General features: G+C 39.8%; 2 protein-coding genes, 1 long non-coding RNA gene and 2 pseudogenes across 4 annotated transcripts; 3 read left to right on the forward strand and 2 right to left on the reverse strand.

Annotated features, from left to right (window-relative positions):
* The first annotated feature begins 24,920 nt into the window (after positions 1 to 24,920).
* LOC120241754 lies at positions 24,921 to 89,577 on the forward strand. 2 transcript variants are annotated; one of them, XR_005530944.1, is made up of 3 exons: positions 24,921 to 25,025; positions 26,762 to 26,864; positions 89,492 to 89,577. It is a non-coding gene; the product is annotated as an uncharacterized LOC120241754 (long non-coding RNA). The 2 variants fall into 2 exon arrangements; XR_005530943.1 differs by lacking the exon at positions 89,492 to 89,577 and having other exon boundaries at positions 26,762 to 26,957.
* LOC120241751 lies at positions 69,367 to 69,778 on the reverse strand (annotated as a pseudogene).
* A 14,890-nt stretch (positions 89,578 to 104,467) lies between the features above and the next one.
* On the forward strand, positions 104,468 to 108,171 carry LOC120241760 (microtubule-associated proteins 1A/1B light chain 3B-like). Its single transcript, XM_039247092.1, has 2 exons — positions 104,468 to 104,473; positions 107,722 to 108,171. Exons 1-2 carry the CDS (start codon positions 104,468 to 104,470, stop codon positions 108,169 to 108,171), a joined length of 456 nt encoding a protein of 151 aa, XP_039103023.1.
* Positions 108,172 to 116,938: 8,767 nt separating this feature from the next.
* Positions 116,939 to 118,551, reverse strand: TMEM215 (transmembrane protein 215). Its single transcript, XM_039247083.1, has 2 exons — positions 118,418 to 118,551; positions 116,939 to 118,131 (listed from the first exon to the last, which is right to left on the reverse strand). The coding sequence occupies exon 2, from the start codon at positions 118,071 to 118,073 to the stop codon at positions 117,366 to 117,368; it is 708 nt and encodes a 235-aa protein (XP_039103014.1). The 5' UTR covers positions 118,074 to 118,131; positions 118,418 to 118,551; the 3' UTR covers positions 116,939 to 117,365.
* Positions 118,552 to 131,085: 12,534 nt separating this feature from the next.
* On the forward strand, positions 131,086 to 131,324 carry LOC120241752 (annotated as a pseudogene).
* Positions 131,325 to 144,179: the final 12,855 nt, after the last annotated feature.

Here is a 144,179-nt window from a genome sequence, read left to right on the forward strand (position 1 = left end):
AATTTTGGTCATGTGACATAGGGATCCATCTTTATTTTTTCAATTTTTATCTAGCTCCAACTCGTTTTAAACTAGCCTTCATTCTCATTCATTTGAAATGCCACATTTATGGTGAACTAATTTTAATACATACACGAGTCTGTTATGGGCTCCCTATTCCACTTCTATTGAGCTATTACTAAACTCTCAATTTTTGTTACCATGGTTTCGTAGAATTTATTTTTCACTGTTTTTCTTTTCCTCCCTACTCCTCTTCCTTTCTCTACTCTTGCTTTCATTTCACCTAGCTGAGCTTGTAGGACACCCTCTGAAGATGAGACAAACTGATATAAGCTTACATCTCTGTTTTCTTCACTGTAGAATCTTTGTCCTTCTCTTACTCAGGACCTTCGTGTTTCTTTGCTGTTCAGCGTCAACCCTCTGGATCTTGCATTGCGTGGGATGCTGCCATTGGATGGATTGCTGCTTATAGTTGACTTGTTCTTTGTGCTTTAATCCTTTTGATCCTTTGTGTGTGTATAAAATCTATTTCTTTTTATGACTATATTTAAAATTTTTCCCTAAGTTCTCTGAAGATGTAAAATCAATAGTTGACATCAATATATGTGAATCCACCTCTTTATTTCCTTTTATTTATGTTTTTTGACTGCCTGACTGGTTTCTTCATGAAGGACAAAATTGTTGTCTGAGTCAGTGAGCTGCTGAATCACAGAATCAGGTAGTGCATGAATGTTATAGTGCTCAGTGGTTTTATATGGCTTTGGAAACAATTTGCTGCCCTAAAGTTCTGGCTGAACTTGTCCTGGATGCAGATACTGAGGAAGTGCAGCTGGGTGGTTCAGTACGATGAGAAATAGGCATACCTTTCCCTAGGGCTTTATCTCTCCAGACTGTTTGGGCTACTTAGCTGCTGTTCACTTTGACTTTCTCTATGGTCATGGCCTGTCTGATCAGTGTTCTTTAACATTTTATTGTCTTGTCTACAGTTACTTTTCCGGATGAACTTCCTATTCAACTTGTCAGAATCTAATAAAAAACATCTCAGAATTTTGCGATGCCTGGGTGGCTCAGTCAGTTAAGCTATGGACTTCAGCTCGTCATGATCTCGCGGTCTGTGGGTTCGAGCCCCACTTGGGGCTCTGTGCTGACAGCTCAGAGCCTGGAGCCTGTGTCAGATTCTGTGTCTCCCTCTCTCTGCTCTTCCCTTGCTCACACTCTGTCACTCTCTCAAAAATAGACATTAAAACAATTCTTTTTTAAATCTCAGAATTTTGATTTTTAATTTATCAACTTTATCCAATTTAATTGGAGGGATATTAACCTTGTTGACCATGTTGGATCATCGGAACATATTCTGATGACAGGACTTGGGACTTTAGTGGTTTTTATGAGAGTGTGTGTGTAGGTATATAGAATGGTGAGTGGGAGATAAACATGGAGGGCTTTCATTTACAGTGTCATTTCAATAAGAACTATAGGGGGAAAGTAAATGTACTTGTTTAGTCAGCCATCTTGAATAGAAGCTCTGATTACTTTTATGAGAAAAAACAATCTATATTTAAAAAGGAATCAGGGCCAAATAAGCCAATACAGTTTGGTTTACATTAAAATGTTAATCAATGCACATAAAGTCACTGAATGCACACTGAAAGGTTGCCATGGCAACAGTCATTTCTATGAAATGATTTTAGATTCTAGATTCTTGAGTGAAAGCATGCCTTGTTATTTGCTTTAAGGCATCTTTAGTGCTCTCTCTCTCTCTCTCTCTCTCATCTCCTTGGAGGATAGAAAATGGGAAAGGGACCTGCACCTGACACAATTCTTTGATTAAAAGCAACAGAAGTAAATTTCTACCCATTGAAGCAAAGAAATATATTTATTGGTAGGATGAAAAGAAGGTTCACAGAGTTGAAGGAAATGTGAAGAGGAGGATTCAGAGGGGTCAGGAATATAGAGCAATTCTGAGAATCTGGGAAGCAGTAGTCACAAGATGGCCTCTTCAGGGTGACAAGAAGAATGAGTGAACTCTTCCCATTTTCAGTTTTGTATCCCTATGTTCACGGCTTAAATTCTAGAAAGTTTCTGATCTACCTGGTTTGAAAGAAGATTCTGTACACACACACGTGTGTGCGCACACACACACACACACACACACATTTTTTTCTTGTAGAGAGGATTGTTGCCCAGACTCTTTTTTTTTTTTTAATTACTTATTTAAAATTAAGTTAGTTAACATACCGTGTGGTACTGCTTTCAGGAGTAGAACCCAGTGATTCATCACTTACATAGAACACCCAGTGCTCATCCCAGCAAATGCCCTCCTCAATGCCTATCACCCATTTAGCCCATCTCCCCACTGACCTCCCTTCTAGCAACCCCCAGTTTGTTCTCTGTATTAAAGAGTCTCTGACAGTTTGCCTCCCTCTCTGTTTTTATCTTATTTTTCTTCCCTTTTCCCTGTGTTCATCTGTTGTGTTTCTTAAATTCCACATATGAGTGAATTCTTTCTCTGCCTGAGTTATTTCACCTAGCATAATACACTCTAGTTCCATCCATGTTGTTGCAAATGGCAAGATTCCGTTCTTTTTGATTGCCGACTAGTATTCCATTGTGTGTGGAATTCTTTTTCCATTCATCAGTCAATAGATATTTGGGCTCTTTCCGTAATTTGGCTATTGCTGATGGCATTGGCAGAGATATTTTTTTGTCATTTTTAAGTTTATTTATTTATTTTGAGAGGGCGTGGGAGAGAGTCCCAAGCAGGCTTTGTACTGACAACGCAGGCTTATGGGCTGCACTTATGTGGGGCTCAAACTCATGAACTGTGAGATCATGACCTGAGGCATAGTCAGATGCTCTGACGGAGCCAGCCAGGCGTCCCACTCAGAGATTCTTATACAGGTTTGTAACTTCTTTCTGGTTATAAATCACAAGCCATAAGAAATAGATTAGGGATGGCCATACATAGGAATGCTAGTTTCAAATGGAGAAAAAAATTAAGCTTGAACAGTTTCACTTCTCTGTGCATTTTTTTTTTTTTTTAATGTCTTACTTATTTCTGAGAGACAGGGAGAGAGACAGCATGAACAGGGGAAGGTCAGAGAGAGAGGGAGACACAGAATCTGAAACAGGCTCCAGGCTCTGAGCTAGCTGTCAGCACAGAGCCCAACATGGGGCTAGAACACAAAAACCATAAGATCATGACCTGAGCCGAAGTTGGACACTTAACCAACTGAGTCACCCAGGCATCCCCTCTGTGCAATATTTTAAGAAACTTGTCTTTCTCAAGGATTTTTCCCCCTTCATGTACCTATATCTTCCTCCTGTCATGTCTTTCTTCCTACTGTCATATCCTGTTTCTTTTTTCTCATTTCTGAATTTTTATCAGTGAATTTCATTCATGAGGGTGTTCTCTTTTATTGTTTTCTCTTCCAAGGACCTCCACTGTGGCACCTCCCCTAGCCCTTCCTCCCTCACAGAAATGCAATACATTTCTAGATCCTACTATCCCCCTTCCTTCTATTTCCTTAGGGTCCTGCTTTTATAACCAGATAAGTATGAAAACAGAAGTGTTACTGTGTTATTGGTTAATAGTGAGTTGTGCTACCTTTGGAAGATTGCGTTATTGTTTCCAATTCTTCAACCCTCCCTGGATCTACACCCTTTGCCGGGTGACTCTGTGGTTCCTGTTGCTAGAGGTAGAGTGTATTTTTCTGTCCTACTGATGTTGGGATGGGCCATGCGATTTGCTTTGGCCAATGAGATACTAGTGAACACAATGACAACAAAGGCTTCAAATATGCTGATGTGTTTTGGCCTGCCCTCTTGTGCTTCTCCGTTGCCATAAACATATCCTGAGTTCTCCCCTAGACCCAGAAGGATGATGTCGTGGAGCAGAGCTGCCCCAAACAACTCACACACCCACAGTGTGAGGCTGAGCTGTCTCAGACGACCTACAGATTTATGCACATGAGAATAAGTACTTGTAGCATGTCTCTTGGTTTGGGGGTAATCTGCTAAGCAGGATTTTTGTGGTCGTATTTAACTGATACATTACTTTTCCAGTGAATGTATTCATTTAAACAAGAGTATTGTGGAGTTCATGCCTTAATCTGTGGGTATGTTTATAGAGATTCATGCATGATGGGGAGAAAATGCTAGGTAGAAGCTATCTTGTGGGATCCCCTTAGTATATACCAGATGGCAAAAACCTACTAAATGGATATGGGTTTCACACACTTAATGACCACTGATTTTATTAGAAAAGTAAAGTGGGTTCTGAAAAGCTTTTATAACACAGTATAGTTACCCAGAATTCTTTCCCAGCTAAGTACATTTTCTTCATAATGCTAGTATAGGTTAGAGTGTGACTCTGGTTATAAGCTTACCAGAGCTTTGATGGGCTCCTGAAACTCTGTTTAATATGGTATCCAGCAGATTTCTAGGCAGAAGTCTTCCAAGGAGAAAGTCATCAACACATTCCTGGAAGTTGCTCTATGAGATTAAGTTCAAAACTCTAGTTGTTTTTTTCTTTTCTTTTTTTTTTTGGGTCTATAAAAAAATCAGTTTTTATTTGATTAACTCTTATTAAACAAGAGCCTTCTTATTTGTATTGTTGATGGCAGGGTCCTTATCAACCCGGTTCCTGTCCTTTCTCCTTATCCTGGGGTTAATTGGACTTAATAAATAAGCAAAAAAGTAATTTCCATTTCTTCAGCTATTGAGAAAATGGGGTTTTGGGGGGCGCCTGGGTGGCTCAGTCAGTTGAGCATCCGACTTTGGCTCAGGTCATGATCTCACAGTTCGTGGGTTCGAGCCCCACATTGGGCTTTGTGCTGGCAGCCAGCTCAGAGCTCTGGAGGCTGTTTCAGATTCTGTGTGTCCCTCTCTCTCTGACCCTCCTCTGCTCATGCGGTCTCTCTGTCTCAGAAATAAATAAAACATTAAAAAATTTTTTTTAAAAAGAGAAAATGGGGTTTTGGGATGCTTGGGTGTTTTACTCAGTTGAGTGTCCAACTCTTGATTTTGGCTCAGATCATGATCCCAGGGTCCTAGGATTGAGCCCCACATCAGGCTCCACACTGAGCATGGGGCCTACTTAAGATTCTCTCTCTCTCTCTCTCTCTCTCTCTCCCCCCCTGCCCTTCTCCCCTGGTCATGCTTGCTCTCTCTCTTAAAAAAAAAAAAAAAAGAAAAGAAAAAAAGAAAATGGGGTTTCCTACCCCAGGAAACCTGGCAGCCTATGGAAACAGTTCAACTCCACTTTGTGTGTGTGTGTGTGTGTGTGTGTGTGTGTGTGTGTGTGAAGCCTCACTACTCACATGAACAAATAGCCCAGGTGATGCCTTTGGTGTGGTATCTTCCCTATGGTCCAATGAGATAGATGACTAGGATCCTGAAGGAAGCGCATTACTCCAGGTCTGGGCATTACAGTGTCACTGATTTTGGCCTTCAGTGGGGCCTTAGTGGACCTGGCTGGACTTCAGTTGTACAACTCTTGAATATTCCTGCAAACTGATTCAAATCATCCTTTATGTCTTACAGCATAGTTTTATAATTTTCTCTCACTGTATATCCTCCATATTTCTTAAGTTTATTGATGGTAGTTATTCTTTATATGAAAAGAGATATCCTTTGTTTTTGGAGTTAAATTTTCATTGCATTTTTGGTTTTTTGCTAATATATAGGAAAGAGTAATTTGGATAATTTGTTTCATAAGTAGCCCCTTAGTGAATATTCTGATGAGTTCTGATTAGTTGATATCCTGAAGTTTTTAGATAGACTCTCATGTGAGAATTATTTCTCCTTTCTGATAGTTATGTTTTTTTCTTTTTATTGCCTTCTCCCTATCACCATTTGCCAAAATATTCAAGGAACTTTTAAACATATCTGTAATATAGAATATTCCTGTTTTGATCCTAAAACTTATGTCTATATTTTAAGGGGCTTGATTTCTCATTTTCCTGTTTTTCTATTCAGGCATATGTATATGTATCTCTATGTATACTTTAAATATTTTTATTTTTAAGTTATCTCTACACCCAACATGGGGCTTGAACCCACAACCCCAAGATCAAGAGTCACAAAGCTCCACTGACTGAGTCAGTCAGGTGCCCTAGGCATGTGTATGTTTTATTAAATGAAGGAAATTGTTCCCTAACTTTAATGCTCTGTAATGGATTATTACAGCATGGAAATTACCTGTACCTTGGAAATGTGTTATTTTCAAATTATGTCAACTGGGATATGGAAGAAAATCACATAAATCCTTCTTTAGAAAGAAAGAAAATTATAAGAACAGAAATATGATTTTTCACTTTAAGAACAGAAGTCAGCTTATCAGTAAAGTACTTGTTAGATAGATTTTGAGGGTTCAAGAAAAGTATCTAAGACAACTGCATTTGCTTTGATTGAACTAACTGTTTTGAAGCTTCTGACACCCAGGGGAGAAGATAAGAACTTTTCTGGTACTAAAAAATCTGTTCCTTTCCTCTAGCACATAATAAACACTTTGTTTAATTTGCTGTCTCTAACACTTATGAAATATTATTTAAACAAATTATATTATTTTAATAGTGGTTTTTATTAAGAAGAATAATTTTTTTTATTTTTTTTTAATTTTTTTTTAAATATTTTTATTTATTTCTAGGATAGAGAGAGACAGCGTGAGCAAGGGAGGGTCAGAGAGAGAGGGAGACACAGACTCTGAAACAGGCTCCAGGCTCTGGGCTGGCAGTCAGCACAGAGCCCGACGCGGGGCTCGAACCCATGAACCGCGAGATCATGACCTAAGCGAAAGTCGGCGCTTAACCGACTAAGCCACCCAGGCGCCCCATTTATTAAGAAGAATAATTAATGGCTAAAATGTTGTTTGTCATTGTAAATAATTCACAGTAAGCTTCTAGGACCTTCTTTAAAGTTTGGTTGTAAGCAAGATTTATGTAAAAATATGCACCCAAGGGGTGCCTGGGTGGCTCAGTCATTTAGGCGTATGACTTTGGCTAATGTCATGATCTTTGCAGTTCATGAGTTTGAACCCTGTGTTGTGCTCTGTGCTGACAGCTTGGAGCATGGAGCCTGCTTTGGGCTCTCTCTCTGCCCTTTCCTCACTTGCGCTGTCTCTCTCTCTCTCTCTCTGAAAAATAAAAAAACAACATTAGAAAAGTAAAAAAAGTATACACCTGATTTCTTCTATGATAATAGACTTAAAAAGATAGAATTCTTGACAGTTTTGCCCCCTGACACTTAAACTCAACGCAGTGAGTAATAGGATGAGATAGTTACGTGGTCATGGATAGCCCCAAAGTGCACTGTAAACCAAAATCACTAGGGAATTAAACATGGGTTTAATAAAATTATTTGGCACATATTATGTCAAGAATTAGGCTCAAGATCCACATATGAGTGAAAACATATGATATCTGTCCTTCTTGGGGAGGGAAGGGGAAAATGGGTGATGGGCATTGAGGAGGGCACTTGGGATGAGCACTGGGTGTTGTACATAAGTGATGAACTACAGGAATCTACCCCAAAAATCAAGAGCACACTTTATACACTGTATGTTAGCCAATTTGACAATACATTATATTAAAGAAAAAGTTAGAAAGAATTAGGCAAGAACTTTTGAGTTATGTACTTGTACTTTCCTCAGCCCTGTGCTCTTCAAGCCTTCTTCTCTTCCCCTTGAGAAGCCCACTCCTGGAGGAAGCCACTCAGCCTAATCTATTTAAGTTCCTCAACTTTCTTCTGTTGCTTCACCTCCATTCACTCTCCCCAGCTCTAAGCTTGAAGGCAGTTGAGGGGCTCAATTTAGCTAAAAGATTTTGAATTAGGAGAAGAGCTAGAGTATAGGCTATTTGATCTAAGAGTGTTTTTCAGTGGACATAGGACAAGTTTAAAACTGCTTCCCCCCCCCCCCCCCGCCCCTTTTTCCCTACTGGTGTCCTATGAAGTTCTTCCCTACTCTGTGAGAATACTTTTTTTTTTAGCATGATGTGTGCAGCCCGAGCAGCCCCACGGCTGGGAAGGCAGGGAAGGGCTTGATTCACCCAAACGGCTTTTCTCTCATCATTGCAATTCTCCTCATATATCAGTCTGGTTATTTTCTTTTACATTTGCATAAGGCATCTATGGCATGAGTCACAGTAAGAAACTCATTATAAGAATGTGCCAGATTGCAAAATAGATTTCCTTTCCCCCACTAATGGCAGATTCAAGATTTTAAAATTGCAGTAATTCAGTAGGCTTAAGAGTATGATTTTTGAAGCCCCATACTTCTTTTTTGCTAATGTAAACTGTATTTTTTGACTATAAAAATTAATTCAAATTGTTATTTAATTTATTCTCAAGTTTAAAACATTTGTCCCTATGGAGCTGTACTCTTCAAATTGAAAATGAAATCATAAATAAATATCACACCACAAATAAGTATCACCTGCATAGGCAGCACATGCAACTCTATTGCTGGTGTGTATGTGTGCTGTGTGTATATGCTGAGTGTGTGTTGTGTGTGTGGTTTGTGTGGCATGAGTGACTTGTATATATGTGTATATGTGATGGGTGTGTGGTTTGTGTGTTGAATATATATGTGTTATGTACATGTTTGGTGTACATGTGCTATTTATGGCATATTTTTTGTGATGAATAAGTGTGTGCTGTGGTGTGTGAGTGGAGTGTGTGGTATGTATGTGGTGTGTGGTGTGTGCTTATGGTGTGTAAGTGTGTTGTTTGTGTAATATGTGCATTTTGTTTGTGTGATGAGGGGGGAGGGTGTATGTGTGTGTGTCTGATTGTGGTGTTCTGCAGGGACCCAGAGCTTAAACTTTGAGACCAGGAGCTTAAAATTTTGGCTTAAGGGGTGCCTGGGTGGCTCAGTCATTTGAGTGCCTAACTTCGACTCAGGTCATGATCTCACAGTTTGTGGGTTTGAGCTCCATATCAGGCTTTGTGCTGACAGCATGGACCCTGCTTTGGATTCTCTGTCTTCCTCACTCTCTGTCCCCTCCTCTGCTTGTGTGCTCTCTCTCTCAAAAATAAATTTTAAAAAACGTAAAAAAATGTTTTTGGTTTAAGAGTATCTCTGCATTGGGATCAATTGGCAAAGTCTTTACAATTGTTTCATCTCTTCAGAAATCATTTAGAAGGTGTTTTCTTAAGCTTAAGTGTTTGTTTTTTAGGAGGAAATCTCAAATATTATAAACTGGAAGAAAGTGAAAGTGCTACATTACTGTAGATTTAGCTGACAATATAATTTAATTTAGCAAACAAAACCACTTGTATACAGAGTTATTATACTCAGGGCTTCAAGATGACCCATCTCCTCTGCCTCTGACATGTAAATCCACTCTGGTCAGTTGCAGCATTTCTTTCTCTTCAGAGACAGTTGCATGGGATGATGTGCCTCATTTTGGAATTTCTCCTAATGGCCCTATGCCATCCCATGGGAGATGGTATAGCCAAGAGATTGAGAATGGGAACTCTTGAGAGCCAGAACACTTGGATCTAAATGCTGGCTCTACCAACCAGGTGAGGGCTTAACCTTGATCAGTTTCCTCATCTATGAAATGGGGTAATAATGGTATTTACCTTGCAGGGCTGTTGGTATACTTTCATAAGATGGTGCTATAAACATGGTGCTTGGAACATAGTATTACAAGTCATGTATGTGTAGTAAGTATGTAATGAGCACATGTGTTGAAGATGAAGGGGATCTTGTATGGATATGGGTGTGCCATATGGGATGGAAGCTGTTAGTGGACCATTTTTTCCAAGATTTATCATGAATATAATCTATTTAGTTTGCCTATACCAATTAGATTTATGGATGACCTCCTAACTCTTTTTATTAACCCTTGGTAGGGTTAATAATGTGTCTCTCTCTCTCTTTTTTTTAATAATGTGTCTCTTAATGAATGTTTATGAGGGGTTTTAAATGGCATATCAATGGTTTTAGGTCGGGCCCACTGTTAGGGCAAAAGTCATTTGAGCAAAAGTGCTTTCCCTCCCATGTTGAAAAACTGGCCCTACCATCTATCTGTTCCCTGCTCTGGAATAGGTAAATGTCTCAGTGAAGGAGAACTGTACTCTGAGAGCATAAAAAACCCCTACAAAGACCCTAGCATATTGTGTAAGTCACTCTGACTAACATGCAGTAATTTGGCACAATTTTCGGAGGAAACTTCACATTTTGTCCTTGCTATTTCTGGGCTCCTATATAGACATTAATGTCTGAGTAAAGTGTCCATTAGAAGGCTCAGGGTGCTGAAACATACTGGATGTGGGATTCGATTGTGCTTCTCCATCTTGTTTAATGAGGAGGATCTCAAGGCCCTCTCTCGGTATGAGGGAGGCAAATTATGGAATCAAGGGGCATGTGGGGATGGGGAAATACCTACAGAAATCCAAAACCTTGCACTTGTCTAGTACTGTAGACACTGCCAAAGAGTTTGTGAAGTTTCTAGCCAGCTGGAAAGATGCCACTGGAGACACCCGCTATATCCACCATGCCGACATCCACTCTTGCCACTGGCCTTCACAGTGCTTCCTGGTCCTTAACATTTCTACTGGACTTTAGGCTGAATGTCAAGAATTAACTGAGAAGGGAAGTCTTGCCACGTTTCTATCAGAATTTAGCTCTTTTTCTCTTTTCCCCTATCTTGTGTCTCTAACCTCAGTCTTGGGCCCATAGGCAGATTGAGCATGTCTTTAGCATCCCCACCTCCAGTCCTCAATCAGTGTTAATGACAAAATCATCTATTGCGCCCATCCCTTTAATCCCAAGTTTATCCCACCTCCTCTCAACCCCATCCACCTTGCCAAGGGTTCTTCATTATTTCTCCAGCAAGATTTAGATCCATACCTTCACCTTTCTTCAAGGCATCCTTAAATAATTTTTCTTTCTTAAGTCACTTTATGTTTACCAGTTTTTCCAGGAGAATTTTCTTGGAGAACATTTCACCCCTTCTAGATTTTCTCTCACTAATCTTTATGTCAGGCCTAGCTGAGCCTGTGGATCCTCCCTGTCCAGCTCACCAAGTCAAGTTCTCTTTTTTATGTAGATAACACCTGCTCTCTAACAAATCTTCCACTTTTTGAAAGGGAGATAACAATTTTCTCTATTCCTTAGCTTATTCACTTGTAACCAAAATGTGGTTTTACTTTTGATCAATCAATAAAGAAATCAGTATGTTAAGAATGTTATTGAGCAAGTATATGTCCTGCCCTTTGATATGTGCTTGAAGACATATAAAGGGCTATTATGTATAGATTTGCTTTCAAGAAGCTTAGTCACGTTAGAGAAACAATATTAACACCCAGGTACCAGTAAATGAGTATGCATGCATTAGTTATTATAGTCTGCCTATACCAAGGAATTAAGGTGGTTCATAATAAGAGAAAGCTCTACAGAATGTTACAGTAATGATAAAAGATCAAGAGCATATACTAGATAATTGAAAAGGAAACCCAACTTAAGGTAAATTTTTGGGCTTGAATACAAAATTTGGAATTGGGCTTCCTAGAAGTTCAGAAAAAAGAGAAACATGATGCATTATATAATTTCCATGTCTCATCATAGGATATATATCAGTTTGCAAACACCGAATTTTTTTTAGGTATTACATACTAGAAGAATCTGTCCATTTACATATTGTGCATATGCTGTGTTCCAGACACCATGGATATGAAGTATATTAAAAAAAAAAACAAATTCTCTGTCTTTATGAGGTTTTTAGTGAAGAGAGAAAGAGAGTCAGTAACTCATTAGATAGTGATGAGTGCTCTGAAGGCAAAGTGGATTAATGGGGTAGAGAGTGCTAGGGAGGCAGGGGGAAGGTCTCTCTGGGGAGGTGACATATGGGCAAATACCCTGAATGATAAGAATGAGGCATGCAAAGAGCATTTCAAGTAAGTTCCAAGGCCCAGGGATAGGAAAAAACTTGATATATTTTAGAAGCAACCAGTTATACTGCAGGAAACTCGTACATAGTTGGAGAGGGATATAGCAGTTGTGTGAGTGGCAGGGGACTGGTAGGAGATGAAGCTAGAGAAGGTAGCCATGTTTGGCTTTGTAGAGATTTGGATTGTTTTCCCCAAGTGTGATTGGGGAGCTTTCGGAAATTTTGAAGAGGCAAAGTTTTATTATCTTTTTAAATGTCTGATTCTGTTCCCCACTAGATACTATATGGAGAACAGCCAGCAGGAGGCAAAAGTGGAAGCAGGGAGAACAATTGGGTCTTCTACTGGAGTCCCTATTGGGACTAATGCAAAAGTCTGAGTGAGATAAAGTGCTGGCTTGGTCCAGGATGAAGTTGGTAGAGGTAGTATTAAGTGTTTTTTTTTTTTTTAATGTTTTATTTATTTCTAGGAGAGAGAGAGAGAGACAGCGTGAGCAGGGGAGGGTCAGAGAGAGAGGGAGACACAGACTAAAACAGGCTCCAGGCTCTGAGCTAGCAGTCAGCACAGAGCCAGAAGAGGGGCTCGAACCCAAGAACCGCGAGATCATGACCTAAGCAAAAGTCGGACGCTTAACCGACTAAGCCACCCAGGCGCCCCTGGTATTAAGTGTTTTGATTGAAGCAGAATCAATGACTTGCTGATTAGCTGCATGAAGAAAACAGAGAAGAACTGAGATTGTTCTTGGTTTTTGGCTTGAACACATGAATGAATGATGATCCATCTTTTATTGATTGATTGTCTGATGATCTAACTTTTTTTAAAATTTTCTTATGTTTCATTTATTTATTTTTTTAATTTTCAAGGTTTTTTATTTATTTCTGAGAGAGAGAGAGAGACAGCGTGAGCAGGGGAGGGTCAGAGAGAGGGAGACACGGAATCCAAAACAAGCTCCAGGCTCTGAGCTAGCTGTCAGCACAGAGCCTGATGTGGGGCTCGAACCCATGAACTGTGAGATCATGACGTGAGCTAAAGTCGAATGCTTAACTGACTGAGCCACCAGGCACCCCTGATGATCTATCTTTTAAGATAGTAAAGACTGAGCATAAGCTGGCTTGGAGAGCAAGATCAGGAGTTCTGTTTTGGACATGTTCAAATTGAGTTACTTATGGGATAACTCAATTGAGATGTAAAGTAGATACTTGGATGCATAAGTATGGAACTCAGGGATGTGACATTTGGGCATCAGCAGCACACTGAAGTTGTATGTATCACTATTTCAGTGGAGCACTGAAATTAATAGACAAGGTTTTCAATGGGGGTTAATATAGAAATAGTTTTCAAAAGGCCACTTGGTGTCTATATTGGCCATCATTCTCCAGAGAAACAGAATAGGATAAACAAACAAATAAATAAGATTTATTATAAGGAATTGGGTCATGTGATTACGGAGACTGAGAGATCCCCAAAATCTGTACTTGGCAAGCTGGAGACCCAGGAGAGCCAGTATGTATGTAGTTCCAGTCTGAGTCTAAAGGCCTGAGAACTAGGGAAGCTGATGGTATAAACTCCAATCTGGAATCAGGCAGGCTTGAGACCCAAGAGAACCCTTGTTTTGGTCTGAGTCCAAAGACCAGAAAAGACCAATGTCCTAGCTCAAATAGTCAGGAGTTTCCTCTTATGAAGTCTTCTTGTTCTACTCAGTTTTTAGAAGATTGAGTGAGACCCATCCACCCTGAGGAGGGCAATCTGCTTTACTCAGTCTCCTAATTCAAATGTTAATCTCATCCAGAAACAGTAAGATAACACCAAAAATGATGTTTGTCCAAAGTTCTGGGTACCCCATGGCCCAGTTAAGTTGACATATAAAAGTAATCATTACTGTGACAATAGAGCATACATGAAATTATAATTCTGTGAGGAAGTGTGCACCTAAACCAGGGAGTTTGTGGATGATCTAACTTGTTATAAAGTTAGAACCTATAAATTCCAGAGGCAGGCCTGGCTTGCATGGCAATGGTTGTTTTTCCTGATTGTACAAGAATTTAAGTTTTTTCTTATAGAACCAAAATGAATACTAGATAAATAAATTAGTTGACCTAGTGAATCAAGTAATTAATTAATCCTTTAGACATTTATGAAGATTTTTTAACTTGCCAGATAATACCATTAGGTCACAGTCTATTTGGGAGACCACCACAGGAACAGGTAAACTGTGTTTCAGTGGGGTAATGCCTGGCCATGATGAAGGTATGAAGAGATAACAAAGGAGGAAGAGACCATAGTGACGGAGAAAGGGGTGGTGGTTAGGGAAGGATTCACTGAAGAAGGTAAACCAGGGTTTTGCTAGGTGAAGAAGGAGGCAGGCTAGTTGTGTATAGAGAAAAGTGTGGAGGTATGGGAGGGCCTGAGGTGTCTAGATAGGGGTGATGTGTAGGGTGCACGGTATTGAGTAGAGGGACCTGAGACCATTTGGGCCCAGAGGGTGAAGTACCTTGTATTTCTGCCTAAGGAGCTTGGGTTCTCTCCTGCAGGCCAGTAGGTCTCCTCTCCCTTTAGTAGGCACAAAATCACCTGGGAGCTTGTTAAAAATGGGGATTCCTAGGCCTTCTCTCTAAGGAGACAGATGCAATAGGTCTGGGGTTCAGGAAGTGACAGCTTAATGAGCTCCCCAGCTGATTCCAATGCAGTTGGTTCAAAGACCCCACCACCACTATGTGCTGTGAAAGCTGTTCATAAAAGGGAGTGACATGACCTGATTTATTTTTAGGAAGATAATTCTGCCAACTGTGTGGAAAACGGACTGACTTCACTGTCAGGGAAAATGTATCCAAAGTTGCAGCTGCAGGCATCCTGCTGAGAGATGATGATGACTGGAGCTAAAATGTTAGTAGGGATGAAGAAATGGGCTGATAAGAGACCTTTCTATGTTACAATTCACAATTGACCTGAGCAAGAGAAGGGCTGAGAAGAATGAAGGTTGGTTTCCAAATGTCTACCTTAGAAGAGTGAGTCATCAATAACAGCTGGCACTTGGCAACTATTTGTTGAATGAATGTGTGAATAAATATAGGAAAAGTAAGTGAGATGGAGTCAAAAAGGAAAATTCCATTTTAGATGTTATATCTGAAGTTAATACAAGTACTGTTCTAGTATTGGTGAAGAAAAAAGCTCATGCAGGTTTGGAGATAAGGATTTGGGAGTTGTTAGTGTAGAGATCTTAAACCAAACGTGGAATCTGAGCCTATTTATCAAGAAGATATAAACCTTAAAGAGAAAAAAGCCAAGCATGCAAACCTTTTGGTGTATTTGAAGGACAGACAGGAAAATTATTTGGCAGAGAAAGTAGTTGAAAAGAAGTTAGAGGATTCACAGGAGGTATATTTTGAAAAGTTTTGAAAATGAAAGTTTCAGTAAGTACATGTATATGTGTATACATGTGAATGTGTGTGTGCATGTGTTGGAGGGGCATATTGGGACCATGTTGTCAGACTGAATGCTGAAATATGTTCTGCCCAAACTCTTCTCTAATATACAGTTGATCCTTGAACAATGGCGTCAACCTTCTATGCAGTCGAAAATCTGCATATAAATTTTGACTCCCTCCAAATTTCACTAATAGCCTACTGTTGATTAGAAGCCTTATTGATAACATGAACAGTCTATTAACACAGATTTTGTATGTTATATGTATTATATACTGTATTCTTACAATAAAATAAGCTAGAGAAAAGAAATTGTAAAGAAAACCGTAGGGAAGAGAAAATACATTAACAGTACTGTATAGTGTTTATTGAAAAAAAATCCATTTATAAATGGACCCATGCAGTTTAAACCTGTGTCGTTCAAGGATTAACTGTAGTTTGCCGGATTTAGCTCTCTCTTAAGGTCATCTCTGAATCATGATAGAAAACCAGGCAGGTCAACAACATAGGGAAGATAGTAGTCTTCCTATTTGCTATCACAGGAGGACAGTACTTATTTCAAGCAAAAGGTATTTTAGCTTATTTAGACATGAGGTGGGCTAGGACATATTAACCACCCATCCCCACAGCATTGTTTCTTTATAGCATTTAGATTACAATTAGCCTTGTTATAGAATTTTTTCTCTTATCTGTTAAGTTTCTACAGATTTTGAAGCTATATCGGTCCACCTACCAGTAGACATGACATTACTCATCTTTTTTTTTTTTTTAATTTTTTTTTTTAATGTTTTATTTATTTCTAGGAGAGAGAGAGAGAGACAGCGCGAGTAGGGGAGGGTCAGAGAGAGAGGGAATCACAGACTGAAACAGGCTCCAGGCTCTGAGCTGGCAGTCAGCACAGAGCCCGACGCGGGGCTCAAACCCACGAACCGCGAGATCATGACCTAAGCGAAAGTCGGACGCTTAACCTACTAAGCCACCCAGGCGCCCCTGACATTACTCATCTTATTAAAAAAAAAAAAAATTAAAAGAGATTGTTAAAAAAAAAATCTCTGCTAGTATGTTTAGCAAAAACAGGTAACTCATTTTATTTATTTATATTTATATTTTATATTCTATTTTATGACATATTTATAACAGCCAAATACAAAAGTAGTAAATACATTGGTTCACATAATACCAAAGAAACTTGATTTACACGAAGATGAAAGTGTGAAATGTTACCAACATCCATATTCTGCAAAACTAAAGTGCTTAAAAGTTGACAGATAAATCAGGGGCTGACATGGAATATATGCATATACATAAACACATGCTATATATACATTTTAAATAATATGATATACCAGCTAAATTTGCCAGAAAGTTGCTATAGTCAGGTTTAATAAAAATGAGTCCTGTGACTTACACTGTGAGGCAGCCCAACTATTGGAACGTTTCATGGAGAGTCTATATTCATGGAAGAGAAATTTGTCATTATTGCTCTTACATCATGAGAGAAGCACATAAGGAGAAGGCTTGTGCTATTCAGTTCCAAGTTCATAGAGACATACGGAAGAAATAGAGAAATGCACATGATTTTCCCCTAACCTACACTACATGGAATTGTAGATAATTTGGGTAATGTATTTTACAAATCTTTGATTTACTTCAAAAGTATTTTTTCAGGAATAGAATTTAGTGATTTATCACTTACATGTAACACCCAGTGCTCATCCCAGTAAGTGTCCTTGTTAATAGTCCTCTCCCCATTAGCCCTTCCCCCTACCTAATACTCCACCAGCAACCCTCAGTTTGTTCTCTGTATTTAGGAGTCTCTTCTGGTTTGTCTCCCTCTCTGTTTTTATATTATTTTTGCTTCCCTTCCCTTATATTCATCTGTTTTGTATCTTAAATTCCACATAGGTAGGTAACTCATTTTAATTTTAATTTTGATTTTTACCCCAGGCACTTTTGAGATGGTTATTGGGACATGTGTGTTAATATTTTTTTTTCAGTAAATTTTGTTAAGGATTGATGTTCATTTGTATTTTGGATCTTAGAGTTCTTGAATTGATATTTGTATGTTCCTTATATATTAATGGCATTAATAACCCTTTGTTGTTTTTGTCATAATGATTTTTCCAGTCATTGATGCAATGGTGGGAGGGAAATGTTAACTGGTTTTAAAACAGGCTTTCCATCAAATTCAGAGGCTTACCGGCCTGGCTTCTTGGCCTGTGGCCTTTACTCTTTCATCTTCATTTTTGGCAAGTTGTCTATCTGGGCCCCACAAAGGTTTCCTTATAGAATCAGTGCCCATTTAAAACAAGGGTTCCCCTTGAAAATAAAGTGAAGATGAGCCCGTGTCATCCTAGTTGGATGATTAAACTTCCTTTTTCTCCTCCCCCCAGAGCTCAGGCAGACACATCTGGAACTATTGTGGTACCTGGGATGTTGGGTTTCCTTGCAACTGAGGGCCTGCAGAGTAGTTCTGAAGGCCTGTGTGAAAGGAAAACATGCATGTATTCATGTTTGTTGGACAAACTAGAGTCCAGCCATTTAAGTACAGATTTCTTTTATGATTTCCTTCAACGTGTTAAATTCAGCATCAGATGATTCTGTAAAACTAAATAAATTTAAATGAATGAATGAATGAATGAATGAATAAATAAATAAATAAATAAATAAATAAAGTCTGGGCTCCACTGGGGAAGGAAGAGGTGGGAGTCCCTATTGTGTCATTTTTCAACTCTCATTTTCTAATAGTTTATTTTTGGTATTTTATTTTTCTTGTATATTAACTTCGTTTACTGGTAAATTTGATACATTCACTTACTTATAGATTGTCTTCTCTGAGATAGGTTTTCTTAGTACTGGTGTTTGTTTTTCCTTAAATAGAAGAATTCATCAGTGAAGCCAACTGTATATGGAGGTTTTTTTTGTGGAAAGATTTTTTAAATGATTGATTTAGTGTCTTTAATAGCTACAGCTTTATTTGGATTTTTATGTTTCTTTCTGCATCAGTTGTAGTAAGGCTCATTTTTCTAGGGGTTTGTCCATTTCATCTAAACTTTCCAATTTATTGGCATATAGTTGTTCTAGTATTCCATTAGTATCTCTTTGAGGTCTGCAACCTCTGTAATGAGGTCTCTATTTTAGTTTTTGTTATTGGCAATCTGTGCCTTTTCTCCTTTTTCTTGATTAGTCTTGCTATATATAAAGTAGCTTCAGTTTTATTAGTCTTGAAGGGAAAATTCCTGAATGTCAGGCTTTCTCTCCTAGGTCTCCCCACTTCAGGGTCTTGGCTGTTTGAGGCCTGGTTTCTTCTGCAGGCTCCGACTTCTGTGTTTCTTCTCTACCTCCATGAGTACTGGCTTCTCTGCCTCTAATATCTGTTCTTGGCCTGGCTTCTCAGCATTCTCATCCCCTACCCCCTGGACCCACGATAAACCCTACCACACTAAGAATCATCATTTGCTTAAGGGGAAAAGGTGGGGGGCAGAGAGAGGAGGGAGAGGAACTGAGAAGGGAGGAGGGGGACAGAAAATCTGAAGCCAAAAGGGGCTCCCAGCTCCCAGCAGAGAGTTCTGATGCGGGCTCCAACTTACCAACCCCGAGATCATGACCTGAGCTGAAGTAGGGCTTTCAACTAACTGAGCCACCCAAGTGCCCGTACCTTCTGTATCTATAGATTTGTTTATTGTAGACATCTCATATTAATGCAATCATACAGTATGTAGTCTTCTGTGACTGGCTTCTTTCACTTAGCATAATGTTTCAAGGTATATCCACGTTGTAGCATGTATCCGAATATCATGCCTTGGCAAATGGTCATAATCCTTTCCAAGTTTGAATCAGCTTTCAATATTTTATTCTTTGTGTTTACAGTGTTGTGAAATATCTTTGAGAGTTCCTTTAACTTCAGGGTTTTTTGTTTTTTGTTTTTGCTGGTGTCACTTCCTCTGGTATCTCCTCATGCTTTTCTCACAGCCACTTTCATATGTGAGAGCATCATAACTACCTGTCGTAACTAATCCTTGCAATCTGGGTCCAAATTTCACAGCAGCATCCTTATCTGTGCTAGCCACTTCATCAGATAGTTGAACATCAATCAATTTATGCCAACATCTGAAACAAGGAAAAACAACCTTTATTGGCAGTAAAAGGTTCTTTTTTGGTCTCTCTGTAATTACATTTTTCTTTCAATCTGGCAGCTAACTTTAACACTTGGGCTTGAATGTGAGCGGAACCAATCTGGATTATCTTTTTATTGCAGCCTGCAATCCAAGGTAGATGTGCTCCATGTCAACCATAATTGGCTTTCTGCTTCTACCACCGTTTAAACTGAAATGTGTTAGAGCAACTTTATGCTTTTTTTTTTATATTCATTGAATTTTGTCAGCATAGTTTATATCATAGCTTCATGAAAGCCTAGATCTCATCTTATCCTCGCTTCTCTGTTGTCATTTTTCAGATCTAATCACATCCAACTTTACTTCTAGCATTATCACTTTTTGTCTCTTTGTTGCACTTTAATCTTTGTTGTAAAATATTGTGTGAATTTATCACAGGGACACAAGGAGGCAACACAACTGTACTCTTTACTGTCTGTGCAAGAAATGAATAACAAATGTGTAGTGGTCAACCACTGACAGACCTTGAAAGGAGTGATGTCACTTGGGAGTTTATCATGATGTCCATTCTGTAATACAGTGATTTGTGGGCTGAAGGTTAGCAGCGAAGTTTGCACTTTATGTGATTACTCACAATTAAATATGGTGTTAACTAAAATTTGAACTGTTTTGTTGAATGACTGATGTTTAAAGCATAGTAACTGAAATTTGTACATGTTGGAACAGTGCAAAGTGAGGGATGCCTATAATCTATTTCAATTAATCACATATCTTTCAGCCTCATCTGCTTAATAAATTGGGTCTCAAACTAACTCTGAATATTTTATTCAAGGTAGAATCTTTTTTTTTTTAAATGTTTTTTTTTTTTATTTATTTATTTCTAGGAGAGAGAGAGAGACAGCATGAGCAGGGGAGGGTCAGAGAGAGAGGGAGTCACAGACTGAAACAGGCTCCAGGCTCTGAGCTGGCAGTCAGCACAGAGTCCGACGCGGGGCCCGAACCCACGAACCGCGAGATCATGACCTAAGCGAAAGTCGGACGCTTAGCCGACTAAGCCACCCAGGTGCCCCTATTCAAGGTAGAATCTTGAGGCTCTACCATTCTAGCCTTTGAGTTTTAAAAATTATGGGAAAAATTATGGTAGCTGTGAGGCACCTGGGTGGCTGTCAGTTAGGTGTTGTACTTCGGCTCAGGTCATGATCTTACAGTTCATGAGTTCAAGCCTCGCATCAAGCTCTCTGCTGTCAGCACAGATCCTCTGTCCCCCTCTCTCCATTCCTTCCCCCTCTCAAAAATAAATAAACATTAAATAAATTATGGCAGCTGCTCTGATCCCTATGATTGTCTTCTCAAAATGTGGTGTCCTCTTTGCCTCAAACCTCCACTAATGAAACCTTGAGCAGCTCTGCCTCTAATATGCCATTTCCTTTTGTGGACAAAGGATCAAAGCCTTCTCTGTCTCTGATGTCTCCTGTTCCCTCTCTGTTTCTCTATGTTTTTGAGATTTAGAATTGCCTCCAGAAACGCATGGCAGCCCTTACCTGGCTTTATAGCTCTTACCTTGCAGCCAGGATGAAAGTTCTGCCTTGGCACCCACAGTGTCAACCAGTTAGACCCTGCGTCTCTAATGGCTAACTCATAAACACTGAAAACCCTGTTTTCCCTGAAGAATGCCTCATGGTGGCTGTTACAATCTCTCTTTCAAACCTCAGGCCAAGCTTTTACTTTCCCCTTTAAGAATCTACGTTTCAAAAATTCTTCTTTAGTATTTATCATGAGCTTCAAAGGCTCACAAAGGAATAAAAGGTTCCTGAAGAGGGAAACTTTGAGGCATTTTCAATGTGATAGAATACATTTTCAGTGGAACCAGATTCCTTGTGGTTCCTTTGTGCCTCTGAGCACTTAGAACATGGCTAGGCACACAGAAAGCATTTAACAAATGTTTGTCACTTTATTAGTTGAAATGACAAGCTACAGGCATACTTTGGTTTACACATAAATTTGTTTCTGAAAATTAGTTTTTTGAGGATGGAGAGGGAGACATGATGCTCGATTGGCAGGAAGAGAAGAAAACTTGCTCTGAGATTGTTAAGGTGGATCTTCCTAGCAGTGACCAATTCAGCATCCTTCTGTTGATGCTTTTGAAAATGAGTGGTTTGCAGGCAAAAATACCTTTCTTTAAGTCCATATTTTAAGTATTTGCTTAGATGTGATAGTTATCATTAGTGAAAAACTTTTGCAGTCAAAACAAAGGATTAGTATTTAAAAGGTAAAGCTGTAAGACTTAGGAGAAGGTGTTATAACTTGTTCTCTCAAGGGAAAAAACATAAAAGCTGATGGGAATTTCTTCTGGAGACATATTTGTGGCCAGGCTTTCAAGTCCTGTTACTTATTGAAAGTTTGGGCTATGTTTCTTATCATTTTTTCTTATCTATAATAACTGAATCCAGTAGACACTTCAGTGTGTGTGTGGTACGGTAGCCTTTTTACTTTTGCTATTATTTCTAAACCATCCTGACAGGCTATTTGAAGGTAGGGACCAAATCCACTGGGTAGTCTTGTCTTTGTGTTCTATAGCTCCTAGCAGAGAAGGGGACTGTGCACACAATGGGTACCTAGAAGTGTTTATGGGGGCACCTGAATGGCTCAGTTGGTTAAGTGTCTGACTCTTGATTTTGGCTCAGATCATGATCTCACAGTTCATGAAATCAAGCCCCAGGTGGGGGAAAACTTAATATCTTATGCCCCAAGCAAGACCCACAGCCCAGTGACATAGTTACTGAGTCCCAGGTTCTCCTCCCTGATTAGTGCAACAGAGCTGCTTCTCTGTGCCTGCTTTCCTGAGCTCACATTCTCATTCACTGATATATGAAGTGTCCATAAGGATATGAAGTAGACTTCTATTAACTCTTCATGTGAGTCTTCGACATACTCTGATCCTATCTTTATCTTGAATTTCACCAGACTTATCCTGCAAACTTATCAAGCAAAATACAATAGCTACGAACTAGTTAGATGATTCCCCCAAAAGACAATGGCAGTATTTTCAAGCCATTGGGTATCTTGGCATGGCTTAAAATGAGAATAGTGGCCTCTATACAAATACTCTATAGCAGATCCTATTGCCTACAGTAGGACATTATCTAAGCCTCTACCCAAAAATGAACTTGTCCCTTCACACAGTAATTCAGACAATGGGAATGTGTTCCAAGGGAAAAATGCAAAACAGGAAGAAAAAAAATATGTTCAGATATATCCATTGTCAAAGACATCCATGTTGTTTATAGTTCTTTATTTTTAAAGAATTTGAAATAAACTAAATGTCCAAGAATTGGGAAACTGATAAGCAAACTATTGTGTCAGCTCTATGCTATACTGTATATCATTAAAATGATGTTTAAGAAAATTCTGCTGCACTATTGACAAAGCCTTATGATACAGTATTAAGTTTATTTTTTAAAGGAATATGGAAGGTTGTGTATACATTAGAATTGCAACTTTCGTTGAAAAGTTCCTATGCATGGAATAAGAAAGTTGAAAGGAGAATCAATCAAATGCTAGCAATTGCCTTAGAATGATGAGACCATGAGTGATTTTTTTTCCTTTTATTTCTTTTCCAAATTTTCTTTTATTGTGATTATATTATGAAATATATGAAAACAAATCTAGACAGCCAAACTACCTAAAACTTATGAAACATATTATACAGTTTTTTAAAATTCCTTTTTTAATGTTTATTTATTTTTGAGAGACAGACAGAGCGTGACCGGGGAAGGGGCATAGAGAGAGGGAGACAGAGAATCCAAAGCAGGCTCCAGGTTCTGAGCTGTCAGCATAGAGCCTGGCACAGGACTGAAACTCATAAGCTCTGAGAGCATGACCTGAGCTGAAGTTGGATGCTTAACTGACTGAGCCACCCAGGTGCGCCTAAACAGGTCTTTAAAATGTTATAGATAATAGACAATTAGACAGTGATAGAGATCATGAGAGGCCTGTGTTCATGGAAGAATCCCAGGGAATCACTTGAAACAAAGAGGAGGGGTAAGGAGACCAACAGCAAGGTAAGAAGTCCTGCAATAGTGGGTGGGGGCAAAAACAGATACATGTGGAGTGTTCTATTATTACAAACTTATTTTTCCCTGAACATTGTTAAGACCAAGGTACAGCGATAGACTGTGTTATTTAAAATCACTGCTTTTAGACAAGACAATAGTAGTTACTGATCGTTTCCAAATCTCTCCCCAAAGTAATTTCTCAACATAAACCCCCAGTTAATGGGGGTTTCTCTCCTAAACCCCCAGTGGCATCAAATTGGCCAGAAGTCCCTCTTGCCTCCCACCTCCTACCATAGACTTCTGAGGTTGTTGAGAGATCTTCATATGTAAACTAAAAGATAATAAATGTGTGATCTTGTCTGACCATGCCTTTTTCGATTCCCAGTCTTTAAATGCTATACCTGCAACTGAAAGGGGAAAAACCCCCGAAGTCCTGTCCACATGTTGGCGTTTCTGCCTGCCCCACTAAAGCACCTATTTTACATATGGTCTTGAGACTTGACACTATTCAGGGAAATTTAAATAGCTCTTGTATTCATTTTCTAGGAGCGTCAGAACAAATACCACAGACTGGGTGGCTTGAACAACAGAAATGTATTTCTTCACAACCTAGAAGCTAGAAGTTCAAGATCAACATGTCAGCTAGGTTAGTTTTATCCTGAAGCCTCTCTCCTTGGCTTGCAGATGGCCATCTTTTTCTGGTGTTTTCACATGAAACTCCTCTATGCATGTTCATGTCCTAATCTCTTCTTATAAGAACACCAGTCATATTTGGATTAGGGCCCACCCATATGTCTTCATTTTTCCTTAAGTACATCTTTAAAAGGCCCTATATCCAAATACACTTACATTCTGAGGTACTGGGGATTAGGATCTCAACATATGAATTAGGGGATCACAGTTGAGCCTATAACCGCCCTGTACCCTGCTTTCTAGAAACTTTTCATCTAAAACATAAACTAACATAAATGAACAAAAGCCAAATTAAGTAAGCACTGGGGTGGAATTAGCACTGGTGTTATGTGTTTTACCTCATACAATCTGAATCATGTCATTAACCATGTCACAAAGGAGTTCCTAGAGGCCTGCCTTTCTGTTTCTGAATCCAGCCTCATGATATGGCACCATGAGCTCTCAGATCCTTCTTATTGGCCCTGAACTGATCTTGTAACTGACGTTTGATTCTCTCGGAGTAGATCTTACGAACTGATAAAGAAAGCATGATTTAATCATTCCATGAACACTTTTTTTATGTTTCTTTATTTATTTTGAGAGAGAGAAAGAAAGAGAGAGAGAGAGCACACAAGAGCAGGGGAGGGTCAGAGAGAGAGGGAGAGAGAGAATTCCAAGCAGGCTCCCCACTGTCAGCACAGAGTGCAGCACGGGGTTCAATCTCAATACTGTGAGAACATGACCTGAGACAAAATCAAGAGTCAGACACTCAACCTACTGAGCCACCCAGGTTCCCTGAGGATAATCTTCTGATTGTTGTTTGACTTCTTTGTTTTCTTAGTACCAGGATGGTGGCAGTGTATCAGGTAACTCACCTGTTTGCTTCTTTATTCCAGCAATGAGGGGGCTACTCAAGAAAGAACATAGAGACTCCTTCTCTACTCTGTGGGCTAACTTCACTCCCAATGCCATCTTGCTTTCTTAGTTTTATTTGCTCTTTGCCTTATGTTTTTATTTTCAATTTATATTCTCTTGTAATATGTTTGCATATTTCTAAGTAGCCTAAAATTTGTTTCAGAATAAGTCATGGTTTGAATGAAGAATGAAGGATTGGCTTTCTGGGTTTAGGAATTGGTCTGGTCCATTAGGTATTACCCTGTCACTGAGAGGTCACTTATCGTGGGCCCAGTATCTGGATTTGACTGATCCATAACTCGATCCATAACTAGTGGATCCTGATGATTTGAACTCAGTGCTATCCACAAGATCCTGTCTTTAAAAATTCCAGTCCCCTCTCTAACTTTGTGCCTTTTCACACTGGTGAGCACAGAGTTAGATCATATTTATTCAGGGGTTAAAAGCCCAGTTATGCTTCAGTATAGTTATCCCATTTGTCTTTTCTCACTCCTAATACATTTTGCTTTTGTACTTTAAACGTATAGAAACTTTAGTCTTGATCTAAGGAGAAGAACGGAGTTAGCTTTTAGCCTGGATTTTTCAGCTGATAAATTATTACAATTTAATAATTTAGAATTTTGGAACTGAGCCCTTTAACACTTAGTAACTCTTACATTGTTGAATTTCCCAGCATTAAAAAAAAAAAAAATGAATGTATCTCATAGTCCCTGAGGAAGCTTTTGTAGTAGGAACCTCCTCATCTTTGAAGCCTTCACAAAACTGAGACCAAGTCTTTATACAAAGCCGGGGCTCGGCACGTATCTGCTGAATTGAATACTCTCACCTCCAAATAGTCTTGAGAAGTAAAGACGTCTAGGGACCCTACTCTAAGGAACAGAAAGCAATACTGCTAATAAATACATACATAGGATTGATAACCTTTACCAAAGACTACACTCACTCAGCAATGGCATAGAAAGACCCCCCCACTAGAGACGTCACACCAGGTTCGGGTGTAAATTCCATGTGCAATCAGAGGAGCTTTGTTAAATTTTAAGGCTGAAAGGTATTTGTACGAAGAGTGCACGGATGGAGATTGTGCTTTCTTTTAATTTGGTAAATGTCATGTCTGTTCAGCCATTTGAAATTAAATTTCAGATCTTTATATCAGTGAGAAACATCCAAAATATTGCACATATGGTGAGAATAAGAGCCAAGGCTTGTAGTCATGGCAGGCTAAGAGCTTTTGATTTGAGGTGAAAATATGATTTCTTTGGAAATCCCTTCTAATCCTCTGGTACGTTTTCTTAATTTCCTCCAGTGACTCAAATATTTTGAGAGCATATGTAGGCTGAGCCATTTGAGCATTTAGAAATAATGACTGTTCCTTGGGTATCCAGTTCATTACTGTGATATTCCTTGAGAACAAAGACTCAGAAAAGGGATTTTTTTTAAAAGTGCATTTCATTCAGGTGCATTAGATCCTGACTAGGGAGCTAAAATAACCCTTTTTCATGGCTCTTCAGAGTGATTATGCTCTGCATTTTCTGCAGAGTAGCTGTGATCAGGAGAAAGGGGTTAAATAATCCCACCAATGATCATCTTTTTTCTCACTTGCTTTTTCTCTGCACTTTCCTGTCATTGTAATTGATGGTTTCTTGCCTGTATCTATTGTTAATAAAACAGCTTCTTTCTTTTGGTTAAGGGGAAAGGTCTGATATGTGGCCTCTGGATTCCTGATCATGAACAAATATTCACACACGCTGTTCACTACTGGCAAAATAGCCCAGTGAAACTGGACATCCAAGGTATGAAGCATCTGTGTTTGAACACACTGCACAGGACATGAAACTGTCACACAGGGAATGAGTTCTTTGATAAAATACAATGTTTCATACCTATGTGTAACCACTAATGGAGCTGTTGCTTTGATTAGAATAAAAAATAATTCTGGGGTGAGACCAGAGTATTAATTCCACATGTGAAATTCATTCTCTGTTATTCATATTCAGTTTGATGTAGGAAATAATTGAAACCAGAAGGGTACAAAGAACCAGAAGAAGTCATTTAAGTGGGTAATTTGATAAAAACAAGGACTTTAATAGTAGAATCATCCCTAACTTTGTAAAAAGAAAGTGCATGGCCATGAAAATCTTTTGTATCACGAGATGTTTTCTGGTCATCTTATGACAAAAAAAATGGTCCTTTTTAAAGATGTACGACACATTTTGGTTTTTCAATAATGACTCCAAATTCACTAGCCTTTTCTGTGACACTAGCAGCTATTTAAAAAACATTATTTTGCTTCTTCAAGGCAAAGGTGATATTTTATCAACAAGAGAGAAAATATCTGCTTTTCAAAAGACTTCTTGCTATGGAGAAACATCTTGAAATTGGGTGTTTGGAAATGTTTCTATCATTATATGATTTTGTTGTTGATAACAGTGTGACTCAACCACAGAAATCTTGATAGTTCTGTACTTCAAAATCCAGAGTTTTCTAACTGGTATAAAAGTTTCCAGAAGAGAAAGTCATGATCTCATGGTTTATGGGTCGACAAACCCTGCGTCGATCCTGTGCTGACAGCTCAGAGCCTGGAACCTGCTTCAGATTCTGTGTCTCCCTGTCTCTCTGCCCCTCCCTGGCTCAAACTCTGTCTCTCTCTCTCTCCTTCAAAAATAAACATTAACAGTGCGCCTGGGTGGCTTAGTTGGTTAAGCGTCCAACTTCGGTTCAGGTCATGATCTCACAATTTGTGGGTTCTAGCCCTGCATCAGGCTCTGTGCTGACAGCTCAGAGCCTGGTGCCTGCTTTGGATTCTGTGTCCCCCTTTCTTTCTGCCCCTCCCACGTCCATGTTCTGTCTCTCTGTCTCTCAAATATAAATAAACATTAAAAAAAATTTAAAGAATATAAAGGTTTTAAAATTAGTCATAGATTTAAAATATTAAAATATTTAAACTCAAATAAAATGTTTGAAAGGTTAAAATGTTATGTTCATATAATTTATGAATAAATATAATTGTGAATGTAATTTACAAATAAAACATATTTATGGAAAGTATAGTTAAATATTTTTACTATTAGAGATATACAATCAAAAAAGGTCACAGATCACTGTTCTATACATACAACTAAGTCTCAGTCCCAGATTCCCAGGAAAGAGATGATTGGTTTAGTTGGGTCAGATGTCCATCTCTGATCCAATTATCTGTGGCCCGGGGAGAAAGGTGGCATAATTACATAGGCATCCAGAATGGCTGAGTGTTCAGGAGTCCAGTCATCACAATTACATGATTTCATGGAGAAGCAATATTTATTACCAGATGAAATATTGTCAAATTTGTCCCCTTTCATGTATCTATCTTGCTTAATACCAGCCTGACTCTTCTCACCTCACAACTCATTTTGCCAATCATTTTTACCGATGAATATTGTGAACTTTGACAGTGAAAATGCAAACTCAATATAAATAGATTGTGAAGTGAAATTGTCACTCCTGCAAACATTTTAGGATTTCATGAGGTTGAAGAAAATGATGTTGGAATGTTGCTCAGATCACATACAAATGAGGTTTGGGAAAATCAGATAATTTAACAACTGAAGAAAAAACCAATAAGGGTTATAACATCATAGATCTTCAAAGCAAATGATTTGAATAGCAAAGGTAGGTATTGATATTGGTAAATTAATATGTCCTTAAGTAATCTGAGAAGTAATCCTTTTTATGATCTTACTATAAAAGTTGATCATTAAGTGAAGGAAATTATATAATGCTTTTATACTTTCTTGTTGGAAAAGTTATGTCTCCTAACATAAATATTTTCATTGTTCAAACTCAAATATTTGAATTCTTCAGACTTAGTACATTGTTGTGCCAATTAGAACCTAATTAAAAAGTAAGATAAAGCAAACTTATTTTCTTAAATTTTAATTTCATTTATTAAAGATAGTTTAATGTTATTTATTATGGGATTTTGTTTCCTTTTTAAAAAAATTTTTTTAATGTTTACTTATTTTTGAGAGAGAGAGAGAGAGACAGAATGTGAGCAGGGGAGGGGCAGAGAGAGAGGGAGACACAGAATCCAAAGCAGGCTCCAGGCTCTGAGCTGTCAGTACAGAGCCTGACATGGGACTTAAACTCACAGAGTGTGAGATCATGGTCTGAGCCGAAGTCAGACATTCATCCGACTGAGCCACCCGGGCACACCTATGGGATTTTGTTTCTTATTTGAGGATCTAATGCTCAATTTACTGGCTATAGGGCTAACCCTCCCAAGAGCTGTGGGAGGGAAGTAGTGTTTTGTACCTACCCCTTTGCACCTTCTTTAATAGCTAATCATTTGACAATTCATCCCTGATCCATCTTGAACCCTAATCCCTCACAGTCTTTCTGGATGTCTGATTTGTTGATGTGAAAAATCATTTTGAACCAAGCTACTTATAAGGACAACAACGCAAAAATGACTCTTTTCTAAAAATACCTTTGTTCAAATAGTAGCCCTTAGTACCTAAAACCAAGAGGTAAAATAGGGGAGGTTTGGGGATTATAAGCAAGGGTGGGGGGGCTTTTCTGCCACCTATTACTCTTTGCAGAAAGGCAATTCTGTCACTTTATCTCTGTACCGTCAACTCTAATACTCTTGTGTGCCCCTGGGTGGGGGGGATCTTTGCACACTCATGCCCAGATTGACATTTTGGCCCTAACCATCCCACAGACTAGAAATGGCAAATAGATTTTCATCTCATGTGCCAGCTCTAATCCACTGGGAGTGATTGCCTGGAGAACTACAATGAACAGTCTTCTGGGACCATGTCTAGTTCAGTAGGAAAGATTGTATCCATTGATTAATGATGTCTGCCCTGGTCACTGGAGGTGGGTAGCACACATACCCATTCCTCCTAACTTTGTTCTAGATTGTACTATGGCAGTGAATATTTCTGCACAATATTACAGAAGTCAGTTGTCACCATTTAGCTCTTAAGTGTTACCAAGGCTCAGGGTTTACCATTAAGTTCTCATGACCCCCAGCAGGTCCTAGTGTGCATGTTACGTATATGCCTATGACTATGCATATAAGATTAGTAGCACCATCTTGGTGTACACAGAATGGCCCATTATTTCTACTTATGCTAAATACAGTTGATTTCATTAAAGGGATTCTTCCTTTCATTAGAGAGCATCAGGGTATGAAATTGTCAAGCATCACGCTCTAGATACAAGGAATATTTCAGATTTGATTATTCATCCTTTAAAACATACCCAGAGTAGACATTTTTGTGCAACTCAAGCTTAGGGAAGATGTTATCATTTTTTTTATCCCTGTCACTTCCAACATGATGTACTTTTATACCTTCTGTACTGTCAGAGAAATTTGAGCAGCTTACAGAGTTAGAAGCTTCAGGGACAATTCTGTTAGAAAAAAAAAAAAAAACAACGGGGGAAACAGTAAGAGCAATAGACCCTATTTTAGCCAACACACACAAGAACATCAGGAAATAAATGTTTGCTATGGTTTTATTGGACTCTAGTTAGCGTCCCCCTTGAGCCCCAAGGTCCCTATGGGAGTGAGGTGTGCCTCATCAACATGAAATCTTTTTAAAGCCTGTGCTGTCATGGGACAGTCTCAGAACACTGTTGTGGTTAAAATAATACAGTCCAGCAATTAAAAATAATTTCCAGAGGTCTCAGCTCTTCTCTTGACTTTCTTGAACTCTGTAAGGAGAGATAAGGAAACCATAGTAGTATATCTTTGACATCTCCTTTTCTCTTCCATCCATTTCCCTTACTCTGAAGCAGCTCCCTCATCTCCCTCACCTCAGCCTTCCATCAACAGCCCTACACCCACCTCACCAGTTCTTGGCCCCCTGCCACTTGTCGTCCTCACCAGCACCTTTCCTCTGCATTACAAGGTTCAAGAGCTTATTTAGCCAATCAGGATCATCCCTGGCTGGGAGATAAGCTGAGAAGGGTCAAGACAGAATTCTCTTAAGCATCAGAGGAAGAGAAAGGCCAAGAACCAACATACATGAACTATTTCCCTTTTATCATGTACTTCATGTACATCCCTTAGAAATTCACTGTCAGGTTGTCAAATCCTGGATGATGGGAAAGAAGGCTTGGATGATGCCTTTCACACTGAGCACTTTATAGTCTTTCCCACCTCTCACCCAGGTCTGCCTTTGGGATGCCATTGTTCCTGCTATGTTTCTGGGGGTTAAGAGATGTTGCTCTGGGTGCCCACCAATCTGTCCCTAAGATGCACTTGTCATAGCCTCTTTCCCATTGGCATTGGGGGATGTCCCCTCTAGATGGCACCTTTTGAGATGGCTATCTTTCCTTTCTACTCCTCTAAGTCTTCTTCCAAAATGGATCTTGAGTTGCACATTCAGTTGGTAATTTAGCTCCAGAGTCTATTTTACTACACTGTAAGGTAATTTGAGGGTACACAAGGGGGTAAATTACAGCTATAGAACCTTACTAACCAGTCCATCATTTTTACAGCCTCTCCTCTGTTTCATTCCTAGAGCCGCCTTTAAGCCCAACTCTAACCTCACTTTACATGCATCCTCTCAGGTGAATTTTAATGTTTTCTCTTCTACTTTCATCTCTAGCTTCTTGATTAGTCTTCCTTTTATTAGTCTTCCCTGGAGAATTTCCCTTTACCTGCTTTTCCTTGATCTCAAACCTTTTCTTTCTTTTTAAAAACAAAACATTTCCTCATTATATATGGAAGTCAAAGATGAATGCTCACCATGGAAATTAGGAAAATACAGAAAAGTGCAAAGATAAACCATCCAAATCATAGAAATTACCATAAAGTTTGGTGCATTTTCTTTGCTTTTATGTAATTTCAAATAAGCTGAATATTCAAATATGTATTCTTTTTTTAACAAATAGTTTATTGTCAAGTTGGTTTCCATATAACACCCAGTGCTCATCCCCACAAGTGCCCTCCTCCATGCCCATCACCCTCCCTCGCCTCCCCCCCCACACCCATCAGTCCTCAGTTTGTTCTCAGCATTCAAGAGTCTCTCATAGTTTGCCTCCCTCCCTTTCCCCCACTATTTCCCTCCTTCTTCTCCCCCACGGTCCTCTGTTAAGTTCCTCCTAATCCTCCTATACGTGCAAACATATGGTATTTGTCCTTCTCTGCCTGACTTATTTCGCTCAGCATAAAACCCTCAAGTTCCATCCATGTTGCTACACATGGCCAGATTTCTCATTGCCATGTAGTATTCCATCATATAGATAAACCACATCTTCTTGATCCATTCGTCTGTTGATGGACACTTAGGCTCTTTCTATGTTTTGGCTATTGTTGAGAGTGCTGCTATGAACATTGGGGTACATGTGCCCCTGTGCATCAGCACTACTATATCCTTTGGGTAAATTCCTAGCAGTGCTATTGCTGGGTCCTAGGGGAGTTCTATTGTTAATTTTTTGAGGAGCCTCCACACTGTTTTCCAGAGGGGCTGCACCAGTTTACATTCCCACCAAAAGTGTAGGAGTGTGCCCGTTTTTCCACATCCTCGCCAGCATCTAGAGTTCTCTGATTTGCTCATTTTAGCCACTCTGACTGGTGTGAGGTGGTATCTCAGTGTGGTTTTGATTTGTATTTCCCTGATGAGGAGGGATGCTGAGCATTGTTTCATGTGTCTGTTGGCCATCTGGATGTCCTCTTTGGAGAAGTGTCTGTTCATATCTTCTGCCCATTTCTTCACTGGGTTGTTTGTTTTTTGGGTGTGGAGTTTGGTGAGTTCCTTATAGATTTTGGATATTAACCCTTTATCAGATATGTATTCTTTTTTCTTATCTTTTCTTCTGATTTAGTCTATACTAACCCCTAGCAAAGTCATGATGTTGTTACTACAGTGTTATTTGTGTGTGCATGTGTATGTATGTACATGCCCACATGCAAACACACACACACACACATACACACACACTGTAACTGGTGTCTTTAGGTCAGGTGCTGAACTCTGGGACACTCTACAACCTGACTCACAACATTCTACACTTTGGCCTCCTTTTACTAGACAATTACTTTGTTCTTACCTGTTCTGCCCCCTCTTCTCAACCTTTATAGATATATATGGATTCTGGTTGATTAAAGGAATTATTATATGATGTCCAAAGCCTAACTTGACATTGGCTAACAGGTAATAAGAAGGTGGCCCACTTTTCAATAATTGCTATTGATCTACTTCCTGTGGTATTTGGAATCTCTATCTTTACTCTTCTCAGTCTTGATCAATTGCTTATTCCTGAGAGCCTGAAGCCTCTATCAATTGCTAGGAAACCAGGTCTGAGCACCCAAGGAGAGTTTCCTGTTATTCTTTTGTAAAATGATGGCAAGGAGATTTGATAAAAGCTGAATGAATTTTTAGTCTAGGATGTTCTGTTCTTAAGCTATAACTGCTGTTTTCCATTTAACTCTAGAAGTGATTCTGCCAAACAAAAGAAACTTTCGTCTTCATCTTTGTATTATTATTATTTCACAAAAATTCTCCTTTAAATGTGTGATTAAAAAAAGACCTCTGCATCATTAAAGGTGATTTTCTTTTGTCTTGGAACTGGTTTTATATGAATGTCAGGGGAAAGATGCACTTTTAGTAAGCCATGTGGGATGCCCTTATTCCACAGTGAGATACATTTGAGTGCAGTAAATGTAAAAACCATGAAATAAACAATTAAAAAATAATTTTAGAATTTAAGAATGCTAAATCAAACTTCTGGTTATTAAGGTATATCACCTAAATGATGTCCATTTGATCTTCAAAATTTAAAATCACTGAGGTTAGCATAAGAGAGTAAGCATTAAATGGTATTTGGAGGGATTTAAGTTAGACATTAGAAGTTTTGCAGAATTCAGACAAACCTATATCCATTGTCATAGATGAGAGGAGCTTTATCTTGGGATCTGTTGATAAGTGAGTAGTCTGTCTCCTTGTTTTACCCTTCAAGGAACCAACATTATGATTCAGGAATGTCTATTTCTAGTCAATTATGTGCCCTGCAGGTGACTATGAGTCTTGGTTTTGAGTATTTTAATCTGGTGAGAGATGTTGTAAGATGACTGGAAAATAAATATGGTTTCATGAGTTACATTTTTCTTGCTGTCATATGTACTTCAATGAGCTAAATTACTTCTACTTATTCCAGTGGAAAGATCAGGTTCAACATGTACTATACCGAATAGCCATGGGGTGTTTATCATCTATCATATTTTCTTTCTTTGCACAAGAGAAGCAACTTGAAGTTACTGATGGATATATGTTGGAGGTACCCATAGATCATGTACCCCAGGGCAACGATGCATGAACTAGAATGAGAATCAGGTAGAAGGGCTGGAATGAAAGTTGCTTGCACTCATTCCTTGCTTTATTGCCATTCCAGTGGTATTAGTCCATGATGGTATAACCCTCTTTTTTGCCCATATTGGAAAGATGTAAGGTGTTCTCGAACCTAAAACTGTGCTGCCAGAAGTGGGTAAGGAAGCAGAATATCAGCAGGTCAGAAGGTGACTGAGCTCAGTGAGGATAGGGCCTAGGTAGGCCTTATTCTCTGCTGTACCCCGAGTACCTAGCCTAGTTCTCTCATAGCACAGGCACTCAGTAAGTACAGTTGACCCTGGAATAATGTGGGGGTTAGGAGTGCCAACCCTTCACACAGTTGAAATCTGTGTGTAACTTTTGACTCACCGAAAACTTAACTGCTAATAGCCTATTATTGACTGAAAGCCTTATCTGTAACATAAACAGTCAATTAACACATATTTTATATATGTATTATATACTATATTCTTATAGTAAAGTAAGCTAGAGAAGAAAAAGCTAATAAGAAAATCATAAGAAGGAGAAAATACATTTATAATACTGTACAGTATGTATAAAAAGAATCGGTATGTAAGTGGACCTGTGCAGTTCAAACCTATGTTGTTCAAAGGTCAAGTTTACTATTGAATTACTAAAATGATCACTCCATAGCCAAATTGTCCCCTTCCTCGAGAGTCCTTACTGAATCTCTGTGTAGAACCTTTAGAGATCTCTGTATAAAGCATTCAGCCTTTGCCTGGCCAACCAGAGGTGTGGCTCTACAGCGGTGCTTTGGTTCTGGAACCAGAACTGCCTTTGGGAATACAGACAAGGGACATCTGAGGACAGTTTCAGGGGAAGCCAGGGTCAGAACCAAACTGATTTCATTACCTATCTGAAGGGCCTGGGTGGAAAGGAACCTCACGTTGGAGGCACAGAAATGTAGAGCAGTGGACTAAGGCTGACTAGGAGACAGCCCTGGACAGACTGTTAAAGTGGTAGATGGACAGGTGGAATTTCATGAGGCAAATTCATCCTTATCCACCATACCAAGACTCTGAGGACATAGAGTATCTTTGGGCCGAAGCTTTTTACTCAAGACTTTTTGGTGAGTGCGTCCCCTGCCCCGCCCCTCTCAAGAATTTGCTTTATTTCCTGCCTCAGGCAACAAGACCCTGGGAGTCCCCCAGGAATCCAAATAAGGTTCAGACTTTTCCTTTCCCAAGCAGAGTAGCAAATTCTAGAATTGGCTATGGCTTCAGCAGGTACCATCAAAATGTTGCTTCAGTAATTCCAGCTCCCCAGGACTCCCAGAAGGCCTGGGATTGAAACCAAGAGTCACAGGCTCAGCCCTCCAGGAACCAGGTTTGTCGTTATTACTTGCTCTTGGGATTCACAAGCTGATCCCCACTGCTTTTCCCATTGATGGCTTCTGAGGGCATGGGGGTAAAGACTTCATGCTAGATGGTCTTACCTTAGGCTCCATGAAGGCAGCACTCACAGAGCCTTTGAGCCTTTAAAGAACTGCCATTTTTGATGCCAAGTGTATCACCTGAATACAAGAAGTTTAACAGAATTAACAGCAGTCTTCTTTGTCTAGATGCAAGATGGTTTTTAACATACGTTTTCAGGATCCTGCCCCAGTGCATCCTCAGGCTCCTTGAGGCAATTAAACCAGGCCCATGGCAATATGCAGACTGCAGTCTCCTTTGCCAGAGTTTGAATTTTTTAAGAGCACTTTCTTATCCTGCCTGGAAGAGATTGGGTGAGGCGAGAGAAAGCTTCCAGTGGGGGTCCTTTTGAATTTTTAGTTATATACTATCTCTGGGTATAGACTATGTTGGCAGTTTTGTGACAGAGCCCGAGTACTCCCCAACAATTTCATTTTCATCCAAACCAGCGAGGTTAAATTCAGTGGGCCAATCCTGTAACTAGAAGAAATGACATAAACTGTTAGGCCACAGGGAGCAATCTTATTAAAAGGTATCTCATTGACCCGTATGGAGAAATTTAGGCAATGGAAGACTCAAGACCTTTTTAAGCTTTCCGTAGACTCTTCTAGAGATTTCATTACTTATGCCAAACATATTAAAATGTACCCACATCTCAATTAAATGTAAAAATTTCCATAAAGTATTGAAAGGATTTTTATAATTTTGCTTTTGAAATTATTTGCTTATGAAGGACTTATTAAAGTTTACAGTTGACTGTCTTATCACTCATTGCGCCTACTCAGAAATTCTTCTACAAGAGAATCTAATCCACAACTTATTTGAATACGTAATGAAATTTTCTATGAATAATAAATTTAACAACAAAGTTGACATAATGTTACATTTTGTAGACAGTTAATTAAATGCTTATTAATTTTAGTTTGCTTTTCTGTAGCTTGGAGCCAATTCATTTTTAAATTGTTTTTGTTTTTGTTTTTATTTTTTATAGGCCCCCTGAAAGCTGTGGGCTTCAGGCACAGGACCTTTGGGTTCAATAGATAAAACAGCCCTGAGGGAATTTTACTGTAATGTTTGGCTCAGGAATAAAGTTTTAAGGGTACAGGATTGTTGTTTCAAAGGTTAGCTCTGTCATGTCAAAGAGGAATAAGACGAATTCTGTGGTACTCTATAGGATGGGAGTGAATAAATCTTCACAACAGCATATCAAAGAGGATGTCCTAGGAGATAGGGGACCTGCAAGTGTTCAGTGTGAGCTGGAAGGATCTTTATATAGAGGCTGGGAGGTTGGGGAGGGTCAAGGGGTTAGAGTCAGAGATTAGACTTTAAGTCCCTGTGCCAGTTATTACCTGGTGACTTTGAGCAAGTCACTTAATCTCTTTGTATTTTTGTTTCTTCATCTGTAAAAAGGAATATTTATTTCATCTGTTATTGTCCCTCATCTATAAAGTGGAGATGTATTCCTGCTTCACTTACCACAGAGGTTTGCTAAAGATCAAAATGAGATAATTTCCAAACTTTTAGACAAGGCTATAAACTCTATACAAATGTTAAGCTTCACTCAAATGTTAGAATTATGAATCCAATTCTAGGATACTAATGAAACACCTAGTAGGATGGGAGAGAATCTTCAAAATCAGTCATTTAAAATTTATTATTGCTACTGACAATAATCTTAGCATAAAAGTGTAAGAAGGGGTTCATGGGTGGCTTAAGCATCTGACCACTCTTGATTTTGGTTCAGGTAATCTCACAGTTCATGAGATAAGAGCCCTACCTCAGGCTCTGTGCTCTCAGTGCAGAGCATTGCTTAGGATTCTCTTTTTCTCGCTCTATTCTCCCCTGCTTTCTCTCTCTTTCTCTCTCACTCAAAATAAATAAATAATAACTTTAAAAAAAGTACAAGGAGGGACACCTGGGTGGCTCCTTGGTTAAGCATCCAAATTTGGCTCTGGTCATGATCTTGCAGATCAGGAGTTTGAGCCCTGCATCAGGTATCAGGCTGTGTGCTGACAGCTCAGAACCTGGAGCCTGCTTCCAGCTCTCTCTGCCCCTCCACCACTAGTACTATGATAGAAGAAGATAGGATTCATTAGGCAGAGAGGGAAAGATTAGGGCCTAAGGCTCTTGGGTGGGGAAAAAACACCAATTTTGGAACAATGCTGGGGGTGTCTGACCACAGCAAAACCCCTCAGGTGTAGGATTCCTCTTAATGTAACAGATCTACCTACTCCGCCTCAGGCTTCCCCTCAGGAATTTGACAAAAGACCTAAGTATGGCCACAGACCACCCCTCTTACACTGGAAACCAGCCAATCAGGAATGAACAACTCAGCACCTAGAGTGATCAAGTCAATAAGGGTAGAACCTGAGAAGGAACAAGGGGGAATGGTTGGGGGATGGCTGACCAGAACCTTATAGTCCTCTGGCATTCAGTTTTGAATATCCCCTCTGTAAAGAGAGCTTTCCTACTATTCTTCCTTTCTAATCTTATATTCTAATAAACTTGCCTGCTGCACGTTTTGTGTCCACCTCTTCATTCTTTGAAGTGGAGAGAAGATGAATCCCAGGTATTGTGGTAAAAAAAATCCTACAAGAGTACTCTGTCTTTCTTTCCCTCAAAAAAAAAAAATTAAAAAAAGTATAAGGAAATTTTAAAACAGCCAAGAGAATGAAAGAGGTAAAAGAAAAATGCCAGGAACAGATTGCCAAGAGATGGATGCTGTCTTCTCTGAGAGCTTGTGAGTCTGAGTCCAGTGAAAAATGATATTTTTCTAAGAGTAACAAATAAATAAGATCAGACATCAACAAACAAAACAAAACTTAAAACAGTTTTGAAGAACCCAGTGCTACTTACATACAATTAAGTCAAAGCTCTGTGAAGGCAACCTAATATGGACTTTGAACTTTAGAAATGAAAAGATTAGAATTAACAGGATTAGAGCTAAAACAGATACTGGACATTGAGTCCTGTACTCTTATTTTATGCTTAGAAAGACATGTATAAAGTAATTGAGTGACTTGCAAAATGATTTCTACTTATTTAATAACCTGCCTGGTTTCACAAAGAATTTCAAGTGGAGTATAAGAATAGGTACAACAAAACAGGAAAATTTGAAGTACAATCAATGCTGACCAATGCTGTGATTGTGGAAAATAAGATATAAAGTATAATGACCAAGGGAAAGGAAGAGTGGACTTATGGTGGTAATATATAACTTCCACAGAGTTGAGTTTTTTGTTTTTTGTTTTTTTACCTGACCAGCACTGGAAGCAACTTCCACAGATTTATTAAAAATAAACAATAAGTTTGGCTGACTTTCCTGGTTAGCCAAAGCAAAACAGGAAACCAAGCTAGTGTTGGAACTAGCATGAGAACCCTACCTAAGACCAGTTTGGTTTTTGTTCCATTTAAAAATTGGTTTTTATTGAATTTACTTCTTTAGGTTTTAAATATTTTTTTGTTTGACATTGTCTTTCTTTCTCTCCATTTGTTCAATCTGTGGGGATGGCCTTTTTTTCTTTTATAGTTTATTGTCAAGTTGATTTCCATGTAACACCCAGTGCTCATCCCAACAAGTGTCCTCCTCCATGCCCATCACCCCCTCTCCTCTCTCCCCCTCCCTCATCAGCCCTCATTTTATTCTCAGTATTCAAGAGTCTCTCATGGTTTGCCTTCCTCCCTCTCCCCAACTATTTTTTCCCCTTCTCCTCCCCCATGGTCCTCTGTTAAGTTTCTCCTGTTCCACTTATGAGTGAAAACATACAGTATCTGTCCTTCTCTGTCTGACTTATTTCACTTAGCATAACACCCTCGAGTTCCATCCACATTGCTACACATGGCCAGATTTCATTCTTTCTCATTGTCACGTAGCATTCCATTGTATAGATAAACCACATCTTGATCCATTCATCAGTTGCTGGACACTTAGGCTCTTTCCATGATTTGGCTATTGTTGAGAGTGCTGCTATGAACATTGGGCTACATGTGCCCCTATGGGGGATGGCCTTTTTGAGGAGAGTGAGAGCTACTTCCTGTGCCCCTCTGACTATGGGAAATGTCCACTTCCTGTAGATGCCTGGGTGAGGATTACTCTTCTAATCTGCATGATCTCTACTGCCTCTGCCTTGACCATTCTGATAAGAATCAAGCAACATCTCATGCCAAGTTTTCCTTGGTTATTTGTTCTTTATGTCTATTATTCTCTGCCAGGATCTAATATCTTCTCAGAGTTCCTTTTTGTCAAGAGTCTTTGAAATTATATAATCTGTTCCCATTACTTAAAAATGAGGAAACTGAGATTCAGGTATGTTAAGTGGCTTGCCCAAGGCCACATAGGAGCAAATAACCTTTACTGAACATCTACATATGTCTTATTTCTCACAGCAAACCCTAATAAGTAAATATTATTATCCCTTTTTATAGATGAGGAAAATGAGGCACAAAAAGGTAAAGTGCTTTCCCCAAGGTCATAAGAGTACTTGAAGGAGCTGGGGTTTGAACCCAGTCTGTCTAGTTCCCAAGTTTATTTCTTTGTACAACCTTCCACCCAGGGTTGCCTCTTAAAATGATGACAGAACTTGGATTGAATCCAGTTCTCTGTGAGTCTCATGCTCTTTCTGCCACACTTTAGAGAAGACAGTATTAGACCTTAAATTCCCCTTAGGCTGGAGAGATATGCAAGACTAGTTTTGGAGTTTGGAGAGGTTTGTACTGAACTTGATTATCACTGCCTGGCCCTGCTTTTCGGGGATTCTTTGGCCAATGAATCAGTCTCTATAGAAATTTGGTTTTCAAAAGGAGTTTTTGGTCCCCTAAAGCAAGTGGTTTATATGTACAGTTCTGGTGTGGGGTAATGAGTTGTGAGGTGTCGGTGATTAGAGAGACTGGTGCACCTAGGGATTGCAGAATTGGCAGCTGGGGCTTTCTTTGACTCTCTCAGAGTCTCTGTGGAGGGAACAGGGCATGCACTACATTCTGCATTGAGGGCATTGTAGCTAAATGGTCCCAGTACTATATCTACCTCAAGCAGTGAACTTTAATGAGTATATCTTGCCACATTGTATAGAGCTCTTGTGCTTTCTATTCTTATTTTACAAAGGGCAGAGTATTCTAATGGGAGATAGGAGAGCAAGTGATGTTAAAACAACAATAACAACAACAACACACACACACTCATCTATATCAAAGATTGTCAACTAATTTGGTTACTTGAATCTTTGTTGACACTTGATATTATGGAGATAAGGGGATAATCACCTCATGATTCAGTCCAATATGGAATCCATTCAATGAATAACAGACCAGAAAATAATGATTATAAACAAACTAAAGCATTCTTGTTATCTTTCCTGAAAATTCAGGGCTTCTTAAAAATTCTATTTTTCCCATTTCAAAGTATTTCCCCAACACTGTAGCTGCTCCAAAGTCTCTCTTTTCTCCCAGTACAAGCTACTGCCCAGGTCTTTACCCAGCTGAACCTACATAAAGTTGTTTATCTCTTCATTCTTCCTTTTTTGCTCAGCTCTTCATTATGTAGGTCAATGTAGCTTTCTGGGCACTTTAATTTTCCTTCTTCCCCCATCATCGTGGTTCTGTGCAATAAAGGTCTAGGAATGGATCAGGAAGTTAAAGTAACTTTCTCCTTACATGGGGGTGGGGGAGTGGTTTGGGGAAGACACTGGGGCTACTCGTGCATTTTTTTGGTCCCCTGTCAAATCAACTTCATGTGCATCTACTGTAGCAAATTTAAAATCTCAAATTCTTACCAGCTGATGCTGAAATGTGTGGGCTCCTCCTCCTGTCACTTGGTGTGTCTAATTGCCTTTAGACATTATTCTAGAAACTATTATTAGGAAGGCTCAGTTTCCCCCCCAAAACCCATATAGTATATTCTAATACTAAAAGTCAATGTTTTGGCATTTTCTATTGTTTTGGATTGTGGGTGCTGATATTTTCCTCCCTGGGATAGATAATAGAGCTTGTGGACATGGAGACAAAGTGTGTATAGGGGTGTGTGTGACAGAAATAGTTCTTTGGAGACTTTAATAAGAGAATAGAAAGGAATTCACAAGATTGCTAAAGAATGATTACAGAGAAGTAGGGGCAAAGTAGGAAGGAAGAATAGCAATAGTGTTTGAAGGGCTAGAAAACAATATTTTTCTTTATTTTGAAGCTGAAAAATATAATCTATCAAAACGAAAGATTTTGATAAATCTGAAATAGTCATGTGACATTTAAAAATTGTATTGAATTCTCAATTTTTTGTTCTCATTTATATGTCATTTTTAATTTAAATCCTTATTAAATCCATTGTGATTGGCTATGCTAATAGGTACTGATGTAGTTTTGGAGTGATGGGGGCTTTCAGGGGTACAGAGCCAATGATCAAGAAAGAATTCTTTTTTTTTTTTTTAATGTTTTTTTTTTTTTTTTTTTTTTTTATTTATAGGAGAGAGAGAGAGAGAGAGAGCGTGAGCAGGGGAGGGTCAGAGAGAGAGGGAGCCACAGACCGAAACAGGCTCCAGGCTCTGAGCTGGCAGTCAGCACAGAGCCCGACGCGGGGCTCGAACCCACGAACCGCGAGATCATGACCTAAGCGAAAGTCGGACGCTCAACCGACTAAGCCACCCAGGCGCCCCAAGAAAGAATTCTTGAAGACATTTTTGGTGCAAAAAAAGGTGATTTTATCAAAGCATGGGGACAGGACCCATGGGCAGGAAGAGCTGAACTGGAAGTATGGAGGTGGGGGGTGACTTTTTGGAATCTGGAGAGATAAAGTCAAGAGGGAGTTTGCAAAGAGACTTTCACATGCTAAAGATTTACTGGAGGCCTAACTATTGTCAAGCCAAGGTTGTTTTATATTGGGATAGTTAGGGAGTTCCTGGACTTTAGGCTGTTGACTCAATTGCCTTTTTCTGGCAAACTGGTGGAGACTCTTATCAGTTTAATCATTTGTTTTTTGTCCTTTCTTGTTTTTGGGTAGCCTGGAGTGTCCAAGGAATATCACACATATCCCATCTGGGAGGGGGTGGGTGGGTGCTAGCTTGTGTTTTGCCTCAGCCTGCCTAAGGCTCCCTCATCAGGTACCATCATCTTATTAGTAGTTTTACTTTTGAAACTGATTAATAATTAAGTATTGATTTTATGCTGAATTTTACTGTTTTGATTAAGTTTTACTATAAAACATTTCAATCGTACTTCAGTTTTGTTTGTTTTGTTTTGTTTTAGTTGTTTCGGTATCTTTTCTTTAGAAACGTGGTTTCAAAAGATGTTTTTGGATAAAAGTTGGATAGTAGATTTCACTCATATCGCACAAAGTTTGTAAGGAGCCAGAATCAGAGCTTTTTCCTCATGTCTCTCATAACCCACATTCACAAATGTGGATCAAAACTGCTTGACATTAATTAGAGTAGTTAGGATCTGGCTGCCTAGATTCATGCCATTTGGTCCTGATAGTCTGGTGCCTCTGGTTCTTAGGCCAAACTCACAGGGGGTGCCTAGAGATTACCATGATTTAATGGTAATTAAATTACCATGATTTGATTTAGACAAAGAGGAGAGTTAGGCCAGTGACTATTTAATTCACCTTCTGAAAAATGCTGACTGGTGGTTAAGATGAGTGAAAGATCACATTTATGTCACACTTCTAACTTTTGCAAGGACATTGTTGAAGGTTATAGATCTTGTTCTCTGTCTTTTTTTTATAGTAACACACACAAAAAATAAAAAAAAAAAAAAACAGGAGAAATGGACAAAAGATAAAATCTCCCTTTGGAGGCTGATGAAAATTGTCAGATTAGATGGGCTCTTTGGGAATCATTCTTATGATTCTTATAATCTTATAATCATTCTTATAATGCTCTGCAAATACCCAGAGAGCACAGGAAATCACATGTCAAGGTCACTCTACTTAGCAGAAAATTTTCTTAATATCACATAATAATGAGCAAAATGAATGCAAATAAGGTTCTGACCACCAGCCTACCTCATTAGGACTCTCTGTGCTCCAGCTCTACTTTTTCTACTTTTTCTGGGAGGTGTGTAGCTTTAGTTCAAAGGGCCCAGCACGTTTGACAATGATGGTTGATCCTTTTCTGATGAAATTTTTGGCTTAAGCAACCAAATTCAGGATTGGTGCCTCCAGGTTACAGCCTCCCCTCTGTCCCTCGTTCCCCTGTCCCCCCAAAGGCAGACCAGATTTCCCCTTGGGATCATGGAAACCTGTTGTACCTAGAAAACCAAGAGTGAGGGCTCTGCAATTTCAGGCACAGACTGTCTTGATATTCAGAATGATCATGTCCCCTAGTTATGGTTTGGAAAGATAATCAGGCTCCCAGCTAAGCAGGAAGAAAAATATTGTCCCAGATTCATATGCAAAACTGAGTGATTGGAGTGCCTCTGAAAGATAAACTCAGTGAGTTTTTACCAAGGAAAGTCATTAGTCAGTATTTCCAGGTTATTTTAAAATACTCTATATTCTTAAGGACAGGGAAAGAATGCATATTCAGTAGGTGATTACTTTGTACCAGGTGCTATGCTAGATGCTTCATGCATGCCTTTTAACCCATAGCACAACCCTATCAGAGTGGTGTCATGGGGTATCATTGTCCCCTTGTAGAAAGAAGAAACTGAGGCTCAGAAGTTGTCACTTGCTCAAGAACTTATAGTTGGACTTGTGGAGTTGAAATTCTAACCACCTCTGACCTTAAAGCCCTATTCACTCTTCTTTCTGGAAAAAAAAAAAAGAAAACAGTAAAAATTGCAAAATATACTGTTGGTCACTTTGATGCCTCCTGGTGTCCTTCCAGTGCTGTCTGTTTAGCTGGGAACTAACTCTTTAGGTAACAGTTGGAAAGTGGAGTCCCTTCACGGGGGTTACTGAAAGTGATGTTGGTCTACTCTGTTGTAGAAGATGTTTGTGCATATGATGAGGCAGTGTGTGCTGGTAGTGGTTTATGTATTGCTGATGGGAAATTAAAAACAAAAACAAAAACACAACAACAACAAAAACCCAACCTTTAACAGTTGTATATTTGTATTAATGCATATTAGAAAAATAATAACCAGAAAGCAGCTTGTGATTTCATAGATATTGTTTAGACATGGTTAAAGAAAGTAAATAAGCTATTTTATAGAAACACATGAAGTAGATAATAGTGGCCCCAGGTCAAAAATTGTTATGGTAGCATGTGACTGATGATGTTTGGGAATCATCACAATTAGGAATGGCCAAATAAGGTTAATGTTTCTCCCGACCCTGAGGGATAGTAAGCCTGAGTAATCTATGGTCACTTTGCAATTACCTAGTGATTATGTTCTACAAAATAGAATCCCTAACTAGCTTTGTCTGCTACCCAGCCCATTCTTGGGGCACCAGATTCCACTGCCAGCTCATTTGAAAGCAGGAATTCAAATTACTTTGAGCCCTAGCCTATCCAAAATCTAATTATGCAGAAAAATGTAATACAACAAAAGTGAAAGAAAAGGATTTTTAGATGGCCCAACATTTGGGATTCTGAGGATAATTGTTATTATAAATAACTGTATAAATGACATTTGTTTGCCAAGAAACTGTACCTCTTTTTAATTCATTTTAGGCAGTGGCAGAAAATTATTTGAACTCAGGTTCCAGTCCCAGCTCCATCAACTGGGTGTGTGATCTGGGGATGGTGGTGGGGGGCTTGTTCCTTTTTTTAAAATAATTTTTAAAATGTTTATTCATTTTTGAGAGAGACAGAGCACAAGTGGGTAGCGTCAGAGAGAGAGGGAGACACAGAATCCAAAGCAGGCTCCAGGCTCTGAGCTGTCAGCACAGAACCCGTCATGGGGCTCGAACCCACAAACTGAACCCACAAACCTTGAGATCATGTCCTGAGCCGAAGTTGGATGCTCAACTGACTGAGCCACCCAGGCGTCCTGGTGGGGGGCTTGTTCTTAAAGATACTTTCCTTGTCCAGAGCTTTGTGAACAACAAAGCTATGCTTCAATGTGCTTTGATGACTTACTGGTTTTCAGAGATTTCAGAGAAGCCCTTTAATTTGAAAACAAATCACGGACTCAAAACTACATTTTGGGTAGCATCCGGGTAAGAGGCAGCTAAGGAATACTCGAGTTAGGATTGGGTTAGGCAGTAAAGTTTAAATGATTTTGGAGACAGGAACTTACATTTACTGAACCCTAAGTCTATTCAAAGCACTTTGTATCCTACCTCGCTGAATCCTCAAAATTGCTTTTATGGGTAAGAAAATTGAGGTTAATACAAATATCGAACCATTTCATTGTATACCTGAAACCAATATAATGTCACATCAGTTATACCTCAATTTAAAAAAAGAAGAAAGAGAGAAAGAAAATTGAGACTAAGTTTAAGAAACTTTCATAAGGTCACCCATGTCCTAAATGGCAGACCCGAGACTGAGTTCAAGTCGGATGGGTGGTAACCACTACGCTTTATTGCCTCTTAAGGTTTTAAATAGGCATGGAGTGCAACCTGCAGAGCTGATTCAGAGTCCTGTAAGTTTAGTGCGGGTGAGGAAAAGCAGCCAGTTGTGGAAGACCTTCTAAGCAGGCCCAACTCAACACTGGCAGGAAGGGTGACTGACAAAGAATAGATGGGTCATGTTTTCCCTGGTAGACCTGCTAGATTTAAGTGTCCCTGGGCTCAGCACAGGCTTTCCCAAGTGCCTGTGCTCAGTCAAACTGGCACAGGTGGCAGCAGGGGCAGGAGAGCCTGGGGATCCAGGTATGATGTGACCAGAGAGCTGAGGTAAAGCCTAGAATGCAGATGGCAAAGTCTTGGGCCCAGAGGCCCCAAGGAGTCCACATCAGTTGGGGGCCTGCCCTGTTAGCTTCTTAGGAGAATTCTATATGTAGGAGTGATTGGGATCTAGGGACCCTGGTTTGGTCTGAATGGCTCTATAACTGATTAGCTCTGGAAGGTAGCTTCATTCTTTCTGTTTCTGTCTCTTGATTAAGAGCTCAGAATCCAAGCCATATGGACCCTGAGTAAATTTTTCACTAGTTGTGTGATCTTAGGCAAGTTACTTACTCTCAGCTTTAGTTTACTTAACTGTAAAATGAGGATAATAATGGTGTCTTTTTATAGGGTTGTTGTGTAGATTAAATGAGGTAATATAGGCAAAGCACAGTGACTGGCTAAATACATGTAATTATTCTCGTTCTTATTAAGTGATAATACTTATGTGGGATTAAGTCCTTCCACTACCCAGTGACTTGGACTTGGTATAGCCAGATATTTCATTTAAATCAACAGTACCATAGCATGATTTGACTTTAATCATATGTTAATTTAAATCCAAGTTCTTGCTCAGAATTCTCAAAGACTGAGGAAGTTATTATGATTATAATATGGCCAAATCCCCCGATTTTACTAATCCATGTGTTATCCTCCTCTGGACGATCTCACAGTTCGGGAATGGACAAGGCCTCCATTGCTCTGGGCTGTGTCGCATCTCTTAGAGGACAAAGGCCTCTCTCTCCCTGTGTCCCCACATACAAATTGCCCTGCAGGCTCCTTCTTGTTGCCTGCCTGAATTTCCAAGGAGCATGGAGGGTTATTCATAGTGGCTCTGACCATGTGCCTGGGGCCGTAGATATATTTTTAGTGTCTTCTCCCTAAAGTCTCACTGAAAAGGTCATGCCTATCTTTTTATGCCTAATGTCAACTTCTGAATAAACAGGGTGAACTCATTTCTGTTAATAGGGCCCAAGCAATGTCAGGTTGTTGGTTCCCCCCAATGCACTTGGAATGTGATTTTGCTAATGACATGTAAGGAAAGTGCTTTGTAAACCCCAAAGCAGTTTATAGAAGTCATTGTGAAGGAGGAGAAGGAGGGTGTCAAAGAGTGCCCTAGAGAGGAGGGTTTAGGTAAATTGAGGTAGCTACAGAGCGGCTGAACTAGGACCACTGAGAGATAAATATAAGGAGAGGTTTTGGGTACCATGTTTTCTACTTACCAGAGCTGAGCAGGTATGGAATGACACATTGCCAGTGAGGGCATCACCCTTTCGTGTATTCATTCAAGCAAAGACTGGAAGGCCTTAACCAGGATGTTGGTGACTAGAATCCTATGAGAGCAGGTGACTGGATGAGATGGGCTGAGGGCCCTTCCACTGCTGAGATATAGTGATTCTGGAGGGCTGAGGGAGAGGGCTTTTCTGCATGTTGAGGCTGGACACTGAATAAAGTGGATACTACTACTACTACTACTACTACTACTACTACTACCACTACTACTACTACTGTACAGCAGCCTTGAAAATAAACCTATTTGTGGCCACACTTTCCTATAGCAGTGATTTTGTGTTTCAATTTTCCTCTATTTGTTTTTTAATGGTTATTGGTTTAATTAGGGTTTTTAAAAAATTATTTATTTATTTATTTATTTTGAGAGAGAGAGAGAGAGAGTGTGAGAGTGCATGTGTGCAAGTGTGGGAGGGACAGAAAAAGAGGGAGAGAGGATCGCAAGCAGGCTCCCCATCGCCAGCATGCAGCCTGACATGAGGCTTGATCTGATAAACTGTGAGATCATGACCTTAGTTGAAATCAAGAGTTGGATGTTCAACTGACTGTGCCACCGAGGCACCCCTGGTTTATTTAGGTTTTAAAAAATTTATTTCCCTAAATCAATTTTTGTAAGTAATATTTTTATGAGTGTCATTTAAAAATGAATTGATACAATGTTGTATATTTCTTATGATTTTTAATATCTGCGTCTTCTGGAGTTATGTCCTCTTTTTCACTGCTGGTATGTTTTTCTTTTATAACTTTTCTTCTATCTGTCATCTATCTATCTATCTATCTATCTGTCATCTATCTATCTATCTATCATCTATCTATCTATCTATCATATAATTGACATATAACATTATTCTCAAGTGTACAACATAGGGATTTGATATTTCTATATATTACAAAATGGTCACAAGTTTAACATCCATCACCTTGCATAGTTACAAACTTTTTTTCTTATGATGAGATCTTTTAAAATCTACTCTCTTGGGGCACGTGGGTGGCTCAGTTGTGTGAGCATCCCACTTTGGCTCAGGTCATGATCTCATGGTTCATGGATTTGAGCCCTGCATCGGGCTCTGTGCTGACAGCTAGCTCAGAGCCTGGAGGCTGTTTCAGATTCTATGTCTCCCTCTCTCTCTGACCCTCCCCTGCTCATGCTGTCTCTCTCTCTGTCTCTCTGTCAGAAATAAATAAAACATTAAAAAAAATCTACTCTCTTAAAAAATATCTATTCTCTTAGCAACTTTCGAATATGCAATACAGTATTATTAACTATAGACACCATGCTGTATATTACATCCCCCTAACTTATTCATTTTATAACTAGAAGTGTGTGCCTTTTGACCCCCTTCACTCCTTTTTTCTACCTCCTATCCACTGTCTCTGGCAACCACAAATCTGATCTCTGTATCTGTGAGCTTGTGTGATTTTTTTTTGTTTTTATATTCCACATATAAGTGAGATCATACGGTATCCTTCTCTTACTTATTTACTTAGCCTAATGTCCTCAGGGTCCATCCACATTGTCACATCGGTAAGACTTCCTTCTTTCTTATGGCCAAATAAAAAAGTGTGTGTGTGTGTGTGTGTATCAAATTTTCTTTATCTGTTCATCCACCAATGGACACTTAGATTGTTTCCATATCTTGGATATTATAAATAATGCTACAATGAACATGGAGGTACTGATATCTTTTTGAGTTAGTGTTTTTCATTTTCTTTGGATAAATATTGAGAAGCATAATTGCTGGATCATAGGGTAGTTCTTTATTAAACTTTTGAGGAATATCCAACTGTTTTCTATAGTGGCCATACCAATTTACATTTGCACCAATTTATGTTCCCACCAACAGTGCTCAGGAGTTTCCTTTTCTCCACATCCTTGCCAACACTTATTTCTTGGCTTTTTGATACTAGGTATTCTGACTAGGTATGAGGTGGTATCTCACTGTGGTTTTGATTTGTATTTCCCTGATGATTAGTGATGTTGAGCATCTTTTCATGTACCTATTGGACCATCTGTATGCCTTTGGAAAAATATCAGATCTTCTGCCCATTTTTAGTTGGATTGTTTGTGGTTTTTTTGCTATTGAGTTGTATGAGTTCTTTATATATTTTGGATATGTATATCTTATCAGATATATGATTTGCAAATATTTTCTTCCATCTAGTAGATTACCGCTTCATTTTCTTGATGGTTTCCTCTGTTGTGTAGACCCATATCTTTTTTTATTTTTTATTTATTTTTTTTAATTTTTTTTAATGGTTTTTATTTATCTCTAGGAGAGAGAGAGAGACAGCGTGAGCAGGGGAGGGTCAGAGAGAGAGGGAGTCACAGACTGAAACAGGCTCCAGGCTCTGAGCTGGCAGTCAGCACAGAGCCCGACGCGGAGCTCGAACCCACAAACCGCGAGATCATGACCTAAGCGAAAGTCAGCCGCTTAACCGACTAAGCCACCCAGGCGCCCCCCATATCTTTTTTTAATCAGGAATTTCATTTGTCTGCTATAATGGTTAAGCAAAATAGGACTAAAATACACTTTTTTTTCATCCCCCCCCCCATTTCAATAATAGATTCATTTCACTGGATCTTCACCTTCCAGATTCCTTTTGACACATTAGAAAACTGATGGGTAGTTAAGTGACTTGCTATATTTTATAGAGGATGAATAGCAGAGTTCAGACTTAATCCTTCCAGTTCCTGATCTATTGCTCTTTCTGGTAAACCAGATTGCTCCTGCTATGGGCATTGAGAAAGCTGTGAAAACTAGGGTACTGAGCTAAGCTAAAGTAACACACAGCCTTGAAGGCAGCCTTTAGGCATAAGTCCTTCCTCTCTGGTAAGGCACTTGTACACTGTAGATGCTCTGCAGATTTTTCTTTTTTTTTTTTTTTTTAAATATTTTTATTTATTTCTAGGAGAGAGAGAGACAGTGTGAGCAGGGGAGGGTCAGAGAGAGAGGGAGACACAGACTCTGAAATAGGCTCCAGGCTCTGAGCTGGCAGTCAGCACAGAGCCCGACGCGGGGCTCGAACCCACAAAACGCGGGATCATGACCCAAGTGAAAGTCGGACGCTCAACCGACTAAGCCACCCAGGTGCCCCGTGATTTTTCTTGAATTAAACAAAGTAATCCTGTCAGTGCCTGGCACCTAGTTAGTGCTCCATAAATGGTTATTGAATGAAAGCAAAACAACTCTCATGGGGTTCATGGAATTGACCATCAATGCTCAAGACATACAAAAACACCCATGGCATGTTCTCATTATGTTTTCTACTCGTATAATTGTGGGTAGTTTCAACCCTGGGATGGTAGCAAGGCTTCCTGCAAGCTCTGAGGCCTGCTGCCTTAACCTCCATCTGGGCTTGAATGAAGATGAATTTTTCTTTTATTTAAATTTTTTTTAACATTTTATTTATTTTTGAGAGAGATAGAGTACGAGTGGGGGAGGGGCAGAGAGAGAAGAAGACACAGAATCTGATGCAGGCTCCAGGCTTTGAGCTGTCAGCACAGAGCCTGATGTGGGGCTTGAACTCATGAGCCATGAGATCAGACCTGAGCCGAAGTCAGATGCTGAACCAATTGAGGCACCCAGGTGTCCCTTCTTTTCTTTTTTTAAAAAAGTGTTTATTTATTTGGGGGGAGCGGAGAGAAAGAGAGGGAGTATGAGTGGGGAAGGGGCAGAGAGAGAGGGAGAGAGAGAATCTCAAGCAGGCTTCATGCTTGAACCCAACACAGGGCTTCATCTAATGAACCATGAGATCATGACCTGAGCCAAAATCAAGAGTTCGATGCTTAACTGACTGAGCCACCCAGGTGCCCTGAAGATAAATTTTCCTGAGGGTGCTTCCTACAAACAAGGATATTAAGCCCAACAAGAACTGCTGGTCGTGCAGGTTGAGTCCTTAGTAGACAACAAGCTGGCAACATCCCTGGCATGGAGCCATGCAGTCTCCTTTTGTGATTAACTGACTGCAGCTTAGCTGTGATCAGCAGAACTCCCAGTCCAGGGAGTGGCTAGACTCCAAACCCAGCTCCTTGGAAGTTCCTAATTGGGTCCACCTGTCAGGATGTAATAAAGACTTATTTATATTTTTGAAGTACAACTTTTTGATAAGGTAAATAGCATATCAGAGCTCTCTTATTTTGCAGCCCAGTCTACAACAGGGTTATGAAAGGTATTTATAGCTTTTATAACTATGATCTTACTGCTTCCTTATTGACAAGTAATCCTCCTCTGACTTTGTCTGTGAATCACCCAGGATTTGGAGTCATTGAGATTGGCTCTGAGAGGGGTTTCAGTCATCCTAAAGATTCCTGGATAGCTTAGGAGACAAATCATAGGACATAAAAGAACTGTTTTCTTTTATACACATGCACACACACACACACACAAACAGACACACACACTTCTTGGTTTAGGGACTTGGTTAAAGAAGTGTTAATAGATGGAATGATATTTAGATTTTTATTCTGTGCCAGGAGTGCTAAGAAAAGATTATTGACGTCAAGTGAGCAGTTCTAGGAGTAGAGTGAGTGGTCACAGCTAGAACCTGTATCAGCCCTTGAAGATGCAGAGACATTTACATCTCTGCATCTCTCAGTGAGGAAGCAAGATGCCAAGCACAGAATAGGGTTGAGGAGCTCTGATTTTGCAGTTAGGCTAATTCAGCTCAAATTGTGCCTCTGTTGCTCATTAGGTGGATGACATAGACAAAATCCCATAACTTTCAAACTTCATTTTTCACATTTGTTTTATAGGGCTGATGGTTTAAGTATTTCATTGGATTGTAGTACATTCTAAGTGTATACGTGGTGGCAACATTGTTATGAATTCTAGTACTAACTGTGCAAATGTAAGCAAGTCACTTAAATTGTTTGGGTCTCAGTTTCTGTATTCAAAAGGCATTAGAGTAGATGATTCTTTATGTCACTCAGTGTCCAGTCAGGAGATAGAAACATGCCAGTTATTTTAACAGAGAAATTACTATAAGTAATTTTTAACCAGGTAGTAGAGAACTGGAAAAACAAACAGTGAACACAGAGGTAGCAACTGCAGAAAGCAGCTATCTACCCTTAGTGCTGGGGGAACAGAGGGAAGAAGTTGAGACTTAAAACTTAGAAGATTAGAGAAAGAGACCATGCTTCTCAGTGCCAGTAGGTCCTGGTAGGGAAGGGAGGGAAGGGTGGTACATTGTGGCTGTAAACTACAAACAGAATCTCTGTGCTATAAGGATAAGCTACTGGGGCCCTGCTGACCTAATGGGAAGCAGGCAGGAAGTCATAGGTCATCTTCCCTTTTTTAGGTCTTTCTCTAGCACACTGTCCCCTCCCAACCTCTGTTGGAAAAGTCACACAGGAAGCAACTGGCAATAAAGAAATGGAGTGTGCAGAGTCTTGTCCCAAGCATCACAAAGCTGAATGTGGAAGGGTAGGCTTAGAGCTGAGAGGCATCAACTTAGTAACTGGTATAATCTTTAAGGTTCCTTCAAGGCTAGAGTCTGTGAGTCAGGTTCTGAAGCCCATGAAGAACTCTGTGGGCTCTTGGAGCTGGAGCTGACTCCAGCATGGTTGGTAGAATGACATTGAGTTTTGTAGACATACAGACTTGGATTGGAATCCTATTTCTGACTCTTACCAGCTATGGGATATTGGGCAAGTTACTTGGAATTTCTCTGAGCCTTGTTTCTTCCCCTGTAAAATGGTGCTATCAATACCTATCTCACAGGGTTATTGTGATAATTAAATAAGAATAAGCCTGTAAAGTGCCAGATGGGGATATCTGGCACATAAATGGTAGCTATTATTATTACTAAGGATACTTGTTTAATGAGTGCCTGCTGATTGGCTTGTTCCCTTTGTTGATTGCACAAACTGATGTCACTGTTTTGGTTTTTCCACTCAGATATGGCTTGCTGGACCATGATGGGGGAGACTGGGCAGTGGGTCACTGGTGGCCAAGGAGTCCCATGATTCCTGGGGCCCCTGGGACAACATTTGTGCACTTGTAGGAAGCAGCACTTCACCCAGACTGGGATCTAGTAAGCTGGTTCCTGAGTGTGTGTCCAGTGCCAGGCAGGGACATGTACCCATTATTGTGTTAAGCTTGAGCTGTAGCCAGTGGGCTCCTTGGAAGCTATTCAAGTCAGAGGCAAGAACTTGGTTTCCTAGGCAGTAACTGTAGATTAGGAGAATCATTTATAATTTTTTCTCTACAGTCATCATAGTTGATGTCTTTTTTTTTTTTTTTGATGTTTTATTTATTTCTGAGAGAGAGAGAAAGAGACAGCATGAACAGGGGAAGGTCAGAGAGAGAGGGGATACAGAATCTGAAACAGGCTCCAGGCTCTGAGCTAGCTGTCAGCACAGAGCCTGATGTGGGGCTCGAACCCACCAACCATGAGATCATGACCTGAGCCAAAGTCGGATGCTTAACTGACTGAGCCACCCAGGCGCCCCAAAGTTGATGTCTTCTTACTTTTTCTAGGTGAAATCTTAGACTAGAAATAATAAGGAAATATAGAATATTCATATATTGATGACATTAATAACAAATATTTATTAAGGACCCACTTTGTGCCAACTATTGTGCAAGGCACTTATGTGCATTACTCCTAACCTTGAATCCTACGAAGTCATTTTTATTTCCCCAATGTTATCTACAAGGAAACTGAGGCACAGACTGGTAAATAAGCTTGCCCAGGACTTTCAAATAGTATAAAGTGGAGCCAAAATTAGAACCTAAGTTTCTTGGGTTCTTTTTTTTTTTAATGTTTATTTATTTTGAGAAAGAGATAGAGATAGTGGATGTGCAGGGGGAGGGGCAGAGAGGGAGAGAGAGTCCCAAGCAGGCTCCGTGCTGAGCCTGATACAGGGCTCCATCTCAGCAAACCATGAGATCATGACCTGAGCTGAAATCAAGAGTCAGACACTTATCTGACTGAGCCACCCAAACGCCCTGAAGTTTGTTGGATTCTAAGCACATTCCTTTACTATTAAGCCAGACATTTCCCAGTGCTGGTTAAAAGCACAAATTTAACTTAGAAAATATCTGGATTTCTGGGCCACATGGTGGGAGATTACTCAGTAGAGCCCCTAGTACACTTCCTTCCAACTTTCCATTATAATAACAATTATAATGATTTAATGGCATTTGATTAACAGCCCCTGACACATCTTTACCCAGCTTCTCAAGAAAATACCTAATAAAACAAAAGGATGAATATTCAAAACACAAATTCACAGTTTTTGGTATGATTTAAATCTGCTATAGGGACTATTTTATTTGGTCAATGTTCTACCAATTATTAGGAAGAAGTCTATTAAAAATATTCTCTTACCCTTATACAAGGCAGTCAGGCTTTTATAGTGAAACCACCTAAAAGTTACCTCTCTGACAAATTTTTCCTTAAGATTTCTAAGTAATTTTGGATTGTCCTATAAGTTTCACAGGTACTATGGTTAAGTAGTAGTATTTCTTGGAAAGCCCACCACTTATCATAACCATCCAACCCATTCTAACAGGTCTCAGATAGGTGCAGCTAGCACAGGGTTAGCTAGATTATGCTTGATGTGAAAAAAGCTTCTGAAAATACATATTTCCAAAAGTTGTAGGAACAGTGAAGATGGGGTGAGAAAAGCCATTCATGGACTACCTTTGCTTCACCTTATGTGAAAGGGCCACACTGCTTGCCTCTGAGAAGGGGTGGAAGATGCCTTGTTGTTCTCCTACTGCCTGGTCCCTACCTCAGAGGCCTCAGGGCCATTCTAACAAAACAATTTTTAGTTTCCTTTGGAAGAAATCAACAGATGAATATCCAGGGACATTAAAAAACAATAGTAGCAAAGAGGAGTATTTTTGCTCTTGGGCACCTGGGTGGCTCAGTCGGTTGGGTGTCCAACTTTGGCTTAGGTCATGATCTTATAGTCTGTGAGTTCGAGCCCTGCAGCCTGGAGCCTGCTGTAGATTCTGTGTCTCCCTCTCTCTCTGCCCCTCCCCTGCTCGTGCTCTGTCTCTCTCTCTCTCTCAAAAATAAATAAACAATAAAAAATTTTAAAAAAGAAAGTCAAATAAATTAAAACATGAACCTAGTATGCTCCAGTGAAAATTGTGATAAAGATAGAATTTGAGTTGGGATCACCAAATGAATAGACTATATCCTTTTGTCAGTGACTCCAAGTATTTTAAAATTATTCCACTGTGTGGTATATAGAATATTTTAATACATGTTAATCTAATTGGATCTTCCCAGGAGGATCAAATGAGTTAGATAATTTCATCTTTTAATGCAGACAATCTATAAATATTTTCTTTTTCAGTTTATCTATTGTTTTGTAAGTTTACCCCAAGCTCAAACTCCTTTCTAAAAATTTATGTCACTTTGAGTTTTTATGATGGATTATTTAAAGTATCTAGAATTAATTTAGTAAATAGAATGAGGTGAAGATACAATTTAATTTTTCTCATACAACTAGTTTATTATTCCAGTGCAACTTATTAAATAATTCCATCTTCCTTTACTGATAATTGAATGTTACACAGTCATTGTCTGCTGTTAGCAGGCGGCCCGTTCATCTTATGGAATGGATTAGAAGCTTCAGCCTTGGGGAGTGAACCACAATTTTTGAACCTCTGGGTTTTTGGGTTAATGTTTCTCCATCGCTGTGGTTTTTCAGGGCTATAGTTTTGCAGAGCTTTGGTCTTTCTGTATAGGTGCCTCTTCCATTGTCAGAAATTCTTAAGTTGGCAAATCTTCCTTATCCCAAATGCCAGGGGGTCTTCCTGAAGCTTCTACCTGCTGGGCCTTATACTGAATCTAATCCACTCCTCAGCTGCCATGTCACCCAGTGGGTGCTTTCTGTGTGTCATTTCTACTCCTTACCTCCAACTACTTAACCTCATTTGATGAATAGACATTGTTATTCCATTTTGCAGGGGACTGGGATTCAGAGAGGTTTATCAACTTGCTTGAGATCACAGAGCCACTAAGTGGCTCAGTGAGAATTTATGCTTCTTTCTGACTAACTCAAAAGCCTATACTTTTACTACTACATCATGCTCCATGCTATTTTTAAAACATTTTCTTTTATAGTAGTAAAATATACATGGCATAAAATTTGCCATTTTAACCATTTGTAAGTGTAAAGCTCAGCGGTGTTAAGCATATTCAAATTGTTGTGTAATCATCAGCTATCTGTTTTTTAAGCATCTAAAGATAGCAGGGGCATCCACGTCTATTTATAGTGAGCCACAAGATCATTAATTAAGATAATTAATCTAAGGGGCGCCTGGGTGGCTCAGTCGGTTAAGTGTCCGACTTCGGCTCAGGTCATGATCTCATGGTTCATGGGTTTGAGTCCACATCAGGCTCTGTGCTGACAGCCAGCTCAGAGACTGGAGCCTGCTTCAGATTCTGTGTCTTCCTCTCTCTCTCTGACCCTCCCCTGCTCATGCTGTGTCTCTCTTTCTCAGAAATAAAAACATTTTTTAAAAGATAATTAACCTAAATATTTGTGGACCAGTGAATTTCTACTTGGCGACGATGGCTTGGCGAATAGTTATTTAGATATGACTCAGATGCTCATCTGAATTTTGGAGCTTTATTTATATTTATTATCTTTTGTCAAGAATCATAGTTTCCCATCTTCAGGAAATTAAACAAGAATATCTCACTATTATGTTGTTAATTACATTCAGCTTTAATTACAATTGCTAAGTGATCCCAGCCTACTAGTTTGACATCTGGGTGCAGCAGGCATACCACAGTAGTGGTAGACAGGTAAATGCACCAGAGAATTCATGCGGGTTATCTAATTAGAGAAATTAGTGGTGCTAAAGACCTCAGGTGGTCCACTTTGACCACAGCGACATGCTGGATTTCTGGGAAGGATGGGTATCAGGATTCCTCTAAGTTTTCTCTTTACTAGGATGAACATCCTTGTTTTTACTTGTACAACACAGAATCCAAAGCCTTTTACTGAGTATACCACTCCCAACCTATTGACTAACAATTCTTTCCAAGTGTGGCTTCTGGAATGGAATCTATCACTCCTATCCTGATCCTGCCCATGCAAAGCAGAACATACCTGCTTAATTCTGGATGTCAGGCCTCTACCCATGCTACCTCCTCCCTGTTGGTCACTTCATGTTGCCAGATTATGTTAAGTTTGTAGTCAATTCAAATTCCAAATCTTCTTCATATATATTATTGTGATACTAGACCTCCCTACTTATGTCCTAATGAGTTGGCCTTTTGGACTTAAGGATAAGGCTTTATTTCTATCAAGGGTTCAAGGATGGAAAATATGTGCAATGTCTATGCCTGTGGACCTTGTTTACATCTAATTACATCTAAGGATCTTTTTTTTTTTTTTTTAAGAGAATGTGCTTTTTCCATACTTTGGCTATTGTTGATAGTGCTGCTATAAACATTGGGGTGCACGTGCCCCTTCAAAACAGCACACCTACATCTTTTGGATAAATATCTAGTAGTGCAATTGTTGGGTCTTAGGGTAGTTCTATTTTTAATTTTTTGAGGAACCTCCATACTGTTTTCCAGAATGGCTGTACCAGTGTGCATTCCTACCAGCAGTTCAAAAGGGTTCTTTATTCTCCGCATCTTCACCAACATCTGTTGTTGTCTGAGTTGTTAATTTTAGCCACTTTGACCAGTGTGAGGTGGTATCACATTGTGATTTTGGTTTGTATTTCCCTGATGATGAGTGGTGTTGAGCATTTTTTCATATATCTGTTGGCCATCTGGATGACTTCTTTGGAAAAGTGTCTATTCATGTCTTTTGCCCATTTCTTCATTGGATTATTTGGTTTTTGGAATAGCTTTTATTATTTAAAAATCCTTCATTATTTTTAATACATCTGTGGCCTTATTTTATTTATTTATTTTTTGACAGAGAGGGAGCGAGTGGGGAAGAGGGGCAGAGAGAGAGAGGAAGAATCTTAAGCAGGCTCCATGCTCAGTGCAGAGCCTGATGTGACTCGATCCCACCATCCTGGGATCACTAGCTGAACTGAATCAAAAGTTGGATGATCAACAGACTGAGCCACCCAGGTGCCTTTAAGGCCTTATCTTGTGAACAGTCTATACCAGAAACTTAGTCAATTTGCAAAAATCATGGTTGCATTTCCCCTCAGTAATATAGCTTCTGCCACTCTTTCCTACTCTGTATAGCTGACCTTAGATTCAGGAGAAGTCAGGGGAATAGTCACATTGCTTTTAGCCTTTTTCTTACTCCCAAGACTCATGGGGCAATAAGTTTGTCTTTATTTCCCTCTTTGAATAAAGAAAGGTAAGGAACACATGGGGAGACACTGGGTTGGGATGACATTTGAAGTTTTGCAGAATAGTCCTGACAGTGAAATTCATCTTTCAGGTACAAAGTAGCCTGCATATCTGGCAGCCACATACTGGTTAAGTCCTAGTTCTTCACCTTTGCAAGGGGCTCTGTGGTTTGTCAGGCTCAGCAAACCAAAGCATACATCTTATATGTATATAAAAAGCATATTGTGGATTATAAAGCACAGCACAAATGGTCGTTCTTTAAGTACACCATGCTTCTTTAAAAATATCTCATCTTGCAGTCAGGAGGGGTTTCCTTACATGCCCTTGACTTGGGGCCATTCTTATGTTGATAGAGGATATTTTCAGAACTTGGTTTCAGAGAACTCTCAATTGTTAGATATTCAGGTTGCTATTCACCTGTCTTTCTCTTTCTGATTCTGACCAGTGGGAACACAATATAAGGAATGAGAGTCAGAGGACAAGTACCACTTGTTTCATAGGTAGACAAGCTCCTGATACCCAAAGTAAACTTTAGTAAAAGCTGGATTGGCCAACCTGACTCTGGTGTGAGTTGAAGTGCATGCTTCTACCACTCAGCCCAAATCTCAGTCATTAGATTGACAGGCTCAGCCACATGACAGAGTGAATCAGTGAGCAAAGGCTTGCAAAGAAGTTGTAAAGTCACTTATCTGACCATCCGCATACCAGGATCACAAGCCTGCCACACTCACTCTGTTATAGGTTGAAGGAGAAGAATGGCAGGCTTGCCCCACCTACGAAGGACTGCCCAGGTGTGCTTGGCATGTGGAGCAGAAATGGAACAGTGGTCTTTGATACAGTAATGCTGCCCACCAGTAATCGCAGCACACACTGTGTAACCCATCAGATAGTCCACTCACTCAGTGGAAAGTGAATCAGGGGTGGGAAAGACTAGAGCCTTCCATTCAATCCTCCTAAAAGAGGGGACAGGGGACAAAAGTCCCTTCATCTACCAGCTGGTACAACAAGCATAAATATTCCTTTCCTTGATAGTATCAGTTTTGAAAAGTAATGCTCTTGTGCTATCCTTTAGACGATGTCTCATTTGTGATCTAATCCAAGGATTAATGATTGAGGAAACAACCTTTAAGCTGAAAAGATGGTGGAATTTTGATTGGACAAAAATGTTATGATTAGAAAACTCCCCATGGATACTCTGTAAGGCAATTCTTGGTTTATGCAAAGCAGCACGTGTGCCTCTGTGCTGATGGTGCAAATGTAGTAATTAACTTCACAGAAATGCCAGCTACAATTGGGATTTGGGGAGAACCTTCTTCCTCTCCAGGAGGGGGGGAATGGGTGACTCCAACTTAAAGAGAAACAAATGTATGAGAGACAGGTGTGGAAAGACTCTGAAAAGTCTGTGACTACCTGGCTTGAGAAAATTGTCTTTGTTTCCAAAGCAACAACATTTTTGAGAAAAATAAAAACTTTCCTCAATGTGAGAATTTTCTCTTTGTTTTTGTATTTTATATCAGAATACACTGTGACAATGTTAAAAAGCCATGAGTGAATTTTGGAAATTGCAGAATCAGGCTTAGCATCTGGCTCTATTACCTATGGGGGATCTTGGCCAAGTTACTTCACTTCTCTGAGCCTCAGTATCCTCCTTTATAGTGGAGATAATCATATAGTGGTCAGGGTTGTTGTGCAGATTAGAGATATTAGAGGTACATATAGTACCTGGCACAAAATGAATTGTGATGATGATGGTATATATATATTTTTTAATTCTTAATTTTGCATCACAACAGGTGGATTTGTAAGCTTTATTTGTATACAACACTAAATCCAGGAGGATATTTCTTCTTTTATGTGCTCAGAAAAACTAGGTCAGATTTTAAAGTGGGAATTAGGAGACCATGTTCCAGATAAATCCTTTCTGGTCTGTGTTATTAATTTTCCCAGAGAATTAGATCATCCAAACATTTGCAGATTCATTGAAGTCTGCATTAAAGTGCCAGATGTGGTTATTGTCACAAAATACTGCCCAAAGGGAAGCTTGATGGATGCTCTGCTCAATGATGACATTCCTGTCAACTGGAGTTTCCAGTAAGAGCCAGGCATTTGAGTGGTAGGAAATATAAACTAGTGAAATTCTACAACAAACCCTGTTTCCATCATTGTTCCCAAGGATCTATTGTCATCTAAATGGATTATCTTGAAGGAGGATTTGTGTTACCTCTTGGGGCATGGATGGGAATGGGTGGGTCATTATATCTAGACAGGGAGGCCTAGGAAGGATTTTGAACTAGGCCCATCCACTGGTGCCAGGGAAGACGTGGCTGGAGATGCTGGTAGAAAATCCTGATTAGTATCTAAAGAGTACATCTATAAGCAAGAGCAAGGAGTCTTTGCAAGTAGTAGGCACAGGCTAGGTCTAATTAATTTACCTAACAGCTACTGTGCTGGACACTTAAGGCTACAAAAATAAATAAGAAATATTCCCTGCCTTCAAGACCCTGTTGGTCTGGTGGGAAAGACAAATAAGCGGAGTTATAGAACAGTTGATAGAAGTCTTAAGAGTGTCATGTGCATGGGAGTGGCATTGAGTCCAGATTGGGTATGGGGAATGGGTCATGTGGAGATGAGGAAGAGTAGAAGTTTGCTAGGAAAAAGGGTCAAAAAAGGTAATTCCAAAGAGAAGGAATAGTGTGTGTAAAATCTAAGAGAGGATGGCCCAATCTGGAATTGTTAGTAGCTTAGTATGGCCAGAGCTTAGAGATGAGGGTAAAGGTGAGTGGTAGGAGTGGTGAGATTTGAGACAAGAAAGATAAGGAGGTAGTCCTGAAATGGGCCAAAGTAAATAAGATAATTTAGAATATGAAAAAGTGGAATTTCAAATAAGTGAAAAAAGGAGTGATTGTTGGAATAAAGGATTCAGGATGACTGTCTAACCATTTGGCAATAATAATATTAGACCCCCAGTACACACCTTTAAGCAAAATTAATTTGCGGATGGCTTTAATTTTCAGCATGAAAACTGAAACTTTAAAAGTACTAGAAGGAGGGGCACATGGGTGGCTCAGTCAGTTAAGCATCTGACTTTGGCCCAGGTTATGATCTCAGGTCATGATCTCTGCTGTCAGCCCAGAACCCATTTTGGATCCTCTGTCCCCCTCTCTCTGCCCCTCTCCAACTTGTACTCTCTTTTTCTCTCTCAAAAAAAACAAAAAAACAAAAAAGAAAAGGAAAAAGTACTAGAAGGAAATACTTATATGTGATGAGAACACCACACTGAAAATTAACAAGCATATAAGTAATTGGGAAGAGTATTTCTAACATATCTCTTACTGAGTATAACTAACAAAAGGTTGATATCCATAGACTAGTGGAAAGCAGCAATGTAAATAGCATAACACATAACTGCTTGTTTGTTAATTATAGATAAGTCTATGAACATTTACATGTATTTTAAAATGTGGCATGTACATGTGAATCACATTTATTTGGAAGAAATATTCACTTTTTTCTGGATAATTATGACCTCATAGCATTCATAAATATGGGTATAGCTGAGCTTACCTGAAGTATTATCCCCACTGTCCCTGCAAACAGTGGCTCTGCAATCTGTGTGGACTTTTAATTTGCTCTACATGATGGATTTCACATCAAAATGACCTATGTGTCTTTTTGCAGGTATGCCATCAGTTTGATTGCCCCATGAAGGGACCCAGGCTTGGGTAGGATTCTACTGAACATATTTTCAAGTGAACCATCAGGGAATCTGCTTCTTTTTTAAAAATTTTTTTAAACATTTATTCATTTTTGAGAGCCATAACAGAAGTGGGGGAGGGGCAGAGAGAAAGGGAGAGACAGAATCTGAAGCAGGCTCCAGGCTCCAAGCTGTCAGCACAGAGCCTGATGAGGGACTCGAACCCACTGACTGCAAGATCATGACCTGAGCTAAAGTCAGATGCTCAACTGACTGAGCCACCCAGGCACCCTGAATCTGCTTTTTCATTTCTCAGCAATGAACAGTGTATCCTACCCTAGCAGAGAACAATATTGTGTCTGATTTGTTCATATATATAAGAAAGAACAAGATGCATACTGCCTATCATCTATCTATCTATCTATCTATCTATCTATCTATCTATCTATCATCTATCTATCTATCATCTATCTATCTATCTATCTATCTATCTATCTATCTATCTATCCATCTATGTTTAAATAGCTTATGCTTTTGGAAAAGCACTGAACAAAAATTCCATACTGTAAAGTGTTCTGGATATTAGGGTAAGTTTCCCCATCCAAATCTAGGCATATTGAGTTGAAGGAGAGCAGGACTAAAAATACTCTGGCTGCATCTGGAACACAGGGATCCTTTGGGATTTGTTTCATTTGGCCACATTCCAATTATAATGATGTTGAGTGTGGATTTTGTTCCCCAGGATGTTGAGTCCTTAAATAAATTCTTCTCAGCCTTAGGATTTGTTTATTTATTTTAAGAAATTTCCCTCCAGGTTTATAAATTCCAAAAGATCACACAAATTATACGTATTTTCAGCAGAGATTAAAACTGTCACAAAGATATAATCTATAAGAGAAATAGGAGATGAGTGAGGGTGGAGCATGGTTCTTTAAAATTATTTTTCATTTGATAGTTTTAAATGTAAAACCCTTGGGAATTGTATATGCTGACCAATAGTTTCATGTTGTTCTGAATGCCGTTTAACAAATAAATCAAGGGACAAGGGAATTTCAACCAGAATGATCAAACATTATTGACTGTTCTTGGTATGTTTAAATAAACGGAAAAGAGGAGCCGAGGGAAAGATGATAGTATATAATGAGAAAATCTGCCTCAATTCTCAGATCAGAGAAATCATGAAATTTTGATGGTAATAGAGAATTCATTTTACACCAATAATTACACTGTTTGGGTTCATACACTATTCCCATTTCTCCCAATTATCTCATTACTATCCAGCTTTGATATATGTTTAAGTAAATTAATTTTTAACAACAGCCATGCAATTTAAGTATAATCCTACAGAGACTAAAAACCAAACCAAACAATAAACTACTGTTCTTCCTGGGAATTGGCTCATACTAGTCACTAGATGTCATAAATATTTAAAAGTGGACTCTCTTAGACAAGTGCAAATAAGCAAGGTCATTTCTATAATGAGCACTAACCATATATGGAACTTGTCTATGGCAGGAGCTAGGCTGACATCACTCTGTCCTCTGCAGGAGTGAGCCGAGGATGTGTGTGTGGGTAAGAAAGTGTGGGTTGTGCAGGGCAAAAGGGGAATAAAGGGCCTAAGCAGCATTGTTAGAGCTGGTCAGCCCAGAGCCGGTCAGCCCATGTTGGGGAGCACTAAGAATGACTGACTGAGTAGGATGGGCCTTTTGGTGGAGATTTTTAAATGCCAAGTTGAGAAAGTCACACTTGATGAGAAAGGAGCATTGTCAGCTCCTAAATGGTGGAAATGACATAATAGAATGAAGAGAGGGACAGGTGTTGGTGGCAAAATTGAATTTTCTTTCCCTCATGATTAATTAAGGCAGTTAGTAAGGGCTCAAGACTAGATCTCATAAGGAATGCCTAATTCACCGTGTAATTCCAAATATTGTTTAACAGATGAATTGGTACACTAGCTAATTTGACCCTTTTAATTTCTCAGATGGAGGCTGAGGGGTTGAATCAACTGTCTCATTTTGTCCCAAACTGGAACTATTAGGTGGAAGTCACCTTATAGATTATTTATTTGTGCCAATTCATTTTTAGAGGAGGCAACTGAGACCCAGAGAGATTGAGAAACCTGTTTAAGGGTCAGGTTTGCTCCCTTATTCCCATATAGTTCTCTGGTAGAAGTACACAGTTATAGTCCTGGGCTTTCTGTTCCTCTCTCTCCAATCCTATTTCCATTATAATTTTGGGTGACCTTAGTATCCATTAGGAAGATGTGTCCTGTCCTGTCAGTTTTTTTTTTTACCCCCATCTTCTCCCATGATTTTATATTCTTCACCTGCCTCAGCTGCCCATTTCTATGTCATTACCTGTAACTGGATCCCTTCTACAATTTCCATGTCAATATCTTACTCTTTGATATATATATATATATATATATATTTTTAGTGAATTCCCTTTAGTTTCCCAACTCCACCAATGTACTAAGTGGGACATCCAATCCACTGATCTCACTGTACTTCACTTTCTCTCATACCCCATTTTCCTACTCACCTGGCTTAGATTCCATGGTCCATCACTGATGGAGATTCATTTGCCTAAACTCTTCTGTGTCTTATCACAAACTGACAAATTACATATGTTTGGTGGATTGCTATTTTCTGCCTCTGGATATATGCTCCCTGAGGGAAGAGCTTTTGTCTGCTCTGTTCCCTGCTGTATTTCAAGTGCCTAGAACATGGTTGGTACATGGTAGGTGCTCAGTAAATATTAAAATATTAGTTGAATGAATGAATAAATGAATCAGTGAAAGTGAGGACACTTTTCAGAGGGTTTAAATTACATTTACCTCTACAGAGTTTGGCACATGCTTCTGTTTTGATTATTTCTAGTGCTAGGTTGTTTTTATTTTTCTTTCCTTCTTTTCTCGCCTCCCATGGAAGGAAGAGCTTTGTTTTGTTAGGCATTCTAGTGTCTCTTGAGGAGCTAATTATAGAGAAGCCTGAGAATTGCTGTCCTTGCCCTTCAGAGGAAAGGGGTGAAGGGGCAAAGGAGACTTGATCATCATCCGAAACCATCACATCACCTAAGCATGAGCCCATGTTATGTCTTGGAAAAAGATATGTCAACAAGAGCAATCTATTGGATCAAGTAACAACTTCTTGGCATTTTTCTGGCTTTTCCCAGTCTTCTTCCAGTTAGAAATGATACAGTAGGCAATTGGAATATGTGTCAGGAACTTGGAACAGAGGCTCAGATAGAGATGGAAATTTGGGGACCACCACTATCTAAGGCTATAATGTAGCCATCAATGGAAAGGAAACCTTCTAGGGAGAAGATGTGGAGAGAGAAGAGAGAGAGAATCCCAAGATGGCAGCTCTACAGTATTTCTGTAGACCTCTGGTGCCATTAAAAACACTATGACAAAGTGATGCATATGATGATGAACACATGGCAAGCATGTTCATATGCCACATGCCCCATCCACAGGTACAGCTATGGAGCCACAATACCATCACTTTGGGATTTAGACATGCATTTGGGTATGATAATTTGTGTAAATAATTTACTAAAACACAGAATGAGAATTGTGACTTTGTAAGTGCTCATGGGACAGTGGTGGAATAGAAATGTTCTGCCATTGATGTTACAGAGCCCTTTGATCTAGCCACACCCATGGCATTGTTGCCCTCCTGTGCTTGAATCTTCAAGCCTTTGGCATTGTAGCATCTTTGGGCTTTAGTTTCCTTATCTTTAAAAATAAAAAGGGACACTATATCAATGAATCCAAGGGGGTAGACACAGGTTGCATATCAGAAATGGGATGGTCCCTCTGTAAGAATTTGATATGTGAAAGTATATTGAAAAAGTATGTTGAAAAAGTATATTGAATTTTATTATCAAATTCATATTTGTAAAATTTACAAAAATCACATGTATTAATTTAGTTGTTCATACTATTGAATGTAAAGCTCAATTAAATCTTCCTGACTGCTCTGGCTAACATTAACAAACACGGGGAAACCTGGGAATAGATGATTCTAAACTGTTCAGTTCTGCAGTTCTGAGTATCAGTGAATCATGGGGTGCGTGGGTGGCTCAGTCAATTGAGCTTCCAACTTCAGCTCAGGTCATGGTTTGTGGGTTCAAGCCCCGCATCGGGCTCTGTGCTGACAGCTCAGAGCCTGGAGCCTGCTTCGGATTCTGTGTCTCCCTCTCTCTGTGCCCCTCCCCCATTTGTGCTCTCTCTCTCTCTCTCTCTCTCTCTCAAAAATAAATAAATAAATAAATAAATAAATATCAGTAAATCAGTGCATGACTCTTACTCTTGATCACTAGAGTTGATTAAGAGGTACAAGAAAAACAATCCATCTCAAAGACCTACCTTTGAACAAGTAAAGAAGCTTTTATATAAGATGAATTTCCCAAAAGAGTCTGATAGAAGTGACAATGTCTTTGGCAAGTTTGGGTGACTTCCCAGTCCTCACTAATTGCACCCTTTTAGGTATGTATTTATCACAGCATTAAGGGCAATCTCACTGGTGTACCCTTTCATGGCTGGTGTGATTACAAGATCCTAAGGGGATGATAATTATAGGTGAAGGACCCCCCTGTGGAAATCCTCCTGCCTTCTAGGTACTTTCAAAGTCAGAGATTAATACATAGGGAGCAAAGTATTCCCATGAAATAACTTCTCTTTATGATGGATGCTTAAATGGAGAAGTACAGTGAACATGGAAGTACTTATGACAAAAAGGATCCAAGACCTAATACATGATAAACAAAAAACCCACCACTTGCTCTATAATAAGTAAGTAATGCCTAATTGAAATACAACGTCAGTAATAAAGGCTGATTTGGTTAGCTCATGCATTTCTACTTAACTTGTTTCTCTGGAATGTTCTTTCCTGAGAACTAATTGCTGAAGCCAAGGAAATAACACTCTTACACCTTTGATTTTGAAATCTGTGTTCTGCTTGCATGGATTTTTAGGGATCAGTTTTCATTTGCACTAGGATTTTGGGAACTCTAAGTGCCTTTAACAGAAGTCAGTGTGCATTGACGGTAGAAGACAAATCTTTACCTGTAATACCAAGGGAAGAGTTAAATGTCAGCACTGGGTCTTGGGCAGCTATGCATGAATCTTGCAAGGAAGTGTCCAGCCTAGGGGGAAGTGGAGTTGAGAGAGCAGTCTTCCTCGGAAGCTGCAAGGGAGGTACTCAGGCAGGTAGAGGATTCCAACTCCAACAGTGTTGTAGAGCAGTATGAGGTAGACATAGTTCAGAGCTTCAGCTCTGGAGCAAGACAGAGGTGGATTAGTGTCCCAGCTCTGCATTTTTCTAGATTCATGATCCTTGGGCAAGTCACTTTATGAGCCTCAGTTTCTTTGTCCCGTGAAATAGGGATTAAAAACTGTACCAATTTCACAGGAGTATCATATTAAATGAGTTAATGAATATAATGCTCCTAGCAAATGCCTGGTACAATAAAGAGCTCAATAGATATAATGATGGTGGTGATGATGATGTGAATAGACTAGGACCTTTATTTGAAGGAGCTGCCTAACCAAGGAAGCAAATACCTGGCAGAGAAGGTGACCATTAACATCCCCTAGTTTAGGTGCCTAGACAAGGTCCACCATCATCCCAACAGATTGTTCCTATTACCTCAAGACAAAAATTTTCTGTCCTGTACCGTACTGGTTGGGCTAGGGTTACCCAATATGTGCCAAACATGGAGGTTCTCTATGTGGTTATTTGTGGAAAGCTCAGTTCCCTCTAGCACAGTCCTTATGAATCATGGCTGCATATTATAATCCCCTGGGGCTTTCATAATAAACTAATGCCTGGGCCCCACCTCTTGGACATTCTGTTATAATTATTCAGGGGGAAAATTCAGGCATTAGTATTTTAAAAGCTCACTGGTGGATTCTAATGTGCAGCGCTACTTGGAAACTACTGACTTAGCAGTATAGCAAGTAAACTAAGCATTGTTTTAATGCAATGGAATCAGTAAACATCTAGCAGCAAGATAATTGCCAAACCCATAATTTTTTAATAACTAATTGGAGTAATTGGTTCTTCCTCTGACCTCTTTCCAGAATTTACACCACTGGTTCCTCCCTTCCTTCTGAAGCTTTTTCCTTACTGGAGTTCCCTACTCCCTCTTTCCTCTTTACGTCTGCTGCCCACCAGGCTCCCTCTCAGTCTTTCAGAAGCTCTGCATCCTTCACACACACACTGAATGTTTGTAGTTTCCTGGGGTCTATCCTTGGCATGCTTTTCCCTTGTTCTAAACCCTTTGTGATGTAGCTCCCAGCTGCCACCATACCTGTATGCCAGTGATTTCTAGTCCTGGAGTTTTAATTCTCCATCTGTCTTGAGATCCAGGGGTGTAAGTTCCAGCCATTGACCTGGATGTCCTGGGCCACCCAAGTTACAGCTGTGTTGCAATCTTTTTATTTATCCCTAACTGCCTTGAAGGCAATTCTTTTTTTTTTTTTTTTTTTTTTTGCAGAAATACCTTTATTTGACAATCAGCAATTAGTTCTCATCCACATTAACGGTCTGTAGATTTTTGAAAGTGGTGACAGGTACATAGGTAACCAACGTATAGAGCTTGTTTGGTGAATCTTCATCCTCGTTACGTTTTCTGGACAACCGCACATGGATATGGTATGGAACATTCCTTATTCCTTTGGCCCAGACAGCTTTATTAAGCCTGGTGTCAATGTGCACATCTGGGGTTCCCATCTCATAGCAAACTTCCGGATCTCTTTGAGTGCCCGAGGGGCACGCTTCTTGAATCCCACTCCATGGATGCGCTTGTGAATGTTGATGGTGTATTCTTGGGTCACTACCTCATTGATGGCAGAACGGCCCGTCTTCTTCTCGCCACCCTTCTTTGCGGGAGCCATTCTGCCGGGCCTGGGTTGGAAAGGAAGAGGCAATTCTTTCTTTACATTCCATCTTAATTTCATGTGTCCTCACTCCAGGTGGATCACCTTGCTCCACTATACCTCCTCCCCAATTACAGGCTCTAAAGATGTCCCCCCATTTCCAACTATTATTAACCTTATCAATTAAAGGCCCATCTTTACCTTGTTTCTTCTTTTCTCAGAGGAAGGGCTGTGCCTTTTGTTCTTCCAAGGCCAACATCTCCACTTGAGTTCTGGATCCCATCGTGCTGACTCTTTTCATTTAGACATTGAATCAATACTTATTATTTACTATGTGCTAGGCATTGTACTAGGCAGGTAATACAGTGGTGCCTAAGACTGCAGAGTCTCTGCTTGTGTGAAGCTCATAGTCTAGTGGAGGGAGATAGAAAATGTACAAAGTAACACATTGTTATATGATATATCAGGTGGTGATAAATGCTAGAAGAAAAATAAAGCCATGTGGGGACTGAGAGACTGATGGAGACTGCAGTTTTCTGTGGTGTAGTCAGAACCTGAATTAAGTGATGGGCATCTGGGGATAGAGGGAACAGGAGGCACACAGGCAGGCACGTGCTTGCAGTTGGAGGGACAGCATGGAGATCAGTGGAGTGGGACAGTGAGGCAGAAAAGTAAAAGATAAAATGTAAAAGTAGGGGCAAGCTTATGGCCAAACAACACAAACAGTACCCTTCTCTAGCAGGATTACATGTTACCTATGTGTGGGGACTGACTTTTGTTCATTTTTATGTCCCCAGCACCTAGCACAGTGCCTGGGACATGGTAGGCACTCTATATTGGTTGCCTAACTGCATTTTGTATTCCTCAATTAACAATGGATACAAGAAATAACAATATAGCCAAGTTATGCTGCATTTATAAGTATTTAGCATATTACCAGGGTATATTGTGAATATGTATCAAAATTGGACGATTGAGACAGAATTCCTGAGGGAAATACAAAAATATCACCCTATTTCTTTCACTGAAAAAATACAAATTTGATTTCACCACTATTATTAGCCTCCAATAAATATTCATTCTTTATCCCTCCAGGGGGGTCCCAAGCTTTCTGCAAGTGAAATGAGCACTAAATGTGCCCAGTAAATCACTCCGATTATTTCTACCCTGTAGCCAGAATGGAGATTTTAGTTGGTTGTTTCTTCCAACAGCTTAAAGATTCAAATAATGTTAGATTTTTTAATCCCCCAAACTAGAGGAGTCAGGGTAAACTGTCCATATGCTACCAAACTCCTTATGAAGAAGGTAATAGCCTGCTCTTCCTGAACACCCCCATCCCCTATACCAACAAAGTTCAAAGTCCTAGAGCTCTCTAACAATACTCGCTGCTTATACCGGCTAAATTGCAAATCCCTGCAAGGTAGCAGCTGGGCCTGCTTAACTCACCTTGCCACGTCCCGGATCCCATTCTAGTGTCTCCAGTCAGTGGAGGCATCAATCTCAATGACCAATTGAGTAAAGCTGAGTGTGAATGAGATTACAGGCAGAACTTCCTTTCCTCCAATGAACTCTCCTGGTTTCTCTGTCCCTGATAGCAGCTATGACTCCATCTCCACATGGGCTCCAGCGGTGTCTGGGTTAGGCAGTGTGACTGGCTTGGTGTAAATCCTTCACAAACAATGCCCTACTCAGCGTATGGAGCACAGAACAAAAGAGGGTGTGATTGGTGACAAATGATGCTACAGACATGAAGACTGGTTCCTGTGTATCCTTTTCATTGAGGATAATTAACTGCTATAATTTATAGCGGAAAACAGGCATGTTACCAGAACAAGTTGCTGATGACTTACGACAAGGCCAGCCTTGCCAGACTCAGAGTAACCCGAGTGCGTCCATCTTCTTCAGGTAAATTAACATACCTGGAGTTAGGATTTCAACTCAAAAGCAGAGAGATAGAGCAATGTACAGTATTATACAATTTGTGCGTGACTGTTGGTAGGTGGAGAGCAATTCATATCCGCAAAAGAAGAAAATGCAGGCGTTTGAGTAAAGTGGCAGTGGCTTAGCACTAAAGCATGCTGTTAATACGGTATATTGCTGTGATTTGGTTAATTCCCTCCACCCCCACTGCTTTTCTTTTTTTAACTTAAATCAGTTTCTTAGAGCTAAAAGGCATCCAGTTTAGCAAAAACAGCAGGAAATTGCTTTAAAAAGATATACTTCTTCATCTTAGGGAATGTGTTTTAAAATCTGAAGTAATTAGGCCATATAGTTCTTTCCTTCCATAACGAAGGATACAGTGGCCACATCAGCAATGAGGCAGAACTGAGGTCATCTTGCCTGGGGTCAAGTTTTGAAAGTTCAATGAAAAACCCTTAAGTCAAAGTTGTAAATTTTAAGGTTGAAGCATTCTAAACATTTTGCACAAGAGCAGTTTGCTGCAGGCAGTCACAGCAGTCATTTCCCAACTGGTGGTCAAGGGATCCTCCCCGTTTTACAGATGGAGAAAGTGAGCAGAGATTTTAGAAAGGCTTAGAGTCACTGCTGAAGATGCTCTCCTGGAGTGGGGAGTGGGAGGCAGAGACAGAAAGCCTCTTTCTAGCAAAGAATGTAGTATAAACTCAAAGTAATCTATCTGAAGAAATGAAAACATTCCTGACATCCAAGAAATAAAAGATCTAGCTAGAGTACATATAGGAATCAGGGTAACTGGCAAACAAATTAACCTTGGCCTGGGACTTCGCTAAATGAGTTTCACACAGCCTTCTCAATCCTTGTTAATCTCTTGTTATGTAAACCCACTCACCTGATCTACAGAAACAGGGAGAATCCAGATGTTAGGGGATGGTGTTCCAATCAAACAAGCTGCCCTAGCTTTGAATATTCCAACACGGTCTGAAGCAAAGTCTAGCAACACACACACACACAAAAACAAAAGCAAAAATCACCCCCAAACCAAACCAAAACAAAAAACCAACCAGACATATCACAAACAACTAAGAATATTTTCTCAAGAAATTAGCTGCTCCACACTTTCCAGTTTCCCTGGCTTAGAGTTCGGAGAGCTTCACAAAATTGTGCTGAATAAGGAGGTACCACTGCTTAATCAGGTCTTGCCAATTATTTTGCCTGATTTAACTTTTTTCTACCTCATTGCTCCTTTCTGTGGCATGGTGGGCTTCACTCAGCTTTCCAGCAGCAGCCCTCAGTATAAGGGAGTGGACAGGCTCCACTGGACAAGTGGATACACTTGTTCCTGAATAAGCTGCACACTACCTTTGACAAAATTATAGATCATTATGATGTCTATAAAGTGGAGACAGAGTTGTGTGTGACTAGTTATTGATGAGTGAGCAGTCTCTTAGACATAGAATGATATTAAATTGCAGTGGAACAAAGCTAGGAGTTAATGGAAGTGAATAGTTTATATAAAAATTCTAACTTTCCTAAGTCATAATCTCCTAGAAAGCAAATCTTCTTACTAACCTCCATTGTGCCTTTCACTTTTTAATTGTGGACACCTAGAAAATGTCCATTGATTTGGTTTGAGAACCATCTTTATTCAATAATAATGGAAACAAACTGGTTTTATACTTTTATTTTGGGGGTCAGACTCTCAGGCACCTAGCCCAGTGACCTCTAATCCCCCATTTGTTCACATTGGTATTTCCCCTTTCCCCTTAGCTAGTGAGAGAAGGAGGAGAATCTTGAAAGAGGGGGTAGCAAACATGGAATAATAATTAAGGTGATAGCAATAATTATTACTATTTCTAATTTCAATTTTATTATATAAATTGAAACAAGAACAATGACATGTTTTATTCACCATCAGGCAAACTGAAAATAGATTAAAATGTTTATAATTAAAAAATATTTACAATTCATCTATTCAGTTCATAATTGTTGAGAATCCAATATATGCCAGGCACGATGTTAAAACTGAAGCTCTGGAGGTTATAAGGCTGAACATGAAGACAGGATTTCCATCCTCAGGGAACTTATAGTCTAGAGACAAATAGAAAGACTGAGATCAGTAACCCCATTGCACAAAGAATGATGTTTCTCCCATTTTACCGTCATTACTTGACCTAACGCTCATGCAGTTCACTGTGTGCTTCATTGTGACTCACACAATTCTTTTTATTTCCACTCATTACTGAAAAAATACTGCATTATGAAGTTAATGTTGATGAAACTATTATGCTCATACAATTGCTTGTGGGTTTTTTTTCATTACTGTTAAACACTGCATTATGGAATTAAAACTTTTCATACAAGGCTATGCCATTAAATCATATTGGCTTTGCATTTAATTTTATCTCTGGTTGGGCTTCTCTTCCCTGTGAATCTAATTCAGAATCAATGAACAAGTGTTTAGACCCAAACATACTCCCAGTGAATGATGAGGATATTTGACAGTTCTATTAATGGGTAAATATGGGGCACTAGATACTTAGTAAGCAGGGATGCCGATTTTCAATAATCTCTATATTTAAAGGATTTTCCTTCATTCACCAAGGGCAAGCTCATTATACAGAAATGTGAGTGAGGTCAAAATACTATCTCTGATGGGCACTACTCAAGAAAAAAAGAGAAAGTAGAAATAATCTTTTGGCTGAATTTGAAGTCAGTTTTGCTTGGAGTTGATAAAAAATGGGTTAAGTATTTAGTTCTGCTCTGTTCTGCTTTAGAGAAGTGCTGATTCATCTGTGTGTTGATCAAGGTCTGATGTGATACTGAATCTTCATCCTACAATATTTTCTCTTTGCTTATGTGTCAGTGTGAACTTGTATGCTTATCATATGTATTACCGCAGCACCAGACAGCAGTGAATGCCATACAGTAGAATACAGAATATACATCTACATAAGGGTAGCTTAAAAATATTAGTTTCCCTCATATATTTATTAATAAGGATTGACAAATTAATAAGGATTGACAAATGAATAAGGATTGCCATTTACCCTTGAGTTTGGCCAATGGGATTATTTGGAATGGTGGTATTGGGGCTAACAAATTCTGCATTATCTCACAAAATGTTAGAGCTGGAATACTAACAGTAAAACCATGTATCTAATGCTTAGCCATATGCCAGGCATTATGCTAAGGGCTTCACAGGGATTATTTTATTTTGTTATCTTTTAAATTTTATTATTTTTTAAGTGTTCATTACTTATTTTTGAGAGAGAGAGAGAGAGAGAAAGACAGTTTGAGCAGGGAAGGGGCAGAGAGAGAGGGAGACTCAGAATTTGAAGCAGGCTCCAGACTCTGAGCTGTCAGCACAGAGCCCGATGTGGGGCTCGAACTCATGAACTGCAAGATCATGACCTGAGCCAGAGTCAGAAGCTTAACTGCCTGAGCCACCCAGGTGCTCCCACATGGATTATTTTATTATAGTAAATATCCTCACAACACCCCTATAACCTATGTATTATAATCCCCATTTCCCAGACGAGAATGCTGAGGCTCAGTTACTTGCCCAAGCTCACATAGCTAGCAAAAGCCAGGACCCAAATCTGCTTCATTCTAGAGCTCATGCTGCTGGCCATTCGCTATGCTTCTTCTCGTGGCTGGAAGAGATTTTAGGGGTTTACTCCAACTGAAGAACTGGAGACCTAGGAAAATTAAGTGACTTTAGCCAAGGTCCTCTTCTTAGTAGTGCATTTGGGACCATGACCTAGATCTTTTCATGTCCTTTTGGCTCATGATGAAATAGAAGAATTGGACTGTAGGGGCCTTTCCACTTATCAATGTGCTAAACTCAGAAGTCACCCTGTATTTTTCATTACTTTTTTTCTCTTATATACAGTTGGCCAGCAAATACTATTGATCCTTTTAACAGAATGTCTTACATGAGGGAGAGCTCATTTGATAGAATGGTTATGAGTCAGGCACTGCAGTCAGATTTGAGCTGGTTTTAAATCTCAGCTCTGCAACTTGCCAGCTGGGTGATTTGGGGCAAATTAATTAATCTATCTGTGCATCAGTGTTTTCAACTGAAAAATAGAAATAATATTGTGTCTACCTTACAAGATGGTTTTTAGGATTAAAAGCATATGTAAAGAAGTCAGGCCCTGCCTCAGGGAGCTCAAGAAGCTTGACTCTTGTTCTTAAATCTTTTCCATTGAAAACAAAACATCTTTGTGTGTTCATCAAAGGATTATTCAATAGTTGATTGGTATTGTTTTGTTCTGAAGCCCAGGATATTCTTTCAACCTGTAAACCCTTAGTTTCATGTCCTTCTAATTCTGGATGTTTGGGTATTGTGAGTGTGTTTTAAAGTGTGTGTGACCAAATGAAAATAAAGCAGGGCCCATGAATATTAAGAGAAAAAATGCAGGCACTTGGGTGGCTCAGTCTGTTTAGCATCCATCTTTGATTTCAGCTTGGGTCATGATCTCATGGTCATGAGATCAAGCCCTGTGCTGAGTTTCACACTGGGCATGGAGCCTGCTTAAGATTCTTTTTCTCCCTTCCCCCTGCCCCTCCACCACTTGTGTTCTCTCTTATTCAAAACACACACACACACACACACACACACACACACACACACACAAAACAAAACAAAACAAAAAAAAACCACCAAAAAAACCCCAAACGTGTATGGCATACTCATGATGCTTGGTGCAGCATATGCTCTCAATAAGTATTATTATTCCATTTCCCTTTCTTAGCTTCTTCCCTGGTCCAGAACTTCATCTTCCTACATCTGAACAAGAAAGAGTCCCCTCACTAGTCTCTTTGCCTCTGTCTTCTGCATTACTGTGAGATGAAACTATACTTTGCTTATCATGTTCTCTTGTTCAAGAACTTAATTGCCTACAGCACTGTGTCAAAACTGCAGGCTTGTAGGCAATACCACACATAACTTAATTCTTCAACCTTTGCCCTGAGTTTCACCAACTGTACAGTTTGAGGGCATAATTCCCACAAGACTGTCCTTACTTCAGACATCAGCCACAAGTTTGGTGGTGCAAGGACCACCTGTACCTCAGACTAGCTGGCTACGTATTTGAGGGTTCCCATAATAACCCTCAGTTTTGATAATTTGCTAGGATGACTACAGAACTCAGGAATGGTATACTTACTGTTATAGTTTTATTACAGCAAAAAGATACAACTTAAAATCAGCCAAGGAAGAGACACATAGAGTAGAGTCCAAGAGGGGTCCAAAGGCAGAGCTTTCTGCATTCTCTCCCAGCAGCATCTCCTCCAGTAACCATAAGTGATAATATACACAAATTATTGCCAGATAGGGCAGCTCACTTGAACCTTTGGTGTCCAGAGGTTTTATTGGGGCTCTATCACATACTGCTTGTGTGCCTAACCTTCAGTATCCAAGTACTCCTAGAGGTTGGCTAATACTTTTAGTCATCATTTCCAATGGAAGTCATAACATAGTGCATGCCCTGAGGGACCCTATCACAAAGCATATTATTAGACTGTCAGTGGCCAAAGCTCCCAAACAACAAAGACCTACCTATTAGACAAGACATTCCAGAGGCCTAAAGGTCAACTCCTAGTAGCCGAGGGCAAAGGCCAGACCTCTCTTTGGGTAAAGTTAGTTCTTCACTACACAGCCTTTCCCATTGCTCTTCTGTAGGACATGGTTGGCCGAACAAGGTAACACCCAAACCATCCCAGGCTTTCCTGCAGGTTTTTTACTTCCTTTACTTCCAATATGATTAAATGTTATACTTTTTATGAGGCTCAGCTCAAATCTTACTTGCCCCCTGAAACTTTGCCCCCAAATCTCCTAATCACCCACTTGTCTAACTAGTTGGTTATTTGTCTTGTGTGGCCTTGTAGTCTGGCTTATATTTATAGACTTCCCTGAGCCCAAGTGTCCACCATAAAGTAATTGCTTGTTAATAATGATAATTTTCCTAGTATCTAAGGCCTTCAATGAAAATTAGGCACCATTATTAGCTGTTTCTCACTGTGATTACTTGGGCTCTAATTTAGGTATGTTGATACCTAAGTGAGTCATTAGATTCTAAGATAATCAAATTCAAACTGAGCTTCAGAATGTTTGCAAGGGAAAAAACAAGTGGTAGACTGACAATTATGGATCTTAATGTTTCCTCCAAAACAAAATGACCAAAAATGTTTCCTGGAAACCAGAACTTTGTGCTAGACTGGTTTGGCAATTATTTTTACTGTGGTTTAGTCCTTATGACTCCTGGTGAGTAAGGACCTAGAAGAGATGGACAATCCTCATTCAGAGAGCCCTTTTGAAAAATAATTGATACCTTAAATGCCAATGCTTTAATTTAAATTAAATTAATTCTAAATTAATTAATTAATTAATCCCCAAATCCTAGGATTAGTACTTAGTTAGGCAGGACCACTGTCTGCTAGGTAGACAGATGGAGAGGGGTTTTTTTTGGCCTTTGATGATGTTGTTATTGTTGTTGCTGGGTAGACAAACAAATTCTCTCACTCCTATCAAAACAAAAAGGCTTTACCAAAATGTCTGAATTACTGGCTTCATTCAGATATGGTCTCGATGTGGTTTTGTTTAGACCATGCCTCAATTGTCATGACAACCATATGTGTGTGTGTATGTGTGTGTCTACTGAGTGGTATCTGGAAACAACACCTTCAACATCCAGGCAGAAATAAAGTGGGTGTGTTGAGCTGAGAGTGTCTCCTTACCCACTCAAACAATAATATTAGACAAGGTTAAAAACATCGTTTAGCATCACCTCTTAAATTAAAATTCTGAACAATCAGCTATTCTCTCCAACAGAGCAGAACAATCATACATTAAATGTCAATGTCTAAGTTGTCATTCTTTATTATATCAATGCCCATTATGATTCCACCATGTTCTGATCCTACTGACCCTTCTTTATCAACCTTCTCTCCTTCAACTTCTCCATCCTCATCTCTTGGAGGAATCTCTTATCCCCCCAGAATGGGGATCCACTTACAGATTATACTATTTCAAGCTTCTGAGATTTTGTCACATTTCTCTAAAGAAGATCAGCTTTTTCAAGAGAGGTCATTCATCTTTGATCCAGGAAATCTACTTTATTCACATTGAGCCTAGAACTTGATCTTTATGAATTTTCTATATCTTTGGAAGCTCCACTGACTCTTCCAAGCTACTGGGCTGCTATTGCATAAGTACTCTTCTGATGGTATAAATGGTCTTGTGGAAGTCTAAGAATTAATGTTTGATACATCATTTCATTATTTCTTGTGTCCCTCAGTAGCTCTTGTGCTGAGTTCCTCTTCTTGGTGTGAAAGGCAGATAGAAGAAATTGACTCAGGGCGCCTGGGTGGCTCAGTTGGTTAAGCATCTGGCTTTGGCTCAGGTCATGATCTCACGGTTCATGGGTTCGAGCCCCACATTCGGCTCTGTGCTGACAACTCAGAGCCTGGAGCCTGTTTCAGATTCTGTGTCTCCCTCTTTCTCTGATCCTTCCCTGCTCATGCTCTCTCTCTCTCTCTCAGAAATAAGTAAAACATTAAAAAAAAAAGAAATTGACTCATCCATGGCTGGTTGACCCCACTTTCTCTTGTTTGTTGTGAAACTGAGTATGAGAGGATAAGGCTGTTTCAGAGAGCAAAGAAAGCAATGCTACTTGAACAAAAGAAGCATTGACCAACAGTTGCCAAGAGGCAATCTATTCACATTGTGGACCAGAAATATTTATTGGATCAGTTCATGTCCAGACCACATAAGCTTAGTGACTTTTGCTCTTAAAGACCCATTCCTAGCAGTTTTTCTGGACCTTGTGCCCCACACGAACTTTCCAAGCTACAAGGAAGGTCCAGGTAGAGGTTTGGGATGGCAAGCCTCTACAAGTAACCTTAGAAACTCAGTCTGCTTTAGTTAACTCAAGTTTGTCATTATTTCATGTGTTTTCAGAGATGGTGGTATCTGTGGTGCCCAAGCCCACTGGGATCCTCCACACTGGGGAAATAGTAAGCATAGCCCTAGACCATGTTGTTATGTGCAAAACCTTTGAGTTTCCACAAAAACCCAATGTCCACTAAAAATGTGTCCTGGGATCCACTCAGGTAAGGAAAGATAGGAGGTTGAAGAGCCTACCCTGTACTTCTTCCCATACCCCATTTTGTAACAGTTTTCAGGAGGAGAAAATGACTCATCTATTCAGGGGAAAAAATTAATATTTAAGCTCCATGATTGTAATGTTAACATTCTGCCAAACACTTCCCTTGGAAATAGAAGCAAGGGAAAGAGAAGATAAACATATATTAAGCACCATTTATTATGTACCAGGTATAATGCCAGGCAGTCATACATCTAACCTCATCTGACCCAAGGTTGAAAGATTATTATTATTTGCTTTTTACTTTTTAAAAAATGTTTGTTTGTTTTGAGAGAGAGAGTGAGTGAGCAGGGTAGTGGGAGAGAGAGAGAGAGAGAGAGAGAGAGAGAGAGAGAGAGAGAACCCCAAACAGGCTCCACGCTGTCAGCGCAAAGCCCGATGCAGGGCTTGATCTCACAAACCATGAGACCATGACCTGAGCCAAAATCAAGAGTTGGATGATTAACCAACTGAGCCACTCAGGCACCCCATTTTTTACTTTTTTTTAAATTGAGGTAAACATACATATAGGAAAGTGTGCTAATGTTAATTACATAGTTTGATGAATTTTTATTTATGCATACATTCATGGAACCAGCTCCCAGATGAAGAAAGAACAGTTGTAGCACTCTAACACTTGATCATATTCCTCCCTCACCTCTGCCTCCCTTTTTCTGTTGATACCTCTGACCCCTGCTAGCAGTAACCACTCATCTGACTTTTATCTCCCTAGATTAGTTTTAGCTGTATTTGAATTTATATATTCTATTGTTCCAATGCATGTATTTCCATTCCCTTTGTGTTGTTGCCTGTAGCTCTAAAAGATTATTTTTTCAAAGAAAATCAGACATCCTTAAGGCTACAGTGAAGCATTTTATATCATCCTAGTGATGTGATTGATCTTGTCTGCTGGGGAAATCAACAAGATGTACTGCTTAGAGGAAGCCAAATAGCTCTTGTATATTTATATATATAGTACATTAGAAAGTACAGAAAAAGACAATTGAGTATTGCATGTGGAGAGAAGTTATATAATTCATGGTCATTCAAACTGCAATTATATTCATTTATTCTGGGTTCCAGTTATTCAGAAAGGCAATTCTTCCCCAACCCTAATTTGAAGATGGGAATACATGCATTTGGGACAAAATTTAAAGGATACAAAGGTTTGTCTGCAAGTGTTAACAACAGAGTTATTTCTAATAGCTCCGACTGGAAACAACTCAAATATCCATCAACTGGTGAATGAATAAGTAAATTGTGTTATATCCATACTATGAATTATTACTCAGCATTAAAAAGGAATAAAATATTAATACATGCAATAACCTGGGTGAATTAAAAAAATACTAAGCATAAAGGTCAAATGCTATGTACTGTTTGGTTTTGTTTGTATGACATTCTAGAAAACACAAAACAATCATGACAGCAGATGAGTTGTTGCCTGGGGCCCTGGAAGAAGAGGGGATTGACTATGAAGGAGCAAAAGGAAATTTGTAGGATGCTAGAACTATTGTATATCTTGGTTTAGTAGTTACATGATCACATTATTATATACATCACCCAAATTCATTAAACTATGTACTTGAAAATGGGTGAGTTTTAGTGTATATAAATCATACCTTAATAAAGCTGTAAAAATCTCCAAGCATGCAAAATGGTATAAACAATACCACACCTGTTTTTCAGCTTCTTTGTCTCCTAGTCTATGTGTCCCCACCTCCCCAACCCTGTTTGCCCTTTGTAGTGGTTCTTTAGATTTACATAATGGGCTCCTGGGTAATTTGAAAATCAGGCCTAAGAATAACAGAATTCAAATGTCAAATTTTGATTACTGATATCATAAAGAGGTTCCCAATATTATTTGACCATACACTGAGAAGAGTTCAGTCTGTTTCTTAGAGCCCCTTACTGAATGCTTGCTATGGACAAGCCATTTTTCGCAAGGCTTCTCATTCCATTGTCACCACAACCCTCTGAAATGTGTATCAATATCCTTATTTGATAAATGAGGAAACTGAAGCCTAGACACATATAAGTAAAAATATACACAAGGTTACCCAGCCAGTAAGGGGCAGAGCTGGGATTCAAATCCAGATCTGTCCCAGGCAAACACAAAGTTCACGATCCATAATACACTGAGATATGCTCCTGTCTTGATTTGGAAGGGAGAGATGGAGGGAGGATCCACTGGGTCAGCAGAGCAGCCTGTGGGATCTTCTTTCTAAATCCTATAGTTGTTTCAGCCCAAAACTTAGAACAACTTACCTCTCATACCTTTACTACACTCCTCTTCAGAATCTTTGATTAGTACGAGTTCTCAAAACAGGAATATTCTAGTTTAGTCTTATTGTATGAAATTCCTTGGGGCTTCAGCTATTTTCATCTTTGTTTTTTTATTCAATGAAAATTAATTCTCCTGCAAAAAGTAAAAATCTAATGTGTGAAATGCTTTTTTCAGTCTACATTAAAACTTTATCAAATTTATTTTCCCCATTCTCTGCAACAGGAATAGGGGAGAGCTCAATAATGAAAAAGCCCTTCTGTTCCAAGGAGCACCTTCTCCTTAAAATAGTACCCTCAAGGGACACAGGCAGGCAGACACGCTTACATTGGCCAAAAGATCAGCTGCAAGAGTTTTAGCGAAACAAATAAATCTTCTGAGTCCTATGGGTCATACCTGTTCTGTTGCTTTAATCTCTCTTCAGTTGAGTCTGGCAACGACAAGGTCAGATATTGGCACAATATTGGAAATGACTTCAGCTTGTAAAGGAAAAGGAAGGAATACAGTGAGACTGCCATTGCCAAAAACATTCCAGGGCTCTTTTACATTCTCTGGTATTACACTAAACTATTCTCCCCTGCCCTCTTCAGTCAATGGTCTGGCCTCAGTCGTAAAGCAGTGCACTGCAATACAATGTCAACTCCAGGAAATTCATGTCAAAATTTCTATAGCTAGTTGAGCATCCGTCCTGAATGTGCTTTTGTTCATCAGTGGGTGTGTGGGATGAGCAGACAGCTGGAATATTTTCTAAATGCAAAGTTAAATCTGTACTGTCAAAGAGTGCCAGCAGCCTCGTATTGTTGAGATTAAGGGTCCGCCAGTCTTCCAGCTCCCATACTCCATGAGCAGGGACAGTGTCGCAGTTGCTATTGTATCCCCAGTGCCTTAGCTCTCCGCCCTGCACATAGAAGGTGCCCCCAGATAAAGCAGAGCTGAAACAGACGACAGAGCCATCTAACCCAACTTGGTGCCAGAGGGGAAGTGTCCTCTATGGGCTGGGCGGGAAAGCAAAGAGGACAGCTGAGACTTGGACAGCCTGAGGAACGTTTGCCCCTTTTCGATGCGGCAGCCACCACTTAGGTCATCTGATGGATGCCATGTGGTCCTAGAATTTCCACATTTCAAGTTTTTAAGAGAATTCAGGAGTCTGGATTTTTATGTGAAATTTCTTGAATTTTGTTACACTATTCAGGCAAAATATTTGTCTGCCAGCTGGATTAGACTTACAGGCTGCCAGCTTGGACTCCTTTTCTAAGTATTTAAAGGATCTAAAGATTTATTTTGGTCAAAAACCAAAAGCTTGTTTCATAGAATAACTTAAAATAAGTTTTAATCACATTTCCTCTAAGTGGTGGTGCTTTGACTAGAACTGAGGCTTGGGACTAGGAACTCATAAATTGGTATGGCCCCACTTGTGGAATTTACACATTTTTCTTAATGCCCCACATCCCTTTCCTTCTCTTCCCTTTCCTCTTCACTGGGATGGTGAACTCTGGCATGCTCTGAGACCCTTAGGGTTTAGTTCCTACCCTGGAGATGAGTGGAAGTCTGTGATCCATTTCAGGCATGGTCTGGCCCACATTATGACATTTTTCTTCCTCTCTTGGCCTCCTCTCTCTGATGGCTTCTCCCTACCAGCATTTAAACATGCTCATGTCTCTCTAAACTTAAAACAAAGTAAACAACCCTCCATCAACCCCACTTTCCTATCCAGCTCTGGTCCAAGCTCTTTGGCACCCTTTACCATCAATCTTCTTGAAGGATTGTGTACACTTGCTACCTCCACATCCTTCCTCTATTGGCCCCTGCAGTTTGGCATTCATCCCTATCACACCTCTGATATGAATTTTGCCAAGGTCATCAGGGATTGCCACAGATATTTCCCAGGGCTCCTTGTCTTGATCTTTCAGTAGCATCGATTTTGTTGATTAATTCTTCCTTCTTCATTTACCTAGTTTTCCATTGACTTCTCTGATTGCTCATTCTCAGGTTCCTTTGGTATTTCTTCTTCTGGGAGCTTGATATTGATGACTCTCAGAGTTCTAAGCCTCCTTCTTTTCTAACTCTACACACCTCCATGGATGATCTCAACTACTCCCCCTGGCTTATGCTGTGACCTATATGCTAGAGCCTCTGACGGTTTAGTCACTAGCTCAGATTTCTTTCCTGAACTCCAGGGGGATTATCACACTCCCTCAGGCACCTGCACCTCAACATGTCCTATACTGAACTCCATAATTTTCTCTTCCAGCACTGTTCTTCTTCCTCTGGTTTTCAGAGAATGGCACCCCTATCTACCTGTGGCTCAAGTCAGAGACCTGAAAATCATTCTTGATTCCTTCTCCTTCATATCCCTCTCCTATCAGTCACCAAGTTCTGTGGCTCTGTCTCCCAGCCATCTTTCAGATCTGCCCCCTTTCCCCATCCTGAAAAGACTCTGGGGCAGGTACCATCATCTCTTGCTGAGATTATAGCAACAGCCTCTGCCTCTGGTTTGTTCATCCTTCCCCAACCTTCCTTTATCCACAGTATAACTAGTCTGACCTTTACCTTTATTTTCTTCATATATATGTGTGTATATATATGTATGTATATATATGTGTGTGTGTATATATATATGTATATATAGATAAATTACATAACTTTTGTATCAGAGAAATTGTAAAGAAAATCAAATCCAACCATCTTGCTCTTCTCCTTAAAACTCTGTGCTGGCTCTCCTAACATGGTTTACAAAGCCCAGGATAGCCTGGTTGGGGTTAGCCTCTCCATCCCTGCCTCACCCTCTCTGCCAGGCCCACCCATACTAACCTCCTCTTAATTTTAGCTTTCTTAGACCTCCAGGCCATTGTGCCTCTTCCTCTATTCAACACATTCCTGGCTCTCACTTTACCTGGCTTCTGCTTATTCTTTAGACTAGGAGAAATCTCTGATGTGAGATGTCTTCCTTGACCCTCCTTGTCATACTGCTTTTCCCACATGGTTCCTCCCTCACAGTGTTGTAATGGCTGTTTAATTATCCATTCCCCTCCCAGACTATAAGCTTCAAGAAAGGAAGAGCTGTGTCTCTGTTCATTTTTAAAAATCCCCTTTCTACAGTAGATGCTTGGCCTATAATAGAGTAGGTGTTTTTTTCCCAAGTTTATTTATTTTGAGAGAGAGAGAGAGAGAGAGAGTGTGTGCACAAGTGGGGGAGGGGCAGAGAGAGGGAGAGAGAATCCTCTGTACTGCCAACACAGAGCCTGATGTGGGGTTCAAACCCATGAACCATGAGATCATGACCTGAGCCAAAGTCAAGAGCCAGACTCTTAACTGACTAAGCCACCTAGGTGCCCCTAGAATAGGTGTTTGATGTGTGCATGCGTGTGTGTGTGTATGTGTGTGTGTGTGTGTACTAACAAATGAATTAAGAACTCCTGAATGACATTTTCAGATAAATGTTCAGTGGTGGATAGGAGCCAGCTCATATTGATTCCTGAAAGCCAAATGTGCTTTTGGTGATGCCACATTGGTAGCTTGAAATTAATCATGGTAGATGGATTTATACCGTGAAAATTGGTAACCATATAAGGACTCTACTCTCCTCCTCACCCTGTCCCTAATGGGTTTACTGGCATACTGCTGCATATATTGCTTAAGAGATCTATCCAGAGAAGCTAGAACCCCTCAGCAATAGCTTGGAAGTGATTCATTGTCTCAAGTATACAATTTGATAACTTAGTGATAATAATAACAACAACAAATACCATTTATTTTTTATTTTTTTTATTTTTAAAATTTATTTATTTTGAGAGAGAGAGAGAATTTGTGCATGTGTGTGCATACACAACAGGGAGGGGCAGAGAGAGAATCACAAGCAGGCTCTGTGCTGTCAGTGCAAGCCCAACTTGGTGCTGGGTCTTATGAACCATGAATTCATAACCTGAGCCGAAATCAAGAGTCAGACACTTAGCTGACTGAGCCACCTGGTGTTCCTCACAACTACCGTTTAATGAATTGTATGCTACTGTGTACCAAACCCGGTGCTTAATGCTTTCCATACTCAATCTTGTTTAGTCTTTGTAAAAAAGCAGGCAAAGTGGATATAATTAGCCCACTGAACAAAAAAGGACACTGAGAGTGAGATTCATCCACTCGGCTGGCAGGTGGAGATGGAGTTGGATGCCAGAGCTGACCACTGAGCCAATGATCTTTACTCTACTCTGCTCAGCCTTTCACAGCTGGTGCCTGGAGCTTCAGTTCCTACTTCTCACCCTCATTTCTCCAAAGCTGTCCCTGGGTTTCTGGCTGAATCTCACAGCTAACCCTCTAGTTGACTGGAAAAAACAACAACCACCCATGAACACTCATCTTGCGTCAGGCTAACTGAGATCTTGACAGGCATTTCATCCAAGATTGAGAAATAACCAGGATTGTAAGAACTGGGTGTCAGCAACAGTGATATTTTGAATTGAGACAGTGATTTTAGTTTCTTGAAGACATAATGAATGGAAATTGTTCTTAAATAGAACTTTTCCACCTGCTGGGATAATATGGTCAGTAACTGTATTCAGGGTTTAAGTGCTATAGGGAAGGAGCCAGCCAACCATCAAACATATGACCTGAAGCCATCTCCCCAGCATCTCTTCACAATAATGCTCTAACACTTGGTGGCTGTAGAGTGGTGGCTTTTAATGTGGAATCAGATAATGTCCTTAAACAAAAGCTTGTCTATTTGCAAGGCTCCTTGAAGAGGGCAATGGGCAAACTGGATGCTGCCAATGCTGCTTTATAATCACAGCCCAGACCTTGTCATTGCTTGAAACTGCTTCTTTTATGAAATCCCATTAGCGTCCACATGGGACAACCCTCTTCTCTCCCCTCACTAAATCTGTTTGTTCTTCAGCTGCATCAAGGCTCCAGTGTAATGGTTCCAGACTAACCAGCTTTCCTGGCTTACTTTCTGACACAGCCTTCGATCCACGGTCAACCTCTAAAATGGTTTCTTATCAAGAATTCTCAACTACCTGGTTTTTCCTCTGCACTCGCTGTACAATTCACATCTCTCTGTTAGTCTAACAGTTCCCACTCTCTTCTGCACAGTGGAGACTCTTACATAACCTAGTCCAATGACAATGGCTGCATGGAAAGAGCTGGATTCCAGCATTTTCTGAGTCTCCCAGTGCTACCTTTAAGGTCTTTTATTTTCCCAGGTGCTTTCCTTTCCAAATTCCCATTGTTGCCTGTTTCTGACTTCCCATCTCTCCTTTGAGCCCCATCCCCATGCCCATCAATCACTGCAGGGGCCTACGTGTTTCCTTTTTCAGAGGCAATAGAAGTCCTTAGATGTGAACTCTCCCTTTCACCTTTAAACTTGTCTATAAATGTATTTCTTTCCTGTTTTAAAAAGGAGCTGCCCTTTCACCCCTATAAAGCTGATTCCTTTCTCTGTCCCATTTAGTTTTCTTAGTTGTTTAAAAATGTAAATGTGATGATGTAATTTCTCTGTCTGACCAGACATCCTGATTTCCTGGTCAACAGTATTTTTTAAAGACCACCCAGGTGAAGCACACTGTACACACTGTATGCTAGCCAATTTGACAATAAATTATATTAAAGAAAAAAAAACCCACCCAGGTGATTTGCTTATGTCTTTTATGGCACTTCATTCTGTTCGCCCCCTTACTCTGCACCTTGACTTCTACCCTCAAATCTTCAGAAGTCTGTGTCTTTTCCAAACTTCAGGTTTCAGTTCAAATATTGCTATCTATGGGAGGTTGTTTTCTGCCTCAGCACCCCATTTGCTTCTTTCTTTACACACACTATGGTTTATATTGTTGAGGGTTTCCTTGTTTTTTACCTGTCTTCCTACTGTTAGGCTGGAAGCTTCCTGGGGTGAGAGCACCATCTCTGTAGTTCACCACTGTATCCCTAATACCAAGCAGAGTCTGACATCTTTGCATTCACTATGGACGTGAGGAATTAATAATAGATAAGCAATTGCTTCTGATCCTGCCTTCTTCTTATGGGAGCTTGTACCCTTGATTTTCCTTTCTAGGATCTTCAGGTTTTCTCCATTAATCCATTTTCTCAGTATAAAAACATATTCAAAACCTTTCCATCCAAAATCAAACACATATAGGAAACTTCTCTTGGCACTCCTCCTTGCTTAACTTTAGTCTTGTCTTTTTTCTTCTACAAAGAGAGGAAATTTAGCCTGAGGATTAGAAAGTTGGGGGTCTGAAATCAAATTGCCTGGATTCAAATCCTGATGTTGCTAACTTCTAGATTTGAGGTCTAGATTTGGGCAAGTTCCTTTACTTCCTTGTGCCTCATTTTCCTTATCCATCAAATAGAGACAGTAATAGTACTTTCCTCCAGGAGTTGCTATCAGGATTAAGTGAGGTACTGTATATAAATGATGCTTGGGTTCTAGTAAGCACTCTGTAAATATTAGCCATTATCATTACAACTCTGGATTCCTTAGAGTCATCATCTCCATGGACTGTTTCTACCATCTCCAACTCTCTGGAACCCCTTAACCCATTTAAACTATTCTTTGCCCAGCAGCATTATCTAGTTCTCACTTCACTTGATCTGGTTGAGGCAGGGGACTCTATTGACCATTGCCACCATCTTTCCCCTTTTTCTGCTTACAACTCTCTTTTCCTTATTCCCACCTTTCTGAATGCCCCTTCCCCAGGTTTCTTCACTCATTCCTTCTCCTCTCTTGACTCCAGGGCTTTGTCCTCAATCTTCCTGTCTTTCACTTTTGCCATTGTCCTTGGGCAGTTTCGCTCATTTCCATGGTTTACAAACAAGTCTTCGCTGATGAAAACTTTTAAATCATTACCTTTACCCTCAATCTCTCTCTTAAGCTATAGACCAGTATTGACAAGTGTCCCTGAGTCACTTCCATTTGGATGTCCTACATGTACATCAGATTCTGTATACCTAAACCAAATACGTTAACTAATCAGCACAGTCTTCTTCAATTTCTATCTCAATACTTCCTTTAAGATGTTTGCTACTAAACCATTAAGCAAATCCTCTGAATGCTAAACAATGGTTGCATTTCTTTTAGTAACAAAGGAACAAGAATTGAAGTTATTAATCTGCCCCTCCCCCCCTCCCGCCACCCAACTTAAGTGTAGTATTTTACAGTGGAAAGAGAACAGACTTTGGAATTAAACAGACACTAGTTTGAATCTTAGTGCTAACCTTTACTAGCTGTGTGATTTAAAATGGGGATGATAGTGCTTACCTCTCAAGGTTGTTAGGATGAGCAAATAAAATGAGAGTCCAAAGCACTTGATGCATAGTAGATATACATCAAGTGGTAACTTCATGTTTTCTTACTTTAGACTTAGAACCTGCTTCATACGCTTATGTATTTTGAATTCATAAATTTTCTCTGACCAGGCCAGCGGTTGTTGGAGTTGTTGGGACCAAGATGCCTAGACATTGTCTATTTGGAGACAACTGTGAACATAGCCTCTTGAATGGAGTTAACCAGCCAAGGTGAGATAGCCCCATTGACACATTTTCTAACGGATTAATTAGTGTGTTTTCCTACACATCAAGTTACCTGGTAATTCCTTTGCCTGCTGCCTTGTAAAACAACTCTTTGGAACTCTTTCCTTTTACCTTTTCATGTTAAATCTAAATGGGTCTAATTCAGGACATTGATGTTACAACTGCTCAAATGATAACCAGTGTAGCTCAATGGGGAGGGGTGGGACTTGTGGGGTAGAGAATGTTCACTGGAGTGTACAGAAGGCAATGCAAGTTGGATTGAAATTTTGTGAAACGAAGGGTTGTTGTTTTAGTGAGCTGATTGCTATCTGTATGTGTTTCATGGTTTTAAAGATAGTAGGGTCCCAAACATGTCCAGGTATGTTGTATTTGAGTTTAGTGCAGAAAGTGTTTGCATATCAACCCAAGTGAACCTCCAATGAGGAGAAAGTCCTAGTGATGGGGTTGGGGTGGGGTAGATGTCTGATCAAGGCTGAATGTAGTGCTTTTTCCTATGTTGGGATGCTTTCATTACAGTCTCTATAACGGCTGGTCACAGCGAAGTGGAAAACATGGGTCTATAATGTATAGTACCTATTATAACCACCAAGCACTCACTTCTGGCTCCTTATCTTATAAGAGAACCTGCAGTCCCTGGGTCATTACAAGTGCAGAGCCATTGCCAATGTAGAAAGGATGGGTTGCCATAGATTATTGTGAATCAAAAGTATCAAAGAAAATTGCACCAGATGGAGTTAGACAGACAAGGAAGACCTTATTCAAACAACTGCAATAGTAGAGAGAGATAGAACTCAACTCTGCTGAAACAAAAGAGGAAGAGGTTTTAGTTCTGGGGTGAGCTAATGTAGGAGTACTGAGGGCGTTAGAAAGGAGGTTGGTTCAATGTGATGGTGTTTGCTAGTTGGTGCTCCAGGAAGTTAGACTCCTACTCTCCCACAAAGACTAGAAGATAGGCGCATTATCTTTCTGGATGATTACATTTCAAAGGAATGGCTCCCAGATCCATGAGAAAGACTTTCCTGGGTTGGATAAGTGGCAAGAGGCTGGGAGAAGATGTACATCTTCTCAGAGAAAGAATTTACAGTTGCAAGTTTTCTAAAGTAAATCCTTTAAGAAAAGGGAGGTCAGGAAGAAGCCTATCTAAAGTTTAATCAAGCTGAGGGGAAGTTTAGTGAAGGCCGACTTGGTAAAAATCCAAATCCAAATTGGAAATTTTCCAGTTGGAATGTTATGATGCATTACCACCCAGGCTATTTTAGTTTCTTAGAAAGAAAGAAAGAAAGAAAGAAAGAAAGAAAGAAAGGAAGAAAGAAAAAAAGAAAGAAAGAAAGAAAGAAAGAAAGAGAGAAAGGAGGGAGGGAGGGAGGGAGGAAAGAAAGAAAGAAAGAAAGAAAGAAAGAAAGAAAGAAAGAAAGAAAGAAAGGGAAGAAGAAGGATACTCAGGGCCTGTGTTCTTTTCCAAACCACTTTCCTTTATTCGTGGAGGCTCTTTCAAAGTAAGACTCTGTAGCAAAAGATTAGAATTCTCCTAAAAGCTTTCTTTCCAATCTTCTACTGGGTTAGTAAAAGTTCGAAATAAAGCCTTCTTTTTAGGCAAATGTATTCTCTACTCTTATAGATTGTAGCATTTAAACTACCCCATTTTCTACTTCCCATGACTTATCTTTATGGGGGGAGGTAATTTAGGATTTAGGATGATATTATTGAAGTGTTTAATGCATTGGCTTTTGGATCCTGGCTTTGAAATTTATGAGCTGTGTTCTCTTGGGCATGCTTTTAACATCCTTAGCCTCAGTTATCTAATCTATAAAATGGGGGGAAATCTATTTACCTCTTAGAGATGCTATTAAAATCTTGGCACAAATGCCAAAAAATGATAATAATTATTAATATTTTGCACAGTTGTTATGGGGCTTCAAAAGGAAATTTTAATATAAAAATTAAAAACAATAATTGTTGTTTCAAGTTTATTATCTGCTTTATGGAAAGTAATACAATTTTCATTATTTTTATTTATTCATGATTGGGTTGTACAATTAACACAATTATTCAGGGACTAATTATTCTGGCTGGCATTATCCAAATTTTGCTTCTCTTCCAGCTTAATGAAACTTAATCAAGTGGGTAGGATAATAAAAACACAAGTTGGGGCCACTCAGTATTATAACTCATTAACAGGGTTTAGGGTTGACTGTGTCAGAGGAAAACAGTGATGTCTAGATCCTACTGACTGAGAAGAACCACTTCTGGGGTCGGAAGGCTTCTTTGTCCCATAGCTCAAGGCTTACATGAGGTAAAGGCGTGGTGAGGCCTCCTTGGATCCTTCCCCCCAGTACAGGATTCTAAGACTGTACGTAAGAGAAGATCCAAAAAGACCACAAATGGGAACAGAATCCTTTTTTATAAAGCCTAGATCAGTCTGGTCTCAGTGTCCTCCTCATGGCTTCTTTAGGTTCTCCTTGTTTTTTTGTTTTTGTTTGTTTGTTTGTTTGTTTGTTTATGAAGACCAAGGGTAAATGTGGGTCTTGGGAAGTGGGAGGAGAAGGGAAGGAGGGGAAACAATCTGTGAGAGATCTAGAAAAGGGGTCGCTTCACATCTAGATGTAACTTTTTTGTTTTAACCATCCAAAGTTCCAACCTCTACTGACTGCTGTGGCCCAGTTTGGAGCACTTGAATCAGAGCTCCTCCTTGGTGATATGTGTGTAGAAGGTGGTGTGTGTGTGTGTGTGTGTGTGTGTGTGTGTATAGAGGTATAGTGGAGGTCCATAGGTTTTCCTTAGAGCCCCTCATCTCCACCCCATCATTCTACTAGGTGATCTTAGGTGGTCAAAGGACAAGGATTTAAATATCATTAAATCACATCATGAGAAAGTTGTCATGAGAATCTTTCAGTATCTCTTGCAACCATTCTGATTAGGTCAAGGAGAAAGAGGATTCATTTTGGTACTAGGATGCTTTTAACTCTATAAACCTTACACCTCTTCATTAAAACAATTAAGTGGATCCATTCAAAGAAAAATGTTAACTCAGTAATAGTATAGGTTGTGACAAAAAATATCATGATTTGGAATGCACCTGATAAGGTACACCATTTTGGATGTATGGAATGGTTAGGTGAGAGTACAGGTTTTCAGGGAATTTTATATCTTTGTTCTTGATCTGACCACCTACCACAGGTAGTCAAAAGCTGGCTGCTGGAAGGAGGTATGATGAGATAAAAGGCAGATATTGCTGGATAACTGTCCAAAAAGAGTAGACATCAATTTTTCTCTAGAATAGGCAAGGTTTTCCCAGGTCAGCAGCCCCTGCCACATAAATACTGTGGGAAAAGCTAATCAGGTGTAAGATATTATGTGAAGCACTTCAGGATGTTTGCTGGGATGTGCCCTGAGGCATTTCTTTTTCTTTCTTTTTTTTTTTTGCTTTCTTTTCTTTCCTTCCTTCCTTCCTTCCTTCCTTCCTTCCTTCCTTCCTTCCTTCCTTCCTTTCTTTCTTTCTTTCTTTCTTTCTTTCTTTCAAATAGTTTATTGTCAAATTGGTTTCCACATAACACCCAGTGCTCATCCCCACAAGTCCCCTCCTCCATGCCCATCTCCCCTCCCCCCCCCACATCCATCAGTCATCAGTTTTTGTCAGCATTCAAGAGTCTTTCATGGTTTGCCCTGAGGCATTTCTTTGGTGAGTGATTCTTGGAGTTAATATCCTTACTCAAGCTGTAGAGTTGCTTGATTTTTCAGGGCAAAGCAAAAGCAGGGGATGTTGACTGGGTTAATGTAACTGTGTTCCTTCCTCTTCTGTCCTTTACCTCTGAAAATCTACTGTAGTTCAGGTGCACAGTAACCCCAGGAACAAACTAGAGACTATATGCTAGTGTGCTGAGGGAATTTTCAAGTCAAGGTAGCTATCAGCTACTTGTATCTATGGAAGCATGTGGGTCGGGGGAGCACTTCAAGGAAACTAGTCACTAAAACCCTGTCTGTCACTGCTCTCAGTAGACTCATCGGTAGAATTTGCAACATTGTACATGCTGTCCCTGCCATAGGGGAAAAAGTCACAAACTTGGAAATCCTATGACTTTTAATCAAGATATTAGATTTTTTGGATTGTGCATCTATTTAAGAGCCACATATGTTTATTTAGGCTCATATAGTAAATGTTTTCTTCATTCCTGACCCATTATAAGCTGATCAGACCTTTCTTGGGACACTCCTTCTTTGGGTTAAATTGGAGACAGTGAGATATTTTTGGCAGAAACAGCCAAACTATGTATGGTTTTTCCCACATTTCCTTTCTAGCTCCTTTCCCCTGATTTTGGCATCCTTCTCTTTCCCAGCCACTAGACTCAGTCCTCTTCTATTGCTTGGGGTTCCTCTTTATAATAAAAGTCCATGCATGAACTCATTCCCACTGAGATACTCCCAGGATACTCCCCTTCTAAGGAGTGTTATATTTTTGAAATGAAATTTTGAAATGAAATTTATTCCTAGGAAAGGCAATGAAATTAATTGTATTAAAGTTACTGAAATTAGTTTGGCTATGGTTACACCTGGGGAAGAAGGTGGGGCTAGCTTAAGGGGGAGAAAGATTTTCAGTCCCCAAATCCTTAACTCCATCCATGGGGAAGGGGGGGGAGGGATGAGCCTGGGGAAGGGATACCACTGTCTCTACTTCACCAGAGCCAGATTTGTTAACATCAGAGCTGATGTGACCTGAGACACTTCACTTTCCTCCAGCTCCCCCGGATGGAAAGTCACAAGAATAATGATTGTGTGACTTAGTAAATCACAAAATTGTCTTCTGCCTGAAGCCAATTTAACACACTATACAATAATGTGAGATGTATGTGCATTATTTGTGGGCGGTTCCCTCCAGACATTGTCCAAATAGTTTCTGTGGCAGTTTTGTATATTTAAACTATGAATATATTCAGTAGGAATGCCATGGTAACCCACATAGGAAAGCCCAAAGAAAAGCAACTCATTCCTGTGGCTTAACTCTGAAATTAATTTTGCACAGAGCATTGTCTCCATGGGTGTTTTCTCTATTGAAGTGAATCACGATTAGTTCAGTTGGATTTGATCAGCAAATATAGGCAGATAGTGTTTCTTTTGCAGAGTCTATAAATGTGAATCTTGAATGAAAGCTTCTGAAGACCAGTTTACATGTAAATGAGAAGCTGGGGCTCTGACCCCTGGGTTGGGAAGATATAATTAATTGATCCACAGTTGATGGAAGGGCACTGATTTTTCACATGGGAATACTGTCTGCTTAGTGACTGTCCTAAAAAGATGTCAGTCCTCAGAGTTACTGGGTCATCACCTTCTTTTAGCTATGCTGGAAGGACCAAGTAGCTGCAGAGCTCAAGTTGTCTCTCTCCTCCTGGGTTGGCAGCACACATGGGATTTGTTAGCCATGGCAGCCTCAGTATGTGCAGGTGACCATGACTCATTAGTCAGCCAGCATGTCGTGGTGCCCTAAAAGCAGTTCTCTCTGCCCTGAATGCAGGGAGTACTCTCTGCAGCAATGTGGGGAGCCAATTAAAGAAGAGTCTCTTGGGGATGCCAGTCCCCAGGGGCTCCAGGGTTCCCTGAGCTGGCTAAAGATGTGCTCTGTCATGTCCATTGAGTTGGTTAGTCTATCACTGGATGGATTCTTTTCCAGCTGAGTTGGCTATTTCTTCCCTAGTTAAATGTTTGTGGTTTTCCTCCCCCAGGGAAATGAGGAATGGTTACCTATTGGCTGGAAGGAAAGACATTTGGTGCAGTCCCCAAAGACATGTGTGGCACTGCTGTCCCCATTTAAGGACCAGAGTGAAACTCTTTTAATTTAATTCTTGGAATTATTAACAACAGATATCTCTATAAATCAGCTTACAGTAAGTTATCTGTTCTACACATGATTTTTTTACTCTTTCTAGCCATGTAGCCTGTCACAGTCTTTTCATGAAACATAGAGGAGCCTTGAGTTTTAAAATTTTAGTGGCATCTTGGGCCAATGGGAAGGGAGACATCTACACACTTCAGATCATCTGAAACCACAGAGAATTAAAACTGAAAATGGTTTATTATTCTCTCTCTCTTTCTTTTTTCTTTTCTTTTTCTTCTTCTTCTTCTTTTTTTTTTTTTTTTTTAGGGGAAATGAGTGTATAGAGGTCCCTGGTAGGGGTATATATACAGCCCAAATCAGGAGGCAGTGAGGACCAAGGTTGTACAGTTTGGGTGGCAGATGTTGGTTTCATTAAGCATGGTCAGGGCTGATCTTCAAGATTCTGAGATTGGCAAATGTATTCTCTAGGCCCCTTCACTCCTTTTCTACATCTGCTTCCTTTTTTAATGAGGTCTCTGCCCCCACTCCGTCCCCACCATATACTTTTCCTTGTCCCTGACTCATGGCCTCTCTCTCATTCAGAGTTCTAGATCATGTCCCCCTCCATGCTCCATGCTCCCAGTCAAACCCATCTGTCCTGTGGAGATTCATTAATGACTAGTGTATTGTTAATTGAATAAATTATTCTTGTTGAGATATGAAATTTGGATAGGAAAAGTGATCTCTTTGCATTTTAATAGGGATCACCATTGTTTTATCTCTTGGAAGTAACACATAGTGAGAACCTAGGTTTGGGGGCAAGCCCCATAGTAGGGGATTTTTAGCAATCTTCAGCATCTTCCAAAGAGGAAAGTGTCTGTCTGTCCTTATTAAGAATTGTGTGGGGGCACCTGGGTGGCTCAGTCAGTTAAGTGTCCAACTTCGGCTCAGGTCATGATCTCACAATTTGTGGGTTTGAGCCCCGCGTTGGGTTCTTTGCTGACAGCTAGCTCAGAGCCTGGAGCCTGCTTCAGATTCTGTGTCTCCCTCTCTCTCTGAACCTCCCCTGCTCACACGTACTTTCTCTCTCTCTCCCAGAAATAAATAAAACATTAAAAAAAAAAAAAGAATTGTGAGTCCTTTTAAACAAGACCATTGGTTTCCTTTCAGTCTCAGTCTTAGTTCAGGATACAGAAGGAAAACTACAAGTTTTTAGAGGTCAGTTTTCCTTGTGACATATCAAGAGTTGCTTTTCAGCTTTTGGTTCAGGCTGGTAGAGTTTCTTGCCATAGGTATTAAATCTTTTTCAACTTCCTCTACATTTTAATTAGGAAATTTGAATGAGGAGGAGGAATCAGAAGGAATGCATCTATTCCCATGCTCTGGGACCCCCTCAGAACTACCACATTTATCTTCAGAGATAGACGTCCCTTTTCTACAGCTCAGAGCCCTGGTCTTGCACTGTGTTTACCCCGCACCCCCACTTCTCCACCTCCATTTTGTTCCATCCCTTATAGCTTGCCAGACTTATAATCTGGCTCTAATCTTGTCATTTCTGACCTCAGAGAAGCTCTCCTAGCTCTTTGTTCTAATTGAGTGCAGATACTTTACTCTGGCATCTCAGACCTTCCATGGTAATAAAGTGCTGCATTTGCTATGTGCCATGTATTGTTCTAAGCACTTACACATATTAATTGATTTGATTCTCACAGTCCTCTGAGGCAGGCCACTATTATTGTCCCCGTTTTACAGCTTAAGAAACTGAAGTACAGAGAAATTATACTTAAAGTCACAAACCTAGTAAAAAGCAGAGTGGGGGACTTGAACCCATGCAGTATGGCCCTGGAAGTACATATCTTTTAGTACCATAGTAAGGTGACCCCACATTTCTCTCTACCTTCCTTTCTTACTACTTGCTCCCTGTACATCCAATGGAACGAAATGTCTCATTGTTTCCAGAACATGTGCCCTTGCTTCCTGGGAGTCACACCTTTGCCTTTGCTCTTCCCTTCACTCACTATACTCTGCCTAGCTCTGCAGGTTCAATTCCTTAAACACGAGCTCCTCCATGAAACCTGATGAAACCTCTCCTTTCTTTGAACCCAACAAAACCATCATAGTTACTTCTTAGTAAATACTCAGTTTTGGTCACCTTTCCAGAGAGTCAACCACAGGCACTGACTTGAACAACAGTAGGCACTGCAGCCCCAACATAGTAAAAAATCTGAGCATAACTTTTGACTCTCCCAAAACCTAACTATTAATAGCATACTGTTGACTGGAAGCCTTACCTATAACATAAATAGTTGATTAATACATATTTTGTATGGTATATATATTATGTCCTATATTCTTACATTAAGTAAGCTAGAGAAAACAAAATGTTAAGAAGATCATAAGGAAGAGAAAATATGTTTACAGTACTGTACTGTATTTATTAAAAAACACACATATAGGGGGCGCCTGGGTGGCTTAGTCGGTTAAGCGTCCGACTTTCACTTAGGTCATGATCTCGCTGTTCGCGGGTTTGAGCCCCGCATCGGGCTCTGTGCTGACTGCCAGCTCAGAGCCTGGAGCCTGTTTCAGAGTCTGTGACTCCCTCTCTCTCCGACCCTCCCCTACTCACGCTGTCTCTCTCTCTCTCTCTCCTAGAAATAAATAAAAAATAAAAAAAAAAACACACACATATAATTGGACATGTGCTGTGTTCAAGCCGGTGTTGTTCAAGGGTCAACTGTATTTAATCATTCTTTATCTAGGTTGTAGGTACCTGGAGAGTAAGGATTGTGTCTTAATCATCTTGATGTATTCTGTGCCTTGTGTCTTTCAAAGGATAATTTTTGTACTGAATACATATTTAGAAAGACAATTTTGAACTTTGTGACCTGTGACTGGCAACTCATATCCTGGGTGATTATTTTGTCTGTTTGTAAAGTATGTTACTTTTCTCCTGTGCATGACATGTAATTTGTGTTTCCACATTACAGAGCACATCAGCTTACCTTATTTCTTTGTACTAGATAACCTGTACCTAAACTTATGACTAAACAGTCTACTGGTTTGGCTTTCACTTTGGAACAGGCAGAGGTAGATATCCTGAACTCTCACTGTCACCATCCCCTTGGGTCACAGGCTTGGCTATTGTCTTGGGGTTTGGTAGCAGGGCAGATGCCCAGGGAGCTGCAGCCACGAGTGCCGACAGCAGCACTGCTGGTAACACCAGCAACCAAAAGGCAGGCTGTGGAGGCATCAGGACTGCCCAGTGGCTGGCCAGGTAAACAGTGAGCTGGGATGGCTGTGCTTGGTTGTAAAGCTGATATTGAAAACGATCAGCAAATAAAATGGCTGGCAGCAATCCAGACTGGTGATTCTACCTCTTGCTACTACCAAGGACTCTGAAATTTTTTTCTTTAAAACAATTTTTTAATGTTTATTTATTTTTTGAGAAAGAGACAGAGCACAGTTGGCAGTTATGTACTATTTGATTAACAAAAGATTAGGAAACAGATTAAGGACACTTATTAAGTACCGTTTTACAGGAAATTTTTTTTCAGAAAAAATGTATTTTAGGGGTGCCTGCGTGGCTCAGTTGGTTCAGCATCTGACTTTGGCTCGGGTCATGATCTTGTGGCTCATGAGTTCAAGCTCTGCGTCGGGCTCTGTGCTGACAGCTCAGAGCCTGGAACCTGTTTCAAATTCTGTCTCCCTCTCTCTGCCCCCTCCCACTCATAATCTGTCTCTCTCTCTCTCTCTCAAAAATAAATAAACATTAAGAAAAATTTTTTAAATAGTTTTCAGTTAAACCTCAGATGGGAAAGTTTTGAGGAGAGACAATGATAGCTGTAACAATATTGATAATTATGAAGATATGCTATACATTTTTATCTGCTCCCTTATTTCTCCTGGGGGAACAAGGTCCAACTGGCTATATAAGAGACTGTAAAATGTCATAATGTTTCTTCTGCTGGGGATGTTTCTAGACTGAGAGTGCCCGTGAAGGGAGAGGAGCTGTTGGGGATAATCAGCTGATTTAGTATGGCAGGTAACCTACAGGTTGGTATCTTATGTGAGGCTGGTGAGGGACCTAGTGACTGCACTGTTTGCTGTCTATATCAGCCACTGGAGAACAGATGAAGGTGTCAGAGGCACAACTCAGAGCTGACTGTCATAACTTGAGATCCTTAAGATTTTGAGAAGGGGATAGTGATTAAACATTAAGTGATTAAGCATGAAAGTTTTGGAATTTTTTTCCCGAGGGAAAGGTGCGTGTATATGAACACACACACACACACACACACACACTTTTATGGAGTTTGGTCATGGATTCCAACTTGAGAACTCACTATGTACGATGCACTTTCTAAAGTTGTATGGATTCTTATTAGCTTTCAGAGGAGAGAAATGCTTTGTAATAATCTCCATTTAGCTACAAAAAAAAAGTAGTTTCTTTTTCCTTTTAGACTTTGTTTTTTAAATATTTTAATTATTTGTTTTTAGACTTTATTTTTTAAAACAGTTTTAGGTTCACAGCAAAATTGAGCAGAAGGTACACAGATTTCCCATTTACCTCCTCCCACAACATAGCCTCCTGCATTATCAACATCCCCCACCAAAGTGGTACATTTGTTACAGTTGATGAACCTATACTGACACGTTATTATTACCCAGAATCCATAGTTTACCTTAGGGTTCACTTTTGCTGTTGTACCTTCTCTGGGTTTGGACAAATGTATAATGACATTGATTTTCATTAAACCATCATACAGAGTAGTTCCACTGCCCTAAAATTCTCTTTGCTTCATCTATTCACCCCTCTCTCCTCTCAACCGCTAGCAAAGACTGATCTTTTTACTGCCTATATCTATAGTTTTGCCTTCTCCAGAATGTTATAGAGTTGGAATCATACAGTATGTAGTCTTTTCAGAATGACTTCTTTCACTTAGCGATGTGCATTTAAGATTCTTCCATGTCTTTTCATGGTTTGATAGCTCATTTCTTTTTAGCACTGAATAATGTGCCATAGTCTAGATGTACCACAGTTTATTTTTCCATTCACCCACTAAAGGATATCTTGGTTGCTTCCAAGTTTTGACAATTATGAATAAAGTTGCTGCAAATATCTGTGCATAGGTTTTTGGGTCATACATTTTTAACTCTTTTGGGTAAATACCGAGGAGTGCAATATAGTAAGAATATGTTAGTTTTGTAAGAAATCCTCAAACTATTTTCCAAAGTGCTGTCCTCTTTTGAATTTCTACCAGCAATGAATGAGAGTTTCTATTGCTCCATACCCTTCTCAGCATTTGGTGTGGTCAGTGCTTTAGATTTCTTTTTTTTTAAATTTTAATTTTATTTATTTTTTTACTTTAGAGAAAGAGAGAAACACAAGTGGGGGAGAGGGAGAGGGGCAAAGAGAGAGAGAGGTTTCATGCTCAGCATGAAGCCGGACTAGGGGCTCAACCCCTGACCCTGGGATCGTGACCTGAGCCAAAACCAAGAGTCAGACACTCAACCCACTGCATCACCCAGTTGCCCCTCTGTACCTTTTAATATGATCATCTGATTTTTCTTCTTTAGCTTGTTGATATGAAGGATTACGTTAATTGCTTTTTGAATGTTGAAGCAACCATGCATACCTGGGATAAATACCACTTGGTTGTGTTGTGCTGTTCTTTTTATATATTGTTGGATTAGACTTACTAATATTTTGTCAAGGACTTTTGCATCTATGTTTATGAGAGATATTGGTTTATAGTTTTCTTTCCTTTTGAAGTCTTTGTCTGGTTTTGGTATTATGGTAATTCTGAATCATAGGATGATTTAGGAAGCATTCCCTGTGCTTCTACCATCAGAAAGAGATTGTAGAGAATTGGTCTAATTCCTTTCCTAAATGTTGGGAAGAACTTATCAGTGAACCCATGTGGGTCTGGTGCTTTTAACTTTTGAAGGTTATTAATCATTGATTCAATTTCTTTAATAGATATTGTCCTGTTCAGATTGTCTATTTCTTCTTATGTGAGTTTTGGCAAATTGTATCTTTCAAGGAATTAGTCCTTTTCATTCAAATTATCAATTTGTGATAGACTTGTTAACTGTATTCCTTTATTATCTTTTAACGCTTATGGGATCTATAGTGATATCCCCCTTTTCACGTCTGATATATTCTGCCTGCTGGATCTGCCTCTTTTTGATAGAAAGGTATTGATGTCTCCAGCTATTTCTCCTTGCAGTTCTGTTGGTTTTTAACTCATGTATTTTGCACCTATGTTGTTAGGTGCATCCACATCAAAGGTTGCTATATATTCTTGGTGAATAGATGCCTTTATCATTATGCAATGTTTCTCTGTCTTAGCATGGGCTGCCATAACAAAATACCATCAACCAGTTGGCTTAAATAATAGACACTTCTTTTCTCCATTTTTATATCAGGCTGGGAGTCTGAGATAACAGTGTCAGCATGGTCAGTTTCTGGTAGGGCTTCTCTTTGTGGCTTATAGGTGGCTGCCATCTCACTGGGGGTGCTCACTTGCTGTCTTCTTGGAGAAAGGGAGAGAGCAAGCTCTCTGGTCTCTCTTTTTAGGACACTAATCCTACTATACAATGACCCGCCATTATGACTCATTTAGTTTTACTTCCCTCCTTATAAGCCCTATTCCCAAATGTAGTCAAGCTGGTGCATAGGGAGTCAACGTACAAATTTGGGAGCACACAATTCAGTTTATAGCACCTTATTTGTCCCTGAAAATTTTCTTTGCTCTGAAGTCTGTTCTGTGTGAAGTTAATATAGTTACTCGAGCTTTCTTTTGAGTAGTCTTATCATGGTATAATTTTCTCCATTCCCCTTCTTTTAATCTACTTTGTATTTACAGTGGAGTTTTTATTGGCAGCATATAGTTGAATCTTATTTTCTGATCCACTTTGACTATCTGTCTTTTAATTGGTGTGTTTAGGCCATTGTTTAAAGTGGTTATTGATATGATGGTTGGATTAATAGCTACCATATTCGTTACTGTTTTCTATTTGTTGCTCTTGTTCTTTATTCCTAATTTTGGCTTCCACTTTTTTTCCTGCTATTTGTCATTTTATTTATTTATATTTTTTAAAGTTTATTTATTTATTTTGAGAGGAGGTGAGGGGCAGAGAGAGAGAGAGAGAGAGAATCCCATGGTGGCTCTGTGCCATTAGCTCGGAGCCTGATGCGGGGCTCAAACTCATGAACCATGAGATCATGACTTTAGCTGAAATCAAGAGTTGGACACTCAACCAACTGAGCCAGTCAAGCATTCCTGCCATTTGTGGTTTTAACTGAACATTTTCATTTCTCTCCTTTCTCTTAGCATATTGGTTATACTTAAAACAACAACAACAACAACCTTTTTTAGTGGTTGCCCTAGAGTTTGCAACACACATTTATGACTTATCCAAGTCTACTTTCTTATAACGCTATACCACTTCGCTAGCAGTGCAAGTACCTTATAACAAAATATTCCTGATTTCTCCCTCTTGGCCCTTGTGTCATTGTTGTCATGCATTTTTCTTAAATACGGGTTATAATAATCAAGTACATTGTTCATATAACTATTTTGAACAAATTGTTATTTGTTAGATCAGTTAAGAGTAAGAAAAAGTTTTTACCTTATCTTCATTATTCCTTCTCTAATGCTCTTCCTTTCTTTATGTAGCTCTAAGTTCCTTTATGTACATCCAAGTTCCTAACTAAGTTCCTAATCATTTTCCTTCTCTCTGAAGAGTTTCTTTTACCACTTCTTGCAAGACAAGATGCTTTTTATTAGGATCATGTCCCAAATCAACTATTTGTACTCAAATACTTGGCTCAGTGTCTGCTTCTAGGGGAACTCAGCTGAAGACAGTTAATTGAAAAAAAATCCTGTTGGATAGAAAGACTTACAAACTGTCTTTAATCGTCTATGGAAAGTAGTGAAGTATAAATGAATAAAAATAAACAAATGGTAGTATTGACTTTTATGCAACTCGGTTTTTATAACTTTTACTTTTTAAATAATTTCAAGCATACTGATAAGTTGTAAGAGTGGTACAAAAAATGCCAACATACTTTCACTCTCTTTCTCATTTCCCTTCAACCAGCTTGCCACATCTGCCTTATTATTCTTCTGAACCTTTTGGGAGTAAGGTGCAGACATGATACTTCTTTCTCCCTAGTACTTCAGTATATAAATCCCTAAGAATGAAACATTCTTTTGTATGACCATAATACAATCATCAAAATCAGAAAATTAACATGGATATAATGCTATTATCTCCAAACTTTATTACAATTTTGGTAAGTTTCCCAAAAATATTTAACAGCTGTGATTTCCCTCTGATTTGGTACCCTATCCAGGATCATACATTGCATTTGGTATCATGTCTCTAGTCTCCTTTAATCCAAGACCATTTCTTAGTCTTTGTCTTTTATGACCTTGACATTTTTGAAGAGTACAGGCCAGTTCTTTTGTAGAATGTCCCTTGGTGGATTTTTCTGATGTCTCCTTATTATCAGATAGATGTTATTCATTTTTTGGCAGAAATACCATCAAAGTGTTAATGTATCCTTCTCACTGGAGAGTATCAGGAGGCACCATTGTTGGTGATATTAACTTTGATCACAAGTTAAGGTTATGTCTACCAGGTTTATCTAGTATATAATTTCTGTTTCTCTTTTTGTAATTAATAAGTGTTTTATGGAAGTATCTTGAGATAGAAAGTAGTGTTTAGAACAGGATGGAGACATGTCATGGGGACAGGAGCAAGCTTTAAGGAGTTTCCCCCTGGCCAAATCTGGGACAATTTGAGCTTTAAATAACAATAGTAACAGATTATAACCCATGTATGAAATAGTAATCCATGACATTTTGGTAATTAAAAATTGACAGAAACAGGTTAGAACTCATTGCATAAAGTAATAATCCATTAATCCATATTTGTTTATAAGTAAGTAAGTGAACAAATAAATGGAGAAGGAAAAGTTCTTTCTTAGAGTAGAATTCCAACTGATAAAGATAGAATGAATGAAGAAAAGTGAATATTTAGCAGCCATGATGGTAATAGTCAATTTAGGCAAGTATTTTCTTTTTTTTCTTTTTTTTTTTTTAAATGTTTTATTTATTTCTAGGAGAGAGAGAGAGAGAGAGCGTGAGCAGGGGAGGGTCAGAGAGAGAGGGAGTCACAGACTGAAACAGGCTCCAGGCTCTGAGCTGGCAGTCAGCACAGAGCCCGACGTGGGGCTCGAACCCACAAACCGCGAGATCATGACCTAAGCGAAAGTCGGACGCTTAACCAACTAAGCCACCCAGGTGCCCCTTTAGACAAGTATTTTCAATGGATGCTAGAACTTTCGTCACTGGGGTATAATCATGTTATATTAATTATATGCTATTATTATAATATATTAATAAATATGTAGCAAATTCCAGACAGAAGATTTATGTCCTCCCTAGACTTTAAATAACCTGAGATCTAGTAGAGAAGGTTTGTGTACACAAATTATTACAGCACAGGGAAGAAATTGATGGTGTATCACATAAAATGAAGAGAAATATGAAACCATCTAAGAAAGAATACTAGACAGGATCCTCACCATGTCTGACCCACTGTGGTCATTTCTTTGTGTTGCCCCCCACATGCAATTCATTCCCCAACATCAGATGTTTTCAATGAGTAAGAAAACAAGCTGCTAGTCCTTTGGACTGATGAGTGAGGAGGTAGAGAGATTTTTGCAGGCAGCTGCTTCTTTGGTTTCCAAGGGAAACAGTGGTAGAGCTGCATCAGAAAAGGAGTGGGAAGGCTGTGGTTTAGCACAGATGGGTCATTCTATCAGGTGTTTATAAGTGGTTACCTGTACTTCCTCAGCAATGCAAGATTGTGGAGAATATTAAAATGTTGGAATAGTGATAACAGATTTTAATTTTTCTTTCTGAATTTCTTGGAAGGAACTTTATTCTTGGAATTTACTTTTCCCATCATCTATCAAAGCCCAACTATATTGCTCTCTCAGGGGCATAGTACAATTTTCTCTTCTACACAGTATCACTGTGACTACTGAGTCACAGGCAAGGAAGAATGAAGTTAGTCATTGGGGTCTGTGCACTCACAGCATGATTAAAATAGTACAAAAGAAAATAATAAAGTGAACCACTGTTTATTCTGGCTGATGAGGAAGGCTTTCAAGATTTCTGGTGAAGTCTTTATTTCAAAGTTATCCTTGGAACCTGGTTCAGATACCTGCCCCATGTCCCAACATAGCTGTGAAGCTTCAGCCAGCCTCCTGCTGGGGAGCTCAGGAGTGGCCTGGCAGGGAGAGGAATCACCCAGGAATGGTTGGAACAAACTAGATCATGATGGAGTTGGCTTTTACCAGGCAGGCCAGGAGTCTAAGGAGGGCCTGTCTCACTTGCGCTCAATCATATCCCTTGTCACTAGTCAAAAGGTCTGGCTTTTGGGCACATGGTGTTTATAGGGCCTGGAGGCAGGCAGAAAGGGTTATGAGCCCAGTTGAGCAAATTGGGTTAAAGGACTGGGCTCCGGTTTCATCAGGGAAGTAGAGTACACTTTCCAAAAGTAGATCTTAGGGATTAGACAAATAATTATTTATAAATTCAAATTATTTACTGAGTGCCTATTATGCACCAGTGACTAGACCCAAATGCTACTGCATAGCTGGAACCAGGGGACTATACCAGACTTGTGGTTATAAAACCAATTGAAAGCACAAGCAGTGGTGACGAGGCAACCAGGAACTGTCACCATTGGCACCACCTGAGAATTTCACAGTAATGCAAATTCTACTGAATCAGAAACTCTGGGGGAGAGTTCCAACAATCTGTATTTTAACAGGCCCTATAGGTGATTCTGATGTATGCTAGAGTTTGATAACCACTGGACTCCCTTGATGATATTTGCTTAGGTCTTGGGTGAGGCGGAACAATGCTGGTCTTAGGGGACAGGACTAGGGAAGGCAGGGATTCCAATTTCCCATGAGTTGCTGGTTTCATAACCTACTTCTGTATCATAAAGCTTCTTAGAACTCTTATAAACACTCCTCACCAATTTCTGGTATCTAGAACCAATTTAATTTCTGAGTTGAAGGCAGGAACTGGCAACCTTTTTTGAGCAAAACTGGACACTTGGGAAATTAACATCCAGAGGCAAAATATGTCTGGCAGATATATCTTTGTTCTGATCACCAAAGTTCTCCCAGCTGAGGGAAGAGTAGTTTGTTAGAGGACTGTTCTTGGGTGAATGGCAAGGGCCAAGAACATGAGAGTAACTCTGGAGATTATGTAACTTCTTTCTCTTTCCTTTGACTTTTCATTTTGATTTCTGGAAATTTGTCTTCTTTTTCATGATTAGTGCTTCTAGATTTAGAGATTAGGGCAAGATTTCACAATGCTAGTCCTGACGATAGCCTTATGGAATGCTGCAAACTCAGTTCCCTTCTTATGTATCACAGAGCATGTGAAGAAATAAATGGCCTTATGAAATTCTATATTTATTAATTCAACAAGTACTTATTTAGTGCCTACTCAGTACTAGGTCCTGTTCTGGATGTTGGGGATATAGACTGTAAAAAAATATATGTTTATCTTGGTTTGAATATTAAAATTTTTTATTTGAATATTAAACTTACTTGAATATTAAAATTTTTTACTGTGTAACATATTCACCTATGAAGGGACTAACATACCGTGGAACAGTCTTTGAGAGTGATAGATGTATCAGTGCAAGGATAGATATATCTGTACAAAAGACATGAGTTCCAGGCAGCTGAAGTAAGGGAGAAATTAGGGACATTTTGAAACACAGAAAATGTTCACCATAGAGATATAAATTTCACAATCATTGTTGGCTACTCCATGATGGAAAAAAGTTTTCCCATATATCAACTTGTCTGTAATAATTATAAGTATCACAGTGATGGTGATTTTAGAAGCTATTTATATCAAATATTTTCACTTAATATCTCTTAATATCACTTAAGAGCTCTAAATTATGTTATTTCATTATTATTTATTTTTTAAATAATTATCTATTATTATAGATAATTATTATTTATCTATTATCTATTATTTATCTATTTATTTTTGAGAAAGAGAGAGAGAGAGCACAAGTAGGTATGGGGCGGTGGAGGGAGGAGGCACAGAGTTGGAAGCAGGCTCCAGGCTCTGAGTTGTCAGCCCATGAACAGTGACTTAAACCCATAAGCAGTGAGATCATGACCTGAGCCAAAGTTGAATGCTTAATGACTGAACCACCCAGATGGCTCAAGAGCTCTAAATTATTTTATACATAGTCGGAGCCTCCACCACCATTGTGGCCACCTGGAATAGACGGGACCACTGCCTCTGCCTTACTACCCGCTCCATGCCTTTGGAGAAGACCTACCTCCAGGCAGCGCCACACCTTCCAGCAAAGAGTAGAAGACATCCAACTTATCCGAGAGCCCAAGTATCCTATGAAAATCCCAGTGATAATAAAACAGTACAAAGGTGAGAAACGACTTCCTGTCGGTGAGAATCGACCAAGTTTTTTTTTACCTGATCACATCAACATGAGTGAGCTCATCAAGATCTTTAGGAGGGTTTACAGAGCTAATGGCATTCTTCCTGTTAGTGAATGGCATAGTGCAGTGAGTGTGTCCACGCCGATTTATGAAATATATGAAAGTGAGAAGGATGAAGATAGCTTCCTGTATATGGTATACACTTCTCAGGAGACATTTGGAATCAAAGTGTCTGTGTAAGACTAGAAAAATACATCCGTTTTGGAATGTTTTTAAAAAATTGTTTTAACATTTATTTACTTTTGAGAGACAGAGAGAGACAGAGCATGAGCAGGGATGGGGCAGAAAGAGAGAGAGAGAGAGAGAGAGAGAGAGAGAAACAGAATCTGAAGCAGGCCCCAGGATCTGAGCTGTCAGCACAGAGCCCCACAAAAGGCTTGAACCCACAAACTGAGAAATCATGACCTGAGCTGAAGTTGGATACTCAACCACTGAGCCACCACCCAGGAACCCATGTTCTAGAATTTTTTAAAGGCCTTACCAAGGAAAAAAAGGGATATTACCAACTGAGATTGATCTGTTCATCCAGTCACAGATTATCAAAGCAGTAGTGTTTCTGACTAGGAGTTGTAGGAGGTTGTTCTTTTTTTTTTTTTTAATATTTTTTATTTATTTCTAGTAGTGAGAGAGAGAGATAGACAGCGTGAGCAGGGGAGGGTCAGAGAGAGAGAGAGAGTCACAGACTGAAACAGGCTCCAGGCTCTGAGCTGGCAGTCAGCACAGAGCCCGACGCGGGGCTCGAACCCACGAACCGCGAGATCATGACCTAAGCGAAAGTCGGACGCTTAACCGACTAAGCCACCCAGGCGCCCCTGTAGGAGGTTGTTCTATACTGCAAGCTGAAGAACAGAGCTCCAAATGAGCACGTTCAGCTTTGGAAAAAGTATTATTTAACCTAGGCTGTTTTGTTTTCAAATTTAGAGCTTTAAAGATAAAATACTTTGCATTCTAAGTTGCCAATAAAAAAAAAAAGAGCTCTAAATTATTTTAGTGCATCTAAGAGCAAAACAACTGTTTTAAAGGTGGACTGCTTAAATTGATTAATGACTTGTCCCCAAGTAGAAAGGAACCTTGCCCGTGAAATGCAACCAAATCAAACAGTTGCTTGTTGAATCAATTCTTCTTAAACCTGAATTCCATTAAACCTGCAAACTCCAGTCAAGATGAGTCTAATCTTCCTTCCTTATGGTTGTGCTGGAGACAAGCAGGCTGGCCAGGCCTTCTTCCTCTGTATAATAAGAGGTCAATAGGATTATTTCTAAGCTTTCTTCCATCTCTGATAGTCTGTACAGGGTCTCTTGGACTAGCAAAGCCTAAATGTGGTGGGGGGAGAGGCTCAAGGCATGACCTGGCCCTTCCCTACCTGGACCCCTCTCCAGCCATCTAATGATGAGCATTTCTCCAAATAAATATGTGTCGTGCTTTCTCTTCCTTCTTTGCCTTCATAAAGAGTGTTTTCTTGGCTTGGAACACTTTCTTCCCTCTTTAGTCAGCTACTTCCTACGCATTCTTCAGGCCTCATATCAGACATTTTCTCCCATGACACTGTGATATTGTGATTCATATTAAGGAACGTGTATTTGGTCTTTGTCCAGTTTTTGGCATAAAGCTCCTAAAACTGTAGAAATTTCCTAGGCTGTGACCACCATGAAGATGTCTTTTGTTATGTCAGTGAAGTGACTTTTGTGAAATTCCTGGGTCACCAGATGGGGGCTGGTTGCCACAGGAATCAACCTCTTGATTAGAGGGTTGGAAATTTCAGTACCAACCACTGATCTCTAGGGAAGGGAGAGAGGCTGGAGATTGAGTCAATCACCAATGGCCAATGATTTGCTCAATCATGCCTATATGATGAAGCCTCTATAAAAACCGAAAAGGTTGCACCAGAAGACTTTTCAGGTTGATGAACAGGTGGAGATTCAGTAAGAGTGGTGTGATCTGAGAGGGTATGGAAGCTCTGTCCCTTATTAAATTTTTAAAAAAATTTTTAATGTTTATTTTTGAGAGAGAGAGAGAGAGAAAGTGCGAGAGAGAGAGAGAGGCAGAGAGAAAGGGGACAGAGGATCCAAAGCAGACTCTGAGCTGACAGCAGAGAGCCCCACATTGGGCTCAGACTCATAAACTGTGAGATTGTGACCTGAGCTGAAGTTGAACGCTTAGCCAACCGAGCCACCCTGGTACATTGTTTTACTCATCAGCCTCCCCATGCTAGTCTGTGAGCTCCATGAAAACAGCAGCGTGGTCTGTTCGTTGTGACACCTCAGGCCAGCACAGCACCCAGTACATACACACTGCTAAATTAGGACTTGTTGAGTGAAGGAAAGAGAGGATGCAGAGGACAGAGACCAGACAAGGCTGACAAAGGTGTAATTGGTGTAATATTCTCCTGTGTTAGGACCTCCAGGAGGCCCTGATTGCACATTGCCCTTCATCATGTTTGCTGCTGGCCTCTATTATAACACAAGAGGGTGAGCGGTGAGCTTTGGAGGGACTTTAGGCTTGTGGGGGAGCAAAAATTTTGGGCTCTGTGTTTTTCCTACCTGAAGGGTGAGAGCCTGTTGGGAGGTGGGAATCTCCAGGGAGGAGAGCTCAGCCTAGCCCTGTTCCTTGTCTGGTCTCACCTCTGCCAGGCACACATGATGGGCTCCCAGTCCTGGTCTCAGTATTGCTGCTCATATCTTAAACTTTTTTCTTTCAGTGGCACATTTTTGTTGAATTTATGCCGTTAAAGTGATTTAATTTGGAATACTTTACCTGATAGTACTTACTTATCCTCCTTGAACTTTCTAGTGTTTATTGTACTTTTTAATCTTTTGAGTAATTTTTTTTTAAAGTAGACTCAAGTCCAACTTGGGACTTGAACTCACCACCTGATCAGGACCTGAGCTCAGATCAAGAGTTGGGTGCTTAAGCAACTGAGCCACCCAGGCACCCCTCTACTGAATAATTTTTAAACCAGTTTGATCTTATTTATTGGATGCTATTTTACATTCTTTTTGACTCTGTCCAGCAGGGTATTTTTAGCTAAATTTTGTCCTTATTGGAAGACACTCTTAAATTGTTTGTATTTCTCTTCTTAGCCATTTAAAAAGCATATCAAAATTCTCTAGTATTTTTCTTTTTATTCTTTTCAGTTTTAAAATATTTTTCTGTTTGGTTTATCCTCTCAGTCCATTTCCTAGCATTTGCTGCTAAGTTTGAGATGAGAAGTGGTGATGTCAGGGGAGGAAGCCACAACAGTGACTGGCTTAATGAGGGATTGTTGGCTCTTCTCCCTGTGCTGACAGTTCCAGACAGACACATTCTCCTTTTGCTATCCCCTTCCCTCCTTTTGCTGTTGCTAAAGGAGAACCTGATAATCGCCATGGTCAAGAAAAAGACTTACTCAAATTAAATGCCACTTTTACCCAGTCAGATAGTTTGGGAAATTCACAAGACAAGTTATGTGAGTCAGAAGTTTATTAAGACTGGCCTCACTACTACTCAGGGGAATCACTGAACAGTGCCATCATCTTGTTCCAGAACAAGCCAGAGCCTTCTCTAAACCACAAACCAGTCTCTGAGCATCTCACAGTCTTTGTGGAGAAGAAAAGCTTCACTGAGGGTGGGGAGTGAGGGTCTGCAGCGCAGCCCTTTGAGAGGGGCCTGAGTGAATACCCAGGTGGCCTGGAAAGTCCTGTTAAGGATTATTGAATGGAAGCATAATAAAAGGACAGTAGCCAGGCTGGAGAATTGTATTTTGTTGACCTACTTACAGAATTAACCTGAGTACATTGATTCACCTTCTTTCTGGAATTGAGAAGCTCGGTTGTCAAGCGCTGCTAGACCCACTAGTTCTTGTTGCATGTGTAGTATGGTCACTGACTCATGGAGAGGGGCAGGGAGTGGGAGTTAGGTCAGGCATGAAGGGAGGAGAAAATATTCTGGAATGGTTTATTTCTTTCTTCTCCTTGTTATGTAAGATGTGATTTCCCCCCAAAGAAACAATATGCTAAATAAAAGTTAGGGTCCCAACCCACAGAAGCCTATTTTAACCCACATTTTTGCTGACTATATTCAATTTAATTTAGTTCAAATCAAGAAGGTAGAGTTTTTTTCCCCCTGAGGTAAAGGAGAAGAAGGAAGGCTGTGAGGGTGACCCAAGTGGCACAATTTAGAGTTTTCACTGAGCAGGGCAATGTGTGTGGGGGAGGGTGGAGTGGAAAGAAGAATAAAATGTGACCCCTTCCCTCAGAGAGCTCACACTGTAGTTGGAGAGACAGACACACACCCAGCTAATATGTGCAAAGATGATGGTGGAGGTGTTGTCAGACCAGAGAAGTATTAGTTCTGGGTGGGAAAATCTATAAGACTGGAAGATGTGGCCGCTGCCCCTTGAAGGATGTTAGGGCATTAAACAGCAGAGGGGTGAGGAGAGGGTGGACATTTGAGGCAGAGAAAAGGACCGAGCGAAGGCTCAGGATGGTCAGCTGCAGGGCACAATCAGGGCATAGCCAAGAAGCTGCCGCAGAGTATGAGAAGTGGGATGGAATAGCATAGGGGCAGATGGGCCTTTCTGAGTTGATCTGAAGGTGTATCCATACTTTTCATGCTGAATTATAGGCAGGTGGTGTTTAAAAGCTTCTTTTTTTTTTTCTAAACAGATGTGGTCTGGCCTCAGACTGAAGGGTTGTCTCATATATAATAATTTAATACCACAGAGAGTAAGGAAGTGATTAATTGCAAAAACATTAGTTATATTTAACTTTCTTGGGATATATTTTTCAAAGAGCAGCACAAGATATGCTTTAATAGCTTTATGCCCTTTTTTGTAACTGGCCCATTCTGAAACACTGTACTTTGTGATGGATAAAGCATGTAAAGTCTTGCACAAGTCTGCAGGCTCCAACATGCAGTCAGGAGGAGGAATAGAGGGAAAAATAAGGAAAGGATCTCTAGGAAGGGTCAGGCCCAGAAATAATTTGCAAAAGATTGTGGAGATCTGATACCAATATCCACCTATTTGTGAGTATCTGGACAGCATCATGTATAAACATCTTTCTTTTGGGTATTCATGCAATAAGGAACCTGTGGTAGATGGTGAGAAATCAAGGTCATGACTCAGTGGTGTTTCCATGATTTACCTAGACAAGACTGAATGGAACTTAGTCCTTTATTGAGATACCTGGTTGAAGCAAACACTTGTCCATATCTGCATCTTCAGTTCAATTTTTCCATTGAGAATTGAAACAGAAAACTCATGAGTAGAGTCTATTGAATTCCTGAAATTCCAGTTCATTTGTAAGTCACTAATAGGTAGCAATATATATACATATTAAATATATTATAAAATGATGGTGAGATACTTTAAGAAAGTGCTTTTGAAATATTATAAAGTAATTAGTGTTTACATCTATTTTTCATTTTATTTGTTCAACATTATGCTCTTGAAGATGGACGCCATTGTAATCTGATTTTGAGATATGTGCTAGCGGCATCTTAACTGGGAAAATGTCCCATCTTACCCTTAACAATACAGACTCCAACTCATCTCATTCTTAAAATTACTGGCTCTGGTCCCAATGTGGGGACCTTTTTGTGGAAGCATTATTTTGTCTCTTACCCTATGTCTTGTCTATGAATCAAGAGAAACCCAACAATGTAAAGTGTTTGATCCATGTGCACATTTCTGCCCCCTCACTCTCATATATAAGGAGACAGCTTTTCAACTGCAAATGTTCACTTCTTTGGGAAAATTACAAATCATATAGCTGTGTTACCAAAAATAAGAGAAAAAAATACAAAACCAACCATAAAGCACGCTATCTGGCTAGCAATAAGAAATGGCTTGTTAAATTAGGGTACCACTCAAAAATGGCATATTTCACAATTATTAAATGGTAATCAGGGACACTGCATAGAAACATGAAAACATACTTTGGATATAAATAAAATAGAAAAGAAAAACACACAATTATAATATGTAAGGTGCATGTGGGGGAGTCCTAGAGGATAATACGATAAATGGGAATAAGTAGTTTTGTTAAGATAGTGGGGCTGTGGTTTAAAACATTTTTTCCCTTAACATTATAAAGTAATAGTAACAGTGAATTCAGTGCAAAGAGGAGATATTAATAAATAAATAGAGGTTGGGTATTACAAAAGGGCAAAATATTTAAAAGAATGAAACTTCCTTCCCTACATGTGCTAGCTCAGTGGGTTTTAAGACCCACTGAGTATTGGAAACATTTTCAAATGAGCTGGTTAGTAGGGTTTGGAAGAGAGTCTGAACTTGACCTATCTGGATTTTGTTTGCTGTGATTGTAATAGAAACTAAATCTTGAAACAGTTGTCTAAATGTGCTCCAGCTTGGGTATCTTGGCTGAATTCACACTTTAAAATCAAGAAACATTTTGGAAAAAGAACCCATGTGCATAATAGATAAGAAGTGTCAAAAAAGAAAAAGTCAATAGAAAACATTTCAAAAATAAAATGCCAATTTAAAATCAAGTTGAAATGACTATTTGCATTAACAACGAGTAAAAAGATAACTGGTGCATACTTATTTATGTCTGTCTGAAAGCTCCTGAACGGAACAGTCAACGATCCTCATGTCTATTGCCTTAGTATAATATTAACAGTTTACTAAAACTGTTGACCAGAATGAGCTGCGGTTTCCCTCTAACAAGCTCAGACATTTTTCTTACCTTGTTTTCCTTTTCTTCCAAAAATTTTCAACAGAATGGCTGTTTTCCCTGAATAGTACTTAACAAGTGTTGGTTTGGGGCACTAGGCTACCCTGCTGTATATTAGGAAGGGGTTGCTTAATAGAAAGTTTTTATTTTTAAATCACACATACAATCACATATTTTATTCTCTCTGGTCAAAGTTCAGTCACCTAGTCAACATTTGCAAACCATTGTTGTAGTATTGCAGAAAATGCCCTCAGATGCATATTTAGATACCTTACATATCTTAAGTAGGTGGATGGAAGATGAAGACTGAAGGAAGTTACTTCTGAACTAGAGCTTGATAAAATATCTTAGATTCTAAACTAGTAATTGACTTTGGATGTGGATATTGGAATGTGTATGTGGTATCAAGGAGTTTGATCTGATTCCAAAAAATCAAAAAGTAACTTTTCCACTCCTTAAACCATACCTAACACTATAAGCATCTCTTTTCAGACTCTGTGTAGGATTTGCTGAGTCTCTGTGAACATCTCTCTCCAATTTCTTGCTATCTATTCATCTCTAAAGACAAACTAGAAGTTTTTATTTCTAAGAGAGTTAGCTAATAATTTTTGCTTTCATTGAAACACGATTTCTATTTTTCAAAATGCACTAGAATTATTAGGAGGTATTGCGATTTTAGGAAAGTCTTTTCCCTCCATGCCAAATCCAAAGTAATTTACATTTAGTGCAAAGGTATGTATTAGATTATTTGGGACTATACCAATATTGAAAAAATTTTACCCTTAATTAACATCTTCATTTTGTTTCTAGAAATGTCTTTGTTGAATAAATAATATTTGTTAATAAAACGAATCTGCTTTCACACATCTACAAAATTCTTTTAAGTAGTAACAAGAATTCAGTCCATGTCACATAATTTTTATCATGAATTGCATAACTTTGGCATGAATTTTGCTGTAACTCATTTCCTGGCATTATATAAAGTGTCATTGACATAAATGCCATAGACTATTCAAACTGCGAAGGAGCGATAGACATACTCTCATACTCAGTCCCACTTCTTGATTTCTGAGGAGCAAGAACTGAGGTACAAGATAACAAACTTTGCCCAGAATCACACATCTCATTTTCTGACATTTAAGCCCTTCTAAAAACAATTATATACTTTTGATGCTGAACTTGATTTGGAAATTGTGATTTTTAAGGGCGTGATTCTTAAGACTGAATAATTGCTACACTTAAAGACTTGCAGAATTGGACCTGAAATACACAAAAGGGGTATGACCAGAATTTTTGTCCTCAGTTTCCCCTTTAGCAGAAAGTGGCTAAAACTATCTGATCATTAAAAATAAATCATCATTCTTTGAAGGATGCAAAATATCATGATTTCTCTAAATAATTTCAACAGGGAATAAATAGTATTCTGTCTGTTTGCCTTCTTGTCTATTACAATTAAGCAAGTGAAATAGAAAATACATGGTAGGCTCCCATTATGATTTTTTTTCCTCAGTAGCAAAAAATCAACTGTGAAATAAAACAGACCTTTGTCATGCAATGTTCACTGATTAGATGAACTTCATAAAAACTGAGCTTTAGTTAAATCTGGTAGATTAACTCTTGTTTCATTGGCATTTATAGTCTTTGGGAATGTTGAATAAATGTACAAATAATGACACTTCCAGTAGTTTAACCATTGCATTTTATGTAAATTCTGCATGAAGTTCAAGACTAATGTATTAACTTCATAGTTTTCAGATTTTAAAAGGCATATAGGAATAGTAATTACCAGTACCTATCTCCCAAAAAAGGTTAAAGACACTTTTTATACATCTGTAAAACTCATTTTGACTTGATGAACACAATTCTAATCTATGAAAACATTATGTCAAGTCATTTTGCACCTGATGAGGAAATTATACATGAATGGTAGTAAATGTTAAAAAACACTTAAGATAACCGAGTAAATCAATTTAAATGAAGAGTTTGAAAAGTAACATAGCCATCTAAAAATGTTAGGTTTTTTTTTTTTTTTTTTTTTTTTTACCTGGCTGGTCACACTTACTTTATTTGAAATCTCTGATCTTGTCAGAGGATAATATCATAAAATTCAATTATATAATTCAACTGTCTTTAACTCCCCCTTTTCCAAAAACCATCCTACCTAAGTTGGGATGTAGCTTTTCTATCTTGACTTTTTTTTCCTTCAGCAAATAAATAATAAGTGTGAAGAGCTTTCACCAGATAAAAATAATTTCATGTAATGAAGCACTAAATTGTTTTGTCTTTCAATTTATTCAGACAGAAAGCAGCTCAGTTTCCCCATGGCAAGCCCATGTATCATTTCATGGCTGATATCTGCAGCCCACTCTAGATTTTTCTTGCTTTTAGCAGGTGCTGGGTAGCCCTTTCTGGGTTATTTTACAAAACATCCAACATGGTTTAATTGTTAAAAAGCAATTGGAATTGCTTCCTCTCCTACCCACTGCCTCTTCCAGCGTCCTTAACCCTCATCACCCTTCCCTGAAATGTGTCCCCAACATGACTATTTACATGGCTCTCAGGCACCCGAGGTTTGCACATCCATCACATACCAAGTCCATTTCTAACAGTGTGAAGGCTGTTGGAACAGGGCAGTTTCCTTCCCCTGGAAGCTAAGTGTAGCCACATTTCTATCAACACAGCGACTCTTGTATGCAAAGCTTAGACTATTGTCTCATGGTCCCACCTGCCTTGACTCTGATTGATGTAACAACAGTATCTGTCATAGGGACTGTTCTGCTTGTAGGAGCAAACGATGATACTGTCCTGGGGCACAAAGAAGATGCTGTCCTCAGGCTCAGGGCACTCAGATCTGTCCCAGGCTGAGCACTTGGCATCCAAGGCACTGTAGGCTAAGGAACTGCCTGAGGGACAGTAGCCGTCCAGGTATCTGGATGTCTCCTCCTGATGCCCACTCTGGACCAGGCTCTGGCATTCTCCTTCTTCCGTGGGTGTGGGTGTGCTGATGGAACCGACCACAGGCACCTCTGTCTGCCCCTGGTGGGGAGGCTTCCCTCTGAAGCCTGCCTTCTTAGCCAGCTCATCTGAGCTTCCCTTGCCTGACTCCAGGTCTGAAGGGGTCCTCAGCAGTTCCACCACCTCCTTGTCCTTGGGCTTCCGGAAGCAGGGCAACTTACGGACCCACAGCAGCTCATTTTCTGGCCACTTAGTGCATCCCTCAGTTTTCCTGGCCAGGGCAATGGCCGCAATGCCTGGCAGGCAGATGGCTGGCCCGATGGCCAGGAGGGGTATGTTTCCCAGAGTCTCTCCTTTCATCCCAGAAACGGTGAACATGAAGCCAAAGACCAGAAAGACACTGACCAGGGCCACCACCAGCCCAGTCCTCGGGTTAATGTCATCAGGCCGCATCTTTCATTCCATCCAAGTTGGGGGCTGCTTGCTGGCTAGGGAGCAGCGGACCTCCCTTCTGTTAGAGGCAAAACCACAGTGGGTTAAAAAACAAAAAAACAAAAACCAGAAAAGAAAAAGAAAACCCGTCAATTTCCCACCCACCAACTCTCTATCTCTCATACTCTGTGTCTCTCTCTACTTGTCTGTCAATCGCAGTCTCTGAGTCTCTATTTCTTCCTGTTTCTGTTGCACACTCGCTCGCTCGTTCTCGTTCTCTCAGTCTGTCCAGTCTGTCTGTCTCTTACTATTGTAGCTTCTGTCTCTTTCATATAAACATCCACCCACTGGGGTCACTGAGATACCTGAGGTTTCCTGCCGTCTCCCAGGAGCAGGGAAAGAAGCCAGTCTGAGTCTCCTTAGAAACCTCCACAACAGCTGTCCCCTCGGCTCTCTCCCTTGTTTCTGGAAGGAAAGCCTAGCTTTCCCCACTGTCACTGCATCCAGGAGGTGGGACGTGAGAGTGCGTCTCTCCCATCAGTGGCCGTCGGTCTCCAGAGCTCTGGGAACCGAGTGGCGGCACAGCCCAGCGCCTGGCTCTGAGCGCAGAGCGCCGGGTGCTGGAGGAAGGACTTAGTCTGGGAAAGAGGGAAAGCAGCGTGCGAGTCTGGCCTCGTTACATCATTTTCAGAGCAAGCTCAGAAACAAAGAAGGACGCGCGGGGGCGCGAGGGGTTCAGACCTCGGGGGGAAGCCACGGGGCAGAAGAGGTTGCCCAGGGTCCAGTCGGGGCGCTTGGAGCAGCTGGTGTTCGTTCCGCCGCTGCCCAGGAGGGCTGAGCAGGACGGCTGCAACCGCCTCCGTGCCTGGGGACGGTCTGGGTGTGCGAGGCTGCCGTGGGGCCGGAGAGCGGAACTCTAGTCGGTTTGCACATGGGGCAGCCTGGACCCTGAGTTCACGGTCCGAGGGCCAGAGGTGCTGGCTGGATATATCCCTCGCGGACCTGGACCTTTATCGAGTTACAAATCTAGGTGATCCAACCCGACTGATAGCAGCTCCCAGGAGGTTCTCCGACTGCCCGTCTCTCAACCTCGAGGCTCTCAGGGCTCAGCGGGCTGCAATGCTCCAGGGTCCCGCTGCCCGCGCGGTCTGCTCTTGGTCCGCGCGCTGGGCGGCAGCGGCGTGCAAAAGCGCTCCAGCAGCAGCGCGGGCTGCGATGCCGGAGCCCACTGGACCGGCTCCCCCAGGCTGAGACAGTGGCGAGGAGTGGGTGTCAGGTCTTGCTCGAGACTTCTGGGGAGTCACCTGAGACATTCCCCCTGGTCTTCCAGCTCCGGACTCTGGTGGGGGTGGTCTTGGAGCCGGGATCCTACTCCAACGCTGCGGTGGTGCCAGCCAGGCTGTCTGGGTCAAAGAAGAAGGGCTCTCTGACCCCGGATCCCCATCCCCGCGCATCACACCTGACACCTAGCTATCGAGGAGAAGTAGGGGCCTTGACTGGGAAGGTCAGGTCGACCAGTGCGTCCTGCAGCTCCAGCTTGGGGGATTCTCACCCCTCTTGCTGAAGCTGCCTGTCTTATTCCCACCGCAGTGGGAGGATTGATTCTTCTGGCCCCAGAGGCAATACTGATTTGACTGTGATTCTTCAACAAGGATATTCATTTAAGGTAGATGGGAAATAGTAAGGAAGAGAAAGGAGAAGGGTGTACATTCTTTCATGTCAAGGCACTGCAGTGGAAAGAACTTTGAAAGAGCTTTGACATCCAGGCCTTCCCCTGCTTAAACAAGCTGTGTGTTCTTGGGCAAGTGACTTAACCTTTCTGAGAGTCAGTTGACTCATCTGCAAAACGAGAATAGTACTCCCAAATATGTGGGGAAGCATCATGAGGACTAAGAAAATGTAAAGCTCTTAGTGCAACACTTGGTAAGTGGTCCTTAATCACAATGTGGTTGAAATATATATTTACATATTATGTTATAATCCATGTAAGGCACCAGTCAAATAATAAAAGGCCTAATGGTGAGGCTAAGGACCTTCAATTTTATCCACTAGGCAATGAGAACCATGGAAATATTTTTGGCAGGGATCAACACAAAAGTATCCCATTTTTGACACAATGACAGCAGATTAGAGGACAGGTTGCCGGGGGTGGGGGTGGGGGTAAGTGTAGAAACAGGGAGACCTTCTAGGAAGGCAGTGCAGTCAGCAGGGCAAGGCATGCTAGGGGGCTGAACAATGTGGGACTAGGGGTGGTTAGAAGAAAGTGAATTTGAAGGATAGTTAAGGGGAGAGTCAAGTGTCTTGGATCAGAGGAAGAAGGATGGCGTAGGAGTCAGGGCTGACTCCCATGTTTCTCACTTGTTCAGCTGAGTAGATCAGGAATCAGACTCCTAATTTTCCATATCATTTACTGTGTGTGTCTTTTGTACTCATGTGCATTCGATAGCTGCTGTCTCTGTGGATATAGAATCATAATTTGGGGAAAGGAAGGGGAAAGGCAAAGGGTAGACATGAGATGCCAGCTGTTTGACCATTTGTATCACTTCTTCTTGACAGCCTCACCAAGTACATGGATAGACATCGACTTATATCTGTTGGCCACAGGGATGTCATATGGGCCACGTGTAGATGTAAAGGAGCTTGGGAGATCACAGTTTAATTTTGACCAGGTTTATTGGCACTCTGAAAAGAATAAGAATTTCGGTAGCAAGGAAAAAGAGGAGAATGAATATTAATTAAGGAGGCAGCTCCCAGTGTGTGCCCCGGTTATAGAACACATTTACCTTCTTGAAACCCTCTCTTGTCCTGCCTTTATTGACACCGTTCTATCCCAATTTTCCTCCTGTCCTCTTGGCCACTCATTTGTAAGCCTCTTAGTAATGTCTTCTTTATTTTATTTATTTTTATTTTTAACAGAGCCCTTACATGTTGATCTTCTGCTGGCTATGTCCCTGTTGCTCCCTTTTCCTGACTTCTTTTCCCACTTTATAGTAGTTTTCAACACCAAGTAGATAGGATGCAACTCCTAAATTTGTCTCATTAACTTTGTCCCATTTCTTCAGCTTCAGATTTGTAGTATCTACCTGTCTGCTTGATGTCTGTCTATATGGTACACAGAACCCCCATATTCAACATGACCCCAGCTGAGCTCATCAAATTTCCTTCAGGCTTGCTCTTTCTCATTTGACCCCAACTGAGAAGTTTGTTGTTGTCCTCTGTTTCTTTATCTCCCTAACAACCTGCACCCTGTAAGTCACCCAAGTCATCATAGTCTTACTTCCTAAATCCCTTGATCTTCTCTTCTACCCGTGGCCTGACACAAATCACTTTACATCCCTGGGTTATAATTTCCTGTGAAAACAAAGGCTTTGGATGAGGGGCTAGCTGAGCTTCATTTCAGTTCCACCAATCCATGCTTCTCTGACAGTCACTTCTGCAGGGTAGGACTGATGTCTTTGTTATGTAGGTGCTTTGACAATAGTGCTGGAAACCAGTTGGATTTTACTTTTTTTAATTTTTAATTTTAACATTTATTTATTTTTGAGAGACAGAGCACAAGCAGGGGAGGGGCATACACACACACACACACACACACACACACACACACACACACACAATCCTAAGCAAGCTCTAGGCTCTGAGCTGTCAGCACAGAACCCAACATGGGGCTCAAACCCACGAACTGTGAGGTCATGACCTGAGCTGAAAGTCAAATGCTCAACCAACTGAGCCACCCAGGTGCCCCCCAAGTTGGATTTTAAATAAGCAACATTACTGAACAGAGACCTCTGTTCACTTGTACGAGCATATAATTCCATTCTGATTTTTAAGCCATGCAGTTTATCTACTTAAGCATTAGATAAAAGCCATGCATAAAGCCACAGGAAACTTCAATTACTGTTTAATTATAAGCCTGATTCTCAAAACAGTTCCTTCTTAGAGGTAATTTCAGATGGTCTTTGAACAGCAGGTATACTTGCCCAAGCCCAGCAGCAAAAGTGGGTGTATATGGGGTGGTGGTGGGGGTGGAGGAGACATCACTCAGGGCCACAATATTCAGAGCCAGAAACAGCATTACTAGTATTTAATTCCTTGCCTGTACAGGCTGATTGGACTAGGATTTTAAAACCTTAAGCAGTTCTTGTAGTGCTGTAACCATATACAGCTATGTACAAAAGCTTTTCATCAGAAGAGAAAGGAAATTCATGTTGGAAAGAGGCTTTGGCATGTGGGTGTTTGAGAAGGAAATGCAGAACCTTTTATTTCTGAAATTATAGAAATTATGGGATGCTAGAATTTGAAGATACTTTATAAAATATCTACTCTAACCCCCTTTATTGTACAGATGAAATCCAGAAAGGTTGCGTCCATGCAGTATTACTTGAGTATTTATTATGTGCCTGGCACTGTGCTCCCAGTCAATCTGGAAACAGGTCTGCCTTTATAGAACTCACGTTCACAGAGCAAGGTGGGTGTATTAGCAGGACAGGATAGATTATGCTGTGGCAACAAAAGACTTCCAGACCTCCAGGGTTGTATGCTCATACTGCATGTTTATGCAGGGTCAGCCTCAGCCTTGCTCCACGTTGTCTTCACTCTGGGATCCAGGCTGATAAGGCAGCCTCCATTTGGGACATTCCCCATTCATTGAATCCAGGCAACTCAACTAGAGGCCCTGCACTGGGCCTTCACTTTAGTGGATTCTCTCTTGGCGCCTCCAGCTCTGCCCCTCCTTACAGACTGAAGTGATATGCCCCTACCTGCTCACCTTCCTGCCCTTTCTGGACCATGTAATAGGTTGAGATAGGTACCCAGAAACCTAGAATTCCCTGCCCAAACAGTCCATACCTGCTTCCAGGGCTTGTGCACAGCTCTTTGCTAAGTCAGTCCTCCCAAGGGTTGGGAGGGTGTGCACACCTTGGCCTGTGGGATAGCTAAGGGACCACTGTATTTTTGAGTATGGATAAAGCTCTGGGATGCAAGACGGGATGTCTACACTCTGCCTTTCAGCCCTTCCATGGTTTAGAATAGAACCAGGGATGGGAAGAGAAAGGCAGCATTCACTTTATTTTTGCCTGGAGACTCACACATGTTAGCCTTCTTGGAGCGTTTGAGGAAAGGATGAAGAAGTCCCAGCTATTTAACAGGTTCCTAGCTGTGCATAGAAAATAGACTTGAGGCACGTAACAGAGGAAAGGTTATTATGTACAGTACGGTGCATCCTTTGGAGGAAATTTTGTACATTCAGTTGAGGGAGTATTATTCATCTGTAAACTTATATTTAAAAAATTTTTAGTGACCCATGAAAATGGTCTCAATATAAGGCTAATGATAAAAACTACTAATAAAAATTTTGTTACAGTAACTTGAAAAAATTCTGTTTAATAGGATCATGATTGCTAAAGAAATCAGAATAGAAAAAAAACGAAAAGGAAATACTCTCAAAATATGAATAGTGGCCATTTCTAAGTGGTGGAATATTATATGATTGTTATTATTTTCTTTATATTTATGAATTTTTCAAAATTTCTAATCTTATTTTATAATAAGTAATTTTAAAAATAAAAGAATAGTCTCCTACACATATTAAGCACTCAATAAATGGTTGTTGAACAAAAGACTCATGAAGACTTGAAAGATTAAATGAACAAATTCAAATTTTCTTAACTTTATGTTTTCCCTAAATTCACCCCCCTCTTCTTCATTCTAGCACTTCTTCACAGGAGGGGAAAGGATATGGAGTAAATTGGGAACAGATGAAAATTGAAAGAACACAAATAGATTTTCGTGTTGAATTGGGATTGAACTTTGAGATTTCTTTCAAATTTATACTAATCACTTTTGAGATTTCTTATAACCTTGTTTTCAACCCAGAAAATAATATACTGTTTATCCCCCTTTTGACTTAAACATGATTGTTTTGATGCCCCTGGTTAGAAGCTTGATTTCCCCCCACCCCCTACTTCTTGGCTGTAATTCTGACTGATTTATTTAACAAATATTTATTGAGAGCCGCCTCTGACTTATCTGGTTGTGTTCACATTTCCTCTGTCCCTCCTCTCATCTTTTCTACCTCTTGGGAGGTAACTAAGATCTTTATTAAAGGCTACATTTATACCTCTAACTTCTTTATTTCACTTGGGACTTTCAGAGATGTAAAGTAGCTTCAATTGTTTTTCCATTGCTGAATTAACAGAGTTTTAAAAACTCTGGCAGCTCATTAGAGTTCATTAAACTGTGCAGAACACAGTTCAAAGTACAAAGAGAGCCTAGAATTTTCACAAGTCTTTTCTTATGTTAAAAAATAAAGCTGGTGTAAATGAAAGTGTTAGATTAATGGTTCCGAAGATGAAAACCTTTTAGGTATCTGAGTGCTTCCAACCAAACATCCATTTGCTCTGCAGGACTGAGCTTATTCAACAGCTTAGATCTTTCTCCATGTTGTCCTTCTTTTGATTCTATACAGGATCTTTGGTAAGGGAATAAAGAAAGGATTAGAACATGAATTGTTAGCAATCATGAAGAGCTGAGAGGAGAGAATTCTGATTTGGCTTGATCCCCAACTAAAGATTGATCTGATTTTCTTATTCTCTTGTCCTCAGATTAAACATAGTATACTGACATGTCCAAGTTTTTGATAATATGTATGTTTCTAAAAACCCAGAGATCACCAACTCATTTTTGAAACATACATTAGATAGGTTTTTAAAGAAGTGATCAGAGTCATATGCTGAGATTTATATAAAAGGATGTTGATTACAATGTTAATTTTAATATGGGAAAATATGAAATGGTTCTATAAATTATGTTACATCAATACACTGGGATGTTACACAATCATGATAAATTAAGTTGCAAATTGGATCAACATGGCACACCAAACACACATACCTCTCTTTCTTCAGGCCTCCAAAGTCTAGTAATGAGTTTAGAAATTTGTGTGAATTAATGTGAGATTAATTCTACCACAGTCCTGGAAAATAGGAAGAAAGCTAGGCAAGACAAAGACAGAAAAGTGATGAGATCTAACTGATGAAGAAATGCATATAATCTACTTAGACTTGCCAAGAATCCCTGATAATGCTTCACCTCACTATGGTGCAAGAGATACATAGGCCTGAGAGTGATGGTTCTCCAAAACTTAAGAAATATGATTACCCTTTGAGTGGTAAAGAATTCATACCCAGTGGGAAAGTATTCAGCTATGGGATAATATTAAGAGCTAGTCTGAATATTTGTGACTGAGAGTTTTGAAAACACTAAAATTCATAAGTAGGGCAGTTTAGAGGTGCCTGGGTGGCTCAGTCAGTTGAATATCCTACTCTTGTTTTTGGTTCAGGTCATGTTCTTGTGGTTCATGGGTTTGAGCCCGACATTGGGCTCTGTGCTGGGGGTGCAGAGCCTGCTTAGGATTCTTTCTCTCTTTCTTTCTCTCTGCCTCTGTCTCTCAAAATAAATAAATAAATAAATGTAAAAAAATAATTTGAGCAGTTTGGATATATTTTTAGAGAAAAAATACTAGCAGCTCCTATCATATTTCATTGTTATACAGAGAGTAACTAGAGAGCGACATTCACCATCAACCAAAAAAAAAATTAGAGAGAGAACCAGTGGGTCAGACATTTGCTATGTCTATCCAGCACTATTCAGAGGAAAGCTGGGGTCTACAGAGAAGGAGTGGTTTATAAGGTTTCACAGGATCTCTTGCATCTAAAATTTTCTCAAGAGCTTCTACCTTTCTCTCACATAGCAACATTCTGATGATTTTGGCTTCTCAGACATTCTGGTACTGTGAAGACTATGACCATCATGGCTGATAAAAATCTTTCCTTCCTTCCTTCCTTCCTTCCTTCCTTCCTTCCTTCCTTCCTTCCTTCCTTTTTAAAAATAGCTTTATTGAGATATAATTCATACTCCATATAGTTCACCCATATAAAGCATACAATTCAAAGAAATTTTATTATATTTATAGACTCGTACAGTCTTCACCACAATCTGATTTTAGAACGTTCCCAACATCCTAAAAAGAAACCTGGTGCTCATTTACAGTCACTCCTTATTCCCACCCCCAGTTCGAGGCAACAACTAACCTACTTTCTGTCTCTATAGATTTGCCTTTTCTGAATATTTTGTACAGATGGAATTATACCATATGTGTTCTTTTGTGTCTGGCTTCTTCCACTAAGCATAATGTTTTTGAGGTTCATCCATGTTCTAGCATGTATTAGTACTTTGTTCCTTTTTATTGCCAAATAATATTCCACCATATGGTTATACCACATTTTTGTTTATCTATTTGTCAGTTCATGGACATTTGAGTTATTTCAACTTTTTGGCCATTATGAACAATGCTGCTATGAATATTTATGTATATGTTTTTATGTGCACATATACTTTGATTTTTAGAGGGTAGATACTTTAGAGTAGAATTACGGAGTCATATGGTAACTCTAACTTTGTAAGAAGTTGCCAAGCTATTTTCCAAAATGGTTGCCTCCTTTAAATTTTGTACTTTATTTTTCATCCTGAATTATTTTAAAGCAAATTATAAGTCTTAAGATATACCACTTTGCCAAAGAAGCATTATCCCACCTAAAAATTGTCAATAATTTCTTATTATCACTAATTCAAATTTCCACTATGATCTTTCTTTAGATATGAATATTTGCATGAGTGGAAAGTGACATCTCCATTTGTAAGTCAGCAAAGTGACTTTCTGGTTACAGATAGCCTCCTGTGAGTCTTGTTGGTATGAGTGGGTTTTCCTGATTTGGTTGCTGAATATGTTGACAAGTTACTGGCTTGAATCTTGGGCAGCCTGGCTTTAAAAGATGAGTCAAGGGGCACCTGGGTGGCTCAGTTGGTTAAGCATCTGACTCTTGATTTTGGCTCAGGTCATGATCTCATGGTTCATGGGTTTGAGCCCAACATTGGGCTCTGCCCTGACAGTGCAGAGACTGCTTGGGATTCTTTCTCTTTCTCCCTTTCTCTCTCTGCCCCTCCCCTACTTGCTCTCTCTTTCTCCCAAAAATAAATAGATAAACTTTAAAAAATGATGAGTTAAACCAGACCAGAGGAGGAGAAGGGGCCCGGGTGATCAGGAGCCCAAGGCAATTTGGATAGGGAAAAAAGAGTCATAAGATGTGACCTTTGGTAAGCGCCCCCCACCTCCCCTCCGAAGAACTGAGTCCACACTGAGGGAGTCAAGGAGAGAGTAGAGGGGGGTTGATAACTCTTATAAAGTTTAAGGTGGGGGCCACAGGAGTAGATGGACTCAAAACAGGAACGGAGACCAGGTACATGGAGGTGATAAAGACAAAAAAGAAATTTCTAAAAAAAATCAATGGGCTGAGCCACTCTGATCTTCTCCTGTAGGTTTGGAGTGGGCACACTGAGAGGGTAAGTGTGTCGCCTTTGGAGAACTGAATAGTGAACTTAGGGAGTAAGGCCACCATATCAGGCTGTGAGTAAGAGACTAAGAAGAAGAGCCAGAGGAACATGAAGGGACTGAAGCAGATGCATTGAAAGAAGTTGAGATGAGATAACACCAGACCTTGAGAGAAGGGAATAACCTCAGTCTTTCATGGTTTTCTATTTCCTAATCATAAGTTAGAGAGGAAGGTTTTTTTCCCCTACTCTTAGTTTCCATAATGAGGCAATTTTCCTAATATGACCTTGGCCTCTCACCACACCCAGGAGGTGAGTTACTTATCTACATGTTAAGTTTGGGAAGAATAACTGGGCCTGCTTGGCTTGTTCTTCTTGGAAGCAAGCTGCCCATAGGAATAAGGATTCAGCTCTGGCCTTTCTCATGTGAAGTATGTTCTGTTGGTTTGGCAAGCTTGGAATGGAGTGGTGGTATAGACTGAATGTGTATGTCCCTGTCTCTCTCCCCAAGTTCAAATGTTGAAACTTAAATGCACTGTTTCCATTTTATAAGGACACTGGGTACCTACTATGTACTGGGCATTCTGATAGGTGTGAGGTCTTCTTATCTCCTAGAGACCATTGGGTGGAGTGAAAGAAATTCATGCCTTGCAGTCAGAAAATGTGGATTCTTGTCCTGGTTCTGCCGTTCACACGCCAGATTGCTTTGGATCAGTCACTTGGTTGTTGTTGTTGTTGTTGTTGTTTTACCCTGTTTTATGTCAGTGCCTTATTTGGGTGCTTGGCTCTAATGATGGAGAGGGACATTTGTCCTCCAGACAGAGGTCTTCTGTGCTTTTAATACTTTATTTCTAAAAACCAATTTTCCTTAAAAGCTCCTGTGTGTCAGGCACAAATATTTATAGTTCTGGCATAGCACTTACCATAGTGTATGTTAATTTGTCTCTTTACATGTCTGTACACACTGTGCATTCATTTGTGAGCTCCAACGCCTGACATGCTGTTTGACCCAGAGTAAGCAAGCAGTCAGAACATGATTGGTGAAAGAATAAATGGGTCTCACTGGTAAATGGGATCATAGAAGACACTGCTAGTACCCTGGTCAATGTTCTCGGCATCCATCTGCCCCTTTAGGCTGCTTTCTGGAAACACCTGTGATTCTGAGGTTTCCTTCTGGCCTTAGGAGAACACCAGCCTCAAGGGCAGGGAAAGCTGGAAGTGCCAGGGAGTTAATGCCTCTAGAATTGCCCTCAATCAAGGCTGCATGGAGGAGTTGGGTAAACCCCAGCTTCTTCAGCCCCTGGTTGGATAATTGAGGTCTCTATACTATCTCTTAGAGTCTTCCAAGGGATGGAGCTCCAGTTTTCCACAGTGGTAACTGGCTTGATTCTACACCTTTTGTTGGTTACCTTCTCTTCCCTTTCTCACTTCTCCACTCTTTTCCTGTGCTTCTAGGATCACGTCTCAAATAAAAAATAAACCACATGCACTTAACTCCCTGCCTCAGTGTTTGCTTCTGTGAGAACACAAATTTTGCCCAACTTGAAATATTTTTGTGATAATCAAATGAAAAACACATTTTTTTAATTTATTTATTTTAAATGTTTTATTTATTTCTGAGAGAGAGAGAGACAGCATGAACAGGGAATGGTCTGAGAGAGAGGGAGGTACAGAATCTGAAACAGGCTCCAGGCTCTGAGCTAGCTGTCAGCACAGAGCCCGACATGGGGCTTGAACCCACAAACCATGAGATCATGACCTGAGCCGAAGTTGGACGCTTAACCGACTGAGTCACCCAGGTGCCCGAAAAACACATTTTAAAGGTTTTGTGGTCTCAAAATATACGTGGTGTCACTATTGGAATGAGTTGTGCTTAAGAGGAATGTGATAGGTTAAATAATGGCCTCCAAAGATATCCGGGTCCTAGTGTCTGAACCTGTGAATGTTACCTTATATGGCAGAAGGGCTTTGCAAATGTGATTGATTAATGTGTATTTGAGATGAGGAGATTATCATGGGTTATCCTGATAAGCTCCAAATGTAATCACAAAAGTTATAAGAAGAAGACAGAAGGAGCTGTGATAGAATAGGGCAATGTAGCCACCAGGACAGATGTTTTGCTGCTGGCTTTGAAGATGGAGGAAGGGGCCAGGAACCAAGGAGCTCAAGGGATCCAGCTTTAGAAGCTAGAAAAGACAAGAAAGTAGATTCTTCCCTAAGAATGCTGCCTCACCAAAACCTAGATTTTTTTTTCTTCTGACCATAACTGTAAGGGAGTAAATGTGTACTGTTTTTAAAAAAATGTATGCTGTTTTAAGTCACCAAATTCATGGCAATCTGTCACAGCAGCCATAAGAAACTACTTTAAGGAGGGTTCTGCTGGTTGCCCTAACCCATTCCAGCAGGTGGCAGTGTGGGGTGAAGGAGTAGCAGTGATTCCCACTGGTCTCCAAAGAATACTGCTCACTCTTCAACCTCCACCCTCAAATAAAGTTAAGATGAATTTATGCTGTCTTCACGCTCTTGGAGGGCGGTCCTTACCCATGGACCTGTGAGGAATTTCTACTGTGTTTCAAGGACAACAGAAAGAAAGAGTCAGGGTTTTAGGGGCTAATGGAAGTAAATCAACAAACTCTAAAATGAAATCATAAATATGCATTGAGAAAGCTGAGTAGAGAAACTCTGAAGGCTAGCTCCAGTTTCCTGCTGTTATTAAAATTAACTTTAATAATCAACTGTGTTCTTCTCATGGCACAACTCATATCCCAAAACCAGCAATAGGATCTTTATTGTAGTTGTGGGCTGGATATTTTCCTCTCATTTTTAGCCCAAACCATGTAGGGTGTTCCTATAAAATGTACTTGTATGACTACCCTTTTCTTTTGGTTTTGGTGTAATATGCAGAGAAGCACTGCTTCATCCTTCTTAGTCAATGTCCAAAGCCAGACATTTTTAAGAATTAAAATGACATTTTTGAGAAAGTGGGGAAATGTGAATATGGATTGATTCCAAAGAATTGTCGTTAACCTACTTAGGTGTGATGGGCATTATGACTATGTAAGAAAATATCCATATTTTAAAAAATCATATAAAGAACAGAATGATCTAATAGAAAGGAAGAAAGGAAAAAGAGAGAGAAGGAGAAATGGAAAGAGGGAGACAAGAAGAGAAGAAGAAAGGAAAGAGGGAAATAAGGAAGAGACAAATGGATCAAGTATGGCAAAATCTTGATCATTATTAAATTTGGGTGGCAAGTATATGAATGTTCATTGTATTATTGTATGTGTTTGAAAACATTTTATAAGATTTGCTGGACAATATTAAATGGCTAAAAAGAGTCTTTAAAAGTGTTTCAGTGTGGTGGGGGTTGCCTTGGTGGCACAGTTGGTTAAGCACCTGACTCCTGATCTTGACTCAGGTCATGATCTCATGATTCAGGAGTTTGAGCCCCACATCAGGCTCTGTGCTGATGTTGTGGAGCCTGCTTGGGATTCTGTCTCTTCTTCTCTCTGCCCCTCCTCTGCTTGTGTGCACTCTTTCTCTCTTTCTCTCAAAAATAAATAAATAGCTCTTTGAACTGTGAACTGGATCCTATAAGGATCAATCCAAGCTGGAGGGCAGATACACTGCCTTGAGCCCACTGGGAATGGCAGCCTCGTCTATGAAAGAAAGACAGGCTTGCTGGGGAGCCCTGGATGAGTACTGAAAGTGTTTAAATGAGAACACAGAGGATGCTCCTCAGTGCAAGAAGTTAAGAAGCTCTTTTGAATCAAGTTGTCCCCAACAGTGGATAAAATATTTTGATAAAGAAGAGACTACTTAAAGTTCAAAGAAAAATTTGAAGCAGGATAACTCCAGCCTTCAAAACCAACTGCAAAGTCCTAGGCTATTCCTGAACTTTTCAGAAGAGTCAAAACATGTTCTTTCTGAACTTGCAAAAATGCTCCACTGACTATGGGAACAATGGGACGATAGTGGTATGAGTCATGGTAAACATTACTACTTATTCCACATATAAACGATCAAGTAACAGATTCCATCATTCAGACTATGAAGAGTTGAAATGGTATGAAATATGCTTAGTTTTAATGTAGTAAGAAATCTATATATTAAGAAAAATTAAAGCCTATTACAAAAACTTCCCCCCAAATAAATAAACTTTAAAAAATTTATTTTAAAAAAGTGTTTCAATGAGAAGCAGCTTCAAAAAATGATTACAAGCACAGGCTCTGGAGTCAACTGGATTCCAATCTGGACTTCTGTACTTTCTAGCTGTGTGAACTTGGGCATGTTATTCGACCTCTCTATTTTGAGTTTCCTTATAGGTAAATTGGATATATTAATAGTATCCATTTCAAGGGATTGTTGAAAATAATTAATATGATAGTACTCCTGTAGCACTGGGAATAGCATCTGGCACAGAGCACTATATATATTTATTATTATTTTTGGTATTGTCTATTACATGAGTGCAATAGTTCTCAACTGGGGGAAATTTTGACTCCCAGGAGATTGATGGAAATATCTAGAGGCATTTTTGGTTGTCACAACCAGGGGGTGCAATTGGCATTTAGTGAGTAGAGGCCAGGGAAGCTTCAAAATGTCCCATGCCACGTAGGACAGCCCTCCATAACAAAGAACTATCTGGCCTAAATGTCAAGAGTGCCAAAGTTGAGAAACGTGGACTAATATTATGAGGGCATTGTAAAAATATTAGAAAACATAGATAAGGAAAATAAAGAATAATAATATCTCATAATTTCACCATGCAGAAATAATCAGTATCCCAAGCTGGAAATTTACAGAAAGAAAATGACATCTTTATCAAAATTAAGATGCATAATAAAGAGAAAGCTCCTTGGGGCACTGGGTGGCTCAGATGGTTGAGCTTCTGACTCTTGATTTTGGCTCAGGTCATAATTCCAGGGTCTTGGAATCAAACTCTATTGGGCTCTGTGTGGAACATGGAACCTGCTTAAGATTCTCCCTTTCTCTTGCCCTTTGCCTTTCTCCCTCTTTCGTGTGCTCTCTCTCTCAAAAAAAAGAAGGAAGGAAGGGAGGGAGAGAGGGAGGGAGGGAGGGAGGAAGGAAAGAAGGAAAGAAGGAAAGAAAGAAAGGAAGGAAGGAAGGAAGGAAGGAAGGAAGGAAGGAAGGAAGGAAGGAAGGAAGAAAGAAAGAANAAGGAAGGAAGGAAGGAAGGAAGAAAGAAAGAAAGAAAGAAAGAAAGAAAGAAAGAAAGAAAGAAAGAAAGAAAGAAAGAAAGAAAGAAAGAGAAGTAAGAAAAAGCCCCTTTATCTCAATGCCTCTAGGGATGACCTGTTCTCATTTCTTCAAAACTATCACCATTTACAGAAGTTGTTCAACCTTTATCAGACTTCTAGTAAATGAACCATTTGACACTTGACTTGGCTATTAGCTTCTATTGGAATGCAGCTGAATGAAAAGCAAGAAAACTATTTGAAATTATTAATGATCACCTCAGAAATCTTGTGGGAACCTATTCTGACACCACTTTTTTTGGAAAAAATTTGGCAGATTGAAAAATGTTTTAAAAGTCCATATTCTTTCACTTAGCAATTCCATTTATAAAAATTTGTCCTAAAGAAATAATCAGGCAAGTGTGCAAAGGTGTTTGTATAATCGGTCACTGCTGTATTGCTTCTAATTGTGAAAAATTAGAAGGACCTAAATCAGAAAAACAGAGAAAGGTTGGCTGATGATATCCTGGTGTACCTCTGCAGGAAAATACCATGCAGTCATTAGAAAGGACAATGCTTATCTCTGTGTACTTACATGTAAAGATAGTCATTATGTATTTGGTGAAAAATAACCACAGGGAAGGTCTAGAAGGGTTAATGTGTTAATGGGTATCACGTGAAGGATGTGGGTGAATGCCAGCAGAAATTGCTGGAAGGGCTGGGGCTCTCCAGAAGAAGGGTTGGAAGACACACTGGTCTCTCAGTTCTCTGGCATCCTATGGAGAAGTGTACTTGGGCCAAGGTGAAGCTAGATGCCCTTGTGGACTGTGCTATAGCAGAGGGACCTCACCTCACCTCCTCTTGCTCTCCTTTTTAATGGACTAAAGAGAGTGGCTTTGTCACTGGGTGGCAAAGACTTTGCATCGGGGTGCAGAATAGTGTGTGATTTGGGCAGCTCTTTACAGATATCTGTGAAACACCTGGAGTCTTTGAGGCCTGTGGCCCTGGGGGAAGTTGGTTTGGGCACAGCTCCCCCCCACCCTCCAACACACACACACACACACACACACACACACACACACACACACACAGAGTATCAGTCAAAGGTCCTGGGTAGTTCATTGCCTGAATCAGGAAAGGGTCCTGAGGATCAGCAGGTCTGCTTTCCGTTCTCATCTAAGTGGCTGGCTCTTTGTCAGTCGTACAGTGCGGTATTGTGCTAGATCTCCAAGGACCCTTTGAGCTCTGAGTATTTTACGGTCCTAGTATTTTAATCACTGTCAGTGGTAATTTCTGTTGTTACAAATGACTTGTAATTTTCCCTGGGGTTTCATTGGCTATGCTGGTGAGGTTTACTTGCTATAATATTATCAGTCCACCAGGGAGGCTCAACTCAGTATCAGACAAGACTTTCCCATTCTTTCCATCTCCTTTTCTTCCTAGGTTTTTCTCTCTGCCCCTCAGGAGGTTTATATGGCTTAATTAATTCAGATCAGCCAAGTGCTTCTGAGTCTCTGAGAGTAAAGTTAATGTCTCACTATGAGTAATAGCCCAATGGGAACTCAAATCACTCACACGATTATTAGCAGAAGATGTTAGTTTTGCTGCTCATGTAACCTGAAGCCTATTAATTCTATTGCACAGCATCTGCTCCTTGGGGGATAAGGCAGCCCAGGAGACCCAGCTGAACTCTGAAGTCTTTTGGATAAAGACCCCAGGGATTTGGGGATGTGCTTGAGGCTGGATGAGGGCAGGGGTGAAATGACTTTCCTTACAAGTATAAAATGAAGTGTTTTGAAGGATTCATACTCTAGTTGGAGTGACTTGGGGGGGGGACAGACTTTCTGTGAGCCTTGGGGAAAATGTCTTTCTCCAATTTCTCTTTCCAGTCTCTCACCAGATGGCGAGGTAAGTCACTTAAGCCCCTTAGGGTGAGGCAATTCAACCATCATCAGCTCCAACCATCCCCAAAGCACACCCACCAAGAAGGGCTTTGAGGAAGCTTAAAGTCATAGGTTTGGGAACAATCACCTCTGATCTTCAGGAACTCTGTGGCTTTGGACAGGTTGCAGACTTCAGACTCATCCCCCCACCCCTGCCATCTGTAAATGGGGATAATAATATCTAATTCCCAGGTATCATGAGGATTAAGTGTGATATTAAACAGTCACTGTATGTGAAGCTCATAGGAGAGTGCTGGCCCATAGCAGCATCTGCTTTGGCACATGTGAATGCCTCATGCAGATAGCAGTGGAGATAGCTGTTGTTCACTGAGTGCTTTTGATGAACCAGGCTCTGTGCTTAAGCACTTTACATATATTACTTCATTTAATCCTCATAACAACCCTGTGAGGTAGCACTATTATATCCCCATTTTAGAGATGAGGAAACTGAGGCATGGAGAGATTAAGTAACTTATACAAGGTCATACAGTGAAAAAATGTGAAACCAGAGCCCAAGCTCTTAATCTATTAGGTTATACAGTACTTTGCTTTTCCCTCCTCCTCTGTATCTTCCCATGGGTCTTAGTATTAACTTCCTCCAATTATAAATCAGAGGAGGAGGACCATTTGTAGATGACTTGAAGAAAAAGTCCACACTGCCAAATTCTTAGTATCTTGTGATTCAAAGTAGAGAGGCTGCAAGACACCTCAATTCATCACTCTCTGTCCCCTCTGCCCCTTTTCCTCTCTGACTGACAGTTCCCATTTGAGCACCAAAATCGAGGGCTTGGCAATACTATTCATGTCTGAGAACTAATTCAAGTGGTTCTGATTTAATTTTTGTCAGAGTCTATTCTGAAAAGCCTGGGATACCTTGTGCTCCAGAAATTAACTTCTGGTAGCTATGATGAAGAGAACAGGAATGATAAAGTGAAGCCAGTCAAGGGAAGTGCAAGGATTACTGGAATTCCTCATTTTGTAGGAAGTGTCATTCTTATTTTTACCTCCATAGAGTTTCAATGATTCCATAAGCATTGAAAAATATGATAAGAAAATGTACATCGATCATGGTTCTGCTACTATTCTGAGAAATCACTGAGGCATGGAGATTTATTTATTTCCAGCTCTTTCAACATCTCTGATACACAGTTGAGATCTTTATAATAAACATATGTATTCCCCTGTTTTTAATTGAATAATATAACACAAACATTGCATTATAAATTATTTGCAAGTATGCAAATGAAAATTTAAAAAAAAAATGTTTTAGTATCCATTTTTGAGAGAGAGGGAGACACAGAATTTGAAGCAGGCTCCAGGCTCCGAGCTGTCAGCACAGAGCCCAACGTGGGGCTTGAACCCACAAACTGAGATTGTGACCTAAGTCCAAATTGGACACTTCGCAAAATGAGCCACCCAGGTGCCCTGCAAATGTAAATTTTAATGCCAGCATAATTTGGTTTCATGTGGACTTTATATTTTGAAGAAGAATAAAGTAAGCCCTATGTTAACTACTAGTCAATTTAGAAATAGAACATTGCAGGGTGCTTGGGTGGCTCAGTCGTTTAAGCATCTGACTTCAAGCTCAGGTCATGATCTCACGACTCGTGGGTTCGAGCCCCGCGTCGGGCTCTGTGCTCACAGCTAGCTCAGAGCCTGGAGCCTGTTTTGGAGTCTGTGTCTCCCTCTCTCTCTGACCCTCCCCTGCTCACACTGTCTCTCTCTCTGTCTCTCTCTCAGAAATAAATAAAAAACATTAAAATATTTAAAAAAAAATAGAACATTGCCAGTATTTTAGATGCTCCCTAATTGGATTCCTCATTTGTCCTGAAAGGTAACCACTGTTTTTGAGAGAATTCTTCTCTGACTTCACCAGCTGTGGTGGACCATTGCATCGGTAGCCCCCCAGTCAGCCATGGCTCCCTTTATTCTGACCTTGTGTAGTTCTCTCCCACATTGATCCCTGGGTCTGTCCATATGACTTGGTTGGGCTAATGGGACAGTAATAAGTATTATGCAAACATTGGGATAGGTTCTTTTGGAATATTCCTTCTTGGAACTTTGAGACCACCATGCTGTGAGGAAACCCAAGCCAACCAAGGCACTATACTTACATGCCCCCTCCACCCCCGCTCCCCAGTGATCAAGCTGTCCCAGCCAGCCCCAGGCAGGGCTCCAGAAATGTATAACAGATGTGAGCCATTCCTGGAGTGTTCTGTGTGAATGCCTGATCCATAGAATTATGAGCACATAGAATCATTGATGTTTTAACCCACTAAGTTTTTGCATGGTTTTTTATGGCAGCAATAAATAACTGAAACACAACCTGTATGTGTCTTCCTAAACAACATATTATATTTGTATAATGTATTTATATTTTTGAATTCTATGTAAATAGTAAAATACCAGGTAGTTTCTTGGGTGACTTATTTCTTTTGTTAAACATGCTGTTTGAGAGACAATTTCATGTTGTTTGTGTGGTTGAGGTTCACTCATTTTCTTTGATGAGGAATGCTTAACAATTATTCATTCTACTGATTATTTGGGCTGTTTTGTATTTGGGGTTATTAGAAACCAAGTTACTGAGGACATTCTTGTACATGTCTCCTGGAGTCCATGTGAAAGAGTTTCCTTAGGGTATATCGTAGGGGTAGAAACTTCTGAATTGAAGGATATGTGCCTAGTCAACTTTATTAGGTATTGTCAAACTGTGTCCCAGAGTGGTCTTTTACATCTCCTATGGCAGCATGAGAGAGTTCTCACTCTTCCTCATCCTTGTCAATACTTGGCATTGTAAGACCTACAGATATTTTTTATCTGATAGGTGTGTTTTGATATCACATTGTGGTTTTAGTGAATTTTCCTAATGATTAATGAGCCCCTTTTTATATTTATTGGACATTTGATATCCTCTTTTCTACAGTGCCAGCTTAAGTATTTTGCTTATTTTTCTATTTAGTTGCTTTTCTTTTCCTTATAAACTGTTCTTTATAGATTTTGAATACAGGTTGTTTGTTTAATGGTTATGTGTTACAAACATTTCCTGCTATTTTCACTGTCTTATATGACATCTTTTAAAATAAGAAACTTAATTTTAGTTTTTATTTTATTTTCATTTTTAGAAAATGTTTGTTTTGAGAGAGAGAGAGGGAGAGAGAGAAAGAGAGAACGTGAGTGGGGGAGGAGGAGAGAGAGATGGAGAAAGAGAATCCTAAGTAGACTCTGAGCTGTCAGCACAGAGCCAGACACAGGGCTAGATCTCATGAATTGTGAGATCATGACCTGAGCCAAAATCAAGAGTCAGATACTTAACCGACTGAGCCACCAAGACATGGAGCACTTAATTTTAATGTCAGCAGATCTGTCAGTATTTTATTTTATGGTTAGTGCTTTAATTTTTTTTTTTTTTTTTTGAGAGAGAGCGGGTGGGGAAGAGGGCAGAGGAAGAGAGAGAGAATCTTAAGCAGGCTCCATGCTCAGTGGGGAGCCTGCAGCAGGGCTCAATCCCGAGACTCTGGGATCATTAGTGAGCCAAGATGAAGAGTCCGATGCTCAACCAGCTGAGTCCCTCACGTACCCTATAGTTAGTGCTTTCAAATAAGAAATTCTTTTCTACCACAAAGTCATGAGATAGTCCTATATTTTCTTTTCAAATTATTCTTTTAAGTGAGTTTGATATTTACGGTCTTAATATACCTGGAGGGTTTTTTTATATGGTAAGAGATAGGAATTCAATTTCACATTTTTTCCCCATGGATACTAAGTTATCCCAGCCTCACTTATTATAAAGCTTATCCTTTCTCCATCACAATACTAGTTTTATCATATATCAAATATCCATATATAAGAGGGCCTGCTTCCAGGCAGTTTGTTAATTCCCTGGTGACATTGTCTATTCTTGCTTGATATCTTGATATTTGGTGGAGCAAATTCTTTCACCTTAATCTTCAAGAGTGTTTTGTCTCATTTCTACATGAATTGAGCATCAGCTTATCAAGTCCTACAAAATACATAGAGATTTTAGTCAGAATTTGCATTAAATCTATTGATCAACTTGAGGAACATATACATTTACAATATACAGTCTTTTAATCCATGAACATTCTATATCTCTCCATTTATTTAGATATTCTTAATATATTTTAATTAAGTTTGTGTAGTTTTCTCTATTAAAATCTGACACATTTTTACAAAGTACTTTAAAATCCCATTGTAAATTATTTTTTTTTCTGTTTCTTTGAATGTATCAAAACACAACTGATTTCTATGAATTGATTTTGTATCCAAAGTTTGCTAATATCCCTATTAGTTAAAAAGATTTATAGAATTGTTTGAATTTCTATGACACAATTATATTATCTGTGAATAATGATGATTTTGTTTTTCTTTGCCCAATATTTGTAATTTTGATAACAAAATTACAGTGCTTTTCTGCACTGGCTAGAACCTTTGGTATAATGTTGAATAGATGCTGTGATTGCTGGCATTTTTGTCTTCTTGTTCCCATTTCGAAAGGAATGCATTCAATAGTTCACATGTAGAAAAATATTTGCTATAGTTATTTTTTGCAAATAAACTTTTCAGATTAATAGAGTATCCTTCTATTCTTGTTTTGCAAAGAGTATTTTTTTATCATAAAATGACATTGAATTTTCTCAAATATTTTTTGTGCAACTATTAAAATGCTCATATGAGTTTTTTCCACTCTGTTAATGTAATATTATTTTAAATGATTGTCTACTGACAACTCAATTTCATATTCCTGGATTAATATAACCTGCTGGATTTAGTTTGCTAATATTTCATTTAAAAATTTTTTAATGTTCTTTATTTATTTCTGGGGGAGAGAGAGAGAGAGAGAGGCAGCGTGAGAAGGGGAGGGTCAGAGAGAGAGGGAGACTCGGAAGCAGGCTCCAGGCTCTGAGCTAGCTGTCAGCACAGAGCCTGATGCGGGGCTCAAACCCACAAGCTGTGAGATCATGACCTGAGCCGAAGTCGGAGGCTCAACCGATGGAGCCACCCAGGTGCCCCGCTAATATTTCATTTAAATAGTTTGCATATGCCCATGAATGATATTAACCAGAAAGTTTTTTCTCACATTATTCTTCTCAGGTTTCAGAATCATGGTTATATAAGCCTTATACACTCTGAAAAATTTTGGGTATAATGGTATTATTGGCTTTACCAAAAGTTCAGTAAAACTTGCCAGTAAAGTTAATAGATATGGGATTTGAAAATGAGAAATTTTTGACTTCTGATTTAATTTCTTAAAGGTTATAGGGCATGTTCTATTTCTTCCTTTTGAAAAAATGTACATTTTAAAATATTTATTATTATTATTTTTAAATATAATTTATTGCCAAGTTGGCTAACATACAGTGTATACAGTGTGCTCTTTGTTTTGTGGGTAGATTCCTGTGATTCATTGCTTACACACAACCCCCAGTGCTCATCCCAACAAATGCCCTTCTCAACACCCATCACCCATTTCCTCCTCTCCCCCTGCCATTAACACTCGGTTTGTTTTCTGTATTGAAGAGTCTCTTATGGTTTGCCTCCCTCCCTCTCTGTTTGTAACTATTTATTTTTGAGAAAGAGAGACAGAGCACAAGTGAGAAAGGGACAGAGAGAGAGGGAGACTCAGAATCCGAAGCAGGCTTCAGGCTCTGAGCTGTCAGCCCAGAGTCTGAGTCTAAGTTGGATGCTTCACCAAAGGAGCCATGCAAGTCCCTCCCCCCATCTCTTCTTGAATTAGTTTGGTAAGTCATATTTTTCAAGAAGTTGTCTATTTCATTTAAGGTTTCAAATTTACTGGTATGATATAGTTAAAAATATACTCCTATTACCTTTTCAAGGTCCACAACATCATAATTATGACCCACTTTTCATTACTGACTATTGCTTGTTTGTGCTTTCTCATTTTTCATCCTAATCATCATTTTTCATCCTAATCATCTTATCAAAATTTACCAATATTATTAATCTTTTATAAGAACCACCATTTTCTTGGCTCATCTTTTCCAGTACATTTTTTTCCTATCTCATTAATTTCTGCTATTATCTCTCTGTTTTTCTTTTTTCTACATTCTTAATTTTAGGTAGTATCTGGGTTCTAACTACTTAGATTCCTTAGTGCCTCAAAGAAGGCAGTTATGAACATTTTTCTCAGATTTTTTTTTCAAGTTTTGGCCTGATTCTTCCCTTCTATTTAGAAGGGCTTAGAGTTTGGGCCCCTCTGCACCTAGCTGAGAAAAGAATTTGCATCTGGAGTCTCTTTCTGTATTTTCTGGCCACTGGCCAATACTCTGATGCTACATGTAACGGTCTATCCCTCCATCTTCTGTGTACACAACTATCTCATTTTCAGCTTGTCATTCACATTTCAGCAATCGATCATAGAATACTTTGATCAGAGTAATACTAATTGGACTACTATAACCGTGACTCCAGTGCCTGGTAGACTAGAGAAGTAGGCTTTATGTGGACATATTGGATGTGATCTACAAAAGGAAAGATTGAGCAGCCCTCTCTTCATTTCTGGGTAACACCCATCCACAGGATCCTGCACACCATCTACATCAAACATCTTTCCTCCATCTTCTCACAGAACCACACAATAATTATGGAGTCTTTCTCATCTTCACGTGAAACTTCCAGCCATGTGACCAAAAATTAATCTTAGGAACTTAAAGATTAATCTTAGGAACTTAAAGCATTTTGAAATATTACTCTTGAGAATACATGTGTGTGGCTTGTGCCTCCAGCTTATGGATGGGGCCTGGATTACATGATGGCACTGTCTCATTTCTCTCAACTGAAGTTCCCAGCCAGAAACCGGGGAGAAGTCATTGTACTGGAAGTCTGCATCCCATTTACAAATTTCCTCAATCTGATGCTGTGGAAAAGGGTTTAGGAAAAGAAGGCCCCTGTCATCAGTCGATGTGAATAGAACTGTGACAAGCAGAGCTCTTTCCATAGAATCCCATTGTCCCTCAACCTCTCAGGGAGGTTCCTCTGGAGCACTGGGTCTTGTGGGAACTGTTTTTGGAGCAGGGCCTTCTTGTTCCAGAATCTGAAAGAACTTGGCACAAAAACTTTCTCACATGTGCTATCCCCAGTCCCTCCAATATTCTGTGACTCTGGAAACAAGTGAGGGTAATTTAATAAGAGACATTTTGAAATAAGAAACAGAAAGTTGCCCTGCAGAAACTTTCAGAAGATTCAGATCAGATCCATGAGGTTAGAGACTTAATCACTTGTGTTAAAATTATAAGCTTCAGTCAAGAAGTTTGACATATTCCGGGGCCCCTGGGTGGCTTAGTCAGTTAAGCATCCGACTTTCGCTTAGGTCATGATCTCGCGGTTTGTGGGTTCCAGCCTGGCATCGGGCTCTGTGCTGACTGCCAGCTCAGAGCCTGGAGCCTGTTTCAGAGTCTGTGACTCCCTCTCTCTCTGACCCTCCCCTGCTCACGCTGTCTCTCTCTCTCTCTCTCTCTCCTAGAAATAAATAAAACATTAAAAAAAAAAAAAAGAAAAAGAAGTTTGACATATTCCTTAACTGGCCTCAGCTTCACAGACATATGAATAGTATGATTTTCCCCATTCATCTCATGTGGTGCTCTGGGAAAAGAGCTGTGTTCCAGGACCCACGGGTCCCAGGAACACCCAGCAGCATCAGCAGATGCCACCTATACCAGCCATATGGCACTTGTTTTTCAAAATCATTGCCTCAAATTGAAACTCGACAAATATTTCTTAGGGATGTACATTGTGCTTGGTTTTGTCGCTGTGGAAGTGAGCAGGATGTGGTTCCTGCCCATAGGAAAACCACACTGTCATAGGGAGATAGAAATGTCAACAGATAATTACCACTGAATATAGAAAGTGCTAGAAAGAGGTTAAGTACAGAGTCCTGTGAGAGCTCATAAGAGGGTAACTGAGGGGGGTCTCTCCTGTGTGCTTCTACAGGTCCACTTTTGGCCCTTCTTTACCCTACTCTTTGTGCTGGGAGGCTGACCTGCATGAGCTATTTCAATAGACTCTCTTGTCTTCCAGCTGGTTGCATTGGTCCATTACAGGCAGCAGTAGATGACAAGGTTGGAGAAGGAGAATGAGTGGGGTATTTATTCCCCTGGCTTCCTCCCTGCAGTGTGGCTTTGGGCCAGCTGCATCCCTCCAACAAGACTTACAGCTCCACTCAAGGCCACCCTCTCTTTAGGACTCTCTCACACCAGTTCCAACAACCACTCCTTCCTTAGCCTGTCACACCTCTGGTGGTAACAGTCTTGCTCTTAATACCCTGGGTACTGCACTAGCCCATGTATTTTCCCTATAAATTGCTCATTCCTGGTAAGTAATCCTTTATCAAGTCTTTGTCAAATCATCTTTATTTGAATGGGTCATTATTTCTTACCAGGTCCCTGGCTGATATTATATCTAATCTTGTTGAGATGGGGCAGTATGTGGTGACCCAGCCAGGAGACTTCATAAAGGAGGTGCTATTGAGGTTAGGATTTAAAAGCTAAATGGAATTTTGTCTAATGTTAAGTTAACTTTAATTTTTTACAATCAAAAAGCAGTAGTTAATACATTCCCAGGCACAATCTTCCATACTGTAAGTTTTACTCCTCATCAATGATTCTCTACTTTCGAGAAGGACTCTTGTAAACAAGAAAACAAGATTACCCAAGAATAATGGTAGCTATTCTTTTGGTGTTTATTATTTGAAACAGTTTTATGATGAGTAACACTTGCCTTTAAAATGAATTGGCATTTAATTGATCCCAGAAGGACCTATGTAAGGTTAAAAATAGTACACATATGTGTGAAATGCTTTTTACTCAGTCAACAGATGATGCTTGGCTAATATATAGATTTGAGAACCACTTGAAAAAATCCTGTGCCTTCTTTATGAGGGGTCCATGGCCAACCTCAAGAACCATAGGTCTAGGCAGTCTCCATATCCCTCCTTTTTGCTACCCCAGTCCTTCCTGTGCACAGGCATCCAAATCATCAAATGTTAGAACTGGAAGAAGAATATACAATTTACTGAATCCAATCACTATTTTACAGGCAAGGAAATGAGGGTGAAATTATAGTCTCAAGATTTCACATAGCTCGTTAGTGACTGAGACAACAGTAAAACGTGGGTCCCTTGCCTCCCAGTCTAGAGCTTTTTCTGTTACTAAAAATTAAAAGCTGTCATTTTCCTAAGGTAACATTTCGTGCCAAAATTTTGATCTCCCAGTGTCCTCCAGATTGAGCAGATGGGAAACATTTCCTTTCTCTCCTCACCCTCCCACTCCCTGCTCATTCTAAGGCAGCAAGTCCTGAAATGGCATGGCATCTGCTCCCAGCCAGGACCAAGTCCTACACCATGGGAACAGTGGGCATGACTAGGCTTAGCCCACTTTAGATTAAGGGCAAGAGTGGCCATCTACTCCCTACCCCTAACCCCAAAGACCACAGGGGTTTAAGTCAGCTATGGGCATAACAGGTAAGTGTGGGGCCTAAAAATAGAGGGAGCTCCTGGGTATGAGGCCAACCGGCTAGCCTGTAAACGTCTAGAAAAGACCACAGGTAGACTTCTGTTAACAACC

Source organism: Hyaena hyaena, unplaced genomic scaffold (genome assembly GCF_003009895.1).
Source record: "Hyaena hyaena isolate Hyena2069 unplaced genomic scaffold, ASM300989v1 scaffold_289, whole genome shotgun sequence".
Lineage (NCBI taxonomy): Eukaryota > Metazoa > Chordata > Mammalia > Carnivora > Hyaenidae > Hyaena > Hyaena hyaena.

What these genes read in the sequence shown, in the direction of transcription:
- TMEM215 (XM_039247083.1), bottom strand. Translation starts at nt 118,073, where the DNA reads ATGCGGCCTGATGACATTAACCCGAGGACTGGGCTGGTGGTGGCCCTG.